The sequence below is a fragment of the Chelmon rostratus genome, chromosome 10, assembly GCF_017976325.1.
Source record: "Chelmon rostratus isolate fCheRos1 chromosome 10, fCheRos1.pri, whole genome shotgun sequence".
NCBI lineage: Eukaryota > Metazoa > Chordata > Actinopteri > Chaetodontiformes > Chaetodontidae > Chelmon > Chelmon rostratus.
Window position 1 is genome coordinate 649,855 of NC_055667.1, and position 137,879 is coordinate 787,733.

The window sequence follows — 137,879 nt, forward strand, 5'->3', positions numbered from 1 at the left end:
AGACTTAACATGACTCAAATGTAAGATGCTTGCTCATTGGTGGGACAGGTGAGGCAGCTAAGCAAATTCTGAAATTGAGGGACCAGTTAGTGACCAGTTCCACACAATGTGTGATTCAACATATTCTTCTGTATATTCATAGATTATTACATAAGACTTTGTTTTAAAACAGTCATTTGTTCATTTGTCCATTCATTTCTCTTTAACATTATCATTCAGTTTTTATTTGTTGATGAAAATTGGAATACATTTTGAAATAGTTTTTAGTAGTGTTGTACAAGAACTTTGAAGTCCACTTACTTTGGCTTCAAAGAAGGTCTTTGCTCCTTTGACCCCCTCTGTGGAGACGTCGATTTCAGAAAGGCGAGCGAGGACACTGAGGCCACTGTCCTCTGCCAGCTCTCCTGCTGCTGCCTTCCTGAAGATCAGCAGGAACTGAGCAGGACAGGAAAAACTGAGTGACACGGGTGTAGACAGAAGGAATATCACATCATGCAACATATTCTAATCTGGTTAACCTCTCTGAAGCTGAGCTTGTTGTCCAGGTCCTCGTCCACTTCCTTGATCATGTTCTTCAAGCCGAGGTGTGTCTGTGGAGCTCCGAGCTTCTCCATCATCAGCTTCAGTTCCATCAGGTCAATGTAGTTGTCTTTCCCAGCATCATACCTGGACAGAATCAAGCAGAAAACTAGTTTGTTACAGCCTGGCCACAGACCTGGAATTAAATTTCCACACCTTTCACCATGTGCATACTGTGCCACTTTCAAGCTTTACACATTTAGTTTTAGGTTGTATTTATCAAAGTTTGAAGTCTGTTTAAGATATCAGGCTTCCTTATGCGGCCTATTATAATGAATAAGGAATTTAGCTTGTGATGCTGATAGTGTCTTCAGTTTGCACTGGAACTACTCTCTAGTGAACAAAGAAATTCCATTTCCACTAAATGTAGCTGGTATCCATCGTCTATGGCTCTGCTTGTGTTTCCTCTGTTCTCTGCCCACAATGGGGACGTTTGTGGAACTACACTTCTCACTCCCTTTTTTCATTCTTTACAGTTACACGACATTCTGGGATTTTTCATGTGTATATGGGAGTGCAACATTATGCATGTCTTCCCCAAAATGTCTGTGGAAAGTCCTCAAATACACAATTTTCAACAGCTTCACCTGAATAAGCCGATGAGCAGAACAAGACACAAACAGACTTGAATGTGAGTCCATCTGCCCATAGTGTTCAGGCAGCCATAGGCCATTTATTCTCTTGGCCTCTGCATCTTTGGTGTATCTCTTCAGCTGAGCAGTCTTTGTGTGGTAGCCTCTACAGCCTCATTTATGGACATTTTGTACTTCTTTTCCATCTAGGATCCTCCTCTCTTGACACCCATCTGCACCTCTGTTAGTTTGGTGAAATGTTTACTCTGAAAAGCACAGGGAGCTTCTGTTTAATTCAAATACTCCATGTACATATATTTTTAAACATTTTGTCAACCCCACAGAAACACTAGGTAACTGTTGAAGTCTAAGACGTTCCTAAACACGATGTGCTTGATGGTGTTATTAATGACTGCTGATGAAACTTGAAAGGTCAGCATTCTCATTGCCTTTTTTATCATCCCTTTCATAAATTAATTAACAATTATTCACACAGAAAACATAGAAAGTATTGAAGAACAGACTAGTAGTTTCACCTTGAGATGTTTCTCATCAGTGCCTTTGATGTTTAACATGTGAAAAAAGTACTTTGCATGATTTCAAACTACAATGCCAACAGCTGCATGAGTGTTGGAACTTGTTCAAATTAATCTTGAATACATTTAAACCATTTATAAACTTAATCTAATCATCAAAATATAACAATAACTAAAAGATTCACATTTCAAAAAATAAATCAGAAAACATTTTGTGGAAATGTCAAACTATTAAATACAGTCCATTTACTATTTTTTCATAATATGTAATTATCAATTATTGTTACTGCACCATTGGTTTTGGCCTTGGTGCCCTACATTTTTGCTGCAAGTTTGGATTGGCAAGTTGTCTGAGTCGCAGTCTGCTCCTTAGTGCCCCTTTTTGTCCCTCTGCATTGCTCTCGGTCCCTGTCTCCAGCCCCTGATCACTTCTCCCAGGCAAGGTTTTTTCCTTCAATTCCCCTGACCTGCCACCCCCTAGCTGTCCACCAGATATCCTTGAAGTCTCCCTCCTTTCCCCATCACCTGACTGCCCCACGCAATAACACACCTGCTTCCCCTTTCTGATTTAACCAATAATCTGCTTGGTGGAAATTAATGTTACAAAGGCTAGGCTACTGCATCCTTCTTGAAAAGTGTAGGACTGAAGGTAAAATATACATTTGTTTTATAATTCCTGCATATGAGAAGAGAAGATAATATGCTGTAAGATATACTAACCAGTTAGACAATGGTGGACATCAATGTGCCTTGGCAAGGCTACCCCATCCTTTATGAGAGGCTTTGGACTGTTAAGGTTAAATGAGGTGTACTCTATAATGCCTACACATACTCTTATTGACTCGTAATTTCCTTTATGTCCATGTTGAGAATAGCAGAGGACTACACAAATTGTTACATGGATATTTACCAGAATGCAGGAAATGATCATCTCAAGGTCTGTTGCACTTAATCCAATCCCTGCACTTCCTTCTCCAGCATTGATGAGTGTCTTTGTGACGTAGGTAATACATGCTTCAGTAACAAAAGTGAAAAATAGCAATGTAGCAAAGTTTGAGGGGGCTACTGGCTCCAGAATTTGCACTTCTGCACAGAATTTACATTGAGGGGGACAAAAACGACAGTTGCCTTTGACTGTCCCATGCTGAGCTATATCTGCATGCCCTGTCGTCATGGTGACATCCATCGTGCCACAGAATACATGAGCCTATACCAGAGTTTCACTTTCAGTATGAGTTAGCTCTCTCCAAGCTCTGTGTCAAGTTTCAGTCATGGATCCACATCTATTTTGAGTTAACTGTTTTCCAAAGACTTCTGAGGACAAAAACAAAGAAACACAGGGCCGTGTTTCCCTTTAAGGAAGCTGCACAGTGTTTTATTTCTACAATTCAAATTGTATTCTCCCTTCATATTTTTATGAGCCAAAAAAGTGTCAAATGATTTTTGTACCTTTGCAAATCTGACAAGACCACAGTGTCACTGCAAATTTCTGTCTCTTCACACTTAACTTCATAACACTAAAGAGGCATGAATGATCAAGAAAGAGAAGGGATCATTTGAATTGGAACCTGGATGAAGGTCTGAGCAAGGTCAATAGCAATAGTCAGAGCAGAGTATAGGATTGATTTTCTTCATTCTTTTACTGAATATATACTTTTATGGCTTCTCCAAAGCAGGCATTTTACAATTTCCCTGTTATTTAATATCATTTATTAGACTTTTTTGTTAACCTGCACACTTACGCAGGGGAATATCTATCTATCCTGCTGGGTGAGCTGTCAAACGTGTACACAGAGGCTTGAAGCCTATAGAAGTATTTCTGATTAATCCATAAACACCTTCCTTCCTCCTTTCAACAATAAAAAATGGGAGGTCTACTAGTGATTTCAGTTGGACTTGGAAAAGTATTTTAGACTTGCACAGACCAGACCCATTTTTTCTGTATAACATTCTCCTCTAAAACAGCCTGGGGCTGGAACCCATATTTGAGCTCACTTCTGGAATCTAGTGATGGCCTGTATCATATGGGCTCACCTTTCAGTTTTTGACTTGTTTCACTGGATCAAAACACACTGTAGTTTTGTGACTGGGCAGGATTAGTAAGGCAATATGCTGGCTATGCAGTAAACACAGGCAGTGTAATCATCTATCTGTTTATTGATTGGTCAGATAAGGGGCACACCTACTTCCTCATCATACTCAAAAATCCCATGCATAGCTCTGGCACACTAGAATGATATAACTCACAAGATAAATGCTCAAACTGTACATTTTGATTGGATCTGAAGCTTTTGAAGATAGCTGTACAAAGAGTACGTGTAAGCAAGTAGTGCATTTCAAATGCCCAGACAGGACTGGACATGACAGGAACCTGAAGAATCTGTGCAGAGCGGCGCACAGAAGCAGCCTGAAATCATACACATGCACAAACACAACCTCAGCGTGAATGAAGACTAAAGTTCTTTAGCTAGAAAGAAATACCAATTCCAGAACGAACAGCAGAATGACCAGAAGTATCTTTGTTACAGAAAGATGTGTTCTATAGATGCCACGTACATACTTTATGAGAAATTGACAGGTTTGTTAACTGCTTTTACTGTATAAGTATGAGAACTGTGTAAGAGGAAGTGGTCAGCAGAGGTTAAATAACGACTCAAAAATAAAGACTGAAGTAAACATCCCCCCTAGCTAGATATGGCTATCTAGCTGGCAGGATGTTCAAATTTCCCCAGCTAGGTACTGAAACTCAATCTGATGAATCTTAAAGAATCTAGTTGAACCAAGACATTCAGGATCAAAACCTACTGACAACAGGTCAACCGCTCACCAATCATATCACCAGGAACAGGGAGTCTTGATTGCTACAGGATCCTGGCAGTGACATAAGTAATGTTCAAAATAAAGTAACAAGTAATCAGGAGCAGTAGATTTTTTTGTAGGTCAGTCTAATCGTTTTGCTGTTCCACACTTTTCTGACTCTGGTTTTAAAACAGAGACTCTAACAAGCAGAGGGGTAGTTTATGACACTGCAGTGCAGAACAACATCAGACAACTTTGTGATGAGAAATTTAAGTAAAAACTAAACCCTCTGTTGTTTAGTTTAGCTTATATCCTTACATTTACAGTTTCTTACTCTATTCTAAGCACGTGATATTGATATTGTTATTGTTGATATTTCTATATAGAATATCAGTTTTAGCAATGACTATAAGTGAGTTTTCTGTGGGGATCACCATTTCATATCCTGTCATGTTAACTACTGACTTCTGATTCTAGTGATGAACATGCTCATAAGTGGACTAAAAACCGCACAGTTAACTTGTTAATAACCATATTCATGACACAGCTTACCCAGGATCACCAATGCCAGGTTCAATAATTGTATTCAATCTGTAATCTTTCCACCATGTGTGATCTTCTGCAAATGTATGTGTCAATGTGTGTTAAACCTTAAAATGTATTACATCATAATTCCTTTTGACTCTAGAGGGAGGGTTACTGATGATCTGATAAACTGAATTGGTAAATCCACAGCATCTTTTAATATTTAACATTTTTATTAACCACACATCAGGTCCTGGACGGAGGATGAGGATATTGATATATATTGAATATGATAAACTCAAAGAAAATCTCTTGTCTGACTTCATCACTGTCTTGAATAATGTTTTATTCACAGTTTCTCGCTGACTTATCCTTTAATTTAGTTAAGTTGTGTGTTATTCTGTGGCACTTCTTCCACTTTAGTAAAAAGTGAGACGTGACCTACATGGGCAAGCCTCAACTTCCGCATGAGAGTGACTTTTAACGTTACTTCCTTGTCAAAACCTACGGACTTACATGAAATTAGGATGGGCAGCCATGGGCATGTTTAAGATTTAGCCACCAGTTTAACGTCATTCATGCAGACTGGCCGTCACACACTCACGTTTTGAATAGCTTTTCCATGTCTTTGATCTGGTTCCGGGAAAACTCCTTGAACTCGGTGTAGGGGTTGAACACCTTCATGCTGGGCTGCTGGTGTTCTCCGTGGCCCTCGTTCAGCTCCTCTCGCCGCAGCAGCTTAGCGCCCAGCTCCGAGTCCGCGTTGGCCGTGCTCGGTTTCTCGTCTGACCCGTTCTGGTGTCCGGGGACGTCCACAGCTACGGGCTCCTCGGTTCCTTCCTCGATCTGCAGCCGACGACTGAGCTTAGACGACAGCTCGTTAGTAGCCATTTTCAAAGTGGGAAACGTTTGCTAATAATCCAAAGAGCGTTATCTAACGTGAACTAACTCAAGTAAAGGAGGAGGCGTCAGCAGGCATAGACAGCTTTCTGTCCGGTTGTTTCTGTCTATGTACTGGCTGTACACGGGTATTCGTGGCAAGAGCCTAAGAAAATTAATCACGAATATATTCGCTTAGCTAACGTTTCGTCTTAATTTCCAGAGCTGCCGCTCCAAGTTCAGATAGATGCCTCCACTCCAGGATGTTGCCTGTAGACTCCTCAGCTACGTCGCCTCCTGTCGGCTTGTCACGTTGACGCCACGCCTTTTAAAGAGGCAGGCGGACGCTCGCGCAGCCGGCACAGCGCTACAGGTGTGACCCCTGGCACCCCTGAGGAAGAAGAAGAAGAGCTGCAGATCTCCCAAAATGTGGTCAAGTGCAAGGCTGTTTACTTAGAAGTGGAATGTAACTTAGTAGGCTACATTTACTCTAGTACTGTACTGAAGTACTAATTTTAGGTACACTACTTGTACTTGAGTATTTGCATGTAATGCAGCTTTATACTTCTTGAGGCAAATATTGTTCCCTCTCTCTTCCACATTTGGCTGACAGCTTTAGGTGCTAGTTACTTTACAGACTACTTTTCCCTCTTGGAAAAACAAACTGAAACAGCTTCCTAGCTCATGAAAAGCTGACTTTTTAGAGATACGTGGTTCTCACAGGACAGTGACACTACAAACATACCTCTGTTAACCACAGAATAATAACCTCAGTATATCATACGTTTTCAGCATTATACCTACCGTGTCTTTTACTGTCGTAAGTGATTTCTGTGTGTGCACTGATGGCTGTTTCAATGCTGCTCACACTTTAATATAATTGACAAACTATTATTTTATATTTGTTGTTGTGATTTGGATCTGAATCTGAATTAAATCTGAATCTAATTGACTATTTTGACTAAAATGAGTATTTTGGTCATAGGTTTCATACACATTCTATAATAAAATAGCTAAAAGCAAAATTCTCATCATACAGGGGACCCTGGCACAAAATCTTATCAAATGGGGGTTGCTGAAGCTGATGCTTCAAAAACATTGGCCCGTTGTGAAAAATGTATACCGTATATTCACTCATTATTCTTAATGATGGTATTGTTTCTCACATCAACCACATGAACTAGCACAATTTTTGTGATGTGTGAAACAATTAAAATGTTTTTCTTTTTATGTTTTGCTTTCATTCTAGTCCAGTGGATTAAGGACCCACCCACATGGGATGTTCTCACAGTCATAAAAATTGTTAATGGCATTGGCAAGATAAACAATATATGATGTATCCTATGAAGATTGTTCCAGCCAAGATATTGGAAATGGGTTAATGTATTTCAGACAGTAAAATATGTTTCTAGTCTACAAGGTATAAATCAGTTTTAAAGCACTCAACTGCCACAGGTGCACATCTGTGTTCAACAGCTGTACCTCTGGCTTGGTTGTGCACTCCAATCAATACAGTTAGCAGTTTGGAATGCTATGTGTCTGTACTCTCACCAGGACAATAGTGGGGTTTAGCAATGACAAAAATCGTGGAATAGGGGTGTTGGACATTCCAAACTGGGTGATAACAGCTGTGATTAAATTAGAAAGCAGCTATATAATAGATTAATGGTAGGGCAAGATTTTCTATGTTATCCTTCCTTAAAGGGAGCAGATCAACCTTCCTCAAAAGGTAAGAAAACCTTGGGGAAGAGAACATCAGTGTATAGTGCTTCAGGTGTGGAGGGTGGTCACAGCCATGGGAGAAATGGCCAAATACCTGCCTCTCATCACCTGTGTCAAGTTCAGATAATGAAGAGAATGATGTGTGTTTGTCTGTTCTTCCCAGATATTCTGATTGTGCATTAACAGTTTGCAGTACACAGTTTTAGACTGGAAAAAGTAAAGTATAGCCGTTGAAGAACTATTTGGATTTTATATTACAGAAGACCCTTTTCCTTCAAGACAAAGAAGGAGCAGGGAAGGAAAATTTCAAGGCCCATTTTCGTGAACTGCAAGGCAAGATTTAGAGTTTTCAGACTTTAAATGCACACAAATGTGAAGACAGTCATTCCTACACTCACAAAATAGTTGATGTAATATTTATGTAATACATAATTTTTTAACTATATGATTTAAGCAGCGGTATGCAAGTTTCGTGCACTTTTTTGGTGAAATTCCCATGGAAATGCACTGTTGCAGCTGACAAATCCAATTATGTGAAAGGAGAAAATAAGGTCACAATATCTGCCCTGGTTCTACTAATGACAACAAACTTTATATAGCACAATTTATGCATAAAATGCAACACGAAGTGCTTAACATAAAAGCAAATATTAATGTGATGAAATAAGAGAGCAGAATTAAATCAGGATAAGACCAGATAAAACAGCCATCAGGTAATAGAAAAGACACTTCAGGAGAAAGTTGTTATAAAGATGTCTTAAGATTTTGTTTGAATGTGTCAGATTTAGAACCCCTAAGACCTTCAGGGAGGCTGTTCCAGAGTTTTGAGGCATAATTAACAAAGGCTGCCTCTCTGTGCATTTTAGTTCTGACCTCAGGAACAATCGAGAGGTTTGAGTCAGAGGATCTAAGAGACCGAGCAGACTCATTTGAGGTGGTTTTTCAGCCGTGTCGATATTTAGGTGTATCGCAAAAGTGTAATGGAAACACTTTTTTCGAATTTACACGTCTCAGAGGTCAGCGGACTCCCCGTTTCGGGCCGGCCGCATGCAGTCAGATATAACGTCTTGTCAATTTTGTATGTTTTCTGGATCTCAATAAGTAGCAGACAAAAACACTGCAGCTGTTCCAGCTGTCATGCTGGCTGATCTGTTAAAGACAATCCGACAGCTGTGAGCTCGTCCTGTGTGCACTTCGCAAAATCTAATCATTCCGTTTTCATTAATCGTGAGATGAACTTGTGATGAGTGTGTGCACCTCAGCTATGTGGGAGACATTAACTTTAATATTTACACATAATTGCTGATTGAAAATATGTTCAAAGGACACTTCAGTAACTCACAGTCCTGTATTCTGCAGCTGCTCCGCCGACGCGAGCTGACGCTGTCAGAGCGAGCCTCGCTTTATTACAAAGTGATCAATAATAGGCCATTAAAATCAGTGATCACTCTAAGTCAACAGATCATTTCTTTATTTCACCTTCAGCATGTGCTTTTTAATTATAGGGCTTTGTGTTAAGTTTTACCAACGCACAGCCACACACATCTCGCGGGACGTCCGAGAACTTACGAGAATTTCGGCTGGTTCGCAAAACACTGTTCAATGGAAACACCTGCAAGTCGCATTCGAACTTTGCCGAAATTTCAGAAATATCGCTTTTATTTTGCGAATAACTGTAATGGAAACGCAGCTACTGATACGCCTTCATCATGTTGGACAGACAGGACGGGCTAAAGCCATCCAGTCATTTAAAAGCCAGTAAAAGAATTTAAAAATGAATTCTGTGACAGGCAGGTTACTAATGTCAAGACTCTAATACTGGAGTAACGTGGGCTCTGTCTGGTTCTTCATTATGTTATGTTTTCAAACCTTAATATTGACCATGTTAGATCGTAAATAAAAATGAAACAGACTATAGACAACTCTCATTTTTTCTTCGTAGTAATTTCATTTTCTTATTTAACATAACTGTGGATGAGGAGCTTGGTTCGCATTGCCGGCAGTAAGTCAGACCTGTTCCCAGTGCATGTTGGACTCCGGCAGGGCTGCCCTTTACCAGTCAATCTACGTTCCTACCCTCACCTATGGTCATGAACTTTGGGTCATGACCGAAAGAACGAGATCTCGGATACAAGCGGCTGAAATGAGTTTCCTCTGAAGGGTGGCGGGGGGCTCCCTTAGAGATAGGGTGAGGAGCTCTGTCACTCGGGAGGAGCTCAGAGTAGAGCTGCTGCTCCTCTACGTCGAGAGGAGCCAGCTGAGGTGGCTTGGGCATCTTTATCGGATGCCTCCTGGACGCCTTCCTGGGGGGATGTTCCTGGCATGCCCCACCGGGAAGAGGCCCTTGGGAAGACCCAGGACACGCTGGAGGGACTATGTCGCTCGACTGGCCTGGGAACACCTCGGGGAAGAGCTAGAGGAAGTGTCTGGGGAGAGGGAAGTCTGGGCATCCCTGCTTAGACTGCCGCCCCTGTGACTCGGCCCTGGGTAAGCGGAAGAAAATGGATGGATGGATGTCAGGCCGGGACTCAAGACAGGACTCAGACGCAGAGATTATCAGCAGACAGACTTTACTTTAAAACATCGCATGACCTCTGGACAGAGTGACAACCAGACTATGAAATTTACCTATGGGTAACCAACTCTCAGAGGAGAGAGGGCTATAAACCCACTACAAACTCCTAAGGAGGAAAACAACACGGCTATGAAGAAAAACTATGACAAAAGGCAAAAACTAAATAATTTAAGGTACATACAAAAAATCACTTGTTTCAAGGATCAAAGGCTTACATGCAGTAAACTCTGTGGCTGTGGACATGGACCGAAGACAGGCTCGGGTAAATCAACCAACGGACAAAGACACTCAGACACAAGACAAGGGAGACACAGGCTATTTAAGCAGGTGGAGGGTAATGGGGAACAGGTGGAGACAATAGGTGATCAGGGCAGACACACGGTGACACAAGAGGACGAGCAAGCGCTGTGAAACGAGAGGGGAGTTAGTCTTTCAAAATAAAATAGGAAAAGACAAGACAGAAAACCCAAGACGAGACAAACCTCACCACTGTGTGACAATAACATAAACACAAACATTCAGTTAGTTTGAAGTCCAGTCCTTAGTTTTTATCAACATTATCATATTTTGTCCACAATCACAATATTATTTTCAGCAGTTCTGGGAAACCACATTACTGTGCAAGACAGTTATATACATCATATGTGTTTTTTGTGTCCATTTCAGTAGAAAATCGTATCATGTACAATGTATAATGTAAATAACCCCATCCAAGGCTTTAACATGGTAATGATTTTGTTAACAATCATTAAAGAGTAAGTTCTGAAAATGAATGTATGAAGTATATTTTCTAAATGGATTGCAGTATTCCTCTTACTGTTTTAATTCAATTTTTTTGTCATCTGAGCATGAAAATTGGTCAAACATCACAATACAGCAGGTCAATTTGAAAACCTCAAGTGGGGAGATTCTAAAAATGCCACAAGGGAGCTGTGCATTGCAGTCTTCAGCAGGCAGGTACATCCAAGCCACCGTGTGACTTACAAAACATCTGAGACATTTAGGGAGAAAGAGGGGAAAACATAGCTGGACCTGAACAAAGCCTCCAACATTATTGGTGAACCAACATTCAGAGAAAACTTTGAGGTTTACTTTAGTCTACTTTATTTTGTCAGGGACAAGGTACATGGGTTTCCCATATGTACACTGAAACATGTTTTTCTTGTTGTATTCATTCCACATGTTGATATCATCAGAAGATCCTTTCAGAATGCATTCACTAACAATAGAAGTGATGGAGGACAGAAACAGTCTTTTTTGTGCAAAACGTGTTCCACAGTTTATCTGAAGCTAATTTGGCATTAGCAGTCTGAATTGGTCAGATCAGTGTATGTCCTCCACAGGTACAGGCATTTTCATTCAAGATTTCCTCTTTGTGTGTTTCCATGTTTCCATGCTAATGCTAACGCGAACATAGAATTTCATACAAAACAATACTAATTCTGATGTCTCATGTTAACTTAACTTATAGTTCCTTCTCACATACCAGATGCCAAATATAACACAAGTGCAGGTCTGTCTGTAGCAGTCCTACCACAGTCACTATGGTCCTTTGGTAATAACAGATGCCTTTGCTAGAATGTCCAAGAGCCATTACTTTAACAGACAGATGAAACCAGCAATGCTACAGATTCATCTGTGCGAAACTTAGGAAAGGTGGAGAACTCTAAAAAGAAATCTTTCCAGCTGATTGTTTAAAAAGAAAACTACCCCTTCTTTATGCTATTGTAGAAATATTTGGCAAGCATGTCGGCTGGATGATAAAACAAACCAAGATTAAAATCATCAGGGAATTAGCACAGCACACCTGCTTTATATATAGTAAATGTGTTACAAGTGAATATATATGATTTATAGGTAATAACTTTGATGTTAACTCAGATATGAACTGGATAAAGCAGCTGTTGTGGTCATTTCATTTGATTTATTGTTGTCTTTTGTTTTTATCTGCAGAATATATGTGTGTCAAAGCAAGTCATGAGAAGAGCTGAAATAAAGAAACTGATTTCGCAGAAGTGTGCACATAAACAAAAGGTGAACAGAAGAAAGAGTGGGCCCTCAATATAACTTCATTTTATGTTATGTTTAAATTGATGTGAGATTTGAGTTCAGGGTAGTTAAATAAGCAAATCAAATATGTGAAGTCACAGATGTGTCATCTGTTGTTTTCTTACTTATGAATTAGCTTTACATTTTGTCTGGCCTGCTGTCTTTGCTGTTAAGCACTGTTTCAAATTACTTAAAAAAAAGCAAAAAATGGAAGCATAACTGGTTACCTGCTACAGTCGTGAACAGGTACCATCCCAGTGCTTTAGTATTGGACTGGAGCAGTCATTTGATCAGTTTAGTTCAGTGGATAACAGTTTTAAAACTATATTGCCAACGACACAAAACACAACAAAGATAATATTCATTACATACAGTAACATAATTAATATGTTCTTGAATTGCTAATATGATAAATACATGGACAGATGTCAATAGATATGCACTTTACTTTATAGTGATCTCATTCTTTCTGCCCCCTTCATGGTTCTCGCTGTCTGTCTATCTCTTTTATGACTGCTCTCCAGGTGTCAAGATGTCAAGATTTGGTTTTAAATGTTTTCTTTTTCTCATTTTTGTTTTTGCTTTTTTTTTAAGGGGAGAGGGGTGATAAATGTTATTTTTGTAATAATTTCTATTATTAGACTTTCTGTGATTAATTCTGAATTCAGATTTCTTTATTTTAAAAATGCTATATCTAGATATTAAACACACAAGCCAAACAAAATGTCTTTTAGAAACAGGAAATTAAACGTAAAGAATACTTTGAATTGATTGAGGTGTCAATCCTATATAATTAGCAAAATTCCATAACAGTATAATACTTTGCAACTTATGTATGATTACCACTACAAAAATTTTATAAGGTTGTCCTTTTGCGTTAAATTTCTAGTCGATTTGCATTCAATTGAGTTTCTCATTGAAAATTCCTTTGGACTCCTGCAGGACTTTTTGACTGTGAGGAGGCGAGAACGGAGCCTGGCATAGCTATTTCTGTCACTTTTCTCGTGAACAACACTGTGAAAGTCTCACAGGAGGGACCATCTGAAAAACACTTGATTTCGGACAAAACAGCGTAAGAACCACCTCTGATCGATCCCGCTGGAGGCACCCAAAGTATTTTCCAGTAAGCAGTGGTGCTATTTGACCTTATAACATTTGAACAGTCCAACATGTTACTTTATCAGAAGAACCACACAGCTCTCTCAGTCATGGTGTGGTCTGTTTGACCTTGAGTTCAGCCTTGGGTTCCAGCTCACTGTTGCCTGTGGTTTACTTTATCAACTAAGGAGACAAGCTAACTTAAAAAAAAAAAACTCACCACACCAAGGCTACATTGTGCTGCACATGCTGGACACTGGATACCAGTTAGACATTGTTGAAGAGATATGTGATGTGAAGAGTCCGACTCTTCTGAATTTCACAAAAACGCTACTCAAACCTTTTTTAAAAGACTGAGGTGCATCAGTATGTTGCATACCTCACTGACAACCATTTTGGTGTTTCCATCGCAACAACAAAATAAAAAGCAAAGCTACTTAAGTTTACAAAAAAGTGTTCCACCTTACTACAAAAATGCTGGACCTTTGCTGCAGTTGCATCCACTTATGCAGCACCAACATATATTGCCTTACAGTATTATGCTGGCAGGGGGTGCTCAGCTGGTACACAGCTTTGCATGTGTAAACAGCACTGTGACTTAGGATGTGATGTGACAACATTAAGGCAACAGGGGGCTGATTAAGATTAAGTAAGATGCTGAGGAAAACTATAGGTAGCCACACAACACCAGAACATGCTGCCTTACCACAGCCAATTACTGCCATTATAATGTCCAGCAAAAAGGAACACCTCCATTAAGGGACAGAAGATAGTTGCATGTCAACACCATCAAGTGGCCAATGTCTTGTATTGCAAGTACTGTGAAGCAGAAAAAAGCCATGTGATCATGAGTTAACATGGGTGTATGCTTTTGTATCACTAATCTATAGAAATAGGTACTATGTGGTCTAAGAGAGGGAGGAGAGCGACAAACGACCACCTCTCCTTCCCCCAGTGCCTCAGAGCTTGATGGCTGCTGTGAAACAATCAGGAAAAAAAACTAAAAGCCATTAAACTGTCCAGGCTACATGCACAAAGTAAAGCTTGTTTATTTTCAAAGACAGCCTGTCCCTATGATTTGTATTTGACTGTGCTGTCTGTACTCTGACAGCTGTAACACAGTAATATATTAAATTCCACTAAATGGGACAACTATGCCATCTGCTGTCATAAAATTGCACCTCACTGAGTACTCATACCAAAGGGATTATGGGTAATCTTCAAAGGAACTGAGGATTTGCCAGAGTGCCCATGTTCCTGTAAATGGCTGTGGACAACATAATGTTATCCAACTTCTAGAACACAGCACTCTTAAATACTCGATTCTGATTGGTCAATCGCCAAAATTCAGCTGTGTTTATTTCTCGACAGACGACCGCCTGCTCAGGAATTCCTAAAAGTCATTGGCTAAGGGGCAATCTGTTAATGTACCAGGCTCAATAACAAATTGCCAGCTGATTTGAGTGGCAAAATATGTGAAAGGCCCAGGAGCTCGAAGGAGTCAGGACTCAAAAGCAGGAGACCAAACACAGTTCCAACAAAAAGTGAGCACGAAGGCTGATTTATTAAACAAAGGCAAAAGGCTGTACAGGCAAACTAAGGGCGCAGAGGTTGTGTCAAAAGGAAGAACAAAAAACGCTAAGGATTTCAAAAGGGAATTAAGGACGCTAAGGTAATCAAAAAAACAATACTAGTGCTAAGGCACGATGAACAGGACTGATAGCAAGATGAGATACGAGGAGGACAAGACGTACAAGACTGGCACAGGACAAAGGGAGACACGGACTATATATACATGAGACAGGCGGGAAACACATCAGGAAGTCAGGGTCTGAAACAAGAGGAGAGAGGGTTTCACAATAAAACAGGAAGTGCATGACAAGACTTGACACTGTGAACAGATACATCAGACACGGCGGGACATGACAGTACACCCCCCCCCCCCCCCCCCCAGGGCCGGCCCCTGACGGCCCAGGCTCGTTCTGTTGGCGTTTCTGCAGGTCCGTAATGAGCGATTTGTCCACAATAAAACTGGCTGGCACCTATGACCTTTCTTCAGGTCCGTACCCCTCCCAGTCCACCAAACACTGGAAGCCCCGGCCCCGACGATGAACCGCGAGGAGTTTTTTGACTGTGTAGATGGGACCTCAGTTGACCATGCGTGGTGGCGGGGGTGGTTTGGTGGCGGGGACCAGGGAACCGGCTTCAGTTTGGACACATGAAAGGTTGGGTGCACTCTCAAGGACCTAGGGAGTTTTAAACGAACAGACACAGGGTTAATGACTTTAGCAATTTCGTAGGGACCTACGAACCTCGGTGACAGCCTCCGAGAGTGAACATGGAGTGGGAGGTCTCTGGTCGACAGCCAGACCTTCTGGCCTGGAGTGTACTGGGGAGCCTCACGGCAGTGATGGTCAGCTGCTTTCTTCATCTGGGCCTGACTCCTGAGCAGAACCTTCCTGGCCACTGCCCAGATGCGCCGACAACATCTCACAAGGGTGTGAGCGGATGGCACTGCCACCTCGTGTTCATTTACCTCAAATAACGGGGGTTGGTATCCGTAGACACAATGGAACAGTGACATGCCTGTAGCTGTGGTAGGAAACGTGTTATGAGCATATTCGACCCAAGTGAGATTATTACTCCAAGTGGTCTGATTCTGGGAAACCAAACATCGCAAGCAAGTCTCTAATTCTTGATTTAGTCTTTCAGTCTGTCTGTTGGATTGGGGGTGGTAGCCCGAAGTTAGACTCACTGTTGCCCCAAGTGATTTGCAAAAACTCTCTGCAGAACATGGAGATGAATTGTGGTCCCCTATCGGAGACAATGTCTTTTGGCAAGTCGTGGATTCTTTAGCAGAGGGGAGTTTTGGCAGGGCAATGAAATGAATCATCTTCGAGAAGCGATCTACCACAGTAAGGATGGTTGTGTTACCTCGGGAAGGCGGAAGCCCGGTCACGAAGTCGAGAGAAAGGTGGGTCCAAGGTCTTTGGGGCACATCCAGGGGCTGGAGGAGTCCCATTGGATTCTGCTTGGGCGTTTCGTTTCTGCAACATACTTCACATGCTCGAACACATTCTAGGACATCCTTTTTCAATGTAGACCACCAAAACCTTTGACATACCACATACAGTGTGCGTTTGACCCCAGGATGACAGGTAAGCTAAGATGTGTGTGCCCATTGAATAACTTGGGATCGCAGCTGAGCCGGTACGAACAACCGGTCGCTGGGACACCCTGCCAGGGATTCTAATCCCTCATTGGCCTGTTGCACATCTTTTTCTATTTGCCATGAAACCCCACCTACCGCACAGTTCAGTGGTAGGATGGCTTCTGGTTCCTTGGCGGCTGGTACAAACTAGACAAAGGGTTTAATGTTTTGGGAACCCAGTCGAAAAGAAATACTCCGAAACCGGCTGAAAAATAAAGCCCAGCGTGCCTGTCGAGAATTCAGTCTTTTTGCTTTTTTAATGTTCTCCAGATTTTTATGATCAGTGAGTACCAAAAACAGGTGCTCAGCCCCCTCCAGCCAGTGTCTCCATTCTTCTAAGGCAGTTCTAGTAGCTCTCTGTTGCCTACATCATATTTTCTTTCAGCAGGTGACAACTTACGAGACAGGAAAGCACAGGGATGAATCCGGTTGTCCTGTGCGTTGCGCTGTGAAAGGACTGCCCCCACTCCCTCATTGGAGGCGTCCACCTCGACCATGAACTGCCGCTGTGGATCGGGAACGGTGAGTACGGGAGCTGAGGTGAAGGCGGTCTTCAGCCACTAGAAGGCGCTTTCAGCTTCGGAGGTCCACTAAAAAGGGACTTGGCAGAAGCTAGCTGGTGGAGAGGTGCAGCCACTAAAGTTCCGAATGAATTTGTGGTAGAAATTGGCAAAACCGAGAAAATGTTGTAATTTCTTACGGTTGGATGGAGTTGGCCAATTAGCTACTGCACTCACCTTCTCAGGGTCCATCTGGATCTGATTTTCAGCAACAATATAACCCAGAAAGGAAACTTGGTTGGTGTTGAATTCACATTTCTCAGCTTTGACATATAAATGATGTTCCAGCAGGCGGGATAACACTTATCATGTGTGGTGCATATGAGAGTCAAGGTCCGGGGAAAAAAACAGAATGTCGTCTAAATAGACGAAAACAAAGTCATTCAGAAACTCTCTAAGCACATCATTAACATACCCCTGGAAGACCGCAGGAGCGTTGGTGAGTCCAAAGGGCATGACCAAGTACTCATAGTGCCCACTTAGGGTGTTGAACCCGGTTTTCCACTCATCACCTTCCGGATGATGCGGATCAGGTGATATGCGTCTAACTTCGTGAACCAGCAAGCCTGTTGCAAAAGTTCAAAAACAGTGTTCATTAGAGGCAAAGGATAGCGATTTTTGACTGTGATTTCGTGTAGTGGGCTGTAGTCAATGCAGGGTCGGAGGGAGCCGTCCTTCTTCTCAATGAAGAAAAACCCTGCCCCAGCAGGGGACTAGGACAGTCGGATGATGCCAGCTTTCAACGATGCCTGAATATATTCGTCCATCGCCTTACGTTCCGGTCCAGAGAGGGAGTAGAGCCGGCCTTTGGGAATCGGGGCACAAGGAAGTAGATCAGGTCCAGGTCCGCAAGTCCAAATGGAGTATCACCACTGATGAAGGCCTGTGCGAGGGAGCTGGGACACCCCCTTCAGCGCATATTCAACCTGAGCTTGGGACAGGGGAGGGTTCCCCAGCTGTGGAAGACATCCTGCATCATTCCAGTCCCTAAGAAACCACATCCTGGGGAGCTGAACGACTTCAGGCCGGTCGCCCTGACGTCACACGTGATGAAGACCATGGAATGGCTGCTGCTCCATCACCCGAGGCCACAGATCCACCACGCTCTTGACCCTCTGCAGTTTGCTTACCGGGAGAAGACAGGGGTGGAGGATCATCATCTTCCTGCTCCACCGATCTCTCTCTCACCTGGACTGAGGCAGTGGTGCTGTGAGGATTACATTCTTGGACTTCTCCAGTGCCTTTAACACCAACCAGCCACTGCTCCTCAGGGACAAACTGACAGAGATGGGAGTTGAAACACACCTGGTGGCTTGGATTACTGACTACCTGACTGGCAGACCACAGTACGTGAAGCTGGGGGACTGCAGGTCCAACACTGTGGCCAGCAGCACAGGAGCACCGCAGGGAACTGTGCTCTCTCCGGTCGTGTTCACCCTGTACATGTCCGACTTACACAACTCGGAGCTCTGTCACGTACAGAAGTTTGTGGACGACACAGCCATAGTGGGCTGTATCAGGAGTGGACAAGAGGATGAGTACAGGAAACTGATTCAGGACTTCATCACATGGTGTGACTCCAACCACCTGCTCCTCAACACCACCAAGACCAGGGAGATGGTAGTGGACTTCAGGAGACCCAGGCTGTGTCAGTGTGAACCAGTTATCATTAAAGGGGACTGCGTGGAGGTGGTTCACACCTACAAATACCTGGGAGTGCAGCTGGATGAGAAACTAGATCGGACTGCCAACACTGACCCTCTGTGCAGCAAAGGTCAGAGCCGCCTGTACTTCCTCAGAAGGCTGGTGTCCTTCAACATCTGCAAAAAGCTGCTGCAGATCTTCTACCTGTCTGTGGTTGCGAGTGCCCTCCTGTACGCAGTAATGTGCTGGGGGAGCAGCTTAAAGAAAAAGGACGCAGCACGCCTGGACAAACTAGTGAGGAAGGCAGGCTCCATCGTTGGCACAGAGCTGGACAGTCTAACATCTGTGGCAGAGCGACGGACACTGAACAAGCTCCTGTCCATAATAGACAATCCTGATCACCAACTGCACAGCACCATCTCCAGGCAGAGGAGCAGCTTCAGTGACAGACTGCTGTCATTGTCCTGCTCTACGGACAGACTGAAAAAATCGTTCCACCCCCACGCCGTATGGCTCTTTAACACCTCTCGGGGAGGGCGACAAAAACAATAACCAACACAACAACTCCGAACTCACTACACACCTACACCACGCATGGACACACGCACTTCATCACACACACACATCCATATGCTGGACTCCATCACACACACATCTAAATGCTGGACTTTATCACACACACACACATCCATATGCTGGACCCAAGTGTGGACAAACCGACTATTGCACACTGTTATTTTTCACAACTGCACTACTATGCACATATTTAACTGCTCAAATGTTTATCCTGTATTACAGATGTTTATCCTGTACAGCAAGATGTTAAGATGTTTATCCTGGATAGCTTAGTTCTTTATTTTTATTTCACTATTTTTTCTTATATTGTTATTTTGTATTTCGTATTGTATTTTTGCCACTTACTTGAAAGTTGTTCTTTACTTGAAAGTTGATCTCTACTTGAAAGTTGTTCATCACTTGTAAGTTGTTCATTACTTGAAAGTAGATAATGTTCTTATTTTGCATGCCCTAGTGTGTCCACCTTTTGAGCTGCTGGAACTGCAAATCAATCAATCAATCAATCAATCTATCAATCTATCAATCTATCTATCTATCTATCTATCTATCTAACTAACTAACTAACTAACCTCCTCAGTTATTGTTGCGATGCCTGTCAAGCTCTCTATTCTCGCACTGCACATACAAAGGTTTGAGTGATAACTGGCAGATTTACCATTGAAATTCACAGTAATTTTTCAAATCTTTACAGAACTAAACAAAAGCATGCTTCCCATTTCTGGCTGACAACTGTGGATTTTGTATAAGTGTAGCTTGCTAATGTGAGCTAATGCTAATGCTTGAGATGTCCATCTCCATCTGACATTTCCATGTGACACATTTAAAAAAATAACTCTGTAAAAGGGTCTTGGATATGTACTGGATGGCTGCAAACATGATACAATGCTAAAAGAATGAGGCTAAAGTTGCAATGTCACAAGTATAACATTAGCATCCTTACCAGTTGGTCATCCTGAGCTGCTATTATTAATCTAAATACTGATATCATTGTATCTTGCCACACAGATTAACACATTCACAAACTGTGGATGTGTCAGTCCTGAGCAGGTATTTTTCTAATGTAAACTATGACCCCTTGCTAGAGACAGTGGGGGCCTTTAGCACCTCCTTCAGCAACAGACTGCTGCATACACTGCAAAGCTTGACAGACCTGCTGGTGCCTAGTTACAGTAACTAAGATGTGATTGACTGTTGCTGTTAGGAGAAGGGGTTTAGCAAAGGGTCAGTTGATATCTATGTAAGTAGGTATCTGTATCTATATTCAAAGTGATAGCTCAATAATTAAATTAGCCTACATGATGCACTAGTTGAATATTCAGACATGTTTTGCAACCGCAGTGGTTAGGATACTGTTAAATTACAGCAGCATCAGCACCTTGTCACCGGGCAAAAGATACACAACAGGTTTCCAGCCCTGGCTCACAGGCACACATGCAGAGACAGCTAACATCAGATCAGTTTGTCATCAGTCAATACAAATCATAAAGATGGAAAACAAGGGCAGAATGTACTTGTGTTAGGTTCTCTAATGTTTAAGATAACTTTCTTGATGACTGACGGTGTCCTTATATGGGATATGATGTTGTCTGATAAGGGGGGAAATCCTTGATGTGCTGGTCCACGCTGTGGGTGTAGAGGTATGATCAGGTAGGTATGAGAGACTGCATGCACAGACTGAAAGTCACTATGCAGGCCTGTGGTATTATACAGGGAAAACTATATGATATAGAATGTATTTTTTAATACCCTAACTGTAGGATATTAGGTGCAGACATGATGTTGTATTGATAGTCTTTGTGAGAGAGATTTGATCTGGAATCCAACTTCTTTTAAAAAAATTCAAGTAAAAAATGCTTTGCTGTGTGCAGGACGCAAACCACCAATCTTCAGTCACATGTGCGTACATGCATGTTACATGGGTTATATGCTCAAACAATCACACCTACATGTGTCAATGAAAAAAGATTTGAGGCAAACTTATGTGCATTTGTCTGCATCAGTGTGTGTGTGTGTGTGTGTGTGTATGTGCGTGCGCAAAGGATGGTTAATTTAGTGACGTCAACAAAATGGTTGTAAATTACCCATAAACCTGTGGATGACAAATTTAGCATCACTGACAAGATACAACAAGAATAATAGCTACTAAAGATTTAACACTTTGTTTTTCTATTTTCCAAGATCTTTCTAGAGCTGTATAATCACCAGCAGCCAATTTAATTCTTTTTCTGCAATGGTGTGTAGCTCCCATATGTATCCCATATCCACTGTACACTGTACTGTGGGACAGCAGTGTACATTAAAAGCACCCTCAAAAGTCTGTGCTGTTGGAGTCTGAGTATTTTTCATTGTGTCACTGTTTCCACGTGAACACACCACAAATCAAAATCTGCTTACAATGATTATCTGTCAGTCTGATATTAGGTCAGTTACAGTAAGACACACTGTCACACCGTGGTGAGGTCTGTCTCGTTTTGGGGTTTTTGTCTTGTCATTTCCTGTTTTATTTTGAAGGTCTAACTCTCCTCTCGTTTGCCCTTTCTCATGTGTCCTGTGTGTCTGCCCCGATCACCTGTTGTCTCCACCTGTTCCTGATTACCCTTCATGTGTTAAATAGTCTTCATCTCCCTTGTCTTGTGCCAGTGTGTCTTTGTCCAAAGGTCGATTCACCCGTGCCTGCTTTTGCCCATTGTCATGGCCATTGCCATTGCCACAGCGTTATTTCTTGTAAGCCTTGTTCCTCTTCGTGAGTGTTTTTTGTTTGTAACTTTGGTAACTATTCGTAGCCATTGTTTTTCTCCTCTTTTTACATTTCATAGCTAAAGATAATTGTTTATTAGCCTCATTTAGAGCGTTTTCTATTTTCTTGTTTATTTATATACTTAGGTATATATCAATAGTGATAGCCTTTATAGTATAAGTCTCATATTTGTTTAACACTAAGCGAAGAGGTGACTTGGTTGCCTGAATAAACATCTGTGAGAAACATCTCTGCATCTGAGTCCTGTTCTGAGTCCCGGCCTGACACACACTCCTTTAGTCAAGCAGTTATATTGAGATCAGGCACACCCTGAACACTGATATACAAAAAACAAAACAAAAACAAATAGGCTTGATTTTTTGACAGTCCTCCCCATGTGACCATGTCCCTGTAGTAATTTGACCAAACATCCATTCTCCAGCTGCCCCAACCTCCTGAGCTTGACATTATCTTACACCCATTCTCTGCTGCCCTCCAGTGTTCATAAGACAAACTCACCAATGCACAAAATATTACTAAACCACTGTAACCACTGGAGAGACAGAGAGAATATCAGGCCAGTAGTTCAGAGCAGAGAAGGTGTACCATTTTAACAAAGAATTTGGTTGTAGTCTGAAGTGATTGAAGTTCATTACTTCAGTACAGGTCAGTGCATTTATGATCAAATTTAAGTGTAATAAACACAAACCCAACAACCTGCCCCCTGTTTGTTTGTTGTTGCAGTAATCAGATTCTATGTCCAACACTCGCACAAATGACAAGCAGAGTGTGACTTCAGCCTGCAGCGACTGCTATGCCTGAAAAACAGACTTGCAAAAGTGCCAAGATACCCCAAGATGGTCCAGTGTAACCAGAAACTACTCTAACTTTTAACTCATAGCAAAACTGAGATCTGACCAGAGTTGGAGGAGAGTACCTTTAATAACTGATTCTGAAGAGGTGTAAACTGTCCACTTAATTGTTTGCCATCTCTCTAAACCAGCAGCCTGACCAGATGGCAATGCTTTAATTGTCCTTATTGCGTCTCCTGGAAAAAAGAATTCGAAAATCACCCGTCATCAATATGTGATGGAAGATCAATTCAGCTTTTACTTCATTAGATTTTAAAATTTTTGAAGACTAGATAAAATAATCCTTTATTAATTCCACAGCTGGGAAACTTGAAGTAAAGGGGATAGTGCAATAGTGAGAGGCAAACATAAAAAAAGAAAAAGAAAAAAGCAAGATATGATAGGTAAAATAGAAATCAGATGATGATACATACACAATATGATATGCAAGCGAAGGCAATGGTTGAGTTCACATTATTACACATAGTTTAGTTTATACTGATATTGTTAAGGCCTGAGGTGAAGTCTGAACTCCAAATCCAGAACACAGACACTGCAGATAGAATAATAAGAGGATTAATTGTCACAAAAAATGGATAATTATCACTGGGAGATGTTCCGTGTAGATCCAGGAAGGACAGACACAAGCAGAGACTAACATGACACAAAGGGACAGGGGAAGAATTCAATTCAATTCAATTCAATGTTATGTATATAGCGCCAAATCACAGCCGGGTTGTCTAAGGACACTTTCAACTCTTCATCTACAGAGACCCAGCAGTTCCCTCATTAGCAAGGACTGAGCGACAGTGGTGAGAAAAAACTTCTTTTTAGCAGGCAGAAACCTCGAGCAGAACCAGACTCTGGGTGGGCGCCATCTGCCTCGACTGGTTCGGTTGGAGAGAGAGACAGAGGTATAGCATAATCCACCTCGATGCCAGGTTCATAGGCAAACTGTAGCAGGTCCATTGATGGTTTCACCAGCAGGCAGAGATGTACAAGGACCAGCCTCTCCAGGGTCTTCACACAGGGTAGTGTGATGTCTGTGTTATTGGCCCTTAGCTGTTGAGGTCCTTGGGGTGTGGAGTCTTTGGCACTGGTACCATGCAGGATGTTTTCCACAGCTGGAGCACTCTCCCCAGCTTCAGGCTCAGATTGAAAATGAACTCAACTATCCCGCACAACTGGCCTGCACAGGACATAAGAATTCTTGAGTTGATGTCATCGAGACCCACAGCCTTTCTCGCCTTAATCCTCCTAAATTTGAATGAATATGAATGAGTGGTGTCATTTACATGAGTTAGTCCTCTAATTAAGGAAACAGAAACCGTAGTCATAACATTTTGTGTCATACCCTAACTGCTCTTCCAAACATGCACTTATTGAAACGATTGTGTATAGTGTGATCTCACAAACATATTCTTTTACCTTAAATCATGATCAGTCTGACTGTTTGATTAAAGTGTGAAACCTTTCCTGAGGGCCTCTGAATTGTGAGTGTATGTGCTTTTTGGAAATGGAAAGACAGTGTGATCAGCACCATGAAGTGAGACAAACACAAAGTGATGTTCTTTTGTTTTAAATAATACATTCCCTGTATTGGCAGCATTTCATGCCCCAAACACCTGCAGTTCATTTATCAAACAGGTGCAGTTAGTGGGTCATTGCATGAAGGTTTGCAAGGTGTGTCTCTTTCTCCTTATTGTACATGCCGGTGTAACAATAGAACAAATGGGATTTACATCAGTCACAAAGAGGGTTGTAATGGGGAAAATAATTTAATCATAATTTTAATATACTATATTCTGATTATGAAGAGAAAGAAATGGATCAGAAAAAGTGGTTTTCACAGCTTATTGAACTTCATGTGTTATGAACAGTGAAATCATTCCAGACATTTGCAGTGTATTAATGCAGGTAGTAAAGTGCTGTTTTCCATTCAGTCGTTCTCTACACTGACCATGTTTACACTGTCAGCTGCAGTTATGAAAATTCCAACTTTTCTCTGCTTTTTACTGAAATCAGTTTGGGCCACCCTTTCCCACCAGTTCTCTCTTTATGTCCTATCTTATCTTCATCTGATTCAATAACATACTCTTACCAGGGCTACAGCTACCAATCTATTCCTTTCCAACAGGTCTGACTAAATTTAGCAATTATAGACAACTATTATAGATAATTAATACAAACAATAAATTATTTGAAACATAGTGCGCTTGTAAGTATGTACACGGCAACATCTATAACATCTCAGTTTTGACTTTGATCTGTAACTGGTGTATTCACATTTTATGAATGGTTGATGAAATTGATTGTTGCTTTCAGTAAAGCTTGTTTTAAGAATTTACTGAGACGTTTTTTCAAATGACATTTTGGACCTGATTTTACAGATTTACATCTTCAGTAGGAACCAAAGGGCTTGGGTAATCAGGAGGTACTGTTACCTCTGATCTTTTCATGGAATTTATTGACAATAAGGAAACACTTAACACCAGATTAAGTTTTAAATACCGTGATACTTCACAATGATTGGCAACCTTGTTTGTGGTAAACTTTTATGGCAAAAAAGTTTTAAAAAGTTTATTAAAATGGTGACACTGTGAAAACAGATGGGGGAAAGAGAGAGAGAGAGAGAGAGAGAGAGAGAGAGAGAGAGAGAGAGCAGCTGCTGTTCCACTCTCACCATCCTGCTGCTGATGGGAAGAAAAACACCATCGTCTCTCAGTTATCTCCCTCTCTTTCACATTACACAACTCTCCCACATTGGCACAACATCACAAGCACCAACACACACATAGAGTGCATACATCTGTGTGTGGGGGCAGTGAATGGGTGTTGGGTGTGGGGGTATCTCAGCTGTTGAGCTTGTCAAAAGCCTGGGAAAGTGGCGTGTCCCTCCTCGCTATGGCCTTGACCGCCCCCCCAACCCCCCAAGTCCAGCCCCTCTACCCAGTCCAGCCTGCTCACTGTTTCCCTTCATCCCTGACTCATGTCTGTGTGAAACCTGAAGCCCTGATTCTGATCATTTTTGGGAGATGAGTGCTGGGACAGCAGAGCAGCACCGGAGGACATTTGGACACAAACTTTAGAGCTTTTATGTGCCAGTGATTCATGGGAAGTTATGAGTTTATGATTTTAGAGTAAACTGAAGAGATAGAATACTCTCAAAATTACATGGGAACTGTCAAGGAACTACAAACTACTGTATTTATTTTTGCAGTGGACACAAAACCACATAGATTTTACTGGCAAACATAAGATACATAGATTTTTTGTGTGAATTTATTTTTTTCTGCTCAAAACGTAATGCATTACTGTCATTCCACTACTTTTGACCATAACTAGAAATGTAACTAATAATAACGAATACCGCAATTACAGTTACTTACAATTAAAGCTTGTTACGAGCTTGTTACTCGTTAATATTTTCTTACATGAAAATGGTGGAAGAAGAAGAAACTTGGATAAGGCAAGATAATGCAGCAAACAATAAAAGATATACAAAACAGTCAATAAAGAAAGGTATACAGAATAGAAAATAGAAAAATAGCTATGCATATGTTCATTGTACACAGGATTATAAAAATATTGAGAGAGTTTAAAAATATATGTTGCCTTATGTTAATGTTCTAATGGGAAACAACATCAACACAATCTTATGTTAAGTGATATTGAAGTTGAGCACTCTGACTGCTGTTGGTATGAAGGACCTGCGGTAGCATTCCTTCTTACAGAGTGGATGCTGCAGTCTGTTGCTGAAGGAGCTGCTTAAGGTCCCCACTGTCTCATGCAGGGGGTGAGAGGAGTTGTCTATGATTGATGTCAGCTTGGCTAACATCCCTCTGTCACCTACCTCCCTGATGGTGTCCAGAGGGCAGTCCAGGACAGAGCCAGCTCTCAAGATCAGTTTCGTTAGTCTCTTTCTGTCCCCCTCAGAGCTTGCACAGCCCCAGCAGACCACGGTGTAGAAGATTCCAGATGCAACAACAGAGTCATAAAAAGTTTTTAACAGTGTCCTACATACTCTAAGGGACCTCAGTCTTCTCAGCAGATGGAGACGGCTTTTGGCCCTTCTTGGACAGAACATTTGTGTTGTTTGTTCAGTGCAGTTTGTTGTTGAGGTGAACACCCAACAATCTCCTTCAATAAGGCTTTCAGTTCAGGGGACGCCCAGGGTTTGTTGTTTGGGAAACATCACACCTTCTTGGCAGGTACAGCATTGTCCATACAGAAGTTGATGTAGTGGACTCGTGTGGACTGCACATCACTTTCCAGTCGGTGGTGTCAAAACAGTCCCTCAGTGCCATACTGGACTCCTCTGACCATCTCTTCACATGTCTAATGGTTGGCACCAAGGGTATGTAGGCAGGGAGCAGGCCCAGTGGGGGGAGGGGCGAAGAGCTGTAAGCATCCTTAGTTTTTGCGTACAGTCCAGTTCATAAAACAAAAAATTTCACAAAGCAACATTTCAGGAAACACAGTGACATTTCAGAAAACTAAAACATTTAAGAAAATACAAAATTTCACTGAACAACGTTTCACAAAAAAGGACATTTCACAAAATAAGATGGCATTTCAAAAAACAGTATCATTTAAAAAACACAGCATTTCTCGAAACAACATTTCACAAAACAGGACATTTCACATAGAAGACAACATTTAAAAAAACACAGTAACATTTAAATAACATGACATTCACAAAACAACATTTCACTAAACACATCAAGATTTCAGGAAACAGTAACATTTAAAAAAACACAGTCACATTTAACTCTTGTATGGTGTTCGGGTCTGTGGGACCTAGGACCTAGGAGTGGAGTCTGAAGACATGTTGAACCAGGAGGTTAGCGGTCTCCAAGGCGGTGGGGAGCTTAGGGAGAATCTGTCCACTATAGTCAGAATAGTGTTGTTACCTTCAGAGAGCGGCAGTCCGGTGACAATGTCTACGACGATATGGGACCAGGGACATGGAGGGACGGGCAAGGGACGAAGGAGACCCGCTGGGGGTTGATGTGAGGTCTTGCTGCGGGCGTACTCAGTGCACACACCGATAAAGGTCCGAATGTCGGCAGCCATGAAGGGCCACCAGAACCTCTGTTGGACCAATCGTAGTTCCGTTCGCCGGGGAGAGGCGATGTGAAAAGAAAGTGCAAGGAGAGGATGGCCCTGACCGCGGTGTCTGAGGCATCAACCTCGACCTCAAACTGCTGCTCATGGTCTGGGTGGATGAAGACAGGAACATTAGTAAACATGTTTTTCAACTTTTCAAATGCTGTTTGTGCCTCAGGGGACCAAACCAAACTGACCTTGGTACATACAGTCGCTTGGAGGGAAGTGGAGATCCAGGGAGTAGGTCTATGGCGCAGTCATATGGTCTATGGGGTGGCAAAGTATTGGCAGAATGGGCGGGGCCACAGGTCCTGATAGACACCGCTGACTGGAGGCAGTGGGCATGGCAATGCTGGCTCCAGTTGCGGATGGTGGCTGTCGCCCAGTCCACGTGAGGGTTGTGTGTTTTCAGCCAGGGAATACCCAGAGATAACAAAGAACTCGAGATGCTCGTGATGATTCTTAGACACAACAAGTTTGAGAGGCTCAGTTTTATGAGTGATTATCTCCAGCAATTTGCCGTCTACAGCGTGAATCTCTTTAGGGGTAGCCAATTTATAGACAGGGAGATGTTGCTGAGTCGATGAAATTATCATCCGCTCCCGAGTCTACCAGCACCTGGACTGGGAATGAGTGTGAGTGTCTGTAGATCGTACCTGATAGGTAGATGGGTAACGAGGAGGTGTACACATGGAACACCTGTGGCACTAGGAGAGCATGCCTGCTGCTTGCACTTAAAAGTTGGAGGTTTTCCCTCTGGAGGGGTGGGGCAATTAAACACAGGTGTGCACAGAGGAGTGTGGCGAGAGGACGGCGCGCAGCCCTGTGAGGAAAATCAGGAGGCGCACCAGCGAGGGGGTGCGAAGAAGAGAGAGGCAGTTAAGTAATTCTCCTTAATTTAACTACGTTTTAGAACTTTATTTGCCAGAATTACTAGCCTGGGTCTTTTATTGTGTGTGTGTTTTTTTAAATCTAAGTTTTGCCTTTAACTTGTGTTTTTATCAAGTGGCTGGCTTTTAATAAATTTTGTCTTGTTGTTCACCTTCCCCTGTCTTTCTGCTGTTTTGAACAGAGTGCTCCCTATCAGAGCAGAGTTGATTTAAAAGCCGGGCTCTACCCCGTAACAAGTTGATGGCGTACTGGGAGACTGACATGTCATCTTGGGTAAGGTCGAGTAACTCTCCTACCGTCTGTCTGCCTTTAACAGGATGGTCGAAAACCATTTTTATGGCCTCTGTAAACTGGTGGCAATCGTTTGTTAATTCTGACTGGTTGGAGATAGCTAGGGCCCAAGCTGCTGCCTGAGTAAACTCATGACAAAAGCTATCCTGGAGTGGGAGGTGGCATCTGTAGCCGGCTGCTGGCTAAATACTAGGGAGTATTATACTAGGGAATTCTCTGGCTTGTGGCGCTGAGGTGGCGCTGAGGTGGTGTTGAAGTCGGTGCTGCGGTGTTAGAGGAAGCGGAGAGTTGGGTGTGCATAGCCGCCAGCTGAGTGCTCAGTCGTGTTATGCCGTCGGAGAGCTGCTGGAGTGTAACCCCCGTCTGACTAAGGGAGGACTCGTGGTGGGAAATCACGGCGGCTTGATCGGTGAGTGTCTGTCTCAAATCCGCCATCTCTGCTGGGTCCATTGCATGGCCAGATTATTCTGTTATGGCTTAGGCAATGAGAACTAGGACCCAGATGCAGAGTGGAAAACAACAGAGTTTATTTAAGATAACAAAGTACAACTTAGGATGCCAAACAGGAAAATACCAAAACTCAAAGTGTCAACTAAAAGATCCTACAAAACACAAAACGGCCAAAAGGGGAATACAAAACTTTACAAATAAAAACAAAAGATCTAGACAGAAAAAACTCTGCATGACAAACTCAGGGAAATACGTGAAATTACAATGAAGAGGAACATGGCTAGATTCTCAACATGATGGAATAATCTCGTACTGGAGGAGTGTTTGGTCTAGGTTTAAGTAGCCAGCGCTGATGGTCTGAATTGTGTCAGGTGTGAGCAGTCAGCTTCGCTCCTGAGGAGATCGGCCCCGCCCCTGCTCATGTACCTGTAGGCAGAGGGAGAGAGAGACAGGAATGAGCACTAGATAACAGACAGATCATGACATGACAGATAAGGATGCAACCAGGGCCAACATGGATGGCAGTGACTCATATGCAGGACGTCAATTCTTCTTTTGAGCTTTTCGTCAGAGATTACATCCAGAAAATTATTCTGGAGTGGACTAATTTAGAGGGAAGGCATGTTTTTGGAGAGAGGTGGAAGGAGATGGATCAAACCCATTCACATACCTGCTTTGAGGTTCTTATCCTTGCTGGACTTTTCAGGTCCAAAGAGGGATCCACAGAATCCCTGTGCGATGCAGAAACTGGCAGATAACTTTTCTGTGTCTCTGGATAACTTCCACATAATTTCCAGGATTATCTGGATTATTGTTATTGATAACTGAGATGACAGCCAGCAGGGAGACATGCTAGCTGCCAACAGGACAGTGTGGGACAAGTGGGTCCCCTGTTTTACGACCCTGGGCCTAATGTCACCATTTATGAGCAGCTGATGCCATTTATGGGCCGCTGCCTCTTTCGGCAGCATATACCATCTAAACCTGCAAAATATGGTAGAAAGATCTGGGCTGCCTGTGATGCCACCTCCTCATGTGCTTGAAACTACACAAGGAAACCTGATGGAGGAGCCCCTGAGAAAAATCAAGGATTGAGATTTGCCCTGGACATGACTCAGGGACTCAGTGGACACAACATCACATGCAACATTTGTTACTTCACACAAGATGGGACAGGAGCTCCTGAAGAGGAAGCTGACCATGGTGGGAATGATACGGTAAAACAAGTCCAAATGAATATAAATCAATAGTTATGAAAAACCTTGATTCATTTGTAAATGTGATTTTTTTCCACTCATATCTTGATAATATAATATATATATATATATATATATATATATATATATATATATATATATATATATATATATATATATATGTAACCCAGCCCATGTGGGATCGCGCCTCTCCGCACCCGGAGACTCTGCGTTGTGTTGGTGCTGCTGCATTCGTGGCCATGACCGCGCCGTTTATTACTCACGAAGCTGGCGGCTTCACCCTTATGGAGGATAAGCAAACACTGAACATAGGTCTTACAAAAGTAAAAAAAAAAGGAAGGCTCACAGACTTAACGAAATAAATGAGAGCCACTACTTTAAAAATAACAGATTAGCCAAAGTATCGGCCGACTTCCTCATATAAAATACAAAAATATAAAATCTTCTTACAAATACAAAACCTCGTCAGACAGCACAGAATTATTATTATTATTATTTTTGTATGGTTTATCAACAGCAACTTATATACTGTGGTAACTTACATTTAGGCAGAGCACCATTCATAGTGCTTACCTTATGGAGGATAAGCGAACACTGAGCCAAAACGGCACTTGCACAGCGCAAAAAAACCCCAAACCACCGTGTCCCGCAAGGGACAAACAACAAAAAAATGGTTTAACCTAATTACCTAAATGAATACATATTTACATAGGTCTATATACGCAGTCAACCATTAGCTCCTCATTCCTGCTTCCTTCATGTACATCTCCCTGTATTGTATATCCACAAATCCCAGCCTTTGTTTTATGTATTGTCTCATGTCCATTGTCACTGTTGTTAATATGCACTTATTGTTATTCTCCACAGTTGTAAATATTGTACACATTGTTTGCAAAAAAACCCCAAAAGCACCTGTTGAGTTTTTAATATAAAATAGTTTGATTGTGTTGAATTAAAAAGCCCAAAATGCAGTGGGCCCACCAGACCCTGAACACTGGGGAGTTACAAAACAATGTTTACAAAACATTTAAAAAATAAATTTAAAAAACATGAGATTTCACAAAAAAAAGATTTCACAAAACAAAACAACATTTCAGGAAACAGAATGACATTTCAGATTATGGGAAAGGAAGGACCACACTTATTTGTGATTGGACAGAACCTAATTCCCTTGTTCAGTGTTATTTCCTGTTTCTAATGCATACTTCTCAGCAGCTATCTACCATGGCCACTTTCATATGACTAGTGTCTCAACAGCTGCGTTCCCATGGAAACTGTTTCATATGGGTGAAAGCGTCAAAGCCACTCCTTCATGAAAAAATATACCTGTAATGCTTTTTCCAGGGCCTGAAGCACACAGCTTGTGTGACTTTAGTTGACAGAGGCGCACACTCACCACTCCAAAATTAAGAAACACCTTTGATGAAAGGAGAGTTTTGCCTCACTTTGCTCTTTAATTTCACATCTGTGACAAATGGAAATGTTAATACAAAGTACATTATTAAGACTACTTATGTTAGATTAATTTGGCTCACCAGTAATGGGACCAATAATGTGACCAATAATGTGACCATCAAACCGCCCCTGGAGGTGAGTACTACAAATCTGTCTTGGGTTGGGGGAGGCAGTAAAAAGAACCAGATCATGTAAAGTTTGCTCATCATTCCAGCTTGTGTAAATTGCAGATGAGACATCATAAATATCGATGCCAAACCCCAAACATGTATATACATAGACTAGTATGTCTGGGTGACCTCTACATTTCAAGGTTAAGTCTACTTTACTTAACTAGATAAAACTAGAAGTGGTTGATATGCAATTGGAAAGTAAGACTGAAGTCACTGATGACGTGTAACACATAAAGCTTCTGCTTCATCCCAACTGGAAATACTCCTCATAGCAGCTGCAAGGCCTAAAGCCTCTCACGACCTGACATTTTGCCATTTTCAGCTGATGTACCTGTAGATGGTGCTGCAGGTTGGGGCCCTGGGCTTGCTAATGTTGTGATGATCAGGTCAGAAAAAAGAAGAGAAGAAGAAAAGAATGTGAAGATTGAAAAACTGAGGGGCAAAGCATTAATATATATATACCCCAATGTGATCATACTTTAAGAGAAGTAACAGCATTTCAATGACCAGTAATCACAGTACTGTTACACTGCTTTTTTAAGAAAAAAGACAGATCACAATGTAACAAACTGTGATATGAATCAAATGAAGTTCAGAACACACTTTATGTGACTGACTTTGACCAGAATTTGACACAGCAAAACTATCATTGAATCTTTTTTAGTGGCACGAGGCAATGCATGAGCCACTCACCTCTATAGCTCAAAGAGCTATAGAGGTGATTACTATTGTAATCTCTCACGTTTTTTCGTCTTATTTTCCATATTTCGCCAGAACTAGTCCCGCAGCTTTGAGAAAACCCTCGCAAACTATATATCAAAATGTGCGGCTCGATCGATAATGGTGTGCTATGTACTTTGGATTTGTTAATAATTCACAGTTATTCGCAAAAAACTGCGAAGAATTTCCCATAAGAAATGAATGGAAAATTTCCTCAAATTTCAGCCTTTTAAGTTTTGGCTGCGTCGCCATACTTTCTCCTAGAGACTTCATTCAAACTTTAAAATGTAGATAATTTTGTCGGCTCAAAATTAACTTTTTGATATATGTTTTCGATCCCTGACCATCTGAAGACCATAAAGTTTCTCAAAAAATGCTAAGAATTTCTGCCCCTAGGATGGGTGATGTCATCAGCCTGAAATAAATTGCCATAAACTCGGTGAATAGGAGACACATAATTTTTGGATCCTTTTGTAGACAAACGTCTCTTCTCCCATCTGATTTCAATTTTAAAGGGTTAGCCCCCACCAAATTTAAATAAAGAGGGATCTTGCACCAGCTGCCCTGCTCTGCTGCTCCATGTAAGGTGTGCTCCAACACACCTGATTCAAATGCTCAGCTCGTTACTGGGCTCTGCGGAGGCCTGATAATGAGCCATTCATTTGAATCAGGTGTGCTGGAGCAGAGATACATCTAAAACATGCAGGGCAGTGGTACTCCAGGACCAGGCTTGAGAAACAGTGGTATAGATAACACCAGGAGCCCCCTCATGCCACTGTCAAAATTTCGACGGCGCCGGAATTGTCTAGTTTTTTTTTTTTTTTACAGTTTCTTTATAGTTTTTATGGTATGTGTAGAATAAACCCATAATTTTGTAATACTTTGCTTGCTACTGACGTTTTTTGAATAAAGTTACTGACACCATGATAGATGTGGATGTGCACATTTGAGGATATATATATATATATATATATATATATATATATATATATACATACACCAAGTGATCTCTCAGTTAAAATATAGCGAAGGCAAGTTTGGGAAATAGTGAATGAGAGGAGTTTGAAGCATTTTCACAAAAGCTTTGCTAGGGCCCACTTGCTATCGGGTGGAGCCCACTCGGGATACAGGCCCCAGTGCGTCTGCGCCATCTATAGCTTTCTACGTAGCCCCGGAGTTGACATGGTAAAAAAAAAAGATACTAATCCGTTCCCACAAGATACTAATTCATTCCCTCAAGATAGTAATCTGTTCCCACAATTGCAGAATTTTGATGATATTCTATTTGCATCACAGAAAAGAGTTTGGTCTGTACCAGCTAAATATATATATATATAATATAAATAAAATTTAATTGAATAGAATTCAATATCTTTGTCGGCTTTGGGGAAACAGATGTATGTGCAGATGTGCCATAAGTGCCCATTCAGTGCCACTGGAAACAAAAGACAGATGCAGAGAGGTATATGCTGGCTGAAATTACAGTTATGGCTTGAAACGATCCAGTGCCAGGTAGAGTAATGTTCCCAAAAATTTTTGGTTCAGTTTTGGTTCAGATGCTTCTTCTAAATGAAACAATTTTTGTAATCCTTTTTATCAGGTTTTATTCTTTCTTGTCATATTTAAATTGTGAATTGATGTTATTTTTTCGGAATATTTTTATTTCAGCATATATTCTATCATCATAATAATAATTTCCTCTCTGGTGACATTGTCTCCTGTTTCTCTGTTCTAGATATATTTTTCGTTTCCTAACGTGGCCATCATAATGCTGCTCACAAAGGCAATTATCTAACCTCCACCTGTTTCAGTGGACTTGCACACAGCATCATTAAAATGCACTGTCACTGTTGTCTTTGCTTGTTGATTTGATATTTCAGAGGCTCCATATTAGTCTGTACTCTCAGTTGTCAAGTCATTTAACTCTTTAGTCTCAGCAGCGACGAAAGCTTTAGCCGAAATATACCGGCTGTAGAATGATATCATTTTGTGTAGTACATTTTAGAAACACGAGTATAGTGTGTGTACAGGGTCATCAAAACAGATGGGGGTGAGAAAAATTAGCATAGTCATTGTTTTCTCTGCTTTCTTACTGTAACCCCTAGATTAATCTTTTCCTTTTTTTGAAATTGAGTCACCAAACCCTGGTAATCCTGTCTCTTGAAATCTCACACAGTCCACTGCTGGAATGGGAGTGATTATCATAAAGGCCTGTGATCTTCAAAAATTAAATTTACCTCCCAGGTCTGGAGTTTTCTCATCCCAGCTGGAGACAACGGATACCTCCTAAGGAGTCACAATGGAGGGTGGGGTCACACCATCCTGATACAAGGCTTTTGTAATCCTGAGCTGTGGTGTACATGAAATCCCACTGTAATTGCCTTCTTTCCCAAAGGCAGGTCGGTTAGAGCTAAGATATTCACCATTCTCAAGACAGCTCACAAGGACAATGGAGGGGATTTAGTTCCTATGCAGATCCTCAAACGTGCTGAATATTTTTAGTGCAGGTGCTTTGGAAAGACTCTGTGTTTTCACAATACACACTGAGCCCAGCTGTGTCAGAAATCAAAGTTTAGCACAGAAATTAAATATGAGTTAAAAAACATTAGAAGATAAACAAGTTGGAAATGAAGACTATGATATTACTGACATTTTCAGTCATTCAACAGCGAAGTACATTTTTTGAATACTGTACCGCGCCAAATTCTGCCATTTAAAAATACATTGTGATTTGAACATGAGAAATCATCAATTATCATTTATGGAAGCACAGATGAAAAAAGGGGAAAGAAATCCACCTCATGAATTTTTTTTTTTTTTGTGTGTGTTAGAGTTTAGTTTCTCATTGTTACAACATATGCGTATTAATAGGAACAAATCAGATTTAGTAATTATGTAATACAACATAACTGTAAATGAGTGAAGAGTATAGAACCAGATTGAAATGCTCATGTTCATGTTTTTAAATGCTTTTAAAGGTATCGGTACAGAGTGTTGTAGACTAACTTGTAGGAATGTGTGTTCTTTAATTTAGGATTATGCTTTTAAATGCAGGTCCACACAGTGTGTGACATAAAATTTAACCAAGCTCAAATGAAAATGTCAAAAATGTGCTTGCTGAAATAGTTTTGGAATGCCAAATGAAAAAAGTAGAAATATCTTCAAATGCTACTGTGAAGGAAAAGTAAAGTATTTCTTCATTGAAAAAAAATTACTATAACATAATGTACATCTAAATATTTGTCACATGTGACACACGACTGGACAGAAGACATGGAGAGAGACAGAGAGAGAGAGACAGAGAGAGATAGAAAGAGAGAGAGAGAGAGAGAGATAATAAACCTGGCAATAACTGCTGTTGCTTTAAACTTCCTCCGTGTTCTCGATGTATGTTGCACAGTTGCAAGCTATCCTGTTGTTATTGCCCCTCTATTGTAATGGTTTAATGGGGAGCATCTACAATCTCATCCCTGATGGCTAAAGTGAGCATTCACTGTGCCTGCTTACACATGTTTGTCAGATAGTCAGGCTTTCACTGATCTTGCCAAGAAAGCAACTAGAGTCTCAAGCCTTACCGCTTTACTATCAGAATGCGATGGGGACTTAAGCAGGGAGCACAAAGAGCAGACGGACATGTTTTAAGAATGCCTTTGTGTGTGTGTGTGTGTGTGTGTGTGTGTGTGTGTGTGTGTGTGTGTGTGTGTGCGCGCTTTTGCGGCTCAGCTCTCTCCATTTCGCAGTACACCAAAAAAAAAAAAAAAAAAAACAAGACTTGACACGAGAAAATGAAACATCTTGGTTGAGAGAATCAGTGACAAGTCTAACTTCAGAGAACAACCTTAGTATTCTCAGTGTGCCCTTGATAATGAAATCTACCCCAGTGCTAAATCACTTTTGCTGTAGAACAAAACAGAGGGTTCAACTGATTCATAGTCGAGAGGGATGATGAGTGGGAGTAAAGAAACACAAACATGAAATTGAATTAGAAGAGATAGAGGGATGTAGCTTTCTTTTTCTTCGCACAGCTTACAAGACACCGGGGAGATAGTTGGGAGTTACAACTGGGTTTCTAAACCCTCAACAAAAGACATCTCCACCACATGTTTTGGTCAGGAGAATTCTCTGTTGTGGCCTGTTTTGTTTCCAGGCTGGAAAAATAAAAATTAAGGCTATAGGAAATCATAAGTCTTTGTTGCCTAAAAAGACTTATTACTGTTATGGGAGTTGGATGCAACAGAAAGTTGTCTGGTGAATGTAGTTGTAGTAGATTTTCAGATTTATCCACTCCAGAAAGGGTTTTGGAAAAGTAATAGCAATAACAATGACATATAATACTGAATATATAATAAATGTTTTATTTATTATTTACACGTTTTTAAGATAGACAAATAACTACTAAACATATGATCAAAAGCATCTTTTTCTTCTCTTAGTTTGTTTTAATAACAGTCTATACAAAATCAGACATATTTGATAAATGGCTGGCAGTTTTCTGCTAGTTTTCTGTCCTGCTCTGATGGAGTAGTACATTTTGAACCATGTCCACTTTGGCTGTCCGTTCTGGATGCATGAACAGATCTGCAGAAGATAACCAGGGATAAATTACTAACACAAATAGATTCACCCCCAGGTGTGTCTACACTATGAGCAGAAGGTGTGCACAGTGGTGGAGAACTTGTGGCTAAATGAAAAAAGGTAGGGCTGACAGCATCATGTTATATCTACTTGTATGAACAATGTTGCATGTGAATGGCGAGGCGTGTCTTGAATGAAGACACAGCAAGGCGTTGGCACTGGTGTTCAGCCTTGAGAGCCTTTAATGAGTAATGACTGGACTGGGCGAGAGTTGAGGGAGATACACTCATTATTTGTTTTTTGCTGTGATTTTAGGGTATCATCAAATGTTTAATATTTTCAAAATCAGAAAACCCGCTCCTATCCAGTGATGTCACTAAATAAGATGTGTTTTACCATAAAATTAAAGAATTTTGGTAGTAATGGAGAAAAAACATAAAACTCATGTAAGTGTTCTATCCAAAGCAGATCAGAAACATCAACCAACATGAAATTTTGCAACATATAAAACACACAATGGGACTATGGGATAAGGTGGTTTGAACGGCCTCATGTGGTCTCTTCCTCCATTATAGCCTTCAAAAGGAGATCTGAACAGCAGCGGTTTTTTTGCCCCACAATTCTAAAACCAACCATACCTGTTACTGTGATATGACAGTGTAGATGAATGGCGCGCCCCATTTACACACTGCACCTCCTCCTTACCTGAGTTGCCTTCTCCTCCAGAGGCAGTTGCCACCAGTTGAATATATACAGTATAAGAGACCCACAAGCACACTTCTACATTACCCTCTCCACCTGTGCTTCGCTGCATGAACAACGGTGAGGACATCTTGAAGATAACTGATAATCATTTATTTAGGTCAATGGTCTGATTCTCCAAGTGAGGAAAGGCAAGAAGAGCCGTAGCCCCCTTCACACTGACATCTCTCTTTTACACAGTTTACGTATTGCTTGAAGTTTGTCAGGACAGAACAGAGGGAGAAACCCACACTGATCTTTATGAGGCATCCAAACAGGATGTTGTGTTTGAAGTCCTGCGATGTCTGTGTGGATGACAGCACTCACGCTTGCTATCTCAGCAGATTTGGAATCTAAACATTCAGAGCAATGGCATGCTAGAACTCCTGTGGCAGGTAGTATGATCCCGATCCAACAGGCATTATTTTCCTTCACAGTTATATAATAAAGACAGCAAGACCTCCTCCTCCTCTGTTTTCCCCTTCCCCCCTTTCACCACTGCAGAGCCCTCCTGTCCTGATCCATACACATCCCATGCCATGCCATGTTATTAATGTTTCCAGTCAGGATGCTTTCTATTGGCCCTCTGTAATAGTTGACAAGGAAGCATAGAAATTTTCCTTCTCATGCTTCCTAAAGAAACACGTCGGTTTCTGAGCTTTCTATCTCATGCCCAAAGGTTGCAGCCCAGAAATGTCCCTAACAAAGCAAAATAAGAAGAGTAAAAATAAAATGAGACATACCTGCAGAAAACTGAAAAGCTTCTCTTATGTTTTGAAACTGAAAATACAAAATAAGTAGAATAATAAAGAATAAACCTTGCTCATTAAGAGGAGTCTTTTAATTAGTCCCACCATAGATATACTCAAACATTTAAAGTACCCACACATTTTTGTATCTCACAATTGTGGAACAACGGCAAGACACCATCCTTATGTTGTCCACAACTTGTCTCCGTTCTTGTTGCAGTTGACCCAAATTGTTTCCAAACAACTAAGATAAAGCACCCATGTAGAACTGTGACCTTTGGTTCCCCATTATTTTTATCAATCTGCATACCATGTAGTCTGTGTGTGGTTGCATGTGCCCTACACGGGAGGATGGCTAGAGTGTCAGTTACGATTTTCAGCTGCACCACAGGAGATACCAGTGATCAGACAGCACACAGCCACAGACCCCATCCTCCAGATAATGAAGCAGTTCATCCAGTCAGGTTGATGAGCAAATAATGACTGAGGCAGTCACAGACTTTTTCAAGGTGAGATCAGAGTTGACAGAGGCAGATGGTTTATTGATCAGGTGTAACCGCATTGTGATTCCCACCCGAGAACAGAGATAATAGAAAAGATTTACAATTTAATGATGGGTTAGTGAAATGCAGACAGACAGCACAGACAGAATTTCACAGGACGACTCAGTGCAAGGTTTACAGAGAAAACAGAAGCACAGAGAACAGAGCCACTCATGTCAGACTCATGTTATACCTTCCAGACCATAGTAAAAAATAGGCATAGATTTGTGGGAATACAAGTAGCAGTCGCATCTGGAAATGTCAGACTGCTGTTCCAGCCACTTGGAGATCCTACCCATGCCAACCGGTAGCCAGGACACTGAATAGCTAACAGCCACCTTTGCACTGTATGGTATTCCAGAAGCTGTAGTAGGCAATAAAGGACCTCAGAGCTAGTTTCAGAGAAGTTGAGGAAGTACAGTGAGAAATAATTCATGTAACCCTGTTACACATAATACCCACAGTAATGGACAGGCCAAGAGGGCTGTACAGGCAGCAAAGGGATCCTTAGGTAGGATGGCCACGTCGTCTTCTTCTACCAGTGTCAGTCCTGCAGAGCTTGTATTACAGTTGTGGCATGAGTTTACCCACCCGACAGAGAACTTAGGTCCACACTGACCAGACAAGGAGAAATCAGGCAAGCAGATGCAGCTGCAAGCAGAGACAAGCATACCACCACAACCACAGGAACGAGGTGAGAAATCTACCTTTGCTGAACCCAGGACACAGTGCAGTGTTGAGGTGGACACAGCCAGGGGGGACAGTACAGATGAATCCGACATCATCTGTTGAGTGCACCCACAGTTGTTCAAGCATTCTGGGACTGACAGAAAAACCCGGCAGCTGTTCCGTGGTCAGGTCGAGTGAGTAGACCACCCGTTTGGCTGATCTGAACATTCTTCCTGATAAGGAAGAAAGACAGGAAAAAAGAGAATTATTAATTTATTATTAACAGTACGTTTGCAATTCTATTCTATTTAATATACACAGATAGAAAGCTCGGACTCTCATGAATCGATTGATGCAAACCATTTCAAGATACAATCACAACAGGAGGCACAATGAACGCCAACAGCGGACAAACAACCGTTTAAAAATAAGATAAGATAAGGTAAGACTTTATTAATTCCCAGCTGCAGAAACTCGGGCAGCAGGCAATAGCAGTTGGAAAATAGCTACAGAAGAGAAATACAAAATAAAATACAAAATAAAAGCACACTATATATATGTACATTTTATACAATGGACTATATATAAGAAAAAATATGTAAAAATACTATATATTGCCATAAAGAACTATAAGAAATATTGCCATACAAATATACTGCCAGAAATTCTACAGAATTTCACAGTTTTTACAAAAATAGCACATGGGTAGAAATTGCACATGGTGGATACAGATAAAGTAAGTAAACTGACACAGTATTAAGGCAACTCGCCGATTACATCTGTCAGTGATCCACAGTTCAAAAACACTCTGACATGATAATAATCCATAGAAAGATGTTTTCTCTGTTCAAATTAGCAGGAAATGTGCTCGTCTTGCACTCACCCTCTGTGCTTTCTCCGTTAAACCTTCCTGAAACATATACAGATGGTTGCCATCTTGTCAGCCCCATACAACACTCTAATCAGTAACAGAACCTGTGTTCATACTGATGTTTCTTAACAACAGGTCGACTGTGTTGCACAACCAGGAAGCAAGGATGCCCCTGCATGGCACAGGTCAGTGGAGAATATGTTGAATATTTGTTGTCTCTTCTCTCACCTGCAATTACTGGTGTAGAAGCCAAAAGCAGTGCTGGTATATAACAATATCATAGCAGCAATGGGTAAAAATGGCTAAGCACTCTCAAATTAGTTTAGCCTCCATAGAAACAGGAATGTAACAATTTAATAATTGTCAGGCTGGTTTTGGTATAGATTCCTTTTTCACGTAACACCTCGTTGCACCGTTATCTTTTTTGTTTACTATGGCGAAGGCGGGCCATAGTAGGATCGGACTGCTACTTGCAGGTAGCCTGTCTGTAATAGCGTTTTCTCATTCCCAGAGCATCAAATACTAATGATGTGTCAAAACTGAGCGCATATTAGATGAAGTGGGTTTTCAGCTAACTCCAGTGTAAGCCTATCCAATCCTATCCTATATCAGACACCAAGCGCAACTCCTCTGGCCATTCAACATGTTCTCATCCCAGGGATGGATGGACTTCCTACCAGAAAGCCTTTCTAACATGTCTTTCTAAAACGGTTGCAGTTTGGTTAGACTTAAGCACCAAAGCTATTTGATTAAAGTTAGTTGAAAGTTTTGTTTTTGCATGACCATACAGACTGAGATTTTGTTTTTTTTTAAGTGTTTGTGTGGACAAGTGTGCAGATCTGCAGTCTCTCCTCCCTTTTTCCTTTTTGTGTGCCTATATTTTCCCTTCCTTTTGTCTTGTCTGAGGGCCAGCCTCCTTGCTGATTGAACACAGGTGTGCTCAATCATTCCATCAAGACCTCATGACTACACAGTAACAACAACAGAGATCCAACCAGTATTCATCAAATCATCTGCCTACCAGTGTGGTAACAAATACAGACCTCTTCATATGCCTGGTCTCTCAGTTGGTTCTGCTTCGTTGTTGTGCACAGTGCCTGACTTGTCTTTGTGCTTTGTGTTCGGGTGATTCCAGTCACCTACTCTTGTCTGTGCCCTGCCTGTCTACTGTCTCTGTGAGTCCTCGTGTGGGTGTTCTACCACTCAATTCGTCTGGACCTTGTCTGTCAGTGGAAACCTCAGATCAACCACACCTCCACCTGTGGACCTCGTTTGGACCCCGTCTGTCTGCTCTCCCTGATTCAGACCTGGACTCCATTTGGACTATTGAACTCTGTCCTTTTGTTGGAACTCTGACCACTTTGCTTGCTGAACTTTCATTAAAAACTGTTTATTGTTACACTCCTGTCTGTTGTCCCTTACAAAACGTAACAAGATTTTTTTTTGAGAACGAAGGAGGAAAATCCATGTCTCCATGTGTAGAGACAAAGTATCTCTGCAGACTTGACAGTGCTGACCTGTGAGGGAGTAGGAAGCCAGACAGCTATCATATTAGCACCATCCAATTTCCCAGGAGGGTATGAGTGTATGCTCCCAGTGTCCTATGTTCCCCAGTCCAAATTTTGGAGAACATAGGACCTGGGGACATTGGTACAAATATATATCTTAAAATGTGTTAACTGTCTGGCTGGCTTGCTAACTGGTAGCAAGTTAACTGACTGGCTTGTGCTAGCATTTTACCAGCTAGCTAACATGTTAGTGGTTTGTTTTGAAGCTTTGACCAACACAAGATATTTCAAATATGTTATAGATAGATAGATAGATACTTTATTCATCTCCAAAGAGAAATTTGCAGTTCCAGCAGCTCAAAAAGGTGGACACACAAGGGCATGCAAAATAAGAACAAGAACTACTTTCAAGTACAGATCAACCTTCAAGTAAGGAACAACTTTCAAGTAAGAGGCAAAAATACAATACAAAATACAAAATAACAACATAAGAAAAAATAGTGAAATAAAAATAAAGAACTAAGCTATCCAGGATAAACATCTTAACATCTGGCTATACAGGATAAACATCAGAACCACAGGATAAACATCTGAATTATTATTGACCATTCTGTATAGTTTTGTGGACTGTAGGCTCTATTAAGGCAATGCAATTATTTGCATGGAATGCTAATACTTCATGCCTGTCAAAAGATCACCTCTGCTAAATAAATGGATGTAACACCAGTGTTTAATATATTGCCAGTGTTCTATTGCCATATATTAGCCATTAACTGATTTGAAATGGTTACACCATTTATGGAAATCACTATCAATAATATTCATAAGTGATTTATCTGCTTCGGTGAGTGATGTTGCCTGTTAAAGCCAAGGTTTTCAGAGTGGCTGTCAGCTCAAACATGTTGACTCAGACGCACGGAAGTCTCTTTCCACAATGAGGCTGATTGAGGGCCTGGTGTCGGAGCTGAGAGGTTAGTAAGACACCCAGCTTCCTCCCAGCTTAATTTCAAAGTGCTACTGTAGTGAGGAGATTAGAATGAGTGGGGTGTTGAAAGTGAGGGGGCAGGGTGTGAGAGCGAGTGCAGAACAACAGAGGTTGTTACAGAGCTCAGTAATCGTACATTCGGGGGGGACTGCTGCGATAAGACATAAAAGACACCAGACTTGAGGAAAACCCTGACACTAAATGAAAGACAAGGAAGGTGATAGCAGCAGCAACAGTTCGAGGGGGGGGGGTTGTAAAGTGGTTACAAAACATAGTACGTCTCACTTTCCTTTGTTGTTGGGGAAAATGAAATCTGCAAGGTAAATAAAAGATGGAACAGTAGGAACAACAGCAGCCAACAACAGCAGTTGGGGCGGAGGGAGCAATTTATTTCTTCTGTCTGTTTCACACTGCTTAAGCACACTACTTACAAGCTGATATTATGAGCCAATCAGAACAATCTGTCTCCAGTAAGCTGATTGTAGAAGGTGCAATCCATTTACTGTGGCGATCAGACAGCTGTGGCCCCGGTACATAATGTATCCTGGAATAATTATGGGATTTAGGAAGATGTTAGGCTTTGTAAAGGCTTTCACTGTGACAGTTGAGTGTTTGACACAGTAGCACAGTGGTACTCCCAGTACCCTTGGGCCTGCTGCGGGGGGGGCATCTGCAGACATGTCCTTTAATCACTGCATTCTTTGTGCCATTTTCTGCTCTCAGTCAGAGTGATAACAATCACGCTGACCGCAATCATTACTGATGTTGCCATTTAGAGAATCGCTAAATAACAATTTTGCCACTCTTGCATCTCTTGATTTTTTTCTATTTTAACTAAAAAGACAATGTTTTTTCTTCAGTTAAATGTCCTCAGGTGTCCTGAAGCTTAATTCACCTTATTTAAGCTTATTTTACTTAAGCTCTAGTTCTGTTCATTGCACATCACATAGATTGCTGAATATACTTATGCTGCTTCCAACTCAAAATTTTGATCCATGAAGTGTCTCTTTTTCTTTTCTAGATCGTATTCTTTCTCTGCACAAAAGCAAAAAAGAGGATTTGGTGCAGGTGGAGGTGCAGGTGGATCTAAAGCACTTGAATTTGAGGTTAATGCATAGCACTGTACCCTGCAAACATTAAACCAAAACTTACATAAGAAAAGCAACAAGTCTGTCATTGTCCTTGTCACTGGTCTCCATAGATTAGTTGTGTGCCACTAAAAATTCCATAAAGATGGGTCCTTCAAAGAACTGGGTCCTTCGTTGCTTCAAATTAAGTACTTGTCAAATCAGCACCTGAAACCGCCCTTCTGATGTCAGGATTCAGGAATGGGGAAAGAAGTAGGGCTGTGTCCGACAATATATTGATTTTACACTGTGCAACAGTCATGCAGTGATTGGCCAGGTTTGTGAAGGTGTGAAATAGGCAGGAATTAGAGGGAACAAAACAGTGAAGTTGTGGGCTGTGACACAAAGATGCTAAAACTCACCACAGACCTGAGGGGAGCTGCAGACGTTGTGATAATTCTCTGTGGGTCCTTACTATAAGTATCTCCTTCCACATACATGTTGTAATATAGTAAGGTATATTTAGTATAAAATTAATGACGATACTGGAGCTTTGAAGGATGCTATGATGACCCTGCACATCCTCCCAAAATCAGGCCATAATTGCTAATTCCTCCTCCTTGCTCTGAAGTAGAACCAGATTTTAGAATACAATCAGGATTCACCAACCAAGATTCTGGGCAACCGGAAAAAATTGCATTCTCTGTTGATTATGTCTTTCGTGATTTTCATTTGAACTTTCATAAATTCAATCTGTTTTTTTTCCAGCTGTCTTTGACAACTTTTCCCTCTGCTCCTGCACTCAGCCCCTGCTCTGCAAGTGACATATTGTCCAATTATCCTAAAAATTGCCTGTTGTGGTCAGGTCTGGGTCACAGGCCCCCAGGCAGCAGCCAACACTGCTCCACTGTGGGCTTTTGCAGTCTTCCTCATTAACATGACTGCATTCACTCTGCTCAGCCTTACAAAGGATTTCTACTATCTTCAATCACTAGAGCTGTCATCAAAGCCTTCAAAGCCTGAAGAGCCATAGATTATCAAAGGGGGCTTAAATCATGATTAGGCTTTATGTCATCAGTGCAATAGGAAAAGAACTTTGCCAGTGGATTATCTTCATTACACTGGCTGCTCCATGTCATCAACTGAATACATATCAGAATTATATATGATCATAAACATAAAGTACAAAGAGGTACACAGGGGATTGCTGACATCATGTTACCTGTCTCTGCCAGAACACATCACTTCCATTACCTACAGTGCTGTATTTGTCCCAGTTCCATGCCTCTCAGGCAGTGTTTCTAGGGTCGTGCTCCCCAGCAGATCACAGCTATATGTATCAAACACTACCAGATATGTCTTTGCTGTCTTTGCAGTTTGTGCCCTCCTTGGTGCCATCACTAGTTTTGGAAAGTTCTCATCCAGAGCTTTTCTCATTATGGCCATCGACCCTAAGCCTACACCAGGCTGCCTGCATCTACGTGCTACATACAGTTGCTACCTCTAGACTCAAGTGGCTGTTGAAACATTGCGATATTGCATACATGTATTTCACATTGATCAATTTAGCCTACTTTTACAACTGCATTATCAGGAAACGATAACTGAAGTTTGAAAAAAATATATTGTATGTATTGTACTTTCTTCTTCTGACAGTTGCATGTGCAAATCCTGTCTATGTGCTAGAGTAACAATCTAAAGACAATAATGTCTGTGAGTAAAGTAGGTTTCCATTATTACCATCTGTTTCCTGCATTATTTTTTTAATTTTAAAACTCTTTGAGACAACAGAAACAATGATCTGCATAAACACAACTTCAATTGAGGCCCCAGCCACCTCTATAGCATGAGTTTGGAGCTAGGACTTTAATCAACATCAGCAAGGAAAAAAAAAAGATTTACATATGATGACTATGTTGTAGGTAGAGAGGGTACATATACAGGAGGCAAATATAAAGGAGGCAGAGCACGTCATCCACTTATCACTGGATTGGAGGATCAATCCACATGTCAGTGTGTCCTTTGGCAATACATTGAACAAAAAACTGCTGCCGGACCAGCACCTTGCATGGCAGATCGTTAATTATGGTGGGTGTGTGAGTGTGGGTGAATGAGTGGCAAACTGTAAAGCTGTATAAATGCAGCCATTTACTATTAATCCATTTTACATGGCTGACTAGCATCAGAGAGAATAGTCTTGAGATTTGGTCTTTTGTTGACTTGCTATGGTATTCAATGGATTACCTATTTCAAACAATTTTGAAGTGTCTGCAAGTAGGTTTCCATGCTGGAAAAGTAAAACACTATGGCATGTTTTGGAGGATTATTGGCAGTAATGTATACATGATTTGTAGTAAATGTGATGAAAAAAATACAAAACAATGGTATGCCCCTTGAAATTCTGTTGTGTTTCAGATTGCGACCATTACTGTGGAACATGAGCGTGGATAGAGCATGAAACCTGATAAAAGTCAGACCACCACAGCTCCTGTTTTTTTCAAAAAAGCCATGAAGTCAATTGTTTTTACACTTTTGGGGGATGAGTCAAATGAATGAGTCCTTCTTCCCTCTTTGTGTTTTTTTTTATTTTTTTTTTTGACATGAACAGCTTTGTAGCCACTACTACCACTACTACATGAACTAGGCTTATTTAACACTCTGCATCTTGATATTGATTTACAAAAGTAGTAGTAGTGGCAGAGCCTAATGGTGGTGATGCCTGTCCGTCCACCCTCTGTTCAGCTTTCCAAAACACTGGCCCTGAATAAGGTATAAATGTAAGGACAAACCTGAATAAATGGTGCTCTATACCTTACACTAAAATCTCAAGCATGCTGAACAGAATCATTTTCCTTCTTCTTCCATTTTACTGCCTACAAACAACAACATCTTCGGTGTTTGTTAATGAAGAGCAGGAAGCCAGCACAACCCTGTGGTCTTGGTCCAGTTGTAGAGTTTTAATGGACAGTTATGCCAGTGTTACAGTTGACACACCAAGAGGCTGAGGGGAGTAAATACCAATACAAATTTCTCACTAGTCTAATACGTCCTATAGGTAGAATAAATTATACTATGGCAACATACACACATGCCAAACAGAAAGCAGAACAAAACAAGCAGAGAAAGGACGAAGAGGTAAACAGGAAGGGTGGGCATGAATGAGCATATCTACACATTTGTTCCTTAATTCTCCTTGGTTTGTTGTCGCTGAAAAAATATATATACACAAGAGGTTAACACAGCCAGCAAAGAGAGTCCATCGCTCTTGTAAAGGTGGAGAGATATTATAAAAACCTCTGCATTAGATGGTGCTGATTGCCCTCACTAAAGGTATTCATGGACACCAGCATCCAGTGGGAATGGAAATAAACTCATCAAACTCTGCTCAATTCTTATTCTGTGAAACCGGGAATTTAACACGCCTCTCTCTGGAATGGCAACAAATACAGAACAAAGAGTGAAAGAAAGAAAGAGAACTTTAATATTGCAGAAGCATATTTTGATTGTTCAAGTATTTTTTATGTGTGGAAAGATGCGATGGGGGAATGATTCTTTTTTTGGTCTCCATTCCTCTACCAACCCAGTAACCTTTCAGTGGCTTCCACTGAAGAAGAATGCAACTTGCAGCATTGTCGTTCCTCTCCTGAGCAGTATAGTACCTGTGGAAAGTATAGAGGAGTGGAATTCTGAGGAGCTTTCCCTTTGGTCAGTATGGGTGATTAGAGTGAGGAAGATCAGATACTTCTGACTGCGCTACACATCCTCATGGAAATGGCGTAGTTTAAAGTTTGTACCAGAACGACAATAATATTTGAGGTTGATATTACAGAAGTGCGTAATTCATTTATGACGTCAAAATTCCTATCTTCTGAGTGGTAAGTTGTTCCCATCCACATTATGAATCAGTTTTGAGTATATGACTCATATATTTTAACAACCTTAAATTCTCAATTGAAAGCTGGAATTCAAATAAGTGCCAGGTAAAAACTGCTGAGCTTTTCAATTGTTAAGACTGTTTCAGTGTTGAATTTGTGTCAGCAGCAAATTCAACAAGACCAGATCAGAAAGGACGGTTTCTTTTCCTGAAATATGATAAAATACATATACTTACAGGGAAATTACTGTCTGTCTCTAATATAAGCTTGTTTCAAATGAAAGCCTGGTTGATTTTGCAGTTGAGGTAAGAAAAGTCTTTTTTTGATCATTTACAGTATCTTCATTTACTGATACACTGCACATCAACACTGAGAGAAATCTTTAGGATTTTAGACATAGGCATTACAAAATGTTGTATCTGTAACCATCCTCAACCATGCTTTAGTTGCCATTGACAGAATACAATATGACATGAAAATATTGACAGTAAACGTTTGGCAGGTATGCTCAATATGAACATCTGTTTGATATGTTGAAGAGAAACATAATCCACATGAGCCTGTTCTCATTCCTAGAGTATTTGTCACACCCCTTGACACAAGATGTGTCTGAACGAGACGCACCAGGCTTTCAACTAACTCCACTGTAGAGCCACCTGTGGCAATATTAGACACTTAGGGCAAGGCGATGTAGTATAAAGAGTAAAAAAGTCCTGAGAGGGGTAGAGTGGTGGGTCATACATGACCGTCACCCAGGGGAGAGCGAAGCTCATGTCCTGAAAGCAAAAGTCAACAGTCTCTCAGAAATCTAACCAAGCAGTTTTGGTGTCTAAACCTAACCAAGTGTTTTTAACAACATTAACCACGTGTTGGAAAGTCTTTCTGGCAGGAAGGCTGTGTGCATCGCTAAGATGAGAAAGTGTTGGATGGCCAAAGCAGCGCTGGGTGTCTAATATTGCCACAGATGGGTTTACATTGAAGTGTCAGTATTTGGCACTCTGGGAATGAGAACGGGTTCTACACACAGCATAACATTTCCTCATCAAACACTTTTAATAAGTATATAGCAGTTACTTATGAAGGTAACTGTAGGAGATACACTGTTAACTAAACACTGTTAACAAGTCCAATTGTAATGACTAAATTAATTGGTAATAATGGATAGTTGATGCTGTTTTGTCATAGTACTATCCAGTGCTTGGTTTTTCTAGATGAATGGAAGGAGTAGACATTAAGTTTACTAAAATCAAAAGAAATGAAAATGAAGAAATATCTCACTCCCCACTTGGCTCCAACCAACTGCGGAGTGATCGTCACACTGGATGCCAGCAGCTCAGTCAGGAGCTTGTTTGACCTCATATCCATATCAGTCTGCTAGAGGGGTGTTCCTCTGTACGCAAGGGTTCCTGAGGGATGACACCTTGTTTTCTTTCTAAGCTGCCAATATTTTGTGCTGATATTCAGTATCTATAAAGATGACTGATTTCACATAAAAAACAGAAAGTATTTAGGGTTGGCATTTGATTCTTCTCAAGTTAAAAAATAAAAAATAAACTTGGAACAATAAACTCATCAGGACCAGTCTGTCTAGTTGGGTTGCAATTTTTTGAAGAGAGCAGCTGAAAATCTTGTTTTTGCTTGGTTTAAATTCTCACCACCCATCTGTGATACTGATCTGCGTGGTCAGAAGTACAACACACCTGAATCTGAGGTAGCAACCATGAGCCACAATCAAATCATACATGCAGTTGTCTGACAACACAAGCAGGAAAATTAATCATGAAGACTAGAAGGTGACTTAGCAGAGTAACTGGACTGTGTTCCCCTAAGGTGTGTTCAGACTGAACAAATGAGTCTTTTGATGTGAACAATTGCATTTAATGTCAATTCACAACATTGCAGTGTTGTGTAAAAATGCAAATGTCATATACATTGTGTCAGAATGCTGCGAATTGAGGCAAAAATGCATCCCTATGAGTCAAAAATCTTTCAGCTTCACAAAAAAGTGCTTCAGTCATAAAGCACCATTACTGGATGACTGTAAAGCATAATTTTGTTTGCTGAGCCACAGACGAGCTGTTTTTAATTGCTTAGCTGATTCACTGTGGCTAGAGGCTTTTTTGAAAATAACCTAAAATCACTTGTGTGTCGCCATCTCATGTAAACAGTATTCTGAGATTTCTGCTGTAGTAAGGTAATGGCATTATCCTCATAAGAAACATCTGTCTGTGGTGAAATACTGTATATTTCAAATAGCAAATTACAGGTTACACTCAGTCTAAACTGAAAATTATTTATATCACTAGCATATAGTTTTCCAGAAGAGTCAGACATACTGTGATGCTGTGTACAAATTTTGGTCCGGTATTATATAACAACAAATAAAAAACACTGAACAGTATTCCTAACAGTGGATCCTTGGTGTGGAATTGGTTGGTCCCATGGGGAATGTTTAAAGCTTGGGCAGCTGCATCATTCTTAACACCCAGAAAAACAGTAACAGTAACATAAAATTAAGTATGAAAAAGCTAAATCCCCACGTATAGTCAATCTACAACACACACACACACACACACACACACACACACAAGTTCTGTGGGAGATTTGTATGGATAGTAGCAGGAGGTGGAGGTTGTGCTGGTGACTAGCTGTCATGTTGTTTAAATATGTTAGGTTAGTACTAGTAGGCCTGGCCAGTCTCGACCTGCAGCAGTCCCAGTACGGCCGAGTGATCGGCCAGCTTCATCCTGCGCTGACTGGACAGGCCGACGTTCTTCGCCAGATAATCCACAGCAGCTGCAGAGGAGACCGGGGGAGAGTTAGTGATCATGTGATAGTCCCCCTCACCCTCTACTGAGACACTAAGTACTGTGACAACTTAAAGCGGATGTTTTAGCAACGCCGGTCAAAATGTAAATATATATGATTCAAGGTTTAAGCTACCAATTTGTTGAGTTTCTGTTTCCATACATACATATGTATGTATGTTGCATGTGTGCTTCTATCTATAAGATGTATAGATATATAGATACATAGATATACATATTCACAGATAGTAAAAATGGCTGCCAATTAAGGGGCAGCATCAATCCCTCCAAAACATGTCTAGTAAAACGTACAAATGTAATTTGTAGGACACTGGGTCAGTTGGTCCTCAAGTGAGTTTTTTGGGGCCGCAAGATGATCTATGTGGGGCTCAGTCAAAATAAACTATGGTAATTAAAGGAACATGTAACCCAGTGGACCGGTGTGACCGCTGATGTGTTTTAATTGTTTTGTTTTTGGGCAATAATATAAGACTTTGGAGACACACACAACACTAAGTAGTGGATACACTCAGTTTTCATTTGGCTCTCCACATAAGATTTGTTGACAACACAGAATATATCAACAGACTTAACCTATTATATATATTGTATTGTAGGGTTGCTTGTTGTGTGGCCAATCACACTGACTGACAAGAGAACACTATGTTTGACAGACAGACAAAAGGAGCCAATAGTCTGGCTTCACAAACAGGAAGACAGAGAGGCAGGTACTCTCTAGAATAACTGTGCGCCTTAGAAAGATGGCATTAATGCTCAGCATATATTTCTCTCAGAGTCGTGGATGTTGCCCCTCCCTGGTTCAGCTGGTGATAACTTCTCTTTTATAGGGCAGGAGAGAGGAGGGTTGACAGCAGATGTGATGTGACATGGTGTGTTTGGTTGTGCATGAGTGTGTGTTGTAGCTATCGGGGGGAGATAAGTAAGGCATGTCAGTTAGGATGCTAGCGTGCACAGAAAGGGAGCTGTCACTCTGTGTTGAGGAATGAGAGAAAGAAGAGCACCTATGGGTGGGCAGGTCTGTCTGCCAAGTTGCCAGTCACCCAGACAGCTAGTGGGGGAGCAGTGTGTGTGTGTGTGTGTGTGCGTGCATGCGTGTGTGCGTGTATGTGTGTGTGTGTTTGTTTCACAAGGGTTTAGAGAGGCCCTCTAAAGGAAGCTGTTTTTCCTGTCAACCAGGTTTATACCTTAAATCCCTGTTGAGCAGTCACACTGAGAGTCCTCTGCCTCCAAGATAGAGCCTATCTGATAACACACACTAACACACATGCACAAATACAGGTGCACACATACACACTCACACGTCTCAGCTATTTTGACAGTATGTACTTTAATCTGTCAGGAGCTTCCTGCAATAGAACAAGAGAAGAGTCAAATGTCTGAAGTAAACTGCCTAATCTGTCTGCAGGAGGGAGAGGTGGGGGTGAAGGGCCATAGCCAAACCACAAACATCACGTCACAGAGGATCAGTTATAGCATCAGAGACAGATGTTTTTTAAAATAGAACTTGCCTAAAATATAAAATAAAAGAGTCTTATTGGTGGGAATCACATTGGTTATCAAGCAGAGATCAAACACAGTTTCAAGGCAAGTCTCAGAATGACTTTGGTGAGTACAATGTTATCATAACAGAAGGATGTGCAGCATCCAATGCCAACATTCAGTGGCAATGCAAGAAGAAATGTGCTCTTTATGGAGTGGAGCAGAAAGTAATTGTGTGGGAATCAGGGTGGTGGATGGGCCTACAGCATGTCTGACTTACATGCAGCAGAGACATCACAGATCTGCAATGAACATTTGCCTTTTTATTCACCATAACCACAATCTTTTGCTAAACATAATTATAGTATAGTTGTCATGCTCAGGCAGACAGTAAGAATTTGAAAATATTGGAGCTGAAAGTATTCTTAGCTTTTTGTTTTTTAGAAACATACAATACTGACTGTTCTTGTCTGAAAGGGTTGCCAGTAGGCTATGAGTGTATTCACACCTGGCTCGTCTCGAGCAGTTCTTTCAAAAGTTTCCCCAATGGTCTTTTCATTTGGCCATATGTGAACACAGCAATCCCACTTGGATGCAAGACAAAACAAGAACATTGAGATGGCCAAGAAAGGATGGTCTTGGCTCACCTCCAGTCAAACAAGGGAGTGGTACGTTTGTGGTGTGAAAGTAAATGGACCAACTTCCACTATTTTGTGATGGTATATGTGTGTGATTTAAGCGTGAGCTCAAAACCTTAAAGACTAATAATCCCATCTGCTGATTGTTAAATCTGTTCGGGAAACAATCTATATAAGACATTTAATTTGTGCAAATCGTTTGGGGACCATGGCATAAGGGTCATGGGACATATGCACGTTGGCACAGGTATTTTCTCTGATGAACAGGTCTTAAGCTGGTAAAAAAAAAGATTCTGAGCTTGTATCCTACTCCTTGTACTTTGTCAGTTCATTAAGTGACAGCTATCCCACAGTAATAAAGCCTAAGCCATTCCTGTACAAGAGCCCTGCTTTGGTCCTTTCTCTACCTGTTAAACTGGGTGTACAATTTTAGAAATGTTGCTGTTTAATTCCACCTCCTCCTGTATGAGTAAATTGTCTGCAATGCAAAGCCAAAGCTCACAATTATGTGCTCACACTGTACTTGTAAAATAGAATATAAAGCTGTCCATCTACCCATTAACCATTCTGACAATTGACAATTATCAATAAAGATTTGTTTGAAAGCTCCAAGGCAACTAGATGTTTGTTTGTTCGCAGAGGTCTGTTGAAACACACACACATGCATGAATGCACGCACACACACTAGTCAGCAGCACCAATAAACGAACAACTTAGCTAAATCAGCATAAAAAATATTATCGGGCTGCTGGACATCAGCAGCTATTTGCTGCTACGGTTTTTGTCATTGATATTGGTTGTGATAGGAGGAGAAGGAAACATTGAAGGGGTTTGTATGCTGTTGCCAATGGCCAGTCAGGAGCAGTTGATTGGGCTATTATGAGTCCTCGCTCACCTCTGGGCAGCAAATGGCTCAAAAATGATCAAGAATGATCAATGATGAAAAAATGAATGGTCAGAAATGGGCTCAAATCACACAGTGTGTGCCCACATTTAGCTATATTATCAATAATAGGATGTCGATTTGCAGTCTATATATATATATATATATATATATATATATATATATATATATATATATATATATATACACACACACAATGTATTTAGTCCTGGTTTGATTCCCGTTCACACCGACTTCATAAAAATTAACCAGGAGGAGTAAACATGAAGTTATAAAGACTGACAAGTAACTTGTTGACTGGGCAGTTTTGGCAAATTTCATCTTGTTGATCAGATCAAATTTCAGTGACTGACAGAAGTTTATGCAGCACTTTAATGTATATGCTATATATATACAATCTATATGTACATATACGTACACACACACACACAGACACACACACACTTGGTGGTTGGTATTTTTGGACTTGGTACATGTGGGATACACTTGCTGTTACAGGGTGGGATTAGCGTCAAGCAATTGCCTGTCAATAAATGTAGTTTGTTTTTATTTCTATGTAAGAAATTCAGATAAACCACTGCATGCACGGAACATTTAACCGTCCAAAGTGATATTGTAATATATCAGTTAGTGACTGAAAGTCAGAAAACAAATAAGGTTAGCATCAGCATGTTTTTGCTGGTTAGTGTGAACTAGCAGGACTCACTCTGGCCATACTGACTGTACTGGTAGCCAGCAGCAGCCACAGCTGGGTCCATGCTGTAGCTAGTGGTGCTGTATGTCGGGGGGCAGTAGGACTGGGATGACGGAAGGCTGTCCACTGTCTTAATGGAGGACTCAGCTGAACGCTGGCTGCAGCTGGCTGAGATGACATTGGACGGAGAGGAGTCCAAGGCGCTGTGGAGTGGTGAGATGGAGAAGTCATGTTGTGTCTGTGAGGAAACACCGCTGGGGTTACTCAGGATGCTCATCACCTGCAAACACATAGGAGAAGATTCTGTCAGCAGGATTTTTCTTCTGTCCAACAATCTGGTACAGAGCAAGATATCAATACCCGATGGTCAGATCAACAGCAAATCTGCTCTGAATATGTATGACAATAATTGTTTATTTGACCACTTGACCTTTCCTTTAGTGTCACCAACATCATCTCATTTGCAATTCCCTGAAAATATTTCAGATGGATGAAGGATGAACCCTTTTGATTGCTATAATCACAAGACATTTTCTCCACTGCTCCCCTCAGGGGAAACTTTAGCCACACATCAGGTGAAACTTTGTTAAATTGTCATTATGTTGTTAATACTTGGGCTTCAGTGATATCAGCCAAGTTATATGGTCAATGGATAGGAGAAGAGAAAAGGTGAACAGTAAAATTATTATCCAAGCTCAGTTATCAAACATCCTGCTTCAACTTTGACTTACTCTACTTATTGCAGTTGTGTGCCAACAGTTTTCCTGAACAATGAGTGCCTCTTTTCAGTGAAGCCACCATGTTCCCATATCTCAGCGTTTACTCTGAGCACAATGTTATCAAAACTAATAGAAATAATGGCAAAAATACAAATTAAGGCCACAAATTATCAAACATATTAGGTAGAACCAGTTTACGAGAGGAGTCGAGTTACTGGACTCTAGGCAGGCTGCTACAACCTGCAAGTGAGTGACTGTGGTCTAATAGACTGCACTGACTGTGGCTTTGATGATGAGGTTTTTATACGTTTTTATTGAAAAAATGTTACAGTGGACACATTCCAATAGGTACTGATTACTGAAAATGATGTTTGTTGTCAGTAGCACTGAGCTGTGACCTTTTCATTGTCTGATATTTTCCAGACAAATATTCTGAACTGATCTGGTGGAAATCAACAGATCCTCCTCTCAAAGATTCTGAAAAAAACTACATTAATAGAACTGTAATACAGAAAATATCAAATAAGGGCTAATTTGTATCTAAGCAACCTTTTTATGCATCAACATTGGTGTAAGATGAAATGTCTTTTTTCAGAGATGAGGTTAACTTTATGTTCCCACATTCATCATCTCTGCATTACAAGATTTTTGGATTGTTCTAGTCAGAAATGTTGCAGGTTGATCAACATTTTTTTTCTGTTTCTGTACAATTACACTAGTCTGCCAAGGACAGTTGTGCTATGAGCTTCTTCGCTGTTTTCCTTCTTTTTACAGTACAGTTACTGAAGGGTAGCTTTGTTATTGAGATTAATAAAGTCTTATCTAATCAAATCTAATCAAGAGACTCCTGTTGTGTTATTGTCAACAGTGTGAATGCCTTATTCGAGCTGTTAGCTTCATCAGGGTGTTCACTGTTATCAAGTTGTTATGTGCATGTAAGGATGAATTTAACATATGAAACATTTGTTGAACAAAGTTAACCATTTTTGGTTATTTACTGAAATTATGTTGTCAATATTACACTTGTTTGTGGCAACCTTGAGAAAACATATTCCAACATATTATCGGCCTTGTTTTCTTTGTTAATAATGGTGGTTCAGCTTCAGAGAGAAAAGGGTCAGAGAGGGAAACAAAGAAAAAGAGTGGCAGAGAAACATAGGTAGAGAAGAAGAGCCTCCAGGACCCCAGGAGATCAAAGTTTGACTTGTGTGAGGAGGTGAGGGGCTTCTAGCAGCATGACGCTTCTATTCAGGTCAACAACGGGGTGATCTGTCACTGGAGAGCAGCCCATTACAGTCCTTGAATGTGGAAATAGTCCAAATATTCGTGTTTAGCATTAACTCAATGACTTCACCCGAAGGTGCTTGGATTACGGGGTTAAATATTTGGCCAACCAAAATTCAAGTAAGCACCAGGGAGTGCTGGTGGTAGAGAAGATCTGGAATATTGTCTGATGAACTGTGTGCCTTAAAACAGTTTGTTCTTCATTTGTACTTCAACTCCACTTCAAAGTGTTTTTGTTCTGTGTCTAACAGTAACATGATTTTTAAAGGCCACTAGATTGGGTCTCTGAGTGCAATGAGTCATGCCAGCTGTCTGGCACCTGCAATGGTCTGCAGGTGTACTGCTCGCAAACAGTATAAAAAGACAACGTTGGGGTGAGAAGGAATCAGCTAACCTGTAATCTACACATAACTCAATGCACACCAACTTGCCACTCAAACTGTGATGCAGTGTGCTCCTTTTTCCACACTGAACTGAGAACCAAGATAACAAAAGTGTACGTGTGTCATATGGAAAAAGAATCAGCCTGGAATTTTAATCACAAGCATGTTTTTTGGTTTAAAGTAAAGCAGCTCAATCTGACTACATGTTCATGTTTGTGGCATGTGTCAGTTGGTAACAGTTCTGCAGGCTGTATGATCAATGCCAGTCAATAAAGATTAGGTTCTGTATAATGTTACAAAGATTTTCATGTTGTTGAGTATGATTTCTTATTTCCTTGCAAGTCATGATCAAAGTCTTTGTTCATTATGCACTGACATACAGTAGACCTATAGGTACCTCTGAATGAAACATGTATGGGCATAGCAACATGTATTTCCAAATGTATTTTTGCTGCAAAATAGCTGGAATTTCATTCACCTGCAGGTATCGATGGTTGGAGGTTTGGGCTTGTCTTTGGTTTCATGGTATTAATAGTTAGCAGTTGTTTGTATTGGCAGAGTGTGGACACCAGGAATTGGTTTAGCAAGAAATAAATTTTTTCTTGCACTAAGGAACATGATGCAACAGGCGCAGCAGCCATATACAATGAAATAATTTATAAATTATTGCAAGTTGACGTATCAGCACGTAAGACAAACACGTATCGTGCATGCTTCATCTAGAAGTGCTACTACTGCTACTACTTAAGGTGCTGTGTTTCTAAAATAACAAACCCTGGGTGTCCCCTGAACTGGGTTTTTGGGGGATAGAACTGAGTTGAAGAGGGTGCAGAGGGAGGTGAAAAGGGAGATCAGGAGAGGCAAGGAGAGCTACAGGAGGAAGCTGGAGGAGTGACAATGGCAGGGGCCCAGAGTCTGGAGACCAGGAATGGGCAAATGTGCTGAACCTGTTTTTTAGCAAGTTTAATTCTATCCCCGTTCCCTCCCTCAACCACCAGAGCCCAGACCAGACAGCGTTACCTCTCAGCACCCCCTCCCTCCCCCCAGTGCACTGGTAGCACAGTGAGGATCGTGACTGACTTCTCCAGTGCTTTCAACACGAGCCGCAGTAGACTGTCACCTGGCTGCATGGACCATCGACTACCTCACCAACAGACTCCAGTATGTGAGGCTTTGCGAATGTGTGTCTGATGTGGCAGTTTGCAGCACCGGGGCTCCGCAGGGTACTGTGCTCTCTCCTTTCCTCTTCACCCTCTACACATCTGACGTCAAACACAACACAACCAGCTGCCACCTCCAGAAGTTCTCCTATGATACAGCCGTTGTTGGATGTGTATCACAGGGGAACAATCTGGAATACAGGGAAGTCATCACCAACTTTGTCGACTGGTGTGGACTGAACCCCTGCACATCAACATAAGATCAAGGAGATGGTTATAGAGCACCACAGACTACACCAGTGTGCATCCAGGGGTTTGACATTGAGATTGTGGAGGAGTACAAATACCAGGGTGTCCACCTCAACAATAAACTGGACTGGTCCACTAACACCGATGCCCTGTACAGGAAGGGCCAAAGTTGTCGCCATCTGCTGAGAATACTGAGGTCCTTTGGAGTATGTAGGACATTACTGAGGACTTTCTACGACTCTGTGGTTGCATCTGCAGTCGTCTTTTACACAGTGGTCTGCTGGGGCTGTGGAAGCTCTGAGAGGGACAGAAAGAGACTGAACAAACTGGTCAGAAGAGCTGGTTCTGTCCTGGACAGCCGTCTGGACACCACTGAGGATGTAGGTGAGAGGAGGATGCTAGCCAAGACGCCCACCCCCTGCATGACACAGTGTGGGCCTTTAGCAGCTCCTTTAGTAACAGACTGCTGCATCCACCCTGTAAGAAGGAAGACTACCACAGGTCCTTCAATCCATCATATATCAGATTATTCAACTCCAGTATCACTTATCATAAGACTGTGTTGATGTTGTTTCCCATATAATCTGTAGTTTATTTGTCATTTATGTCAATATACGCTCATATCCTTTACTTTTTGTGCAATATTACATATTTTTTTTACTGTTTTGTATATTTTCTTCATCTGTGCATTAGTATTAACACTATTTATTATTATTAGTAATCTGAAGGCAGCTTACATTTTGTACTGTTGTGGCAGCAGCACGCTCAGTATTGCACCATGTGCATTTCGTGTAAAAATCTGGGGGGGGGGGGGGGGGCAGTATATTTGTATGGCTACTTTTCCACAGTTATTGCAGCAGTGCATATTTTTTCATATATTTTTTCTACATATTTCTTTCTTTTATATAGTCGCTTGTATAATGTGTACCGTAATATGTAATATGTACAACTTTTATTTTGTATTTGCTTTTGAATTTCTGTCTCTGTTGCTATTTTTCTTTCCAACGGCTTTCACATGCTGCTGTAATACCTGAATTTCCCCAGCTACAGATAAATAAGGTCTTATCTTATTTTACTAAGGTAATTCATTCTTTCACCCTCATAAAAAGCAGCTAGTAGCAGTATGAACATGTGTGAAGTGTAAATGAACACAATAAGAATCCTTTCAAAGAGTTTTCCTCTTTATGTACAGTAATTTAAATGCCCTCAAATGTAATAATGAAGCATTGTTTTGTTTATACTAAGATTTCTAAGATCAGTCTGCTTATGCAGCTGCAGTCCTCTGATAGTAGTACTACATACAGGGACTGTGGCCAGGAGCTAATGCAGGGCCTCTTGGACATTCCTAGCATCCTAGCATTTCACTGAAAGTGTTCACAAGGTGTCCAATGGTGTCAAACATGTGCACAGCGGCACACAGTCACTGGGATTATGGGTGATGTTGACATGATTTATCACTATCTTCCATGGAATCATACGACAGACCGTAATTGCAAAGCACATTCAGCCCGTCAGTGCTGAATGCAAAATATCTGATGCAATCAGAGGTAATTATGCAATCAGCTTATGCTATTTTAGTATGAACAGATGTGTTTTTTGTCAGAGGCCATAATCCTGAAAATCCCATCTTCCCCATCAGTGATGTAAAAAGAATTAAAATTCCATGTCATGAGGAAGAACTAATAAAATATACAGAGCTGTAACATCAAACTAATGCATTCAGAAGCTGACTGAACTGAAAGTCAAATATTACCTTCTGTGAGGAACAAAGCTAAACCCAGAGAGATATGAATTATTAAATATAATAAATTACCAAATAGGTCAGACTTTTCTGTTTATCTTAACTACACAGAAAATGAGAACAGTCACTTTGTTAAAATGAGCCACTCAGAGCAGCACAGTGATGAGTATGAAATGACTCTGTTGTTGTATGGAGTCAGACGTGTATCACCAGCGAGAGCTTACAGACCTTACCATATTTAATTACAATGAACTGACAAATAAATGAATTTTAAAAAGCTATATAATATGACTTATTCAATTTACACATACAGTAAGTGATTCATTTTAAAACTCAAAGTTGAAAAACAGCTGCCCAATCAGAGCTTCTGCTGCTGCTCATCAGCTGGACTTCAGTCCAATTGTAGGCAGTCCACAACTTACACATCGTTAAATAAGAGAAAGCTTTCTTCAAACTAAGTGCTCATGAAATGGAAATAGTAAATAATAAAGGGACACATTAAATAGAATAACACAAAGTTTAAAGGCAAATTCAACTGAATAATTACTAATGCAAATTTTTTTCTCCAAATAGTCAATTTAATGACTGACTGACTTGACTGTTGTACTGATGGAATTAGTGCTGTGGAAATATATCAAGTATCATGTTTAAATATGTCATGTTTGCCAGTACTGGTGATTCTAACCCCCCTCTGTGTTACTTGGCCTTTCATTAGGCCTATATGTGAGACCATAATTTGAATATTACATAAAACTTTGCAACGACCTGAACCTCTTTTTTGAAGTCTGTGTTATTGTTCTTTGCTTGGTTCTGACTGTTTTGACTTTGGAGGACACTGATTTACAGATGTTCAGCTCTTAAAATGAACAGACTCAGCCACTGTTAACATTTCCATGTGGTTAAGTCTGTTCAGGTTGCCCAGAAAGAATTGTCCAGAGACATTTCCAGGTAACCAGTGTGCACCACTACATCCACATTTGTTTTTTTTCCTAATGTGAAAACAGTGAGCAGCTCAATGTTCCCATTCGTGCAAGGCTTCGCACTAAGCCTATTTATACCTTCCCCCTCTCAGCTATACCTCCGACGGCTTTTCTTTCCAGCACCACCCCTACCACTCTTCCAAACTAACTGGTAACCTTTAATAATTTCAGGCCAAGAGGCTCTTTATCAGAGCAGAAGCAAACAGGAGTTGTTTGTGCAAGCAGCGTGAAGTTGGCCTATAGTGGGATGTCAGGTCAAACAGCAGCTGACAGTGTTAATATCTGCACCGGCTCACCATAATGACATGTAAATACACAGAGAGATGGCTCTCAGCTAGAGGCTGACAGACAGCACTGCTGCAAACAGCCGGTCCAGAAGGCAATGCAGAGAGATGGTCAATGACTGCCTACAGACAGACAGCAGAGTAGAAATATCTACACCTGGATGATTCTTTCGATGATTCTGAGCTTGCTGCTGAGGGATATCAGTTATAATACAAAAGGTAGGGACAAATGTGCTGGTGGAGTTGCATTCCAGATCCATAAGTGATCTAACAAGATAAGTGATCTCGTTGGGTCACTTAAGGATCAAGTGCTGCTGAAAAACATCTAAAAAAAAAAAAAAAAAAAAAAAACTCAAGTTGTCAAGACAGACAAGTCAAAAATAGATTTTCTTTCAAGAAGTCAGTTAAACACAAGTTGAGTAGTCCATCTTTTACATTAGTGGAGTTTTTGCTGTTTTGGGACCTTTTTGCTTGTTTTTTATTGATTTTTGGTGCCTTGTTATTGACAATTTTTGTTTAGATTCTTTGATGGACTACTGTTTTATATGATGGGTATTTATTTTGATCTTTATGTTTGACTTATATTGCATTTTTTGGTCTTTTGATACAGTGATTTTAATTTGTGGTTTTTGCTGTTGTGTTAAAGAGGACCGCAAGAAGCCTAGCCACTACTTTGTTGAGAGTATTGGCGATCCACCCTCTGAGGTCTATGGGCATTTGAAAAATCTTCTTAAATCACACCTTTTACTGTACTTGTGCGTAACATGATTCCAAGGTGTTGTACATCAAAATCTACAGTCTCAGCTCTCTGTATCATGGGCACCAATTTGTCTTCAGATAGTTTGGCTATAAATCTGAAAAGTCCAATTTTTAAAAGACATTCCTTTTCTCATGTCGATGAACGGGTTTGATTCTTTGATTCTTTGAACTGGTTTACCAAAGTTTAAGGTTGACAAAATCAATGATATTTTGTAATATTGTTTTTTGAGTAGATGCGTTGTCTGTCACTGTGCAGACATCCGATGTCAACTGAATGAAAACTGCAATGTTTGTAAGGTGATGGAAAGGGCACAAGTCATTCCCTGAGTATCCATTGGTTCGTTCCACACAAAATGTAGATGGACACACAAGTCCACCAATTAAACACAGTGAGAGGCAGGTGGCATGTGTCAAGCTCCCATCTCAGCCTCCTATCGCTGTGAGTTTTGTATGAGAGAACAAGGACTCAGAAGTGGAGAGTCTTCAGATTCTGACAATTTGTTCAAATGACTGTCAGAGGAATGTGCATTCCTTTGTCTGTCGCCCTTAGACAGCACTTTACTTCACTTCTCCTTAGCCTTCAACAGTCTGTGAAGGTCTTGGTTGCAGCTGGTTGCAGAAAAGCCCTTTACCATTTCAGCTGTATTTCACACTGAACGGGATCTGGAAATCATGCACACCCTCTGGCCAATCAGACTCAAGTATTCGCTGTTGTCATGGTACAAGTGTTTATAAAACTGATCAAATACTGTACGTAAATAAAAACAGATGTGAATCTCAGGTTGTCGTTGTTCACACGCTGCAGCCAGTTAACGCCTACATTTCATCCAAACCACAGGAACTAGAGGGGCTTAACACTTTTCTACCCACTCAGTCAGTCAGACAGCACCCTGGGCTCTGTTTAGTTTCCACTGAGCGAGGAGGAGAGGAGAACACTGTGAGTGATAAAGAAGAATATATCCTACAAACATTCCATCAGTGGGTATGATTTAAATTCCTCTGCTTTTCTGGCAGCATTCTTGAGTAAGTCTTGTCTTTTATTTATTTATTTATCTCTTTGCTATAAAGCTTCTTGCTTTGCTTCTTGCCAAACTGAAGCAGCATCTGTTTTTCAGGCAATTTCTAATTAACATCTATCCCCCTGCCTCCACTCTATTCCTCATTATGGGAATGATGTAAATATATGTGCTCATCCCTTTTGATTTGTTGACATGGGAGCGTGCCAGTTGACAGCAAGCCCAGTCAAAGGGCTTAGTACTGCAAATTTTAATAGCAGTTGAGACTAATATTAGGCACCACACTCATTGACATTCAGGTGCATACAGCCGTGTCAACACACTGTGAACTGGTTGCTGCAGGAGGACGGGCACAGGAATGGGGGTGCTTTTATTAGTATTTTTTAGGGGAGGGGGTGGAGGGATGAGGTCCCTCACTGCTCAGGCTTCTTGAATATAATTCAACACATTTCTTCTCCTCATTGATTTTTTTAAATAGGTTGTTGTTAATGGAAGTGTATGTGGTAGTGGTGCAATGTGCAGGGTGGGGGTGGGGGTGGGGAGTAGGAGAGGCCCCCCACATCCCCCCACCCCACCTCCTTATCTCAGGCCGACAGTTGTCAGGAATCACGAGCAGAGGCCTGAGTTAGCGAGGCAGGCAGGCAGGCCTGGGGATATGGATCAAAGAGACAGAGCTGGAGAACCAAAGCAGCTCTGATCCCCCAACACTGAAACCCACTCTATTCTATCCTTACTCGCCCGCTCTCTCGCTCTCTCTTTCTCTCACCCCGACATCAAATAGCAAGCCAAAGAGCTCCACCATTCCAAAGCAGGCTAAATCTTCCTCTCACAACAAACCGGAGAGAAAATGAGAGTGCAAGAGTAGAAATATGTTCTTCTTTACTCGTGTGATGTGTTGATGTGTTGGGGTCACTGTAGGAAGTAATAGTTTCATCTTCTGTGGCAGGTCGCTAAGTTGTCTGACCTGACAAAAACAGATTAGTGGTCCGGCATCACTGACCGTCTGACTGAGGAAATAAACTCCTCACCACTTAGAGGTCTCTAGAGCAAAATAGATTTATGGGAATTTGTCAAAAAGTGTGATTTTAAAAAAGCTTTATTTTTGCAGGATCTTCTTAGGGGGAGGGGTGAAGCTGTGAAAAGGGTTTCTATTTACACATGCAATGCCATCACAGGGATGGCATTTCATACTGTCATTTTGTCTTTCTGTCAATAAGACTTGGAATTGGCTGCACACTCCATCTCCACATGAAAGTCAGCCTCTAATTCTTTTCCATTCAATTTGAGAGGAGGAGGCGCTGAAATGGCTTGTGTGAATTACATTCCAAATGCAATATAGCTGTTTCAAATTGAATTATTGCCTGTCAGACGTACAGCATATGGTCTTAGTGCAATTTTGAAGTGGGATCTTAGGAAATTCTCCCTACATTGTTATCTCATGTAAATGCCTGGGAACATGATGAAAGGGTCAACAGCAGTGAACCCATAATGGAAAAGCTTCAGCTGGGACTCAGAGTCATTCAGAACAGACTGAGAGGACAATAAATACAGGATGCAGCAGCATTCACTGCAGATGCATTTCGTGTCAGGAATGTATACCATTTCAATCAAATGAATTTACTGGCGCTGTTTTGATTTAAATTTGAGGAGATTTCTTCCACAGTTAACTCATATGTTGTGTATGTGTAAAAGCAGTCCTGTCTTAAGCTCATAACTATACTTGAAAGCTGTACAGGAAGATGCAGCCATTTAAAATTCAGAAAAGAAAGCAGCAGAAAATAAGAAATTACAACATTCAATGACTGAAAAAGTTGCCAGCATTAACTACATTTAGGATGGCAACATTTTCAACACTTCAAGCCAGATTTTCCATTTAAGTAGCTTCAAAGTTGTAAACCATCTTTTTCACACTGTATGGCAGCCTCACATATATATAAAAAGAAGGTATGTGCTCGTTCCACTGCATTAGTTAAGTTGCTATATATGATGCTTAAACTGACTGCACTATTCAAACCAAAGACAACATATTATTAATGGAAGAACCATTCCAGCATGTGCATATATTGTGCTTTGTGCCCTTCTATAATAACCTGAAAATTCACTTCATTCACTCAACCGAGGGAGGAACGGTGCAGTATTTTCTTCAACAAGTTCATTATTGATTGATGTCAGTCATATGTCTATATTGTATTCCAATACATTGTATAGGGTTAAGTTTGCCAGGTGCTGTATAAATAGTTGATTTGATTTGTTATGATGTGAGATGATAAGGCAATATAATGCCCTAAAGTAGAGAACTACAATATGGATACATTTAGAGAATACTAGAAAGAAATCGCACTTTCCATAACATTAAGTAGAATTCATTATCATGCTGGTTTTTAATATGAATGAATTCAGAAAATCTAACTCACCAGTGGAAGATGGCCTGTTAGTCCTGGGTGTGACCATTGATTGGCTTGCTAATCAACAAGGCAAAAATTCAATAATTCATGCTTCATCTATTCATCAAATTATTTTCCAACTCATCCACTCGACTCCATGCCCGGCCCCCAGGCTTGCCATTCCCTGACTAAGCTTGTCTATTCAACACATGAGGCATCACTTCAGTGTATTTTTGTTGGCCAACTGTACAGAGTCCAAGTATTGAGTCTTGATTATTTTTGTTTGCTTCCTGAAGAGGTGTTTGTTGTTGAGACAGGAACTCATTCATTGGTAGTTGAACAATGGGTTTTCTGTTATTGTCCTCAGCAGAGGTCTGAGGGCATTTTATAGTTCAGTATTTACTTATCATTATCTTCATAACCGTTCCATGTTTTTTGAGTCTGTTCACACTCATACAGGCTAATAAAAATAATGTACTAAACATTTTGTAAGAAAGCAAAAATATTAAACAATAACAGCTAATTAGGTGTAAAATTATTTATTTATTTATTTTATTTCCAAAGTTCAACAGCCACAGTGTCTGCTTGGAAAAATTCTGGACCTTGGACAAATGTAGTTGAGGACCCCTGCCCTAATATACACCACCGAGTTGTTCATATCGTATCATTAAGCACAGCCACAATCATAAATATACACGTGCTGTACACAACCTGAACTCTCCAGTACAACTGGAAATCTCTTTTTGTCACCAAATCCTCATGTCTGTCCTATTGTATAAGAAAGCAAGATGAAAGGAAAGTCAAACCAAACAGGTCTGACAAAACAGTTGTCAAATACAAGAGAGAGAAGAGAGTACAGTAATTGCAGACAAATGAGGCGATGGATTCGATTTTCCAACTATTTCAAGCACCATTTCAATATTATTTTCTGCCTATTAGAAGCATCTTGTTGCTCAGGGTTGGCTGCACTGCCCAGTGTTTGTGACTAATTGCATTAAATTTCCTCTTAAACCAGTGATGTGTATGGATATGAGCCTGTCATCATTCTACCACAGAGAACAATCACTCCTGAGCACACAACATCTCATTTGGAATGGTTATTGTTTGACCAAGACAGGATGAGGGAACAACATGGGGAACCCCCCCCACCCCCTTCCCTGTTAGTGTGGACACACAAACACATCTCAACTCTTTGTGACTGAGACACTGAGACAAGCCGCGTCAATATCTAGAAATGAGTGATTTGAAGTGAAGATTCATGACATTGATTGCATGTCCATACACCACCTTACCTTCACATCCTTATTTTACACCTCGCAATGTAAGGGATACACTATGCCTGCACTGCCAGTGAACTTTGGTTTTGAATGTGTATCGTGAGCTGCAGAATCATCAAATATTCACGTAATTCCTTGGAATATTTGGCAGGAAGAAATACAGCCCCTTCCTTCATTTTGCTGCTGATGAAGAGGGCTATGGCAAAAACTAAGCATCATTTGTTTTTTGTTGCAAAGCAAATTTTAAATATAGCACATTTCATTCCAGAGATTCAGTACACTTCCTTTAAAACATATCATTTGTACACACTGCATTATATACATATACACATGTAAAATACATCTGTACTCAGACAACATAGAAACAATCCAGTATGCTTACATAATGAAGGAAAACTAATCACATTCACAGGACAACAGGAAAGTTTCAGTCTGCGTTTAAACAAGATTACCATTTACATTGGCACTATTACATTCTCTTATTGTTTCATTATTTAAAGATTGTACAGTTTTTATTTATTTCTTTTTTAATACATGTCCTGTCACAGAGGTTGAAGAGTAACGCAATTTCGATTCCCTGTTTGTCCTGTACATACTGCAGAATTGACAATAAAGCTGACTTTGACTTTGACTTTTGACTTTGAATCAAATCAAATACAATCTGGTAAGGAATTCCAGCAGCCGGGACCACAAAAATCAAACACTCCTTTACTGACACAATTTGACCCTCAAAACAATTAGGCCTGAGCTGGAAGACCTGTTATAGGAGGAATGATACTGAACTAGTAGGTCAGAGAGGTGATCAATTCTGGAAAGAGATCTGCATACCAGTCAAGTACTGAGCCAGAAAACACTACCCATTCTCAAGCCTTTCAATTAAGATGTTATGGACAATGGTATCAAGTGCTGCACTCAAATCTAATAATACGGAAAAATAAACGTCCCCTGTCACTGTTGACTAAATCATTAATTACCTTGAGGAGAGCTGTTTTGGTACTGGATCGAAATTTGTCATGGAGGTTGCTAAGAGTCAGGTGATCCACCAATCTCTTATGGACAATATTTTAAGTGATTTTGCTGTGGAATGGAATATTGACCACTAATTAGTTGTTATGGAAGGGCTCAAGGGTGGCTTCTTCAATAATGCTTTGACTCTTGCAAGTTTAAAAGGACTGGAAAAATGTCAGATTGCAAAGAGGTGTTCACTATTGTTAAAACATCAGAGGGCAGCCAATTGAAAATGCTTTAAAAATGCAGTGGGAATTGGATCAAGATAGCAGATGGAACTGTGAAGGTTCTGTACCACTTTTCTAAGATCTTTTATAGTGATTGTAGACAATGGGAGCAATTTAAGGTGGTGGCAAATCAGTTAAGGGAACCTTTACAAAGTTTGTGAAATAGTGTCTATGACAAATTCTTAATTATTTGTCCCCTCTCCTAAACTTGCCAAATGTAATACGTTATTCCTGCAGTACTGGACTATATGCTGCTCTTCACTTCACTTCATCTTCTTCCACTGCTGTGTAAATACATTTCTTGTGAACAGCAGATTAGCTGCATAGATGAGTGCAGCACACACACAGCTATTTCTTACTGTATATAATTCACTTCTCACTCACTTTGCTTTCATTTTTTGATGCAGTTTTGCTAAATAATGCATGTTTTGGGGCTTTCATGGCACAGAACATATAATCAATTACTGCATCTCTTTCAGCCTTCTCACTTGCTTGCTCTCTAAATTTGAACAACCTATATTTTATGTTGGCTAAACACAGATATCTGTATGCTGTGTAGCCTGAGGTTGCCAGGACGTTGTACGGTTTGCATTTACAACTACCTAAGATCCAAACAAAATGCGAGCCAGACTACCTACAGCTGTAGTAAGGCACATCCGATGCCTTTACACCTTGCTCGAGCATGCTTTTCCTTATCCGGGTAACATGGCCGTATACAGACTGCATTTCAATACCACGGGTAAATGGGGTCTAAGCCTAACACTGAAACACAGGTCAAAGGATTTAAATGTCCACTTAGCCTTGTGGTGCCTTGAGTGTTCACATAAATGTGCTGCTTTTCCCCTTACTTTCTGATTCTCCCAGGTCTCTGATTCCATTGTTATGAGGAGTAGCATTGGGCATGTTACTTGGAAAAGGTATCTGATTACTTTTTGCCTATTTCTCCTTGAACAAGTATTCACCTAACCTTACTAATTAGTTTACAGTAATAGTAACAGATTGTTCCTTGCTTTCCAGTGATCAGGCCACCTCTGTCCAAAGTGGTTCTCAACAAATTTAATGATAACTATTATACTGTATGTAGGAATATCATGATTTACTGACCATTAACAGAGACAGCTTAAGCCACCAGCTTCTCACACCCCCTAACACTTCAATTCTCTGGGATGTACCAGACACAACATGTAAATAAGATAAGTCTGGAATAGTCCAGAAGGTGGACCTCTTCCAGCCCACATGCAAACCAATTTGTCCCAGACCAGTCTGTACACTGAACACACAAAGAATAAACTCGTATGGATCATCTACCAGCAAGACAGTAAACAAGCTGACCCACCATAATGTCAGAGTAATGTTGCATTACTGGGATTACAGTAATGCATGACCACCTGACACAACTAAGGCCAATGTATAGGTCTACTTTACTTGATCCTCATGCATAAATGTTAAAGTAGTCCAGCAGGGCTTACCTGTGGGGAGAGTCCATTGCTTACAGGGTTGACATGGTTGCTAGGTGCTGCAGAGCTCATGAAGGTTTCGGAGTAGCTGGAAAAGCTGTGGCGGTTGGAGGCCAGACCATAGGCAGCGCTGCTGTCTGTGCTGGAGAGACCGCTCTGGTGCATGGTGGACGGAGGTAATGGCTGGGGACGGTGAACTGTACCACCACCATCTAAAGACCAAAATACAACAGTACATAGCTTAGCAACGAAAAATGTATCTAAAAACCGGTACACCTTCTGAAGCCTGTTGTTGTATACAATGGCACTTTTTCACTTCTTCAACAGGACGACAGGTGCTAGGGTAGCAGTTTCCTCCTGCTATCAGTCTTTGTGCTTAGACATGTCCTGGATATATCTATGAACAGGGGCAGCAGGTGGCAGCATAGCTTTCAGGTGAGCAGTGCGACAGCAGGCATGACAGCAAGAGAGAGCAGAGGACTGAAGGCTGAAGCACACCACCACGATGAAAGGATGGTTTGGATGTGTGCTGCTGCAGGAAACAGAGTGTGTCACATGAGCAGAATCAAGTTGACTGCCTGAACCAGATCACAGGTTTCACTTCAGTGCTTTCACACATTAGTTCGGGCTGGTGTGAAATATGTAAATTGTTGTGTAATTTGACCAAACACACTGAAAGAGAGGTATGATATAAAGCAGAGGAATTGGCATTTGCTTTGATCTGTTAAGGAACAGCCAACAAATCTACCATTGCAGCACACAATAATTTGTTAAGATCTGCACCAAGTGCTGCCATCTTGAATTAAGCAAAAGCAATATATTCAAGTTCTCAAATAAAACACATTAGAAATAGATCTAATAAATGCGTGAATAAATGAATCAAAAGATCAATCTACAAATGTGTAAATATATGAAGAAATACACAAATAAACTTAACATTTCTACATTGAATGTCTCATGTGATTTATTTATGTATGGTGACAATTAAATATGAAAGTGCACAAAATATTTATTCATAAAAGGTTTTGCTATCTTTATTAAGGATCAAATCATACAAATATTTTTTCATTCATTTATTTAATAATGTAATTAGATTATTATTTATGTACTTAACATATTAAGTTTTGGCCCTTAAAACCCTCCATAATTAGGATATTGGTGTAGATGTAGTAGATGTGTAACTTAAGCATGATTTCACCATCTTCTGACAGTGAACTGCTCAGGACATGACGATGATGTGTATATAGTAGTAGCTAAAACTGCAGTATGCTGTGCTTGTATACTACTATGTGTACTTTGGCAGTCTGTTAAGTCCCTTAGAAAGTGTGTAACAACAATACCTCCCACTATATTGCTATACAAAACACTTCATTTCATCCTGTCCCTACCTGTTTGTGGTCTAATAATACTAATAATTCTCATAATCATTTTCTCCTCCTGAGCTCTTTGTGGCACTAGTGAAAATAAACAGGCTAGATTTTTCACATAAGACGCATTAAAGCACTGCATAACCTGCTGTCAGTCAACAAAATTAGATTTCTTTTGTGGCTTCATGTACTGATGATGCAGGACGACAGTTACCAGTTGCCCAATTAATGAGATACCTGTCTTTCTATATAACTTCATGTTCTTAGGATCGTTAGTAAAAAGCCAGTGTGAAAATACAGCCAATCACACTCGAATCCTTTCTTAGCTGTTCTCAACTGTGTTTTGTCCACCTTGGGCTGCCAGTGTTGCAGCACTGTCTCCTTTACAACAGTCTACAGTTCAAGCATTTAGCTACATATGTATATGTGAGTGAAAATTAGTGTGTGAATGTGAAAAATGATGACTCTTTGATTTTGAGGTCCAGTTTGGTAAAATACATGGATACTCTCTAAACTGTGTCTTTGACTTCAAGTTTTCCAATAGCAGAATATGGAATCCCACACAGAGGAATGACATGTAAAACACAGTCACCAGACCTCAACACACCTATGGGAGATTTTGGAGCGTCAAGTCAGGTGTGTTCACACAGAAATCTAAGTGAATTTTTTACAGGGCACAATTACATACAAACTCAGTTCAAAGACAGGTGACATGAAAGATGCAAAACACTCGTTTTATGAGTTGAAAATACTCAACTTGAGTGAAAGAGGTGCACGTCACAGGGCTTTGCACACTGCTGTGTGGGGAGGACCGAGCAGAGCTAAGGGACAGAGGCGCTGCTCGCCAACAGACAGCTGCTCAGCAGGGAGCTCTGGAGGAAAGACCCAGGGCAGAGCTGGAGCTGGAATAAACGCCCAGAGTCACACCCGTTTCTGCTCTGAACAGAGCTGTTTGCTGGCAGAAGGAGAGCTCAGAGTTTATTTTGAAAAAAAAATTGGGATTTAAAAGTGGATTTATCTTCACTCTTACTTCTCAACCTGTCTGCACCTCCGACCTCCACTGTCCGGTGTTATCATGTACTGTCATTAGTCTCTGTCGACTGCTGACTGGAAGGAAATGTACTTTAATTCATAAACATAGAGAGTAGAGGGGGAAAGAGAAGAGAGTCTGAAGGTAAAAAACAGAAGAACTGGTGTGTCTGCTGAGCCCTGAATTCAGTCAGAGGCTGTACTGAACACAAACACAGGACACACACACCCTTGGTGCCTGCCAACTCCCGCTGGCTTAAAGCTAATGTACAGTAACATATTGGGCTTGGGACAAATAAACAAATTCAAATTCACACAAGGTTAAAATTCCTTTCACTTTCTGTGTGAACACACCATTAAACAGTGCTCTCTAACAGCACCATCATCAGAACACCACATGAGTTTAGAAAGTTTAGAAAGAATGCTGTTCAGCCCTACAGAAGAGTCTCCCATCTGTAAATTATGAGTGTAAAAGTGTTATCCGCTCTACCTTGGGGCAGAGTGTTGGTTGGGTAGCTGGACTCTGGCAGCTGGTATGTAGGAAGTGTTGGCATCCCTGTGGGAGGAAATCCACCTGGCAACAGGTGGTTGAATGCTGCTAGCTGATTGGCTCCTGCTTGTTTCCTCCACCTGGCCCTTCGATTGCTGAACCACACCTGAAAAAAACAGAACCCAAACTGTAAGCACCAGTTTTATTAGTCAGTCAACTTTTTCTCACAGTGGGCTTTCCTCTTTTACTTTAATAAATTACACATTAGCTGGTGTCACGGTGAAAAAAGTTTCTTTAGGACAGTTTTGTTTTGTAATTAAGTGTTTGGCTTGAGGTTAGTGACCAGTTTAAGGCCACTGGAAGTGTGTAGTGTATGGTGTTCACACATCACACCTGTGGAGTGATCTCTGTCAGCGGCACAAGCACATTTATTGCTGGATACTCAAAACGTAAACTCAGCATCACTAATGGGTGTAGTTGGATCTACTCAGTTCTGTGCTCTGCTGCATCTAAACAATGGTGTCACACTGTACTGACACAATCTGGAATACACTTTTATTTCACTGCAGCAAGGTGGGAACGTAAACCACTGGAGGTCAGTAAAAATTAAATCAGCCATGTTTAGAGCTCAAGGAAAGAAATTTGCAAATTACAAAAACAAAAAAGAGGTGATTGATCTTTGGCATGGAAGAGAAAGTAAATGGTATGTCAATGGAGTGTGTGTGCACTCTATTATGTGTAAATGGAGTGAGTGTGTGTGGTTAATCATGCGTTGTTCCTCATTGACTTGAGACAGCTGAATGCAGCCTCAATAAGATGAATAGAGGCAAAAGCAGAGGGGAGAGGAGGGGTCAACATCCCACAGCTTAACACTTCACACAAGACTGATCAAAGCAGCTAACACACTTACAACCTTCTACTATAACACTTGGTATGGAGGCTTTCTCTTTTTGGGAAACACAATAATTGTTGTTTAATTTTAGCTACGAGATTTTACAAGAGCAAACAGAAAAAAAAAAAAGTTTCAGTAAGCCAAATATAGAAGATATAAGATTTTTAAGCACTTCCTCTACATATTGATGGAGCAACCAAGATAGATATAACCCAAACTAAAGTGGAACCAGCAGTAGTGAGTAAAGTAACACTGTATGGTTTTGACTTTCTGTGTGAAGTGCAGGTCTGAAGCGATTTTAAGGTAATGGACGTAAACTAAAAGTGCATTCCAGTCTAATGTGTACCATCATCAGCTGTCTGAAAGTGTAATGTAATTTCTTCAGGGTTTGAAAAAAAAAAAGCAAGGATGTGAAACATGAGGACATGTCAAACATGCATACCTACTCCCTAGGCCAGTAAAGTGAGGCAAATCAGGCAGATCGTGAAATGATAAAGGGGTGTGTATTGCCAAAAGCTAAACTGTACGCTTTCCAAATCAGCATGACACTAATTTCCAAGTTCTTAATTAAAGCCAGCAAAAAGAAAGACGCTCAGAGCAAGTATCAGCCTGTCGTTCTACAGAAAACACATTCACAGAACCTGGATCTGTCTCTGTACCACTGTGTCCTCACTCACACTGTCCCACATTAGGACACACGGGTAACTAATGGCACCTTTGTCATTTGTGTCATTTGAATCAAACCATACAATGCCACTCACATGAGCTAAGACAAGCACACACACATACACACCACACATCCAAAGCGGTAGCAGGAATCTATGTATTGCCTCCAGCTTTCCACCCACCCACTTTCTCCAGGAATCCTCCTTTTTCATTTGGAGTAAATGAAAACATGCCTTTCAAGTGGAGAAGATCATTTGGAAACCTATTTCTGAAGAGGAGACTCATATACTTAGAACAGGTGTTGTCGCCCCAAGGTACCACTGGAAGAGAAGCTGAAGAAGTCGAGTCTGACTGATCCACCCAACAGTCCAACTCCCTCTGCAAGTGAGGAGGAGCAGAATATCACCTTCATCCTGTCACCTCCTCCTGACCACAGCTACAGAAAGCCTGGCACAATATGTCACTGCTGTATTTCATTGTTGTTTGGTTTATAAAGACAGAATGTATTTCTTTATGTGTGCATCAATAGTCATGTATTTATGGCACCAGGTGATCAAAAACAAAGCTGATACTTAAAGAAACTGTCAAACTGAATTTGATGAAACTCAAATCATATTCCAGACTGACTGACTGATTTGCATGTTATGGTTTAGAAGACTTGATTGATCTTAAAATGAAATTGAAAAATGTAAAAATAAATCTGTAGGTCAATATTAAATTTCAAAATCTGGTGGTGGAACACATGGACAGGAGCAGTTGCCAGGCAACCAGCTGAGACCTGTGAAAGGTACTCCTTCTGGCCAAAAAATAATTCACCACATAACCCCCCTGTAACACGGCAAATTGTAGTTTTAGGGTTTTTGTACACATTGAACAAAAGAGATATAGCGTGTTGTTGTTGCTTTAGGCAGCACCCCTAAAGGTGGTAAGCTAAGCTTAGCATAAGTAACAGCTAGTGACTGTGGCTTTATATTCAATGGATATGTGAGTGGTATCAATCTTCTCATCTAAATTTCTCGAAAGAAACCACAGTTGATTCACTCACTGACAGTAACTAACTTACTGACGGAATCCGTGAAGTGATTTTATCCTCACTCATTTATTTTTCTGTCTTTCTTTTCTGAAACTGGGGAAGTGCTGAAAGAATGATTTCATTTACTGATTTGTCAGTTAACACAAAATAATCACCAATCATTTTAATAACCAAGTATTTATATAAGTCATACTATAAGTCATAATAAGCAGTTTCTCCAATGTGGGGATTTACTATGTTTCTCTGATTTATATCATTGTAACTGAATAATGAATGAATTTGGGTTTTAGACTGTGAATCAGACAAACCACCTGACCTGACCTTTCTGTGAGGTATGTGATCACTTCAAATCTTACCAGCATGTTACACCAGTCAAAGATTACTGAAAAATGCCTGTGAAACAACACTATGCAGACAATATGGTGTCAGTGCGTCAGCCTAGCCACCACCCGCGTCAGTGACGCCTCAGTAGTTCCGTATGAGGACAGAACTCCTTTAATAACGCTGATATCTGAAGGCATAATTTTATTTTCTTAGGCCATCAGCTGTGCTCATCACAGGAGAAAGACTTGTCACAGTGAACTACTCCACCTTTGGCTGACAGTCAAGTTCAAAGTGCTTGCTGCATGTTCAATCTGAACCTAATCTTTGCCTAAAAAAATGTGCTGTTCATCCTGAGAAAGCATGTTGAGGTATGTAAGCATTTGCTTAATTCCAAAATGCACTTTACTGTGCACTACTTTCACTGCAGTAAAAAATTGTCACTTGTAATGAGTAATATTTGACCAGGATTACTGTATCTATACTTTGACTCAAGTAAAGGAGACTTTGTACAGCGCCAGCAGAACTGAAATAACAATAGAATTAAATAAAAGCAAAAATTTATATACTGTAATACAAACTGGTGACAAACCTAAAGCTAACTTTGCAAAGTCAGCTCTACATGTTCCCCTTTTTTGTCATGAGCTGGTCCACACGCTCCTCCTGCTCTGTCAAGCATTTCAGATGTGTAGAAGCACTGCAACTTACGCTTGGTTTTTGTTCTGTTACATTTTACAGACATGAGAGTTGGGCAGATGGATGACGAAAGTTGATGACATATCTCTCCTTACATCATTCTTTTTTCTTTTTGTTTACATCAAAGTGCTACATTCATTGTGTGACCAAGCATTCAAAAAAACAATGAAACGGGACAGTTCGTGCATAGGTGCTATTAGATAATCTATGCCAAGAAGCAGTAAAATTCACATTTTTTCTTGTCCATTTTTTGACCCATCTATATATTTATTTAATGAAGGATCAGTAGGCTTACTTCAAAAGTTGCAAAACTGTGTTAATACATGCATTTGACTGCTCATTTGTTGACCTGGAAATAGCAGTTGAAAAGAGTTTTCCACCAAATCAGTCCTTATCAGCAGACTTTACTAAGTTGCAAATGATCTTTTGGTTTATAAATATATATATATATATATATATATATATATATATACCACCAAATCAGATAAAGATAAAGTCACTCAAAAAAATCCCAAAATTAGACGGCAGCTGCTGATATATATATAGGGATTTTTTCACAGTGTGGACTGGATATGTATATTATATATATTATATTTGGTGGTCAGCCTTTAAATTACACATTAAGATTAAATTGAGTAGAGACTTGTTAACTGTACATTAACTGCTCGTTTCTGGATATCTGGCTGAAACCTGTGTGAACGAAAGTAGGAAAACCAGTCATGTAGAGGTACATAGATCATTAAAAGCTCTGCAGCTATAAGAGTGAAGTGGCACAGTGTGGACTGCTTTTCATGCCATGCTGGTTTCTCTCCCTCTCAGTTTTGCTGGGTCTTGATTGATCCACGTGGCTGTTGTGGATTAAAGCTCCCGTGAGACTGCCCAGACCCTTCTGTGATCTGCTGTGAATTTTACAATGAGTGGTGGGCTTGAAAGTGGTGGGAAAAACAGATTCCAGCCAAGATGTTGGGGAGTGAGACATGCATGAGGAATGCAGCCCCCACCCCGCTACTAAACACCTAACAGCTGTTGTTAGTGCTCTACAGACACCGTGGAGCTGTCAAAGCCTAGCACAGACCAAAGAGAGGTTCCTCAGCTGAGATGTGAACAGCTGGCAGTGTCTCCACCATTATGCTGTATGTATGTCTGAATATTAGTTGGACTCAGTGGGTAAATACAGGATTTGGTCTGCAGTATTACAATAATGCGACATCTTGTACAACAATACAAATAAATCCAATCGCAGAGGTTAATGAAACCGACTGAGAAGAGCTGTCTCAAGTGTATGTTTATCGGAGGAGAAAAGAAAATCAAAGTAAAACAAGTCAGCTTAACTCCTGAAAACAAAGAGTGGTAACCATGTGACTGTTCACGTTTAAGCAGCACCTTGCCCAGCATTAAGTATAATGGCTAGAAATAGTGTCCAATTGGATGTAAGTGCCCCCAACTCAGTGAGATGAAGACCTCAGAGTGGACTGAGGCTGGCGATCTGTCTCCACTACAATAAAAGCGAAGTGAAAGAAAGTTGTTTCTTCCTTCAGTTTGTTCATTTTTTAATGACATCTTTCAATGTTTTGAGCAACACAAAATATCTAAAGGGTGAACCCTCCCTTTAACTAAGCCATCAGTGGCCAAACAAAGCAGCACTGCAGCCTCTCCAAAAATGATGAAAAATGACAGGAAAAAATTAAAACTAAATTGAAGATACAGTTTTCAGATCTATATCAAGATTCAAGTGTGTGTTTGTGTGGCTGCTTCCGACATGAAGTCCAGTTTGAGCTCCTCATCCACAAGTCTGAAGGCTTATCAGATGCACAAATGGTGCACAGCAGTTTATAATCCTATTAGACAGGATTTTACAACTCTGGAAAGTTATCATGGCAGAAATGATATTATCTTCCATCTCAGTGATGGTGAGGCAAACAGTTGAAATATGCAGTTCACATCACAAAGAAATCTACCAGGAAATGGCACAGGAGCAAAAATTGAGCCACATTAAATGGGCTTTCATTTTTTCAAGCAGTGCTAAAGTTGGTCTGACACATGGCAACATGGAGCATGGACTTTTCACTTTAGCATAACACACACCTTTTGTGTGTGATATGGGGCAAGAAAAGGCCAGAGAAAGCTTGGATGGTAGGATGGATGGATGGATGGACAGTTGGTTGTCCGTGTATTACCTGGACCCTGGCCTCAGTGAGTTTAGTCCTCTGGGCCAGTTCCTCCCTGGTGTAGATGTCGGGGTAGTGGGTTCTCTCAAAAGCCTTCTCGAGCTCCTCCAGCTGCTCTGCTGTGAACGTGGTCCGGCTCCTACGCTGCTTCCTCTTCAGGGGGAGGTCAGGCTCTGACTCCACATCTGACACTTCATCCATCCGACTGCCTGGACAAACACATGGGGGCGACACATGAAGGGTGACTTCATGTCAGCATGTTTTAAGATCAGATAAGATAAGATAAGATAAGATAAGATAAGATAAAAGATAAAAGAAGAAAAATCAGCTCCAGGGTTTGTAGGAGATTGATGCAACAATATAACAACATCTACACTACTTGCCCTAAGTTTCTCCAAAAAACATTTCTCACAGCTGACTCAATCAAAAGGCCCATGGATCAAACATGGCAACAGAGCAAACTCAATCTGAATGAACAGAATTCAGGCAGCATTCATAATGCCTCCAATAACATTGAACAAACTATGTATAGTATAGTATTAGTAGGACAATAGAAGAACCTGGGTTCCTGAAATATGACACACAGATTTTTACAAATTATCACATGGAGGGCATAAGCACATCCAAGAGGCTCAGAAACATGCTCCACCAGTATTTACACTCCATCCATTTTCAGAATCACCCTCTCCACCAGTAGTCTCTCTTAAAATCACAAGTGAAGCATAATGTGTCAGTGATGTGTTCATATCCTTCAAGTAATACATAAATAAACTCAGTGCTGAATTTATCTGCTCTTCAGTGTTTTCATTGATATAATGCAGGGACGTTCACAGTATTTCACTTTCAACCAGGTACCTGATTCTGACCACCTGACTGTCATCACTTAATGTAGGAACTAGTTAAAACAATCATTTTTGCTCTCATGTTTGAATGCAAGTGGTTGCCTGGTGGTGATTTTCGGATTTACTGTGGATGGAGGGATAGATGATGCTTCAATTAGCACGGCCTTCAATGATTTCTCTGTTTGGTTATTTATGTGACAAAACAATTTTCTTGTGCTTGGTAAGTACAATTCTCTATCAAAACCAGCATCCCTCAGGGCATGGTGCTGGGAGTTGGAGTGGAATAAGGGGTGCTAATCTCTCCAGACCACCTTGGTGATGTGTGTAGCACTATTCTGTCAGTGTGAGCCTCAGGGCAGCCCAGACAAACACACTGGCAGGCTGAAAATAGTCCCAAAATATTTAGTCTAGCTGATTTCACTCACACACAATGTGTCCATGCTGCTATTCAGAAGGAGCTGTGGAATATTATCTGATGCATGCAGATGTCTGTTTGAAATGAGGCTGGCTACTGTACCAGGACTGGAGAGCAGTTACACTGAGATGTAATGCTCTATACTGTTAGTGTGGTCTATAATATGACATTGCAATTCAGATGAAAACAGATCAGATTTCATGTGAGGTTTACATGACTTCTCAGATTTAGTAATAAAAAAGGGCAAAATACCAACCCATTCCTCTTCCCAGATCGTTAAAATTATGCCGTAATACTGAAAGAAATTGCTGCAATTCTAGCTGTGGTCTGTCCCGCTAGAAACCATTCAAACAGGATAAAAGATGATGATTGGTTGGAACCAGAGCACCAAATATCAACGTTTTTGTCACAACCCTCGGCATCTCATACAAACGACACAGTAGCCTGTAACGTCTGTATGAGCCTACCAGAAAGCCTGTGGTTAGCATGTGGTTAGCATTGTGAAACAGTGACAGTTTGGTTAGCTTCAGGCCCAAAAAACTACTTGCTTATGTTTTTTGCTCAAGGAAAGGACCAGGGTTTGGGTTAAAGCAACAAGTCAGCAGTGGTCTCCTGGGTGAAAGTCCTGATTTTTACCCATCCAAACAACCCGAATACTGCCTACGTGAACTTTGTTGCTCTTTATATTTAGTCACCTAACTTGGTTTGAGCATCTAATATTGCCACAGATGGGTTTTTATTGGAGGTGAAAGCACGGTGCATCACAGTCCACATGCGCTGGGATGCGTTGCATCTGCTTGTTTATACCAGGTCTAGTCCCAACTGTGAGGTTAGTCTCTGTTAAGGCCAGTCTTTACAATGGATTTAATGTCAGTTTGACCACCAAAATTTAAGCCAGGTCTTAACTATGCCCGCTCTTAATAAAGTGTGTCCATGTGAATGCCCACGCAACTATGGCTATTACCTATAGCAGCGTGTGTTGCTAGGATACATTGTTAACAATCTCCTGGTGTCTTTCTATTTCACAGCTGTCATTTCTAATTTTCATCATTGTTATGGAGAATCAAACAAAAAGAAGGGGAAATTTCATGGACATTGAGATCAGAAAATCAATAGAGCTGTGCAGCCAACACAAGAAAATAACAAATAGAAGAATAGAGGCAATTAATGGTTGATCAGACCACTGATCTAGGAACTGCAATATCCCCAGACTCCCTTAAAAAAAGTCCTTGTGACTTGTCAGTGTCAAGTATCAGCTGCTGCTTGCTTAGCATTGGAAAGTTTGAACATGTATACTGCAGTGAAGCAGTGAAGTTGAGGAAAGGGGATTTAATGTTTCCAGGCTGCACATCAGACTGTAAAACAGAAAGGTTGTAATGTTTCCAGTTGATGTCTTTCAAGGCTGATTACCTAAATAAATCATTGTCAAACTGCAGTATTTACCAGCAAAATGTCTTCTTTCAGCTTTCTGATCCATTTTAAATTTGTTTAAGAAAATTAACTTTAGTTTGATTGCTATTTACAGTCCACAGCAGGAAGGTTCTGCTCTCATAATGTTGAATACATGCACAACAGTGGTGGAAAGCTAACTGATCAAGTGCTGCACTGAAGTATATATTTTTGAGGTACAGTACTCCACTATTTTCTCCACTCCAGTATTTCCCCTTTTTGGCCACATTCTACATCCATGCGAAGACATTTCAGAGGCTAATGTTGTATTTTCTACTCCACTACCCCAGGGTGAAACTCACAAGCTACCCAGCAGTATAGATGATAAAAAATACCTCCACCTTTACCAGCTGCAACATTACAGTCATGTACAGTATGTATTCATACATCAATAATTCTAATAATACATTATTGTGAAATGGGCCATTCTGCATAATGAGTACTTTTACTCTTTGCACTGTAAGTATCTTTTGATGCTAATGCTTTTGTACTTCAGTCAGATTTTGAATGCAGGACTTTTACTTGTAACAGAGTATTTCCACACTGTGGTGTTGGTACTTTGACTTCACTAAAAGATCTGAGTACTTCTTCCACCACTGACTCACAGCATGTATGCAGTAATATTTTCTCGTCTTCTGTGGTCAGAATGAGTCACATCCTAATATTAAGAAGTTCACGTCAACATGCACAACAAGTGAATATCAGTGAGTGTCAGCAGCTGTTCAGGTTGAGACGAGAAAGTTTGGCCAATAAGTGCAAAATCAACAAGGCAGCCAGCTGCATTCAACAAAACATTTTATTCTCTGATATATCCAGGGAGAGGGCAGAAACTCATTCAACCTCCTACAGGGAGGGAAAGATGGCAGAAAGACATACAAGAGTTCAAAATAGCCATTACATCCTTCCACCACGACAGCAGGAAGAAAAGGAGACGTGGACAGCTGACTGTGACGCTCAGTAAACTTCAGTGGACGATCACTCCAAACATCCCCAGACACACACACAACAATCACAGAGTCAGCTGATCCATACAATGACAGCAACACCAGCAGTAACGCTACAGGCGCTTGAATGATTTGATGAGAGCAGTCCACTGCCAGAAGCAGACCACGTCACAGACCAGAGGAGACCGGGTCCTGAGTCGAGTCCGGCCTGTCGCTGCTGGAGAGAACTGGGAGAGGTAAAGAAAGATGAAACGGTGTTCAGGTTAATCCAAACATTTTCATGAGGTTGACATACAGAAGAGAGAGTTCACACCTGCAGTCAGTATTTAGACATCGGGATGATCTCTGTTATTCAGTCTCTGTACTCCTGTACAGAATCTCAAATGAAATAATAACTGTGGACGTAAACCTAAATCAAACGGTCACATTTAGTACTTGGTTGCAGATTCTTTGAATTTGATGATCAAATAATAAAAACACAAAAGTCTGCATTTTAAACTCCTGTCTGCTCGCCCAACACCTAAACTTCTGCTTCCTCTGATTACAAGGGTTCAGACGCTGATGTTCCTCTCCATCAGGAATCAGGGGTTAGTCCCTGACAACATTTCAGCAGTTCCCTCTACTCGTGCAGCACCGTGCGGACGCTCTGCTGATAAATGACCTCCCTGACAACCAAAATAACAACCAGAAACAATCCTGCTGCATGTTGTGGAGGTTTGCTGTAATTTAGGAGGCAGGTCAGCTCGGTGCTTTGAGTGACCACACTCTCAGCAGCATACAGGGGAATCCTTGACTTAAGTCTGCAGGAATATACACTCAGTGGCCTCTTTATTAGGTACAATCTAATGTAATCCAATACACCAGCTCAGCCTTAAATTCTGCTTTATGTTGTCTATAATGTTCAGGGTTTTTACGCTGTCATAGGGGTGTTCATTCAATAAATGTTTAAGCATTGAGGTCCTGTTGTTGCTGGTGTTGTATTGAGCTGCAGTATATTCAGAGCTGTTTCTAGTATTCTGGCCCCCTCATGTATGTAAATAGGAAGGACAAAAGGAAGCTCAAATTAATTCTATCTCACATGTGAACGACTTACATATTTGCCAAAATGTATCAGAGAGCTTGTCTGGGTTATTATTGGGGGGGTGTGCTATTTACTCTCCACTTCTACTATGTTGCCAGTTTATTATTATTATTGATCGAAAATAAACTAATACAGCCTATCAGTCCTGTAATAAATCCTCTCTGCGTGAAGCTTTTAATGTTCAGCTTGTGTTGTTCACAGGCGTTGATTCAGCTCTGATTATGTTGTTTCTGACAGTTACATACCGTGTTGCTTTTTGGATCTTTGTAGATAACTGGCCTGTGAGGTCAGTCGGTCTCTCATGGTTTCACATGTCAGAAAACATATGAAGTAATTATCTGTGTGCAGTTATACTTTCTTCCTGCTGTGATCTTATCGCTGATCCACCGCCTAATGTTCACAAACCATGAATGAACCGAGACGCAACCTTGCTAGATACAAGCTAGCCGTGTTAGCTGGTTCAGCTAGCTACCATTCACTGTCATCAGGTGTACTGATACAGTCACAACTTTAACAGCAAATCTAATAAAGAGAAACTTTGTATGCCAAATGACAATAACTGCCATTAACTGGAGGTCAGCGGAGAACAACTGGCATCTGGTTTTGGTAGCTAGTCCAATGTAAAATTGAGCCATTTCTCTCTTTTCTTTTTATTTTGTATCTTTTTATTGTCTATTTGTTCTTTTTTTTTTTCTACGTCTCCTTTTTATTCTTGCTGTTGCAACAAGTGAACCTCCCTGGAGTGGGATCAATAAAGTCTTATTTTATCTTATATTAGTGAAGTGTTGCTCCTGCTAGCTAACTGCAGTTAGAATCTAACTAACTGTTATCATATGATAAACACAAACTAAAGCTGCCAAATAAAATACCACCATTAGCTAGATTCATGAGAGGTCAGCTAAAGCCTTCAAATGTCAGAAGAATGCAGGTATTTCATCAACTTACCAGCGAGCATGCTCAGGAAACACTGAAGATGAAGGGTTTGATGGCTGTGTAACCTCCGCATTCGCCGATTCCGATTGAAGTCTACTGTCTTTTTCAGCTGCGCTGCGCCGCAGCCTATCGGACAGGTTTGTGAAGAGACTTTTTCAACGGATTTCACAATTGACGCATGTCAAATTTTACAAATACATCTTCTTCTTCTATTTTTCCTGTGGAGACAGTCCCCAGACTCCCATAAAATTTTGTGCAATTTTTGAGTTGAGTTGTTGAGTTAGTAGAAACTTTATAAACTGTGTGAAACGCTGACAAATTCTTAATTATTTGGGCCTTATCATTATAGTTATTTATTTCTTTCTGTCCCAGTGTGTTAGCTACACTATTTCTCGATAAATTATATGGCGTGTTAATGGAACATAAAAGTCAGCTGGACAGATCAATGTAGTGCAGACACTTACATGGTACTTCTTACCGAATACCACTCAGTTCCCTCTTATCACAGAGCAGAAGGTATCAGTAACTTGGCATGTCTAGTCTAAAATTGAACAATAATCCATTGCCTATTTTATGTTAACTGACAATCTGTATTATGTAGCCTAAGCAGGCTACATATCTGTATTAGACTGCTGATGTTTGCTCCTGAGTGAGTGTAAGATTTACACCCGGTTTTATTGAAAAAAGACTTAAGTCTAGATGGTGCATTCGGCTTAACTATTAGGTTGGCAAGTTACAGCCAGACTCGATGATTAATATTTATGCATAAAATTAGGGTTAGGGATACCAGCGTACTGCAATAACATATTCAGGTTGGGGGATTTAGTCCCATGAAATTCTCGACCTGTCTGAGTTTTTGCTTCAAATGGGTTAGGGTTAAATACAGCAATAAAACCATGCTGCTCAAAAGCTCATGTATAAACAGTTCTTAGCAAATTTGGCAAAAAAGTCAACCATTTTTCATAGAATCCAAAATTCAAAGGTGATATGTAATAAATTATAACAATGCATTAACATCCAAACTGCCAATGTTGAAGTTTTCCTAAATCTGCTGTGATAAAAAAGGGCTTTATAGAGAGGCTATGCTGCTAAAAAAAATAAATAAATAAAATGTTGTCACACTTTGATTTTGGGCTGTTTGGATGAAATATGATAATCATGAGAGAAATGTGGTGAAACCTTTGGTTGTCAGTTAAAAAATAGTGGTCCCAGATCACTGTGAGGCACAAAAAGACAGAAAATGTAAAATTTTTGGAGACCAAAACTGTCTCAAACTGTATCAAAACTCTGACACATGGGTCACATAAATCACTTTATGTGGCCCATGTCTACCAGGTCAACCAAACTATGGAAAGAAAGGAGACAAAATGCAACAATACAATACTGTTAGTACTGTTTTTAAATAAAAAAAAAAAAAGAAGAAGATGGTGAAATGAATAAGCATGGCACATGTAAATGCCAGCTCCACAGCCTTTTGATGTGATGCATTGTAAAACAGGAGAGAAGATGGATGATGGAGGATGTGAGTTAATGCTACATCTCTGTTTGTATACTGCATTGTGTTTTTTCTCTTCACATTGTAAATGTATAATTCACCAGGCATCAGCTCCCAATCTGAGAGACTGAGATCAAGATTTTAGATACATCTTAATGGCATAATATGAACCTGCAGTGTTATCACCCAGAATGCCAAGGTTTTAGCTGTTAATGAATTAGGTGTGTAAAATCAGTGTGGACAGTAAAGAGGGCTTCAGATACAGTGCGCAGGTCTGTATTTGATGTAAATGTGATCCAGTGAAGTATGGGTATTAACTGTGGAGAGTGGAGGGCAGACGAGAATAATTTTCCACACCTAAAAAAAAAAAGGTTTGTTTGTGTGAGTGCGTTCATTTTGTGCAGAAGTCCGTCGTGTGCTGATGAAGTCAGAAAGAAAAGGCCCATCAAACTGGCTTAGACAACTACAGGGTTGGCTCTGTAGTTTAATTAAACAAGGAATTATGGGATTAGTGCGAAGCTCCCATTACAGGCCACTGGAAGAGTCTCAGGGAGAATATCTTTTTGTACTCCCCCCTAGATGCCCCCCTTGAAAGCTCCTGCTAGAGAATTCTCAACGGATTACATGTGGCCGCAGGACATGCTGCTGCATTAATTAAATCAATTATTTCACTATTTAGTGCCTGCAAAGATTTGTTTTTCCTAAAAACCAAGAAATAAAACATCTATATTTATACACATGTGCATCTTTAAAGAAAGTTTCCATATACAACAAACGTCTTGTTTGTTGCTGGTAGGTTGGTGGCGGTGGCGGTGGTGGTGGTGGTAGAGGTGGGGGAAGTTGCTGCAAAGCAATTTGGCACTAACTCAGCATGACAACACTTGAGGCCGCTGCAGTGGGCTGGGATCACTTTCCAAAAGGCACCTCTGAGTCCTCCGGGTGCTGCTGCGATGGGATGGACTCTATTTGTTTTCCCTCCACATGCTGCTGGATTTAGGGGAGGAGAGGGGCAGAGGTGGGAGGGAGGGAGGGATGTGTTTGAAATTGAGGCTTCCCCGCCTCTCAGCATTTTCACTCTCTGACTCTTCCACTCTGTTCCCATCAGCCCCACATGAGGATTTGGCCGTCGGCTGAGAAGAATTGCTGTCAGGCTTGTTATTTTTTATTTGCGTATTTTCTTTTCTTTTGAATCACCTTATTCCAAACCAGTAACCATAGTTTTCTTCCAGAGTTTTAGGAGTGATGTTAGCAGTCAAAACATTCCCAGTACAGAGGGTAGATAGTGTGTACAACTAACTTATGCAGAACTTTACAAGTTCTCAGATACATATTGGTGGAATATTCTTCTCCACCAAAGAAAATTAGAGTTGTAGAAAATGGGCAGCCACAGACTAACTTCAGCCACACTAGCACCGAGCCAATGGTGTAGGTAAAAAGCCTTTATTAGTTAGGGCGTGTCAAAGTAAAAACATGTAACAAAAGGAAAATGCCGACTGCTTTGGAGCCACACTGAGTCTTCCTCAGGGCGTGGCTGGAAAGAGGAGTCAACCTGAGTGGAATATCATGATTCCTTATATAGAAAATTAGCAGTCAGGAGGCTAAACTACACCAGCATGTCCCACAGTAAACATACCACAAGTAAACGATGTGGAAAAGAAGTTAATGATCAGTAATAGTTATAACAATAAGAATAAAAATTTCAAATGAAACAGCTTGAAACCTCAACACATCAACAACAATGAAAGGACTGAGCCGGTTTACAAAATGAGTCTGAAATCTATTTCCTCATCAAGGACTGGATTCACAAAAGCATCAAATGTAAACATCCAGTTAGTCTCTCTCTGAAGTCTTATATTGAGACGATCACCACCTCTGACAGCGCCACAGACTCATGGGGTAATCTACATTAGTGGTTCTTATGGCACATCTATGTTCTGTCACTCTATCCTTCAGACGCCTCTTCAACCCAATGTACAAACATTCACTGGTTGCATGAGCTGGTTACACTGTTTATTTTTATATATTTCCCTTGTCTTGAGATCTACAAAGTCTCTCTGTTTAATAGTGTTTGAGCAGAGATTATAGGTGGTTGCATGCATTTGAAAGTCCCAGTGGGTCTCTTGAACCAGTGGCCTCCCCTCCCAGCTGGAAAATAACTGTGTGTCAGTCTGTCCTATATTGAGGGGCCAACAGATCATATATCATATACATACAGCATTTATTTTATCATGTGTTGCCTTTGTGGTGTGAGGCTTTGGATTTTCAGAGCATCGACTGATTGCGGGGCAACCTTTTCCTCCAGTGGTATCTGCCCCCTCCATACACTGATGGAGAATGAGATTTAGATTGTGGCTCTCACTCTGTGTCTCTGTCTTTCCAGAGACATGTTTCTGTCCCTGTTACTCTGAATAATCCAAAGACCTCAGTGTGAAAAGCTTTTTTATCAGAACTACTTACTATGTAAAAACTAAATAAGTAAATACAAATAAAAAACAAACAGCACTAAAATTAGCACGAGGAACCCTACATATGTCTGTGTTCTGGCAATAAAATTTCACTTGCACTTCATTTTATGTGTTTTGCCTTTAAGTTTGTCTTGCCAGAGTAGAGACTTTTTAAAACTGGGTCACCTGAGAGCGGATTTGAAAGCAGAGCTGGGAACGAAGCTCACAATGATTGAACATGTAAATGAAAGTGCACGTCATGGTGCAGTGTCGCTGGCAGTGACAACCTCTGCAGCACTGGTGGTTCGGTATTGCATGCTCGCAGCAGCTACACGCTCGCTTTGGATGGCAGCACAATAAAGATCCTCAGGATGGAGGAGAACAAAGTTTGACAGACCGGTGGATCAGGAGGGTCAGCTCCTCTCTCCAGCTGATAATGGAAAGCAGAGATTATGGTAATGAGACAGACGTCTAGAGCCGATAGAGGGTCTAAACCTGGACTTCATCTTTGTCTCCACCAGATCCCTCAATTGGCATGCTATGTCTTATCAGGAAAATGGGAGCATGGTGCAGCTCCTTACACACACACACATTCACACTCTCACACACATGTGCACACACACACAAGCGCGCGCACACACGCACAGGGTTTGCAAATGTGCGGCGGCATTAAAAAACAAACTATACACTTCAGTTTCACACAACAGCCTGCTTTTGTTACAGACTGAATATGATTAGTGTAGAAAGACATCCATGCTTTTATCTTTTATCTTATCACTGGCATGGTGTGCAGCACCGTCAAACACACACACACACACACACACACACACACTGTGGTCCTCCAAAAAAACAAATCTAATTAAACAATTATTGTCCAATTCCATCCAAAGCCACTTATTCATTGTTGCAGTAAAATGGGACATTCTGATTACTTAATAATGATAGCTGTAATTCGATTTCCCTGTTCTATGCAGAGTGATTTATCACCAAATTAATAACCAATTATGTTTTCCAAGATCAGAGTGTGCGCAGTCCCTCTGAGCTTCAGCTTCAGAGATACAGCTTTCTAATGCTGCTTTTCTTTTAATTTTCCTGTCTTGAAAAATCAGCATAATGAACTTGAACCAAGTGTTTGTGTTTGATTGTATTACATATACATATATATATATATATATATATATATATATATATATATATATATATATATATATATATATATATGTATATATATATATATATATATATGTATATATATATATATATCTGCTAGTAGTGAATGCAGTGACTCCCAGTGGGATCGTTCTAACAGCATGGAAAGTATATGCAGGAAACTGGTTAGCATAGTTTCTCAGTACAAATGTACAGTGTGTAAATCAATAAAGCAAAAACCTTGGTGGTACTTGCATTATGAAATACATCGTTTGGAGGGTAGATATTTTGTTATTGTGCTGGGTACTGGCTTAGGGACAGCTGTAGCCAGGATTCTGGGCGTCATAACTGCAAGCCTAGAAGATTTTGAACAGACACCAGAAATACTGGTACTATTTGGCTTGAAATTAGATATAATTATTATTAATATGTTATATATGTGTGTGTGTGTGTGTGTGTGTGTGTGTGTGTGTGTGTGTGTTTGTGTGTTTGTGTGTAAAAATACTGGAATCAGACTAAAATTACCCACTGTGTAATTTGTAGCTCATTGGTGTTTCCTGTTTTGTTTTTTCCTTGGTGTCTCTCAATGGAAGCATACAGTACACTATAACAATATCCTGGCATTTGTCTGGTGATAATATCAACACACAGTCTGGTCGATACTCCCAAGTGTGGCAAGACCTCTTCTTTTTAAGAACAGGTTTTCCATCCTAAAGAGCATCTTAAGGACTGAGGTGTTTTGTGTTTTTGCGGGAACAGACAAGACTGTTTGAATTGTATAATTTTAGAGTGGAGGACAGGGGTCCTAAAGCCTTCGTTCATCAAACCGCTCAGCAGACAGATGGCACAAGGCCTGTACTGACTGACAGACATTGAGACTGTAAACTGTGGGTTCGAGTAGAGAATACTGACAATACTGTTCCCCACTTTGACCAAGACGTGAGGACAAAGACTGAATGAGCTCTGGAGAACAGCATGAAACTAATTATGGGTCATTTTGAAAATCATATTAGTTCCAGTATAATTACACCCAGGATCTGCTTTCAGTTTTGCTCCATAGGCTCTGACCAGACGAACAGACTACATTGGCTCAACAATTGATGAATTTATTAGTGCAAAACCAAGTCCTTTTCACAAAATGGCCTGTTGATGCTCCAGTTTTGTCCACAGCTGTTGTGTTTGTGTGTATGAGAGATAAAAGAAGGAGAACGTCTTTTCTAGTGTGCTGTCTCTGATAAGGATCTCTTTCTCCACTATCTGCTCAGCCTTAGGGCAGGATTTAATCCACCTGCCTGCTCTTCTCACTGCCGACACTCCACGTTTTCACACCATGACGAGCTACTACACACCTCCTTTCAACTTCCCTTGACTGTTAAGTCAAGTCGGTTTTATTGTCCAGAATCACAGATTAGAAGCTCATCAACATGATACACATTAAAAAAATAACAACAACAAAAAAAAGTAAAGCGTGTCAAAATAAAAATGGTAGAGGTGGTTCTGTAGGACAGCATTCTCATGGCCAGATGTCAGATGAGAAGGTGGAAATCAGCTTTATTTCTGCCCGTCCATTCCACAGATCAACCACACAAAGAACGGAGCAGCAACCCTCTTTCCTGGTGATGATGCTAAATAAACTAAAAACTAAGTTTACCACAATCAGCTTAATTCTTTACTTAACCACTGTGCATTACTGCCAAAAACATTTTGGTGGAAATGCAACAGTTGCCTCAGTTATGTTCATCGCCATTGTTTTTCACTCCAGGAAGTTTTACACAGCTCATGGAAGTCATAGGGAGGAGGAGGTGGATGTACAAAAAGCTGGACCATGGATTTGTTTGTGTACTGCGTGTGGTTATCTTGACTTCAGAGAGTTCACTTTTTCAGTATTTCCCAAAACCTGCATTGAGCTGCTGCAAACGGGAAATTTTTTTTAGTTGTGGGAAAAAAGGAAATATATTGACTATCAACACTTTACATATATGTATATTCAACATTTTGTGACTTTGCAGATATGTTCATTAAAAATGTCGGCTTTATATGTTGATAAGAAACATAATCCGTGTAGCTGTAAACATATTTGAAGTTTCAAATAAGTATTATAGATTTGATTGATTTTTTTCTGCATGCAGTACATCGGTGTCAGTCATGAACAACCCTGATTCCAAAAAGATGGGATGCTGTTAAACATAAATAAAACAGAATATGATCATTTGCTCATCATTTTTGACATACACTCAATTGAAAAGAGTACAAAGACAATATATTTCATGTTTGACCTCATCATCTTCATTGATTTTTGTAAAGATCTGCTTATTCTTAATTTGTTGCAGCAACACGTTTCAAACAAGTTGGGAGAGAAGCAAACAAACAGCTCCAGTTTTTTAAAACAAGAGACTGGGAAAGATGTGGAACGCTCCAAAAACACCTGTTTGGATCATTCCACAGGTAAACAGGTTGATTGGTAACAGGTGATAGTATGATGATTGGGTATGAAAATCTCAGTGGTTCACAGAGAGGATGGAGCGAGGTTCACCTCTTTGTGGCTCAGGACCACTTTGTGAAACCATTTGTCGGTAAACAAATGAATACATTCTGTTTTATTGAGGTTTTTCCCAACTTTTTTTTTGAATCAGGGTTATACACTCACAAACTTTATAATGTGGATGAGCATACACATGACGACCATGTGAATGTCAAACAAAATTCCATTCACTTCCATTGCACTGGAGTTATGGCAGAAATCTTAGAACGCACGACTATCACTGTTGAAATAGCTGCTGACTTTTTCTGTATTAAAAGAGAGAGACCATGATCTTTTCCTAATATTAACCCAGTGCTGTCAGTGCCTAAACATAACCACGAAGAGGGTGAATAAGGCTGTAGTCACTACAAGTGGATACTGCATTGCAAGACTGCCTATTTTGGGGAAAAATATGTTGTCAGTACGTCCAGGTATGAAATCAAATGAAATTAATATGAAATTAACATTTCCTCATTATGTTAATGCAAAACACAATTGGGTCAGCAACATATTGGCTGTTGCTGATTTGTTGTACGGTATATAAAGATCATTTCTGGGAGACAGAGTGACGTAAAGAGCTGCTGCCTGTGGCTCTTTTAGCCGTCTGGTCTTGGCTCTGAAGGCTCTTTGGATGCCTCTTTCTGCTCAGCTGCCTCAGTGACAAAGTGGGCTCACCTTAAACAACAGAGGCCTGGGAGCCTCCCTGGGCCTTTCAGGGCCAATAGAGGCAGCGCCTCAGGGGGCCGCTGGCCATGAAAGACCACGAGCAGCCCTGCCGCACTCTGCAGGGATTCAGTAAACACTTCCAGACTGAGTCACTAAAGCTGAGCAGTCGAGCAAAGTGCCTCCTGCATATTTAAGAATTAAAGAGGTCAAATGGTGCAGAGGCATGACATGGAGCAGATAGACAGGGGAGGTTGTTGGAACATGACAGTTTTTTTTCTTTATATTAGATATTGCTGCATTTTAACAAATTAATGTTAATCAGCAGGACTGAATGAAAATAGTCATTTTTCAACATAATTGCACCTGTTATGGTTGTGTGTTACTCTTAACCTATATGTTTATTTGTATGAATACATTGTGTGTCTTATAAGACTATTTATGTCACCTACTGAAATGAGAATTTAACTAATTCATACCAACTCCACAAAATGTCTTCTATAGATAAACAGCTCTCAGTTGTGCCTGAAGGGTTTTGTTCAATAGAAATGGAATTTGTATCACAGCTTACTGTATCAGCTACAGGTTCATTAAATTTTTGCTGCCTGGCATATTTTCATTTGACTTGCAGATTTTTATGCATAGCAACAATACAGGGCCTTGAATTGAAGGTCTGAACACTCAACTAATTGAGGCCGAAGCCAAAGTTTTTAAAATTATTCAAAGAACACAAAAGAAAGTAAAATAAAATCTGCCAGTTGGCACCACAAACCGTTCTGTCAACAAAGGCCTCAAATTCAAGCCCAAGTGGGCAAAACTGAGCTGCAGCTGAGACCGGCGCTACGCTGCCGCCGCTGCCTCTGCACACACTCCCATTCACACAGTTCAGCATTGTTCCTGCCTTTGTTCCAATACAGCTCCAACACAATGGTATTTAGTCACAACAAATGCAGCAAAAGTGTATAGTAAGCAGCAGAAGTGGAGTGTGCAACATATGCAGTTTATAATGATGAGTAACATATTTGCCAAAAGATTTAGGAACTCCGCACACTGTCTGTGCTGAAAAAAATAGACAGAAAAATCCCAACTTTTGTTGTTTCACTATAAAAAAAAATACTTGACTGCAGCCACAAACATATGGTCTCACAGAAAGCTATAGGAGTTGTTACAGACGAGTTGTGTGCTCACAGTAAACGTTACAAAAAACTGGCACTGAACTCAATCCAGCCCACACAAAGATGCTGGCTTTATCGGGGCATTATGTCTTAGCAAACTGCTATTAATGCAAAGTCTTTATCTTCTTTCCTCCCCAGGCGCTGGCATGCATGTGTCTTTATTTAGTAGATAAAAAATAGCCATAAACAAAAATTGCCGACTGTCAATATAAACACTGATAAAGATTAGAGCTGGGAGCAAATATAATAATAAGAGGCACTCTTAAGATATACTCGACACAGCAAAGCCCTCAGTGGACAGCTGCAGGCTTAAAGAAAGCAATTGCAGAAAGTTTTAAAGAGCAATAGAATAATCTTATTTTGGAAGAAAGTAGATTAACAATCAGAGCAGTGCAAAGAAAATGAAGTGATTTGTGCTTGTTGACTCTCTTTACAGATTCTGGTTAAAAAGCTCTGAAATGCACTCTGGTATGTTTGTAAGAGATGGAGGGATAGGTGAGCTTTTCATCTGCTGCTTGTCATTCCAGAGGTAAAAACAGTTCCCTCCGCTGGCGTCACCCAAGCCTTTCCAGGGCCTCTCATATGTGTCTCAATCATCAATGTAAAAAATAAAACTGTAGCTGGTGTTCAGGCTCACTGGTTCCCACTGAAGATGAAAACGCTCACTAATTTCCTAAAACAGTTGGTCACTGTAGTTTTTATCAAAAGCTCCTCAAAGAGAAGGAAATAGTGCATTTGGTGGGGACTATTTTCAGCAGCGGATGAATCCATATTTGGTGCCTCAAAGAGGATTTAGGGCAGCAGGATGGTGTATGTGAGATTTGAGTCCAAATAAACTCCAGTGTGTGTTTCCGGTAATGCAGGAACATGTCACCCAGTGCAACAGCTCATTGATGTGTTTTTGAACAACAGTGGAGCTCTGTGGTACAGCAGAAGACGATACTTATATCAGGCTCTGGACACATGTTAGTAGATACATTCACTGCTGGTCTGGCTCTGCACATGAGATTTGTTGACAAGAAAAACATAGATTATCAAGAGGTTTAGCATTTAAACTGTGGTTTGCTGACCCTTTCAGCACCAAATGTCTGCAGGTTCGGTAACAGTAGTGGCATTTGGAATGTACTGCATCAATAAAAGCATACAAGGCATTTAGGTAAAATAACCACTGTAGTGTAATTTCTCCAAAATAGTTAGTTATCAGAGATAAAATTCTACTTTTTCTTCATCTATGGGTCAGTTATGATGGCATGTAGTGGAAAACAGCTGGTCATGTGAGGTATATTTAATCATGTAGTTAGGAGTAAGTTTTTCAGACTTGATGGTGGATTGAAGTTTGGAGCTGGGGATGGGGTGGGTGGGTTTAGCAGCCCAGAGTCTGTGCATGCTTAAATCAGTGAAGTAGTTTCAGGTGTAAGCTATTTGAAGCTGATTGCTCCCGCTCACAGCTGGCTGGCCCAAACTGGCTGCACTCAGACCTGACCATCACTCTCACAGCAGCTTTCACAAGTTGTAACTAAAATGCAATGCAAATCTCGTTGACATGTCTGTGCTCAATGACAATAAAGGCAATCTTGAATCTTGAAACGTGACCTGAAACCTTAACAGCATGAACAGTAACTACAATTGTTGGAGCAAAAGTGAAATGTTAGTCATGAAGGGCTCATAGTCTATATGAGACTGAGAGCAAATACATGTCTTTATTTCTAATGAAAAAAAAACATCAAACATAACCACAACAACTCCCCTCTGGCACACTCTTACCATCAACTCATCATGAAAAGGTTTACTGCAGGGTTATTGCATTGTACTGCACAGATATTCATGATATTGTGTCCATCCCTCACCACATTTGGCTTGGCAGAAGTATCTGTGTATTCATTCTTGACCTTTGAACGAGTAGTTGGACTAAATAATCTTAACTCAAGGTCCACTTACTCGAGAGGTGTGGTTGAAGGGTCTTGAGGAAGCAAGAGAGTGGACTTATGAGTTATTATTTCTTCATATTTACTGTTGGAGATGAGTGTGGCATTGATCTGAACAGCTAACTAACAGGAGTGAAAAAACAGACAAACTTTTTTTTTTCATTTTTTATTTAATTTGTATCGTCAACTGTCTTTGTTTGTGTCTAATCTGAATTCAAAGACCAACAGCTATTGATGTAAATGTCACTTTAAAGATCTCCTTCGGGCATGTTTTAAGAAAATACTTTGAACAATAATTTGGGCCTAATATGGTTTTCCACAAAAAGAGTTTATTTATCTGGTTAAAATCCTTAAAATATGAACTGCAGGACCCCTGATGTCTCAGTGTATGTGCACTGGAGCCTTCAAGATTCCACTTCACACTTTTGTAAGCTGAATATTAGACCAGCGTTGGCTTCCAGTTTATTTGTACAGATGAATTTTTAGTAGATGAATGTGAAAACAGCCCTCTAGTGTCGGCGCACACCTCATTCTGCACAGTGAAGCTCACATTCAACTGTAGGAACAAGAAGAAAAATACTTTTTTGAGTGAAGGGACACAAAACTTTGAACTTTAACTTTTTTCACTATGTTTCGATACAATTGAATATGAAAAGCTCCAGTGAAAGCACTTCAATAGTTTTCTGTAATGTTTCTGTTTCTGTTCTCTCATTGACACATTTCGTCTCTCCCTTACATCAAATGAATTGACATTAGGAAATGTTAAGCTTTACTTTGCATGTGTACAGTTAGTACAGAAGTAATGGTATGAAGACACCTGCTGCTTGCTGTTGCACAAGGTTCCTTCCACCCAAACAGCGGCAAAAGAGTATAGTGAGTGGACTACAGCAAAGCCTCCCACTGCAGATGTACATTCATTCAAAGCAGGAGCATTAGAAATGCCGATCAGCTCGGCAGCACAGAGAAGCTTTCCTTTCAGCGTTTTGCTGTTGTCTAGCTCAATCGTGTCACTTTGAGGGAGTCTATTCAGAGGTATTCATGCATCTGCCTTCAGGCCACAATGGCCGCCACTTTATAAACTGTCAGCCTACTTGCCTCAAGCGTTTGGTTCATGTTTCCTTCTCTTTAATAAACTTCATCAACTCCTTCAATGGTAAATGCAGGCACAAAATAGCAGACAGGTCTCAGTGCATTTAAGATTTTTTTCCCTCCTTTTTCTTATTAGCAACTGTTTGTGTATGAGCAGACTGGTTGGGTTGTTTTCTATCCACATACTCATCATCTGTAGCTGCCTGTACAGGCCTAAGCTGATAAATAATGCTGCCTTTAAGGCCAGCGTTTGTGAAAAGGGTGAACCCTCAATCCAAGTCTTATTTTTAGTTTTCAAACATGAACTTCTCTCATTGATTCCTGCTCAAATCAGGGTGTATGATCACATCTTCATCCCTGAGGACAGTAATGCCTCGCTTCCACTGATTCGTCATTTTGACATGATAGATGCTTTTAACCCTCATTGACAATATGACGATATGACTATAGAGCAGACCCTTCTCTCCAGCTGTCCTCCCGTTGAAATATTTTTCCCTAAATCTCCATTATTTTCAACCTTGCTGGAACAAACAAAAAATGTTGATGAAAGGCATAACTGCCTGTTGAGGTTTATTTGATATCAGTGTATATAATATATATTAATATATATCAGAGTTAACATTGTTCCAGGACCATCATTGCAACTGAGCAAAAAGCAACAAAGTCCAAATAGAGAGCAGGTCATAGTGGGCGGATGGGTCAAGCTCTTGGGACTCATGGGACTTTCACTCAGAAGCCTGGAGTGTGCTGCCAGTTAACTGTTATATTGTTGATATTTTTGGACATAGTTCACTTGTTATTTTTAGTTTCATTTTTTTTATATATGTTGAGTTTTCTGTCACAGTTTGGCTCCATTTAGACAACAGAACTAAGTGTTTGGTTTAGGAAAAGATCATGTTTTGGGTTAAAATAGATCCTTTCACGACGTTAACCATGTGCGTATTTTTCTGGTCTTTTTCCCTGAGTTGCAAAGCTTTGACATCAAAACACTGTGATTGGTCATGCAATGATGGTCCTGGATCAACATGAGTGTTGTTGTAGGAACAAAACAAATATGGTGATATCAGATCGTGCACCTATTCGACGTGTGACTCAAACAGCACCTGCCAATATAAGAAGAAGGAGAAGAAGAAGAAGGATGAACATGAGCGGGATGGAGTACCCCCCAAAAAAGCTAAAAGTTTGAGCAAGGATGTCACCAAATGGGAGGAGGCTTACTCGTTCTCACTGAAGAGCAGCATCAGTCTAAGTCATGTTTGTAAAGTATTCCACACAGATTTTGGTGTAACACATGAAGGGAGAAGTGGCAAATCTGCCGAGCATAAGTTCATCCAAGATGCTCGGAAACATGCTCCACCAGTGACTGTATTTCTACTATCTCTGCCATGCATGCTCCACCAATAGCGAATTTTAAAATGTCACAAAAAAGAAAAAAAAGAAAGAAAATGCTAATTAGGCACGTTTCCATAAACTGGTTTGGAGTAAATTAGGCTAGGCAAAATTCAGTTTCATCAGAAGTTGGCAGTATAAGCTATGTTATAATATCTATAATAAACAGTAAAATAATTTTAAAAACCAGAAACAGGAATTCTGCAGGAATTTCTTTGTTTGGGTGAGTAGTAATGATTCCTTAATGTCATGTAGTATTGGCCATGTTGTCACGTACCTGCTGTTGATACTACTAGCACGTTATGGAAAACAAAGACAGTGGCTTCTTCTTCTTCTTCTTTGGGTTTTGTAGCAGACAGCTGATCAGTCATGTGAGTTATGTTTGCGCCATCAGAACTTATTTGCCAAAGCTGTTTCTATCTTCCATTTAGAAGCGTGCGTAAATTTATTCATTTATTTGTTTTAACTTTGCTGTTTCCATCAAGCTTTTCGGAATGCGCAAAATGTGCGTAAAAACACCTCGATGAATACACGGCTCATCACTGTATGCTACTGCTATCTCTCCATCCACTTTCAGAATCACCCTCTCCACCAGTAGTCTCTCTTAAAATCATAAGTGAAGCATAATGTGTCAGTGATGTGTTCATATCCTTCAAGTAATACATAGATAAAGTCAGTGCTGAATTTATCTGCTCTTTAGTGTTTTCATTGATTTAATGCAGGGACGTTCACAGTATTTCACTTTCAACCAGGTACCTGATTCTGACCACCTGACTGTCGTCACTTAATGTAGGAACAAGTTAACTCAATCATTGTTGCTCTCAAGTGGTTGCCTGGTGATGATTTTAGGACTCACTGTAACTCTGTCTAAATGTAAGGGGCATGTGGACAGCGGTGAGGGTGGTGGGACGGCCCAGGATGGGGCGACAGAATATTTCCCTTATTTCAAATCCCAATGTTGACATTGTATGATATGGAGCAAATGACATTAATCAGTGTTGATAAATTAAATTAATTTAAAGGTGTTTTAATAATCAAGAATTACACACTATTTGTACACAGATCAACTGGTTTAGAAGTTGTACTTTTGAAAGATGATTTTATTTATTTATTTGAAAATGATCTTGTTAATATCACAGAGGAAATCCTGCAGTCTGTTGTGTACTAAACATTAATCTGTGTAGCTCAAAGAGAAGCAGGTGGAACATGGATTTATGAAATCCTAATGCACATATTTATTATTGTCTGTGGTTATTTAGACACATTTTTTACATTTAATTGCACTGAGGATATTAAGAGCAAGGTGCAGTCTGTAAGAAAGGATTGCCGACAGAAGCAAATAGAATTTTAACATTTTTTCTCTGGACTATTTATCCCTTTTTTATTGTTGGTTTGTTCTTTTTCTACATCTCCTTTTTATTCTTGCTATCAGTGCTGTCTGTAACATCTTAATTTCCCCAGTGTAGGATCAGTATAGTTATAGCTTATCTTAACTTGAGTGTGGTGCTGATAGACACTGTTGTCCCTCAATGCATGACAGAAATGGAGGAACTGTTCCCATCTGTAAATACTGTGCATAATGGATGAAAATGTTTATCAGTGTATGTCAGTTTATTTAGCAATCCACGGGAGAAGAGGACACGAGGCCTCTCCGACTGCTTTGAAGAGGATCAAAATTATGGGAGTCAGGTGTTATGGCCACCAGACCTAAACCTCACTGACACCTATGGGAGATTTTGGAGTGATGTGTTGGAGCTCTCAACCGCCATCATCATCAAAACACCAAATGAGGGAATATGTTGTGGAAGAATGCCCTTCAGCCTAAGTAGACATGCAATGATAACTGAAGAACTTCAGAAGATGTATTTTGTCATCAGATTTGATGAGAGCAAAAAGCAGAACATTGTGTAAGTTCAGCTCACTAATTGAAAGTCCAGAGAGAGTGATCCTGATCTGTGTCTGTAACAACGCTCTGTTCCCATCACGGCCTGAGAGTATGTTAAATATGTGGCTCAAATTATTTTGATGCAGTGACAGAGAAATGGCCATTAATCCACTTTCATACCTTTCAGCAGCGTGAACATTTACTCTACCCCCCACCCAAATTTGCTAGGTCTTTATGCCCCAATAATCTCTGTATATTTAAGGTCATTTTCTAGCCAATTACACTGGATGGCTGCATTTGGTGAATGTGATTTCCTCCACGGATTGATGGAGAAAACCATGAATAAGCCATCTAATAGATCCAAGCACAGAGACCTCTGTATGGAAATTTCAAACAGGATTTTAGAGATGCATTTAGCAGCTCGCTAAAATAATTCCTTCAGCCATTTCCCCAACACAGGATCTTTACATTCACTGCTAATATGAATAATCAGTTATACACACTTCAGTTTTATGTTCACACCGTCTTCACGGTCATATCTGGCCAATTCTTTTCTTAAATTGAACAGAAAAAAGCACTAATGGCAGGATTAAAAAATACAATATCCAGCTGCCTTTTTCAAAAATAAAGCATTATAATAATTTCTACTACTGATTTCATATTTTGATGGCTTACAAGTGAATTATTTCTTTTCATGCTTCAGGTTATCTGCATTTATTTATTTAGGTCCACAGCTGCCACTGAGGACATGTATCGTACTGCTCTGTTTTTTGAATTTGCGGATGTGGGGGGACGTACATCGAACAGTCATTTCCACGTGAATTCCACAATGTTTAGAATTAATATTATATGACATTGTATATTTAGGCTTACAACAAAACAAGGGACCTGGACTTGTGACCTCAGCATTTCTATAACCTACGGCCCTGTTTCTTTACATTTCATCTACAATTTTTCTTTTAATTCTGAATTTAATCTTCTCTATTCAAGGATCAAAGGCTATATTGTGGTGTCCTGCTGTAAAGCTAGTGACAGCAACATAATACAAATCAACATGTAATCTACTGTTGATGCTAAGAATATGCATATGATCTCTTCCAGTAATTTAAGAGACAGATACTTTTGTTTCTTGTGTAAAAATAGATTCCGCTGAGATGAAAGAATAAAGCTAAAAGGCAGCATCTTACAAAGCAGCGCAGTATTTTTGGGCAGAACCATTTTGTTTGATCCTGCAGCTAGCTGAGAGGGAGCTGAGGTGGAGGAAGAAACCTCTCTGATTGTTTGTCTGCAGCGGGCTCTCAGCCATGTTTTTCTGGACAGCCAGAGCAGTTGGCTTAAAGCAGATGTCTCCCTGCAAAATCCTGACACAAGATAGCAAGTTAACCTCTTACACCCTTGATTTTTTTTTTCCCTTAAATTTTTTCTTGCATTTTTTAGAAAAAAAAAATCACTGAGTGAATTAGTGAAAATGATTAAAATCCCAGAATGATTTTCAGGACTGCTCCGTTCATTCAAATGGAAATACTCGAGACAGGCAGTATCAAATGTGTTGATCTAACTTGAATTAAATTTCTAATTTGAAATAAAGTTCTTTGTGTCTGAACAAAGTTTGACCACTTGATGCTGATGTTAAAAACCTGTTCATTTAAAACATGTGTAACTGTAGCAGAACAGCATGCCTGATGCACATCCAGCATCACACTGGAGCTGCACAGCTGCAGCACATGAGTTCTCCAACTCTAGGAGTTTTCCACAAGACTCGCTGAGGGCTCAATCAAAGACCAACCAAAGCGCTGACACTTTATTAATTAGTTGTTGCCATATAATTTGTGCCATGTGTTGTGAATTCTCTGTTTGCCATTGTCCTGTGTGTATCCTTTGCAAATGGCCTGTTAATGGGATGCCTGAGGCTTCTGACTGCCCTCAACCCCGTTTTGCCTGTTTGCTCTTTGTGTACCGCTCCTCTTTTGTTAGCTGATCAGCTTCCCATTGGGTCGCCAGACAAGATTCTTGGCATTTGTCGGTGAAATGAAAGGAGGATTAAGGGATGGCTACTGCACACTCCATGGAGGAGAAGTGGGCTGCTATTCTCCTATTCAAAGCCTCCTCCTAGTTCAGCAGCTCCCCTTTATACATATTTGTTTTCTCAAAGACATCGTTGAAAGACCCAAAGTCCTACAAGAATTATTATTATTATTGTTAGTAGTAGTAGTAGATTTTTTTTAAAGCACATGTTCTGGTGGACTGAATTCAGTATCATCATTAATCAGCTTTCTGCAGAATCATGTCATAATAGAATATGATGTGATCTTAGCATGTTATTGTTCTATGCCTTTCAATGATTCAGAGCAAGCTTTGAAAAACAGAGACAGAGGCCAAAGAGTTTCCCATGAGGTGGATTATGTTTTGTGTGACCAGATCCTTTTGGAGAACATACTTATTAAAAATCATGACACAGTGTATAATATATTTATGTATCATTTTATACAGTGTAATTATGTACAGTGTCTGTAATGTATAGTTAGTGACACTATGAATGAATGAAAAGTTTGCACATGTGATGTCTTCAATTAAACTTCATGTGAAATATCTAAAAATAAAGATCATGTGAAATGATGTGAAATGGTCGTGCACATGTGGTAAATATGTGGAAGGTGTTACTCATGTGAAACTTTCACATTTGCTTTTTATCATGGATCATTTTGTATAATGAAGCTAAAACTTAACCCCCACACTTCTCTACAGTCACTGCCTCGTGAATTGATGGTCTTTTTTTAATGTGGCATTATTTAATTCCTGGTGTTCATTTGATTACACATATTAACGAACGAAACACTCTGCTCTAAGGTTGCTACTCGTTCGTGTCTTCTATTACTTTGCTTTATTGTGTTCCTCAGCGCACCACAGTGACCCAGTTTACCCACAGGGATCAGAGTGTGATCTTCTAATGCCGTCCCTGCCAGCCTCAACAGCCTGATCAAACCATTAACCCCTACAGTGTGTATAAGGAGAGGGAGACGTTAGCACAGGGAGTCTGGCCTAAAGTGATGAAATATTTCAAACAGTCATCGGTTGCAACCGGGAACATTCAGGCTGAATTATATCAAACATGTCTCTGGTGTGTTGGCTGAGTACGAGTGGACAATATTGATAAAGCAGTATCATATTCATTTTCATTTAAGGCATTTGAAAATTTGAACTGATCAGCTGTTTAAAGTGTCATCTGAGTGAACACAATTACTCCTCATACTGCAGGAGGAGAAGTTGTCCGTCTGAACAGAAACACAGCAGTGGTGTAGGGGGGGCACAGGGGCCCAGACAGGTCATGCCTCATGCTGCAAATGGGCTTTAATTAATAGGCCGGCAGCCCTGAAAGCAGCGCTGGCACAAGCTAATATGATGAACTCTCATTGTGGCAGTGTCACCGCAAATGTTTCTGATAAGCAAAAGCAGCAGAGGAGCAAAGCCTCTAAGCTGCTCACTTTGCTCCAGCAGCTTCCGCCTTTCCTCACCTACTTTTCCCTCCTCTGCCCTAAAAGTGTGAAACACACAGTGCATGAACGCTGTCCTCGGGTCAGCATGCCACCACAGCTGCTGCAGTCCACTGCAGCATGAATGTTAAAGCAGGAACAGACTGCTCACTATTTTCATACTCCAATGATAACATACTTGCATACATGAACATCTCTGTGTGGACATGCGACATGACACTGCTTTTAAATTTACACAACACATAGGGGAGTTCAATTCTACAGTCATTCCACTCAACCTTCAGCCTCTGAAACTGCCGTTAAGTGAGCCTGCTGATATCTGCCACACGCCTATCTGATGACGGATGACTGACAAATGCTTCAGTAAACTGGATATCATGAATATTATTTGGATAAAGTGGTAAATGAGTAATGTTGAGAGGTCAGTTTTTGGATGGTGCTGCATTTTTTCAGATAAAAGAACTTACTACAATTTAAGATTTTGTCACCCTGAAGAATTATGAGTTGGAAGAACGTCATCAATGGTAACAAGACCACAAGATAAATTAATTAACTGTATGTGACCAAACTATATCTGCTTGTGAACATGGCATGGGCTTCAAGTATATGATAATACATATACCAAAAATTTTTGTACATTTGTCAACACGATTTTTCTACAATATTTATTTCTGGTTACATCAGGACTAATTTATGGTAATATTGGATTTTTATGTGGGTTTTGCATCAATGTTCCTTCACTTGTCACATATTTTTCCACTGAGAAAGCCACGTTTTCCCTGGAAAATTGACTCCTATCACAATATATTATGTTGTTGCAATAAAAAAAAAGACTTTATCCAAATCACCCACTCCAGGTGTTTCTATACTGTTTCCAAATGATTACGTGGGTGCTATGATATGGATAATAGGACATATTTGTGTTGGTTTCTTAAATAAATCTCTGTGACACTGAATATATAACAGACATAACAGACTGCAGCATCCACTCTGAAAGAAGGAACGCTACCGCAGGTCCTTCATATCAACAGCCGTCAGGTTATTTAACTCCAGCATTGTATAATGTAGCGCTGTGTTCACACGCATACTGTTTTTCTTTGCACTACTGGAAACATCCTTCATCTCATACATGCTATAACCTGTGCAATATTGCATTCTTTTTTCTTAAATACTACACCTATGCATATATATTTTAATATATATATATTTATCTACTGTGCCATAGATCAAATATTTTACCTGTCCATGCCAACCATGTGCAATTTTTTGTTTCAACCCTGGTGCAATTTTTCAATATTTATCAATACTTTCCATTGGCAATATTTATATACATATATGTTATAGTCTATTGTATAAAGTGTACATATAAAGTCAACTTATTTTGTATTTTCCATTGCCTTTACAATTCTATTTTTATTGATGCTCCCTGTAACATGAAGTTTCCCCGGTTGGGGATTAATGAAGTTGATCTCATCTCATCTCATCTTATCTTATCTTATCATCTCTAAGGTTTTTCTATGGTTGTTTAGAGATGCTCCAAATCTGCACCTTTGCTGTACATTTCAACACGCTCAATACATACATCCAATACATTTCAGTCATAACTTCCTGCTGTTTGAAACACATGAGAGCAAGACTGGAGCTGCATTTAAAAATTATATTAAATATAGATTTATCATGTGTATTTGAATGATTAGTTTAGTCATTTTAACTTCAGAGACAAACATCCATGTGCAGCTTTGTGCACAATGACTTCATACTGCTCATTTAGACTAACCCACAATCCAAATACCCAAAAGTGTTTCATTTAAAGAGAGAAAGAACACAAACTCAGACTGGAGAAAATGCAATCAAGAAACATTTGGGATTTTTACTTCAGTGATCAATCTATTAGCATAAGAGATGAGTGCATTTCAGCACAATGATTATCATTATTACTGTTGATACCATTCCTCTGTGTTGCAGTGGCTTCCAGTCCCCTTGTCTTTTTTCAATATGTCCCTTTAAAAAATGTGAATTTTTGGTGTGAGGCAGTGGGGGAGAAAGGGGAGGTTAATCCCAGTTTAATACACTGAAGCACAGCCCAGGACCGAGGCTGTGATGATTGTGTTATCTCCAGCCAACATTTGGGTCTCCCTCAATTTCAACCCGGCAAAATAGCTGGGAGAAAGTGCAGATGGAGTGGAGTAAGTGTGGATGCCCGGGGAAAAGTGTTATTAATAGCTGCAATAGAACTTCCCACAGCCTGTGCCCTCTGTAAAGCTGCTTCTCGTCACTTCCACTAGATTTGTTTGAAGTGCTCTCTCCATTCTCACTGTCGACCTTTTTTTCTTTTTTCTGTCAGATTTATTCTGGAAATTACCACTGTTTTCCCTCTACAGTAGGTCATGCATATTGGAAAACAGCATATTGACTAAATACTACCTTAAAGACTGTGCATCACTTGTGTTAAATGGAGAGCTCATCACAGACTGCAGACAGCGGTACTGTACACACAGATACACCTGCCCTATCACCATACATGCCCTTATGAAATTAAATGTATTTTCCATCTGTTAAGCCAAATATATTAAAAAATATTTTAGAACTTCTAGTGTTCTTTTAATTCTATATTATACAAAAATTAGCATCTATGATCACTAAATGTATTAAAATAAGATCTACACTCATATTTTTGTACAGTATCTTGTTGAAGCTATATGATGATATACAGTATAGGCGTGTACTGTAAAATATAAATGTGGCTCTGTTAGAACATGCATACCATACTAAAGCATACCATTAGCCAGTTATAAATTTCATTATAAATTTCATTAAAGATTTCATTATAAATCTCTTATACTTTTTTGTATTGAATTTTTACGTGCATATAGAGCATTTTTGTGACTGGTTTTTAACAGTTTTACAGAAATAAAGTTGACTAATTTGCTATGGTATGTCGCCAACCCCTACTGTATAATAGTAGTAGCACATCATGTGGAAAAACAGCATCTTATCTGATGACAGCAAATAGCACTCATACATGTTTGTCGTAGCACACAGTCACACCTCTTTCATTCAGCCTAATACTGCTGCTAAAATACACCCTGACTTTGCCTGAGATTCTGCCAACGTGCCACCAAAAACAATCCCATAAAAGCAAAATGAAATGAATATTTAAAAAAACAATCTAAACAACACGAGAGGAAACCTTAAAATCTCATGAATTTGCGCTGCGGGCTGCACACCACGAAGTGAGCCGCTGAAAGATGAAAGTGAAAAGAAATAAAAGGCTCAATTTAATCTGCTTTAAAGCCCTTCAACAGAATGCATGTGCCTGGAACTGTGAGAGTGAGGGCTGATAGGGGATAAATATATTTCTTACCATGCCTTCCAGCTATTACACCCCTCTCCAACACAGACGCCTATTCAACAGACACCGGTTTCATTACCAGCTGTAATAGGCTAAGTCTTCAAATTATTAAATGCCAGGCCCGCATGACAGAAAGACACTAGCTAGGCTGATCTTTGAAGAACATGAAAAGGAGGACAGTTGATAGCATTCGAACAAAAAATGTCACCAGTCAAACCAGTGGTCAGGATTCACTGGGAGCTACAGGCCTTAAGTGTATTTAACGGACAACGATTCCATCAAAATGCTCCAATCAAACAGACTCACCAGACAAGCAAAAGTATATAGGTTATTCTACAGCTTCTGCTCTTTGAGTGAGAGCAGCAAAAGCTCTGAGAAACAAACATAAAATATTAAAGCTGTACAGACTGTGAAACATCCATTAAAAACACTTTAAAATGTCAAAACTATCTCAAAATCTGTATAAACAGCTAAATGCTAAATAAAGCCAATAAGTCTTCAGTTTCTAATTGTAATCTGAGAGGAATGCCCCTTAAATGTAGGCCTACCTTAAATTCCCTCTGAATTATCAATGCTTTAGAAATACTTACACATCCCTGAAAATGATACCTGCAGATGTCAGGAAAATCTTACTAAAAATGAAAGGGTTGAAAGTTTTCATGTCATTTGTGATTTTTATCTCTTTTTTTACAGGTTTTATCAGCTGAATACATTTCAGTGCGGTCAGGTTATTTCCCGAGTCTGTTTCCTGCTTTGTTTTTTACACTGTTTAGTTCAGGGCCTCCAGCGCAAAAGCTGCGTTTGGTTTTCGGGTGAACTTGACGTGAACAGGCCGCAGTGAGATCGCTGGCCCCCGGCCCCCGGCCCTCGGCCCCTGGCTGTCAGACAGCCTGTAATTGATATTGACTGGCACGTCGGTCATCTGTCAGCAAAGCTTTGAAGAGAGCGTTTAAGCAGCGCCACAGGAGCGCGATCCGCTCCAGCGCTCCCCATCATAAATAATTAAGCGACTCCTGCGTCTGCTGGGACGACAGCTTAGAGGAGGAAAACCCGGAGCGACTAAACGCCCGTTTAGGCCCAATTTGTAGACAATTTACCGCGTAGACAGCTGTCCAACCAGCGACTGTCCACACGGTGTTTAACCTCCTCTGGCCTACCTTTGTCGCCGAGGATGCCGTCGATGCTGTGTTTGGTTTTCTTTTCTCCATCTTCATCCTTTTTATCACACTCGTCGTCGTCGTCCTTTTTTCCAAATCGAGCTCGAAGTACACGGCTGATCGAACTCACTGCGAACAGAAAGGCAGCTTCAATAATAAGAACACCACCACCAATTATTATAATTATTATTATTATTATTATTATTATTATTATTATTATTATTATTATTATTATTGTTGTTGTTGTTATTGTTAGTAGTACAACAATTGCAATAAAGAAATAGCGGAGAATGAGAAATGTAATGAAATGTGGCTTACCAGAGGAGGCCTCACCTGAAGGGACTGTGCTTCTGTCACACACCCCGTCCTTCAGCAGCTTATCCCGGATCTCCCAGCTGAACATGCCGGGGTTGTCCCGCTTGTACTCCTCTATCCGCTTCTCCACGTCCGGCGTGGCCACCTGCTGCAGGTGGGACAGCAGGACCCGCAGGGAAACAATGTGATGAGTACAGGCTGCTGAAATGCTTCAGACCGGAAACGTTCTCGTTCTCTTTTTTTTTTTTTTTTTTTTTTTTTTTTTTTGTTTGTTTGTTTGTTGTATTTTTAAATCAAACGGGTCAAAATGAACAAACAGCATTAAATAGGAACTGTTATTAGGCTGTATAAAAATACAGTAATAATAAATATTATAATTAATATTATTATTATTGTCAGTAGCAGTCGTGGCGGTTCCTCTCACCCTGGGCTTGCTGCCTCCTATGGCCCCGGGCCGGATGGAGCCGGTCTCCTGGTAGCGGCAGAGGATCTTGGAGACGCAGCCGTGAGAGACCCGCAGCTGGCGGGAGATGACGCAGGGCCGGATCCCGTGATGGGCCATCTCCACGATCTTGTGTCGGATGTGGTTGGGCAGCGGCCGGCCGTTAATGAAGACCCCTCCGAGCTGGTTGACCCGTCCCTGGCCCAGAGGAGTGGACACTGTGGACGACACAAGGTCACATTCAGCTGGGAGCTTTCAGTCAGCAGAGACAGTGAGAGGAAATTTAAATGTGAGCCTTTGAATTTTAAATACATTCATGTTTCCTATACGTCTGTTTTTTTTATGTGGCGTAGGCTGATCCCTCAGAAACCTGCTAACGTGTCGAGTCATTTTTCGTGAACAGATCGCCATTAACGGCCCTTCACAGTCCCCCCCGAGCCTGAAGAGGAGGTGAAGAGCCGCTTCTGTCCGTCTTCATTATTCGCCCTCACGCTGTCCAAATATTCATGTAATCCTCTGTCTCTCCTCGGTGTTTTGGAGGCTATTTGATTTACATTTCCAGGCGCAGGACACTTGAAGAAATCCCACATTTTTGGTCATAGACTTTTCGTCGGGATTTCGATTCAGTTGAAATTTGTTCGCAGAATGGATGATTAATAAATGAAGTGCACACAAGCCTAGGGCCTTTGATGTTTAGCCTAGTGTGCTAATATTGTAACATTTTATTACATTTTCTGTGAGCTAAGAAAAACATTTTAAAGTGTGTAGAAAAATAATAATAATTTGAATCTTTAATGGAAAATAGAAAATTCAGCTAAAGTAGGGGACAGCCGAGGCCACGGCTATTTGTGAAGCTAAATCTCTCATGTTTGAATTATCAAAATGAGCCCTGAAGTTTTCAGTGTCCTCGCAGAATGTCCTGTGTGGCTGTGAGGGGCCCCACGGCTGCTGTGGAGCCGGACCCGGTGCCTCTCCTCTGAGCCTACCTTCCAGAGGGAATCCTGTGCGCGGATAGTTCTGGCCCGGAGCAGGGCGCATCATCCGCGGGACCGTTCCTGGCAAAGACGACATTGTAGCATTTAAAAAAAAAATAAATGAAAAAAAGAGGAAAGAAAAAAGAAAACAAAAGCAAAATGAACGGGCAAGTTTCTAGACGTCCAGTTCACGCGTAGACTTGCTGGTCACAGGTAGAAACGTGTGACAGATCCAGTGTGGCGGAGGAGAAAAGACGTGAAAGATCAGCACGAAAGCCCAAAGCAGTCAGGCTACCAGGGCTGGAGCCGCAGCGCGGGGAGTCCGCACACTGGTCATGTGTTCACAATGTGGAACTGCTCTGTCTCTGACAGGAGCTTATTTAACCGCTGTGAAGGACTACTTTGATGGTCCCCCGGACAAGTCTGGACCAGGCGGACTGGAGAAGGGGGGACGGGTCGCGAGCACCGATAGGTTCTTGGGGCTTTCTCGTATTCGAGAGGGAAAAGCTCCAACAAGTTTCAGCAGCCAATGGGAATGGAGGGATAAAGACACACACACACACACACACACACACACAATGCGCTCACACTGTAACTCTACATCATAGGTCTGTAAAACATACGTAAAACCACCATATCCGCTGCACAGTAGGCCTGCACGTGGTGGACACAAAGACATAAACACCTGTCAAATATAATGCAATGCAGTGCAATAACTCTGCCATAAACAGCTGCAGGCTATCATCAGTGTTTGTTCAGACTGCAATGTGTTGTTTCTCTTCACTGCCTATGTACAGCTGGAGCAAAAACACCTACCATTATGCAGTGAGACATATACAAAAGTCAACACTTTGCATTGCACACTGCATATATTAATATCAAGTATTAATGTCCCCACTTTTACACTTTTATTTGATTGACTTCTTCAACCTATTAGGCTTTCGTCCAGCAGTCAAAATCCAGATGAAAGAAAAAACCAGCTCAACCAGGCCACCCCCGTCCTGACCATGGCTCACAGCAATAACCTTTGTGAGCAGCAGTGCACCACCCTTTTGTTTCCGCAGGTATGTGCTACATACAGGCTGCACCATCCTTCTGATTGATGGACTTAAAGGAGTGTAATATAAAATAGGAAACTACACTAAAACGTTCTCTAAAGAGCAAATCAAAATAAAAGAACATAAGAAAAACAAAGAGCAAAAGCAAGCCACAGTATGCAGTTACTGGTAAAATTCAGGTAAGTAACAAAGTGAATATTAAGCAGAATAAACTGTGGACACTGTAAAGGACAAAAAATCTTTACGTAAAGTGAAAATGCAATGTAGCCTAATGTAAAGTAGGTCAGAGAAATATGTCAGTATATATAGCAGTAATACAATATTGTACAATATCATCCACTAATCAAAGTGGATGAATGTTGACTTATGTTATAAAGTGCTCTGTATGCTTTTCACACTCACAGCTCACAAGGTGTTACAATATTCTCCCAAAAATTAAACATCGATAAAGGACAGTGGTCTTGATAAAGAGGTGAATAAATGCAATTCATCATTAAGTATAAGGACTCCAAGTAAGGACTAAGAAGCATATCTAATTCTTTTGTTATGCTAGACCATAATATCATAATGTGTTGTTTGCTATATTGATATTATTTGTGGACAGAAGAAGTAAACAAAAGCATAAAAATACCATTCACCCAGGGGTTTTTGAGCCAAAGAAACCTGTGACTTCATTGTAGCCCACCCCCACCTCCACTCCCCACTAAACCCACGGCCCTGTTTTGTTGCACTGCATATAACAGTATAACACTGCAAACTGTGAAATACAGGGCAGGACAAAATATTAGGAACGTGTTACCCTAATACAATATAGTACAATATGATAGTCCTTTAAATAATAAAGTCTATTATAATAAAATCAATATAAAACACCTAGTAATAATGTGGATTTACAATACATACTGTAAACACCCTACAGTGATCCACTGAAATAAAATACAATCATAAAGCTTTTCTGTAATTTTGTCCAATCGTCCTTTTTCCATATATTGTGTCTTACTTCAAAGTTGTTTCTGAAAGTGCTCCAAGCGAAAAAAAACCCAAACATGTCAAATGAAACAGTGGAGTGATCGTCATCCACCGTGTGAACACAATGCAGAATGTCAAGTAGAAACAGTAACACACAGACATCTCAACATCATGTAGTGCAACACTATACAAGCACACACACACACACACTTTTTATGGTCTTATAGTTACAATAAAAAAAATCCTAGAAATTCACCCCAGTGATTACACAGCTGTAAAATAATGGATCCGTGTTAGAAGAGATTATCAAGATGAAAATACCAGCATACTGTTAATGCATTTTGTTCCTAAGTCTTCCTTTATTTTACATGGACATGACAACACTTAGACAATTTGGCATTGTTTTAATAAAGTCAGGTAAACATATGAACACACACACATGAACATACTATATATATTGTATGTTTGTGTGTGTGTGTGTGTGTGTGTATTTCATTTTTGCCACTTATCCAGATCCACATTGCAGCAGCAGAGTTGTGAGCACAGTAGCTCACATGTCTGTTGACGTAGCTTCCTGGGGGATTTTGAGGTGTTCCCTTCCTGTATAAAAGAAGTGGATCTAGCCACCATTACATCACCCATTGGTTTGTGGACTACTGTTCTGAAGCCTCGTGTTTAGTAGTTCTATAACCTGTACGGTTATACAGTTAGAAAAAGAAAAACTGCAGTGTCTCAACCACTCAACTGACTAAAGCTCTTGTCTTTCCCTTTAACAACATAATATATAATAATATAATCAGTTTAAAGTAAGTCAGACTGCACGTTTCTTTCTCCACACACAGGGGGCATGTCCATGTTTCCAGGGGACTGCAATTATCCTCCTGGCCTGTAAGGTCAATAACCAATGATTGCCGAAAACACAATTGCACAGTATTCTGGACAAATTCCAAGTTCATAGAATTTGGATTGGTGGTGTTACTTGTCACATGGCTTGTTCATAAAACAACAACCTTCTTCTAGAATTGCTTTAGCTTTGGATATTCCCATAAACAACATATTAATCTACCTTCTTTCCTCATTAATTGAGCATTAATCTGTCTGGGATAACAGGGAACATGGGATTTCATCTGACAAGTGTAAAATAAATTCTCATTAACAATCTGTGTTGTAATAACTTAAATATTATACTTATTGACTGTGTCTGGGAAATGTAACATGCCATTTCCTAATCGTAAAAATTTGAAAAATGCATTTTTGGAATATTGTACCTCACACACATGATCCTTTGCTAACTCAATAAATCCTAAAAATTAAATTCATAACCATTAGACGTGGCATATCAGGGATCAGTCATATGAATTGTTTTAAATGGTTTTGGAAGGTACAGACAAACCATGTTGTCCCAATGAAAAGGATGTCAGATCAAAAAATCCGTCATATGGGTCATTTTTTTCCAATTAATTTGGGTGTGGTGGACTATTCTCTCCTGGTCAGAAGTCTAAGGGGGCAGAGAGGGCAGTAACAGAGAATTCCTGTCTTCAGCAGGTGCTTTACTCCTACAACACGACTCCCCACCAGTCGACTGGCGAGTCTCCATTCTACCTGATGGGGGCAAGAACCCAGGTTGCTGGTTGATTTCCTGTTGGGTAGAGTTGTAGACCCTGTTGGTGGTGAGGTCCACCAATGGATACACGAGCACCAAGCCTGGCTCCAGCTTGCCTTTGAAGGGGCCCGGGAAAGGTTGAAGGTGGCAGCAGAGCGCCGAAAGAAGAATCACGATCGCCATGTTCGGGATGCACCACTCAAGGTAGGGCAGTTGGTGTAGTTGTGCAATCATGGGGGCCATAAGATCCAGGATCTGTGGGGCCCTGTGGTATACAGAGTTATAAAGGCACCCCAAGAGGGAGGTTCTGTGTATACCATCGTCCCTTGGGACGACCAGACAAAAATCCTGCATGTCCATCGCACGTTGTTGAAAGCCGTGGCAGGATAAGATAAGATAAGATACTTTTATTGTCCCCATAGGGAAATTTTTCATGGACTCCGTCCACCTGCAGTTTACAGGTGTAACAGAAAAGAGAGAACCAAACAAGAAATTATGACCAAACAAGAAGTAAAAAAACACAGCAGCGACATACTTCAAAGAAGTAAATATATATATGCATATACACTACCATTCAAAAGTTTGGGGTCACTTAGAAATTTCCTTATTTTTGAAAGAAAAGCACTGTTTTTGTCAATGAAGATAACTTTAAACTAATCAGAAATACACTCTATACATTGCTAATGTGGTAAATGACTATTCTAGCTGCAAATGTCTGGTTTTTGGTGCAATATCTACATAGGTGTATAGAGGCCCATATCCAGCAACTATCACTCCAGTGTTCTAATGGTATAATGTGTTTGCTCATTGCGTCAGAAGGCTAATGGATGATTAGAAAACCCTTGTGCAATCATGTTAGCACAGCTGAAAACAGTTTAGTTGGTTAGAGAAGCTATTAAACTGACCCTCCTTTGAGCAGGTTGAGTATCTGGAGCATCACATTTGTGGGGTCAATTAAACACTCAAAATGGCCAGAAAAAGAGAACTTTCATGTGAAACTCGACAGTCTATTCTTGTTCTTAGAAATGAAGGCTATGGGGTTGCTTTGGTGCTGGTAAGGTGGGGGATTTGTTCAGGGTAAAAGGGAATTTGAATAAGGAAGGCTATCACTGCATTGTGCAACGCCATGCCATACCCTGTGGACAATGCTTGATTGGAGCTTATTTCATCCTACAACAAGACAATGACCCAAAGCACACCTCCAAATTGTGCAAGAACTATTGAGAGAAGAAGCAGGCAGCTGAGGTCCATTTCACAAAGCAGGTTCAACAAACTCTGAGTGTAACCCTGAACTCTGAGTTGATCTACTCTGAGATAGGAAACTCTGAGTTTTCGATTCCACAACAGCAGATTTGAGTTAGTTTGATTAACTCAGAGTAGGTTCACCTCAAGTTAAGCGCGTGCACCACAACTTTAAAAAGACAGCATCAATGGAACCCTGATTTGAGGAGTCACCATGGCAACGGGGAAGCGGAAGGCTGCATACTTTATGCCACTGGAAATTAGACATTTTAATGCGCTCATACTGCGAATATGAACATGTTTTTAGACGCAGACGAAGTCCAACACCGCTGCAGCTGTGGGAGAACATTGCTGCTCGGGTCAATGCGTGAGTATAAATGTAGTCCTTTGAAATCACAATAATATTACAGGGCAAAACTGCTTGAATGGTTGCCTATTAATTTATTTCATTTAGGTGCAATCCCGCGAGGGAGAAGCGCACTTGGCAGCAGCTTAAAATGAAATATAAAAACATGGTTCAAACAGGTAAGACCTCTGCATCATCTCATGGAGGTAGCTACCTCATTTTGATCATGTTTTACATTGTAAAGTAAATATTAAGTGGCTCCCTTTCATTGTAAAATTGGTTATATTGTGTTCATATTATGTTTTGTTTTTGTTAATGAATTAAATAAAATTTAAAAATTAAAAAAAAGTGTTCATCTATATCATGTTATGTTACATAATTAAGCCTATATTAAAACTAACACAGACTTTTACTCAGCCAACAGAAAGAAGGCAGATGCACGAAGAACGGGTGGTGGCCTAAACCCGATAACTGTCTGGAAAAGCAAGAACATCGTGGTCTGATAAATATCTCCCCACGAATATTTAATTCTCTGCGCAGTATCGCTGCACCTTCATCCACGGGATCATGATCAAAAGATGTTAACATGCCATGTTAACGAAAAAAAGTCACCACCTACTGTGCCTAATGGACTTCCCACTGACTGATATTTTTAATGATTTTTTTAATAACAGACGGCAGAACTATGCCAAAACTCGTCTGCTGACTGAATGAATGAATGAGGAAATGAAATACGATGTGTGGTTGAAAGAGGGCGGAGACACAGAGGAACTCGAGGTTCCTTGAGTAAAACCTGGTCCCGACCAGGTTAGGTTCATAGAGTCTGTTACTGAGGTAACTGACTCAGAGTTTAACTTACCTCTGTCTGTGAAACAGGCCTGAGTTACCCCTCTTTCTCTGGTTTGACTTACCTTCCTATGTGAAACAGAAAACTCAGAGTTTCCCTCATTTCAGGGTTAACATACTCGGAGTTTTCAGTAAACCTTTGCTTTGTGAAACGGACCTCAGGTATTCTATCTGTAATGGAGTGGCCAGCGCAGTCATCAGATCTAAACCTCATTGAGCTGTTGTGGGAGCAGCTTGACCGTATGGTACGCAAGAAGTGCCCATCCAGCCAATCCAACTTGTGGGAGGGGCTTCTAGAAGCGTGGGGTGAAATTTCTCCAGATTACCTCAACAAATTTACAGCTAGAATGCCAAAGGTCTGCAATGCTGTAATTGCTGCAAATGGAGGATTCTTTGACGAAAGCAAAGTTTGAGGGAAAAAAATATTATTTTATATATAAATCATAATTTCTAACCTTGTCAATGTCTTGACTATATTTTCTATTTATCTCATGGTGGTAAATAAGTGTGACTTTTCATGGAAAACACAAAATTGTCTGGGTGACCCCAAACTTTTGAACGGTAGTGTAAACAAAAGTATATTATAAATATATAAATACACACACGTGTATATATACATATATACACAAATATGTATATACATACATACATATACACACCTATATATACATATACAAGAGAGATATAAACAGATTATGTTGCACAGATAGGAAATTATTGCACCATGTATCTTATTGCACTAAGAGGTACTGTTGGTTGTTTAGCAATCTGATGGATGTTGGCAGGAATGAGTTCTTGTAGTAGTTCAGTCTGGTTCTGGGAACCCTGAGTCTCCTGCCGGAAGGTAGGAGCTGGAACTCATGGTGTAAAATGTGAGTCGGGTCAGACACAATTTTCTGTGCCAGTCTGGTGACGGACTGCTCATAAAGCAACTGGAGGGGAGGATGATTCCTGACCCCTATAATCTTCATGGCAGTCCGCACCAGACTGGCAATCTGTGACCTCGACTGCACAGTCAGGTCGCCGTACCAGGCCGCAATGCCGTATCTGATGATAGTTTCCAGTGCAGCCCGGTAGAAGAGCAACATGATTCTCTGCTCCACTCCATAGACCCTTAGTCTGCGTAGAAAGTAGAGACGCTGTTGGAGTTTGGAGCAGAGGCTTCCCACATGTACCTTCCAGCTGAGTGTGTTGTCAATGTGGACCCCCAGATACCTGTATGAACCCACCTGACTGATGTGTTGGTTCTTAATGACGACTGGCCTATAATAAAGTTCTCTGAGAGTGTTGTTACACAGTCATTTGTGTACAATGTGAAGAGGACCGGGGAGCTGACACAGCCCTGTGGGGCGCCTGTGCTTATCACTTGCTGTGTGCGCTAGGTCAGGAAGGAGTGATACCACCTCAGAATGTAAGAATTCACATTCATCTCCTTCAGTTTTCCCATAAGCAGGTGCGGCTGCATGGTGTTGAATGCTGAGCTGAAATCTTTGAGGTGTTTGCTGACCAGATGAGTGGCGCTTGTAATAGCGTCATCAGTGCAGCTCCTCAGGGTGGTGCACTTGCCCTACATTCACCTCCTGACGGTCCTTTGTCAGTTGTCATGCGACGGGGACTTTGTTTTGGGGCCTGAGACCCCTGTTGCAGCCCCTGCTCGCACAGTCGCAGTGACTCAGACCACCCCTCAGTTATTGCTTCCACCACCTGACTCTACTGAGTCAGAGCTTCCAAGCGCTCCTTCTACTGGGGCAGCAGAGTTAGCCTCTGTGTCCCTGACTGTTCCACCAACAAGTTATCCTGGTGACAGTGGAGTTTAATTGTGTTGCAGGTATATTGGGGTTTAGTTACTTTTGATAGTTATTATCTTATTTCTTTGCCTTACGTTTGGATTGCTTTGAATGTTTGTTTGCTTTACTTCTTCTTTATTATCATCTTTCTTTGGTTGCTTTGCATTTTATTGGAGTTTATTATTTTTGATGAATTCAAGATTATTTCTGATTATCTTTGCTTATCTGCTGTGGGTTATCTGACCATTTTCTTTTGTTTGCATGGGTTGGGTTTTGTTAATTTGTGTGGTTCATTAATTTAACCCTGATTTAAAACCCAATTTAATTATTTGTCCTTTTTTGTGTATTTTGTGGGTTTTTTTTAATTTGTGTGGTTCATTAGTTTAACCATTTAAGCCCAGTTTAGTTTTTTGCCAATTTAGTTATTTGCCTTTGTGTTTATTTTGTTGGGTTGGTATAGGGGTGAGTGCTTGAATGTATGTGTGTGCACAACAATTTTATTGATGAACTGTGTTAAACCAATAATATATTGTTAAATAAAATTAACTTAATATTTACACTGGGCCCAGTCTCAAGCCTTCATCAGTAAAATGAACTTGTGTGCTATAACTACTGTGGAAAGGGTTAGCATAATTCTCCAGAGGTCCGTTTCACAAAGCAGGTTTACTGAAAACTCTGAGTATGTTAACCCTGAAATGAGGGAAACTCTGAGTTTTCCGTTTCACATAGGAAGGTAAGTCAAACCAGAGAAAGAGGGGTAACTCAGGCCTGTTTCACAGACAGAGGTAAGTTAAACTCTATGAACCTAACCTGGTCGGGACCAGGTTTTACTCAAGAAACCTCAAGTTTCTCTGTGTCTCCGCCCTCTTTCAACCACACATCGTATTTCATTTCCTCATTCATTCATTCAGTCAGCAGACGAGTTTTGGCATAGTTCTGCCGTCTGTTATTAAAAAAAAAAATCATTAAAAATATCAGTCAGTGGGAAGTCCATTAGGCACAGTAGGTGGTGACTTTTTTTCGTTAACATGGCATGTTAACGTCTTTTGATCATGATCCCGTGGATGAAGGTGCAGCGATACTGCGCAGAGAATTAAATATTCGTCGGGAGATAGTTATCAGACCACGATCCTCTTGCTTTTCCAGACAGTTATCGGGTTTAGGCCACCACCCGTTCTTCGTGCATCTGCCTTCTTTATGTTAGCCGAGTAAAAGTCTGTGTTAGTTTAAATATAGGCTTAATGATTTAACATAACATGATATAGATGAGAACACTTTTTTCATTTTTAAATTTTATTTAATTCGTTAACAAAAAACAAAACATTATATGAACACAATATAACCAATTTTACAATGAAAGGGAGCCACTTAATATTTACTTTACAATGTAAAACATGATCAAAATGAGGTAGCTACCTCCATGAGATGATGCAGAGGTCTTACCTGTTTGAACCATGTTTTTATATTTCATTTTAAGCTGCTGCCAAGTGCGCTTCTCCCCCGCGGGATTGCACCTAAATGAAAAAAAATAATAATAGGCAACCATTCAAGCAGTTTTGCCCTGTAATATTATTGTGATTTCAAAGGACTACATTTATACTCACGCATTGACCCGAGCAGCAATGTTCTCGCCGTCTCCCTCTCCTTCGCAGCGGTGTTGGACTTCCGTCTAAAAACGTGTTCATACTCGCTGTATGAGCGCATTAAAATGTCTAATTTCCAGTGGCGTGAAGTAGGCAGCCTTCCGCTTCCCCGTTGCCATGGTGACTCCTCAAATCGGGGTTCCATTGATGCTGTCTTTTTAAAGTTGCGGTGCACGCGCTTAACTCGAGGTGAACCTACTCTGAGTTAATCAAACTAACTCAAATCTGCAGTTGTGGAATCGAAAACTCAGAGTTTCCTATCTCAGAGTAGATCAACTCAGAGTTCAGGGTTACACTCAGAATTTGTTGAACCTGCTTTGTGAAACGGACCCCAGGTGAAATTCCTGGGGTGGTGTTGTCGGTTACTATTGTCAAATTGACTATCAATGTCATGTCTCGTCAGATCTGTTAAGTGTTTTGTTCACGAGCGTCATGTCTTGTCTTACACTTCCTGTTTTATTGTGAAACCTAACTCTCCTCTCGTTTCAGACCCTTGACTTCCCGGTGTGTTTCCCCTCTGTCTGATTGTCTACCCCGCCCTAATTGTCTCCACCTGTTCATTGTTACCTCGTGTATATATAGTCCGCGTCTCCCTTTGTCCTGTGCCAGATTGTCTCGTGCCATGTCTTTGTACCAAGCCGTGATTTATCCAGCATTCCTAGATCCTTGTCTCCTTGTTGTTTCTAGTCTGTTTTGTAAGTACGTCCTAATTTAGTATAGTATTTTTCTAGCGTTATTCTTTATTTTAATTTGATACTTTAATCTAGCCGATTGAGCCCTTTTTGTGTTACATTTCCAAATTATTCCTTAGCGTCTTTTGTTGAACTTTCTGCCATACTTTGTATGAGCTGTAATTATCCTAAGCGCCTTTTGTTAAATAAATTCTTCATTGATTTTGAAACCTTGCTGTGGTGTCTGAGTCTGCATTTGAGTCCAGAAACCTTGTGCCTCCGGGCTTGTCAATCAATCTCTTTAACTAGCTGTTTGGGTGTGATTGGCCTAATCAAAATTCTCGTAATAATTACTAAATTAGATCCATCATTCACCCCGACCCCCTCTGTCGCCACACTTGCTAGCCCGTCAGAGAATGTGTTACTGTTTACTTCATCTATTGAAACAAATGCGTTCACACACATACGTTCACATTTATACTTACATCAAACACAGATAGAAAGCTAGGATTCTTGTGAATCGATTGATGCAAATCATTTCAAGATACAATCAGCAGGAGGCACAGTGAACGCCAACAACAGACAAAGCACCTTTTTTTTAAATTCACGCAAAATTGAGGCAACCGATTACGTCTGTCAGTGATCTACAGATCGACAAAAAAGGTCTGGAAACATTGGCAAAGATCCAGATGATCCACTCCAGTAAAAATATTTAGCCCAAATGATGATAATAATCCGGACAAAGATCAATTTAGCAGGCGATTAGCTCGTCCTCTGCTTGTCTTCTGTGTTTTCCATATCATAATTACCACAGCCTCTAGCCTACTTGCGCAGATGACATGATTTTCCTGGGAAGGACAGGCTGTTAAGACTGATACCACACCGTACCACTGCTAGTACACTCTGTGTCTTCAGTTTCTCCACTGATCTGACTTGCCGAGCTGCTGGAGCCTCGTATTAAGAAGAAGCATTACATTCTTAATAATTTCATTAAGAAGAATTACTTTATTAATCCCCAGTGTGGAAAATAATTGCTCCAGCCAAAATTTACCAGACATTTTCCACAGAGCAAAGACTGGACTGGTGTGGTCACCTCACAGCCAATATGGCACACAGCCGCCAAGGATGTTCTCCTGTTTTCACTTTCAACATGCATTGTGTTTATAAAGGTCATGTCAAATGGACAAGCAAGCAAGTTTTAAATAATACCAACCGTACTGCAGATGATAAAGCCTTTTTTTATTCTTGTGTTGCCTGTGCTTTAAACGTGAGTAGACAGTATTTGAAGTTGTAGTTTCCCTGTACAAGTGAATAACTGAGCATGATGGGATTAAGTAATCTTTTCCTAAACCTAACCCGGTAGTTTTGGTGCCAAAACTGATAGTCGTGCTGAGTGTCACAAAAAAATGGAAAATTCTTGTCCATGTACACAAAATTTCTCCAACTGGCATAAGACTGTGTTGCTTGGGAGCAAAGAACGAGAGTGGAGATGGATCAACTCACAAATATCGAGTAGAGTGCTTGAGTGTGGATCTTGTGTAACTGTAATCTTTTGGACAAAGGAGATTCCTCCTCATGGCTGCTCCAGCATCTGGGTTTCTGTCTCATCATGAGTCCATCGTGGTTAATCGTTTCAAAGCGACTTTGTGTCCCTTCATACTGGTTTGGAATTCTTCAGCAGGTTAGACCATTTATTATCATGACGTTTTACAAACAGACTTCAATGTAGCAAATTTAATAGACTTGTTTACATAAACAATATCTAGACGTGGGGATCAAGATCCTTCAGTGGGTTTCAAGATAAACCTGTCAATTACTAGTATAAAAAAATAAAGCAAAGAAAAAAAACTTTACTGCACAACATTTTACAACACTTTTTCCAAAAGGGATGGTGAATGTGATAACTTGCTAATCCTTTCGGACATATACTGAAAACAGTACAAAGACAGCATATTTAATGCTTTACCTCTTCAACGTCATTGATTTTTTGTAAATATCTGCTTATTCTGAAATGTATGCCATCAACATGTTGCAAACATGTTGGGACAGAAGCAACAAAACACTGGGAAAGATGTGGAACGCTCCAAAAACACTTGTTTGGATCATTCCACAGGTAAACAGATTGTTTAGTAACAGATGATAGGATCATGATGGGGTATGAAAGGCTCAGTCATTCACAAGCAAGGACGGAGCGAGGTTCACCACTTTGTGAATATTCAGGGTTATTCAGGGATGTTACTTTAGTCTTTGCTTTAATTTTGTGAATTACTGGACAATTTGATGTTTTTAGGCCTCGAACATTACTAATGACCACTTCACTCTAATAAAATGGCATTTTCAGACTGTACAATATAATTTTCAAAGCCTTAGTTGTTTCACTCTGTTACTGACTATTAATATATCTGCTAATAACATGACCTCAGATACTCAGAGCGCAGCTGAAATGTTTGCCATTTCTGAGTTTTCTCTGACAGTGGAGTTCCATCTGTTTACCATGTCCTCTGCTGACATGCCCTGTCCTGCAGCCTCCATATCATGTGATGGGCTGGGTGCTTGTTTTTGTATTAATCAGTTAGATCAGGCTCACCCTCACAAATGCCAAAAAGAAAAGAGTCTGTGTGAGCCACATGAAAGTAGCAGCCCCCATTTACCACGCAGAGTGTCAATTGGTTTCACTTAATCAATCTTGGTGACCGAGCCATGAATGCCCCAGTTCAGCAAACAGCAAAAGTTCCAGGCCTGTTTGCTCCAAACAACATGACTTTCACGTCAAACATTTCAAAATCAGTAATAATAAATATTCTTGAAATATACCAAGTGTAATCAAATCCATTTTGGGATAATATTTTGTTCATATTTTCTTTTCTAAACAGAAAACATTTGTATGCTGCTGTAAATGTTTTATTCAGACCGCATCATTCAGGGTCAGGAGAAATTTGGAACCTAAAAGCACTGGTTAATACCACTGGCATGGTTTTTTGATGGTTATTATTCCCACATATTCACTTTTCAAACGTGGCAGCATTTGAATCAAAGGCTGGTCCAGCACAAAGGTTACCATCATGTCTGAATTAACCTGCAAACTAGAGCTGCTGGTCTCTTGTTAACTCTGCATTCCTCCCCTCTCTGTGAAGTGTGTATGGTATTCATACCATACTACATGGCCCGAGATCTGCTGTGTGGCCAATTGACTGAATACATTCATTCAGAATATGCAACATCTCAGTGAAACACTGAAATAATGCAGATTTGATTAGATTTGATTGTGACACAGTGACCCTCCTCAATGCAAGGCTGCAAGAGGAAAGAGCCATTTTCATGTAGCGTATTCCCAAACACATCTGCAGTGCCATGTGCTTGTAGTTCAAAGCCTTTTGACACCTTTTTAAACAATGGCTTTGCTTTTCTTCTCGTTGCATCTCTTTCTTCCTTGTATTCATTCATCTCAAAGTATTTGACAGGATATTCTATACTCAGACACAATTATGCTGATGAATTGGCTGCAGTCTTTTTAGCCTCTGCATCAGAAAGCATGGAGGTCTCACTAAACAAGTGAAACACAAACGTTAGCTCAAACTCTAATCCAATTTCAGATGGAGGGAATTATTTCCATACGATTTCAACATCCATTTTCGCATTGTTGGGAGGGGGGGCACAAACTCTTTTGGCCACCATAGCCAAAACTCAGTAATTAAGATTATGACTGGGCATTTGATACAGAGACATGGTCTATAGACATTGTTTTGCAAGCCAGACAAGTGTGATGTGTGGCTGACATCAAAGTTCACACTGATCTGGTCAATCTGGGGTTTACATGTTGTGTCTCCACGTAGTTCAGGAATCACATCTCAGCCCCACAAATAGCATCTCAATAGGCCCTGAAGGCCCCTTGCAACATGAACAAACACAGAAGAGAGAAGAAGGAGAATGAAGGTGAACAGTAAATATGGTCCAAGCTGTCTACTCTGAAATCAGTAATTAAAGTGGACACGCAGCATTTCATCGTCCCTTTGTGAGGCAAGTATATTTAGCATTTCTGATGAGAAAAGACACAAATCAGTCATACTGAGCCAAGTGAGTAATACAAAAATAAAGTCAAAGATTTCCTAAAGTTAAAGCCAGCACTGGAAACATAGCTAATTTCTTATGGTCGGGTATTTTTTACTGTTTTGCTGGCGTGCTACAACTCTGTCGAAAGCATCGCTAACTTGTTTTTTCACAGGCGATTACAGCAAGAACAAGACGGGCTCACAGGCCAACAGAGCATGGGACCTTCATGAGGCTGAGGGCCACCTCCAGGATCAATGTTGCCATTTTGTTGATCAAGCAATGCAGATCCACCATGCAAGATGCATTTCGTTTGCTAAATAGCAGTCTGAAGCGCCTATTCATCGAGCAATTTTTCACAGGAGTAAAAGTGGGTAGCATGATGATGATGATGATGCTAAGCAGTTGAATAACATCTCCAGTCTGCATGAGATCTATTTGGTACATTTGCCACAATGTTTGTATCACATGAGTTAAGGGCTGAACTTGGTTTCCACTTCCTTTGTTACTAAGTTGAACGTAGGTCTGAACCACTGATTGAGCTAGGCTTTTCTTTTACTTAAGCTGCATTTTAATAATTACAAATGTACTAATAATAGCAGCGATAAATCACTTTTCATAGGGTTTTTCAATTGGAGACAATAAAAAAGGCTAACAGCTAACATTGAAATATAAGGAACAAAATCAGCGCAATAAAAAGAACAGGGAAATAAAAACAGATTAATAAGATGAAAAGACAACCTGTAAGGCTTTCAATGGGCCCCAATTTCAGCCACTGAGACAAAGTGAATCAAAGTGTTGAGCTAGCTGATGGATCTTGGGCCTCTGTATGTGGCTAGCTGAGTTAACATGATGTAAATGCTGATTTGCAGCCTGGATTTCTCAGTTCTTTAAAGCATCTTGAAATGTATCTAGAACTGTCATGAGAGCAACAAGTCCTTTATTTATTTCAGTTTATTCGCAATTAAGTGACCAGCACTTTTCAAGATGAATCCCAAACACAAGCTCTTTTTCAGATAAGGACATGCAAATTACAGAGAATCGTCATACAATAAAATCAGACATACCATTCTCACTTTAAGCTCATCACATACAGACCCTTGGTCAGGACCCCTTGGCATCACTTTTTAAGCCACTGGGTTCCCCTTAAGCTTTTTCAACTTGCAGCATAGTTGAACAGACTTCAATAAACAGCCAGTTAGATATTACCCAATAGACAGTTCTCACTCCCAACACGCCAAATAATGTAGTGTATGTAAAAAAAGCCCACATTTGGAGGATGGTGGGGTGGATAAAGTGCAGGACCTTCACTCAGGAGACTAGGGTTCATGTCCTGTGTGAAACTAAAAGTGAAGAGTTGTTTCTCTTGTAAGTGAAGCAATGTAAGTAACCTAATGTATGTAACATGTGTAACAAAGGCACTTATTCTAAGTTCAACCATGATCTTTTCCTAAAACTAACTAAGTAGCTTTGGTGTCTAAACCTAACCATTCCACAAAGTTAACCACGTATTTATTTTGTATTTATTATATATCTAGGTTGCTCAGGTGTCATCACAAAAACAGTCATTGACTGGAAGGTGGTCAGAAGTCATTGACCATGAGTCAGTGAACGGCCAGAGTAAGATCAAGGAGGACATCACACATCAGAGAGCATCAGGGCGGCTGTGGTCCAGGAGGCTCAGCAGGCAGAGCAGATCGTCCACTGGTGCTTCCTCTTATCCACACGTCAAAGTGTTCTTGGACAAGATAATGGCCACGCACGGTTCTGGTTGGATGCTGTCCAGACAACAGTCTCCTTTTCAGTATCAATACAAGGAAGTGTTTCTAAAATCTAGCAAAGCATCTATCATATTATATTCTGACAGATCAACAAGTGTCCAATTGAACAAAACTGATATCAGAAGCTAGACTGAATGAGTGCTGTTGAAAAAGCTGATCTAAGTTACTGTAGTGTATTCTCATCCCCACATCTAATTGTGTGTGTTGAATTTCAATGGAAAAACACAAACATGGAGACTTATTGACACATTTGGTCTTCTCTTGTCACTGAAACTCATGACAGTTAACGGAACATTTCACGTCATGACAGAGTTGATAACTTGTGCTTGAAGAAATAAAAACTGTGGTTGGCTGACTTTTACTGTGTCAAGATGCTGCAAGGTCATCATTAAAGCCAAAAAAAATCTTGACAAGTAACAAGGTGAAGTGGCATGTCTCTTTCTTGTAATAAGTAATAATATTAGCATTGCAGGCTGAATGAGACAGAGGAGTACTCTCAAACACCACCAAAGCCACTCAAAGTGTGTCAAAATTCTACGAATTACATAATCTTGCTTTTATTTCAGAAATGAAGAATAAATGTCCAAACTTGGTCTCAGCGCTTGAGAGGTTTCCCAACTCAGTCAGTTGGCAGAGGCAGTGGCTACACACTTAAAAGACTTTGGAAATGTATAAAAATAAGACACAAGGTCTGTCCCTGTACTAACCTGAAAAAGCTGATCATCATTCAATTCATGACACGACAGATTGAGCATTGAAAAAAAAAATCCAGATTTGATTGTTAAAGATTTGACAGTCTTGGCTATCTTTAAATGTATCCCCAGCTGTTGTCAGAGCAGCAACTCCTTCAGTCAAAACATTAAAAAGCACAGGCTGATTGGCAGCTAGGTTTAGGCTTGAAGTCATTTTCAGCCACAAATGACTCCTTTCAGTAGAGGGATGATGATGATTTTATATGAGAATGTGTAGGTTCTTCAGAACCTTTACTGTTATCACTTTGTGTTATTATTAGTTAATTTATTACATTGTGCAAGAGTGGTGTTTTTTGCAGCGCTTGGTTTTACCCACAAGGGAGTATGGTAACACACTTATGTTTTCCTTAGCAAACAGAAATAAATTGAAAATAAGTAGGAAATAGCAAGAGACAGCCCTGTTGACAGGGTTCATTAAAGGACGACATATTTAACATATATTCTACTGTCGATTGGGGGGCACAGATAGGTATTATCTCATTATTGGGTGGATACAACCCCTCCAACAGAATGTGTGGTTACGCCAATGTGAACTGCACTGATCAGGGTTGTGCAATTCAAATGTGGTTTTAAAAAAAAGACTGACGAAAACTGTGCAAAAATGTAAAATGAATAACAAACTACATATACAAAGAATGATGAGGCAATAAACTATATATACGATGAGATTTACAATGTGCAGGTATTTATGTTGATAGTGACGAAGTGAGTGGTCAAAGCAGACGGCCGCCCCCCCAGAGCCTGGTTCTGCTTGAGGTTTCTGCAAGTTTTTCCTCACCACTGTCGCCAAGTGCTCGCTCATGAGGGAACTGTTGGGTCTCTGTAGATAAAGAGTTTGGTCTGTACCTGCTCTAAATGTAACGTGTCCTGAGACAACTTCGTTTGTGATTTAGTGCTATATAAATAAAACTGAATTGAATTGAAATGGAATTAAATTGACAGTGAATGATGAATGTCCATGTTAAAATCTGTGCATTATTTGATGATAATTGGCCAGTCAGTGGATGTTTTGGTGTCAAAGGGTTAGTGAGACTGTATGATTAGCTAAATGTTTATCAGGGTGACAGCTTGTGAGAAGAAGCTTGTTTTGTGTCTGGTTGTTTTGGCGTTCAGTGATCTGTAGCGCCTACTGGAGGGGACAACTTGGAACAGGTTGTGTCCTGGATGTGAGACGTCTGCAGTAATGCTTCATGCCCGTTTCCTCAGTCTGGAGGTGTGTAAGTCCTGAATGGAGGGCATGTTGGCACCAATGATTTCCTCAGCAGTCCTTATAGTCTGTTGCAGTCTGTTCTTGGTGGCCCAAACCAGATGATGATGGATGTGCATAGAACAGATGGATTATTCCTGTGTAGAAGTAGAAGCTTCAGGTCTCCTGAGGTGCAGTCATTGGTGTAGAGCAGGGGTCACCAACTATATTTGTCGCAGGGCCAGAATTTTTCTGGACAAGCACCTTGGGAATGAAATAAAAATCACATTTTGGCCTAACATTATTATTTGATGTTTATTGTTTATATATATATATATATTTATTTTATTACAAATCTGAAGGCATTTTTAGCCTTCATCAGCCAGGCTCCTATCACCTATACCACAGTCAACCACCAGGAGTGATAGAGATATTTTGCCCCAACTCAATTCAAGTAAACTTTATTATAGAGCACTAAAAAACAAACACAGCTGAAACAAAGCGTTGTGGGGCTGTCATATCAATCACTGGCATCAACACTAATACAGAGTTAGCGAAAGGAAAAGGCCTCTGAACACTGGTAAAACAGCACTCTCAAAGGCCATGAAACCTGAAAACTGAAAATTTGATGCAGAAAACCAACTCTTTAATGATGAATGGCCCGAAAAGTATGCATTTATCATGCCAACCTTCCAAAATGCGTCACCTGTTTGTCTCATCTGCAATGAAACTGTTGCTGTTGCAAAAGCATATAATCTACGCCGTCACCACAACCCTAAATAGAGAAATTACTGCTCTCCGTGGTGCTGAAAGACTGAGCACATGTCGGGGGCCTGAGCACATGTCGGGGGTCTTGTCCAGAGGACTGTGGCACATTAAAGATGCTGGCTGTGTCTGTGCTCACCATGTTCAGTTCAGCCTCCACCTGCGAGGCTGCTTCTCCAAGATGAACTCGATAAAAACACACGAGAGGAAGCGACTGTCAGAGCAGTCTGACTGCTGCCAGCCTGATGTGAAGAAGATGCTGTCAGAGGGGAAATGTAGTTTCAGCCATTCAGCAGTGTGAGCAGCCAGTTTCAGCCAACAGCCTAATGAACGTTTTATTTGATGTGCCGAACATTATTTGTGACCTGTGTTTTATTCTGACACCAGGTCAGTATTTACCTGTTATTTTAAGTTATGCACGTTGGTTTTACCCCTTTTTGTACTGACAAGTCTACTAGTTTGAAGCTTGTTGTTGAGACTTTGGAATAAAAACCAAATGTTGAGCAAGGGCATGAGGAAAAGTTATGTAAAAAATAAATGTGAAACAATAAATGTTAAACAGTGCAGCGAGTTTGTCCTCATTTCAGAATGGAAATGGAGTCATGAATGGTGGAATTACTGATAGTTCAGTTGCTTTAATAGTGGGGACCACACCATATTTTTTCTTTGATCCTCACAATTTTGGAATCCAGTCGCAGGTTGGATGGGACGGTTTGGCGGGCTGCATTTGGCCCGCGGGCCGCCAGTTGATGATCACTGGTGTAGAGGGAGAAGGTGAGAGCAGGGGGGACAGCATACATGTCTGGGGGGGTCCAGAGTTGACAGTCCAGGTGCTGGATGTGATTTTCCCCAGCCTCACCACCTCCTGTGGTGTCCTAAGATCGCAGCCATCAGAACAAACATCACTCAGAAAAGGGTGGACAACGTACCGTAACATTTTTGTGGCCATGGATGATCACTCCTCCAATAAAATGGACCTGACATGTGGTATCCTGCAAGGCTCTATCTTAGGCCCAGTTTTTTTTAATCAATACCAAGCTATATACATCTGTAAGATCAATTGATTACAGTTCATCTTAAGTGCAAGTATCTCAGACATCAGCTCATGGATGACTCAGAACTTCTTACAGCTAAATCAAGACAAAACTGAGATTCTTGTTATTGGTGCAAAAGCTGAGAGAGAGAAACTGTCTGAACACCTAAATCTACTTACAGGTCAGAAACCTTGGTGTTATCATTGACTCTGACCTAAATTTTGAACATCACATTAGAAACACGACTTAAGTGTCCTTCTATCATTCATCTCATCATTTAAGGAATATTTCCAGAGTCAGACTGTTTCTCTCCCAGAAAGACACGTAAAAGTGAATACATGCTTTTATCTCCAGCAATCTGGACTAACGCTCTTGTCTGGTGTGTCTAAGAAGCTATTGGTCAGTTACAGCTCGTACAGAACACGCAGCAGCAGGTGTTCTGATGAAAACCAGACAGAGCCCACGTTACTCCAGTATTAGAATCTTGAATTCAATTAAATTCAGTTTTATTTATATAGCGCCAAATCACAACAGAAGTGGCGAGGAAAAACTTCCTTTTAGCAGGCAGAAACCTCGAGCAGAACCAGGCTCTGGGTGGGCGGCCGTCTGCTTTGACCGGTTGGGTGAGAGAGAGACAGAGAGAGAGGTAGGAAGAGAGAGAGGGAGGGGGCAGGGGTGGACAGAGATGCAATCACAGTAACAGTGACAGCTCTAGTAATACACTTGTAGCTACATGAAGTACATATAGCATAGTATATACATACATGATATATTTATGTATGTGATGTAAGTACATATTAGTAGTAGATAGTATGTGTATATAATAGAGCACTATGGATCTAATAATAATGGTAGTATAACTAATATTGATAGAAATTGCAGTGGAAATCCGGCAGGGCCATGGCAGGAGACGTAGCTATAATTCACAACCCAGGTTCAACCACTCTACATGAGGAGAGAGCGAGACGAGAAAGCAAAAAGAAGAAGCCAAGTCAGTAACATGCCTTGGTAGGACATGAATACATACAAGGCAAGCCTTAGCCAGCCCTAACTGTAAGCTTTATCAAAAAGGAAAGTTTTAAACCTGCTCTTAAATGTAGAGAGGGTGTCTGCCTCCTGGATAATAGCTGGAAGATGGTTCCACAGGAGAGGAGCTTGATAGCTAAAGGCTCTGGCTCCCATTCTGGTTTTAGAGACTTTAGGAACCACCAGTAAGCCTGTGTTCTGGGATCGCAATGTTCTACTGGAGTAATAGGGTACCATGAGTTCTTTAAGATAAGATGGTGCCTGACCATTTAACACTCTATAGGTAAGGAGAAAGATTTAAAATTCTATTCTGGATTTTACAGAGAGCTAGTGCAGAGCTGCTAATATGGGATAAATCTGATCTTCTGATAATAATAATAATAATGGACTAGTTTTTTTTTTGTTTGTTTTTTTTGTTTGTTTGTTTTTTTTGCATCGCTTTGAGACAAGATGTGCCTGATTTTTACAATGTTACATAGGTGAATAAAGGCAGTCCTTGAAATGTGTTTCCTGTGAGAGTTAAGGACACATCCTGATAAATGATAACTCCCACATCCCTCACAGTGGCGCTGGAGGCCAGTGCAATGCCATCCATAGTTGCTACATCATTAGATAATGAGTTTCTAAGGTGTTTAGGCCCAAGTGCTATAACTTCAGTTAGTAATTTAGTTACAAAAAGTTCAGGTCATATAGGTCTTTATGTGTTTTAGACACGCTTGGAGTTCAGATGAGTGCTTGGAGTTTCTTCTGGCTTCATTGATAAATATAGCTGGGTATCCCTTGACATTGGTTTCCTTTTAGAATTCATTTAAAAATTATTTCATTGGCTTTTAAATGACTGGGTGGCTTTGCCCTGTCCTGTCTGTCCAACATGGTTAAAATATAGATTCTTAAATCTTCTGACTCAAAGCTCTTGATTGTTCCTGAGGTCTCAACTAAAATGCACATGCAACATGCCTTTGTTAATCATGCCCTAAAACTCTGGAACAGCCTCCCTGAAGGTGTTGTTCTAAATCGACACCTTCAAACAGTTTTAGTTTTACTTTTCTACTTTATGTGATTTTATTTAGTTTTTATTGTTTTATCGCATATTTTGTTATCATTTGCTTTTATGCTAAGCACTTTGTGGAGCCACCAGACATCAAGCAGGGCCCTTTGAGTTTACTGTCAGAGTTAAGTGGTGATCACTTAAGTGGTCATAAAAAGAGTTTGATTAATGGTTTCAGGGTGAAGGCCCATCTACAAGGAATGAGGATGAGGAGATTACATCTGCATGTTCAAGGAGGCCCGAGGTAAGCAATGAACATCATACACTTACAGTCCCACTTATGTGGTGAGGTGCTCACAGTGTGTTTTTCCAACAATTACTGGGTGCAGGACACTGAGACCCTTCTAAAACCTGTCTGGGCCCACAGGTGAATAATGAATACAGCACAATGCCAAGAGCAGTTCAAAAAATAATTGAACTTTCTGTTCCTACAGAATACAGAAAACGTAAAGACGGTGTACTTGCAATACCTCCTCAAACGCATGGATGCACTGGATATCAGCATCCAATCCAAAAAACTAGAGATGAGAGAGTTGCAACTGCAAGTCCAACAACTGAAAGATGCAAGTAGAACTGCCATAATGACTGCCAGGACAAGATAAGACTTGTCAGACTTTATTAATCCCCAGCCAGGGAAATTTGGGTACTGCAGGCAGTAGGTAATAGCAGCTATATATAAAGATTCATATACTGCCGCAAAGAACTATGAGAAATTTCCATAAAAATATACTGCCAAAAATTCTGTAGAATTTCACAGACTTTACACAAATTGCACATGGTGGATAAAGTGACTACAGCGTTAATGCTATTGCACAGAAATAAATATGTATATGTCACAGTAGAATATTATTATGTATTGATATGTAGAGTACTCAATATTGCAAGGTAATAGGTGTATGATAAATCACACGTCAGTGCAAAGATACAGTCCGAATATTGAAACCAGCGCTAAATCAAGCAACGCTGGAGTTGAACATTCTGACAGCTGATGGAGGACCTGTAGTAGCGCTCCTTCTTACAGTGTAGATGCAGCAGTCTGCTACTGGAAAATTTAGGTCACTAGACTGGAATAATATAGGCAAGTCTAAAGAGAGGGATGTGGGTAACTACATTTCAAACAGTGGAGAAAACTCTGTTGAATTAGGCCTAGTCTATGAAAAGACCTTTCGATCACTGTAATTTCTACTGATCAGGTGAAATAGAACCCTGGTGGCCAGCTTCTAGTTCAGTGAAATCTATTCCAGAGCAGTAGCCTACAAGACCATTATCTCAGTACCTGCATATTGATGCTGTGCAATGGTTTCCTATTGACAAGGTCTGCTTTGTGTGGACTGGACAGACACGTTATATGTACATGGATGCAGTCCAGAGCTCCAGTAACGTTTGGGAAAGCCACGAAAATTAAGTAAGAGGGTTAGCTTCCAACTGTCACCTCTACCATCAACACTCAGATACATTTCATATGGTCAATGCTTGAATCTACCTGCAATTCCATAAAATGCCTCTTTAAGAGTCCAAATTCCACTGTGGCCAGGGAAGGTGATGGACACATGGAGCAATTCAATTCAATTGTATTTATTTAGCGCCAAATCACAAACGAAGTTGTCTCAGGACACTTTCGATATAGAGCAGGTACAGACCAAACTCTTTATCTACAGAGACCCAACAATTCCCTCATGAGCGAGCAATTGACGACAGTTCCGAGGAAAAACTTCCTTTTAGCAGGCAGAAACCTCGAGCAGAACCAGGCCAACTATGGATGGCTCTATCGACAGCTCTAATAGATTTGTAGCTGTATGAAGTACATATAGCATAGTGTTTACATATGTGATGTATTTATGTATGTGATGTAACTTAGATATAGTATATGATTGATCTATACTATACTATTGATCTAATAATAATGGTAGTATAGCTAATAGTAATAGAAGTTGGAGGACGTAGAGACATTGCTATAATTCATAATCCAGGTTCAACCACTCTCTATGTGGACCTGTGAGACAAGAAAGCACAAAGACTCCGGGGAAGAAGCCAAGCCAGTAACATGCCTTGGTAGGACAGGAACGCATACAGATGGACAGAAGAACAGAGGAGCACTGTGTGTCATTGGAAGTCCTCCAGCAGCCTAATCCTGTTGCAGCATGGCTAGGGGCTGGTCCAAGGCAAGCCTGAGCCAGCCCTAAGTGTAAGCTTTATCAAAGAGGAAAGTTTAAGCCTGCTCTTAAATTTAGAGAGGGTGTCTGCCTCCTGGACAAGACGGTTCCACAGGAAGAGGAGCTTGATAACTAAAGGCTCTGACTCCCAATCTGGTTTTAGAGACTTTTGGAACCACCAGTGGGCCTGCATTCTGGGATTGTAGTGTTCTACTGGAGAAACAGGGTACTATGAGCTCTTTAAGATGGTGCTATTCTGGATTTTACAGGGAGCCAGTGCAGAGCAGCTAATATTGTCTTTTTAAAGACAGGTACACCACTACAGAGCAGCAAACTGCTGCAACTCCAACTGTGTACAGAAATGTATCACTGGCAAAGAAAAGCAAAGTGCAGTGCACACAGTCTGTGGGACTGTGAGCACTTAATTGGAGCGTGTGCTAATCACAATGTGGGGCCTGAGTAATCCACAAATATGTGCAATCCCTTTATTCAAGAACTGTACCACTCATACAAGTAGTTCCTAATTCAGCTTCCTAATACCACCTCATCAATGAAAGAACATGTCACGATTAAAAAAGACCAACACATGGGCCCTTATTCAGAGATCTTTACTTAATTTATTAAAAAATACACATCTAAGTTTACTTTTTTGACAGTTTGACTTTTTTTTTTTTACTTAACATTAACCAACACAAAAACATTTCAAAACGGTTTCCTATCAGGAAAATAGAGGGTAGACGCAAATGGATTTAGATACATTTCTGATCAATATTTTTTTTTTTTTGCAATAGTACTCATTCTATCTGGATTATTTTGACGTTGAGACGTTTTTTATGTGGCACAAGGCTAAACATTTCATGTCACATATCATGTTATCAAAATTATTTCTTTATTTTATTTATTTTGTACTATTTGTTTAATTTATTTTTCTATAAACCTTTTTTTTGCACTGATCATGTAAATTAGTAAATTCATTAGTAAAGTCAAATAATATGGCAGCATAACACAAGTCAGAGGTAAAATCATTGCTTTCCCATCAGCTCAGTATTACAGGAGCAGCAGGCACCTGGGATAAAACATTGACTTGATCTTCTTCCAAGAACACTTTGGAGAAATGATACCTAATATAGCAGGCTGGACCGTGAACTATAAAGAGGGGCATTAAATCCGCTTGAACTGCTCTGTATGTCACAATGGCAAGAATAAGTGAGGGACTGAGGTTTTTTCCTCTATTTCAATTTAGTTTTCTTATAACATGACATAAATGTTGCCATTTCAGTGTCTTGGTCCGAGTATCTAGCAGTCTATTTGTGAAAGAGGAAGGGAAAAAGAAAAAGAATAACAAAACTTTAAATAGTCACTCCCCTTTTTCCCCTTCTTAATGGATTGTTCATGCAACCTTCATCTGTATATTAGTCAAATGTCAACTGATTGACTTCATCAATAAATTTACTTACAGATAGAATTTGAAATTAGTGCCACCTTATGTTTTGCAATGTTGTGGCAACTAAAGTGTTTCTCTATTTTATTTAAAAATGGTTGCATGTTATGGTTCATGGAGGTATGTGTTTATACTTTCTTTTTGTTTGTTTGTTTACATTTGATTCTATTTAAAAAAAATTCTATATTGTTTAGACTACGCAGAACTGAAGCGGAAGCAAGTGGAAAATGAGCAGAATGTGGGAAAAATGTGGAATAAAAGTGCAAACAGTGTTCAATCACTAACATTTCAGTCATTATCTAAACTCTGAACCTAAGATGCAAAATAATCTAAAATTAAAGGTCCACTGTCTTAAAAGTACAATAACACTTCCAACAAAGTTGGGATACTGTGTAAAACATAGATAAAACAGAATGTGATCATTTGCTGAGCCTGTCATTCATTTCAAATGTTCTGTTTTTATAGATGTTTTACACAGTCCCAACCTTTTTTCAATTGAATTGTATATTCAGCTAACTTTGCTTAAAGTATGAAAAGTAAAAATATGATTGCATGTAATTACTGTTATACTATACTACTATACTGTAATAGTATTATTATTAGTATTATTGTTATTGATGCATTCAAGAGTAAATAGAATTGTATTGTTGTAGCTGGTCAATATGCAGCTACTTTCAACTACAGCATTTCCAGCTCTGTTGAACAGCTCAGTCTTACACAGTGCAAAAGCTAAAACCTTAATTAGTAATTAACCTAAACTGACAGTTAGAAACCATCATATATTATTGTGCACTGGTTATATAGTTTCATTTTTCTATGTTGTTTCACTGTTTCAGATGTCTAAAACGAGCACTCAGTCTTGAAAATCATTGCTGTCAAAATTCATTTACTTTTCCATCATTCCTTTTTATTCTGATTTGTATATTTCTATTTTATCTGTTTGCTAGATTATTTTATATTGTATTGGTAGATTCATCTTTATTTTATCAGTTTGTTGGACTTGTGCTGAAGCCAGGTACCCAGAATTTCACAATAGGTTGTACTGTGTGTTATTGTGTATGTGACAATACATTTGATCTAAAGTAACTAGTATGTAGTAAGTAGCTGTCAGATGAATGTAGTGTAGTAAAAAAAATCCCTCTGCAAAGTAGTGAATTAGAAGTAGAAAGTAGCCTGAAATGGACATGAAGAAATGAATACTCACATTTCCCCGTTCCGCTGTAAATGAAAAGTGAACTAAAAATGATCAGCTTGAACTGAAGAATTCATTGCTGTTGCTCTTTTCTTTTTGGACAAAGTCCAATCATTTCAGTACTTGACAATTGATACCTACTGGTCTTCCATTGAGGACACAATTACATGGTTCTTCCCAAGAAACTTTTTTGGGTCATTCCAAATACACCCCTTTGTGGGAATGAGGCACTGAGATGTTGGCAGTTTTTTCTTCATTGTAGTCTGCTCCTAAAAAGCTATCTGAACCTGAATGAAAGCCTCTGTGGTCAGTGGCATCACATTGCCATCTGCTGGCCAAATTCTCCAATAAGCCAGATCTTTGAAATGCTGCATGCTCCTGGAAGATCACAGATCTTTTTTCTGTCATAGATTTTCAGGAAAGGTTGGTTTCCATCATCTCTTTCTATAACATTCAAATTAACCATGGAATATTTGTACATTTTCGGTCAACAACCTGTAATGACCTAATTCTGGCCAACACACACATATTTGTATCAGTTCTCATCAGCTATATTTCCAAGAGCGCAGCAGTGTGCACACATTTCTGCAGTACTGATGCCATGCAAGCATGTACAGCAGGTCCGACCAGGTCTCGACACCTCTGAATACACCTTCCAGCTTTGTCTACCTCACTGGGGCTCATGTCTGTGTAATGTGCATGGACCATCATCATCTGGGAGCATTTCTATTGACTGCAAATCCTTCTTTTGTTTCATCTTCACCCTTTGTTATCGGGCACAGATAAGAGTGCTGATCAGTCCTAGTGGGGTTATACAGACAGTTCAATCAGGAAAGAAACTAGTTAACATGAATGCAGAGGCTTTATTTGATAAAGACCTTTGCCTTCACTCAATTGATTTGATCTATAAGGACAGAGCCCTATTGATTAGCCATTTGGAGATACCCTTGTGGAGCTGCAGAACGGGCCTTGACACAGGTGGCTGTGGGGTGGTGGAGGGGTGAAGCTGGACAGACTGTAATGACAGCAGAGAGAACCAAAAATCTGTAAGGTGGTTTAAATATTCTTCAGTTGTGCACTCACTGGATAATTGGAAAGCCTGTAGCCATAGCCTGACTGACACTGTACTTGTGAGGCCAATAATGATATTTAAGAGCTTAAAAATTCAATAAAGGTGTTTTGTTTTTTTAATAAACACAACTTAAACATACAAGATGTTTTTTGA

The 137,879-nt window shown here is 40.3% G+C and overlaps 2 protein-coding genes across 4 annotated transcripts in view; both read right to left on the reverse strand.

Annotated features, from left to right (window-relative positions):
- The window catches only part of efhd2 (EF-hand domain family, member D2), a 12,670-nt gene extending 6,494 nt beyond the window's left edge, over positions 1–6,176 (reverse strand). Inside the window, exons 1-3 of the mRNA XM_041946407.1 lie at positions 5,616–6,176; positions 519–666; positions 301–435 (exon numbers count right to left, since the gene is read on the reverse strand). Coding sequence (XP_041802341.1) covers positions 301–435; positions 519–666; positions 5,616–5,902 — 570 coding nt within the window. The 5' untranslated portion in view covers positions 5,903–6,176. The remainder of the gene's footprint in view (positions 1–300; positions 436–518; positions 667–5,615) is intronic.
- A 45,305-nt stretch (positions 6,177–51,481) lies between these two features.
- On the reverse strand, positions 51,482–110,161 carry LOC121613205 (paired box protein Pax-7-like). Of its 3 annotated transcripts, XM_041946517.1 has the most exons (10): positions 110,077–110,161; positions 109,073–109,308; positions 108,667–108,796; positions 108,334–108,462; positions 78,944–79,143; positions 73,159–73,324; positions 72,741–72,746; positions 70,285–70,484; positions 55,357–55,624; positions 51,482–51,597 (listed from the first exon to the last, which is right to left on the reverse strand). In XM_041946517.1, the coding sequence occupies exons 1-10, from the start codon at positions 110,159–110,161 to the stop codon at positions 51,482–51,484; spliced, it is 1,536 nt and encodes a 511-aa protein (XP_041802451.1). The 3 variants fall into 3 exon arrangements, with proteins under 3 accessions (XP_041802451.1, XP_041802450.1, XP_041802449.1); XM_041946516.1 differs by lacking the exon at positions 72,741–72,746; XM_041946515.1 differs by lacking the exon at positions 72,741–72,746 and having other exon boundaries at positions 108,652–108,796.
- Positions 110,162–137,879: the final 27,718 nt, after the last annotated feature.

Coding starts and splice junctions, on each gene's coding strand:
- LOC121613205 (XM_041946515.1), bottom strand. CDS start 110,161: ATGTCGTCTTTGCCAGGAACGGTCCCGCGGATGATGCGCCCTGCTCCG. Junction 108,463..108,651: donor TTCAGGTGAGGCCTCCTCTG/GTAAGCCACATT, acceptor TTCTGTTCGCAG/TGAGTTCGATCAGCCGTGTA. Junction 51,598..55,356: donor GTACAGTCAGTATGGCCAGA/GTGAGTCCTGCT, acceptor TCTCCTCTGCAG/CTGCTGTGGATTATCTGGCG.